Below are 122,648 nucleotides of genomic sequence, written 5' to 3'. Positions count from 1 at the left end.
GCGGGGGGGGGGGGGCAGCGAGATGGAGAGCCCGTGCAAATGGTATCTTGGAGCTCCCATCACAAGTCGCCTCTTGCGGCAAATCAGATGGTTGTGCTTTGCTTTTGGAGATACTGGGGGAATGAGCATCTCTGGGGTAGACTGTGGGAACTTGCTCATCCCTCACTTTTGGTCACACTTTCATTGATAATGTAATTTTGGTGGTGAGCAGCAAGGTGCTTGGACGGCTCCTGCACCATGCGGTTCCAGCACCCATTGCAGGGAAATGTGTGTCCTCCCTGCCATGTCCCTCAATCTGAGTCAGGGAAGACCTTGGAGTACAACTGCAGAGGAAGATGTGCTGCGACCAGTCAGCAGCTACACGGTGACTTTGCAAAGGCTGCCCAGCTTCCAGGAAAGGCTGCCCAAGACTCATTGTGTGAAAGACATGCCAAGGGATGTTCACCAACACTAATGCTTTGTTGGGCTAGGTGTACCTCAGAACACTTCTATGTGTAGAGAGACATTTCATTCAAGGACAGAGAGAAGAGAAGAGAAGAGAAGAGAAGAGAAGAGAAGAGAAGAGAAGAGAAGAGAAGAGAAGAGAAGAGAAGAGAAGAGAAGAGAAGAGAAGAGAAGAGAAGAGAAGAGAAGAGAAGAGAAGAGAAGAGAAGAGAAGAGAAGAGAAGAGAAGAGAAGAGAAGAGAAGAGAAGAGAAGAAGAGAAGGTGCAGAGGGCAATGGGACCATTTTCAAATGCTTCTAACTCTGCTCTGGGTGAAAATCTTTATTGATGGTCTCACATCCAGCAGGTCACTGTCCTGCAGAGCTCTTGGAGCACAGAGAAAATATGTGGTGGTGGGTCTAGATTATGAAGAGTCTAGCAGTCATCTCCAGAGCTAACTGAACTCCTGCCAGACTTTGCTGGTTCTCTCATGTCCAGCTAACACTGGCTGGCTTCTCTCTGGGTCTCTTCTCTGCTAAACTCTCCAGTCTTATATCTTGGAAAGGACAAACATCCCCCTTATTTTCCTCTTGACTTGCCCACTAGCTCTGCTTTGCCTCCTCCATTGCCCCCGTGCAGACCCAGGAGCACTGCATGGACATCATGCAGACTTGGGACCTGCTATGCCAGTCCTGCAACACACCCTAGGGCAAAGGAAATCTTCTGCTCCAACTCCTCTAAAAGTCAACATGTCCATAAATAATCCAGGGAAAAACATGGACTTGGTGACTTGAAGCATGGAGATCAGTCTGGTGAATGGCAGAGGATACCAGGACAGACAGAAGAGGAACTGCTGACCCAGCTCTGGGAGCTGCATGGGCATCGTGGCAGGGCACGTTCCTCCACTGAGGATCAGGTATGGGAGATGGAAGAGGATTGGTCTGGCTTTTCTGTACAGCTTCCAGGCTCCCATCCAGCTCTAGAGCCTGGGAGAGCCCTGCACTGAGTGGAATTTCAGGTCCTAATCCCCCTTTCCCCACACACCCAACTGCTCTCCTGCCTGCTTGGCATATACTCAGAGCTAGGAGAGGTCTCATTACCCCAGAGATGGCCATGTGCTGGTCCTCTGCCAGTAATACTTGGAACAAACAAATACCACGTCTTTACAAATGCCCCATCTTCCGGACGGAGAGAACTGAGTACAAGGGCGCTCTTTCCTCCTGTTTCCTAAGTCCAGCTGCATCATATTGATTGAAGTCATGACCTTCCCGCCCCAAGCACCACTTATAATAAATGCACAAGTGCTTCAAGTGTAAACGTATTCCCTCAAAGACCAAAGCTCTCCATTTGCTCAAGTGATCCCCAAATAAGAAGCAGAGCAATAATGGGATGGATGAGTTTGCATCAGGCACAGCCAGCTTCGTAACGAACACCTTGGGAAGCCTGAGCATGTTAAACAGGGCTCGCTTATGCTATACGGGGGTCACTATTACATGCCCTTCATTATCAGAAACTTGTAACAGGCAGATGCCTCTGCCTAGTGTGAATTAAGAAAAAAAAAGACATGACATTTATGCTTCTCACGGCACTATCATTTGCTACCTAAAGAAGCATTCGTTCAGCAAGAACTTATGAAAATAATGAGCAGGTGACTCTCCTTGCAATTTCTTGACATTTATTCTGAATGTCCTTAACTGCCTCATTTCCCAGAGCACTGACAGTAGCGTTCACCTGCTCCAGGCGGGTGTATTTCTGAAGCTTTTTGTCCCTGGATCCCCATCCCATGGAAACCCTCCAAGAATTAATCTGAATGGGTCAAAGATTTCAGTTTTGTGTGCAAACCACTGGGAACCTGCAGTGGCTCTGAGCCACTCTGCAGCCACTGGTATATAATGTGTGTAGCCAAGCCAGAGCTCGGCTAAGAAAAGATCAGCCCCAAACTCTGGGAGGTGTCTGGATTTCCTCAAACTCAGCATTACAACATGTCTGTAAGCACCCAACTCACTGGGTGCCAGGAGGGAAAGGCTAATGCCAGAGACATCTGAGGGACTTGTGAAAAATTACTTGGCTTTAAAGCCTGGATCTTCAGCAACATCTAGGTGTGGTTTTGCAGAACATCGTATTGTAGATGGCCAAACCAGAGAACCTCCAGCTCCATCATTCTCTTCTACACCCACTATCAACACTCAACACAGCCTGGCAACTGCCTCCAGACCCTGTCTTTGCTCTTGTATTGTGGCAGTCATTGACTTAACCGCTGACAATGTGCTATTGTTATTCCCACAGTGTCCACGGGGCCACCTTCTTGTCTTTAAGTGGAGGCAGATGTCATGCAGCTTTTTCAACCGACCATAAAGGGAGCTCTCAGCTGAGACTGTCTTCTTCAGCCACCCCACTGCCCTGCTCAGTGGGGCTTCGTTCAATCTCCCTCCCCACAAACACTTGCCTGGACTACTTTCTTGTTGGATTATACATCAGGTGGTGTCTCCAAAGTCGCTGAAACTTGCCCTCTAGGCAGTGACAGTGAATGGTTTGGGTCCTTGGTGCCCTATTTATTGTAAGACTCTTCCTGGTGGTGGAATGAACTCAGGTCCCCATTGAGGTCAATGAACCTCTACTGCTGTTATGCACAAAGGAGCCGCCTTAAAATATACCCATGTGGTAGCCACCCAAGCCCCAAAAAATGCAAACTCTGAAGTGCTTTCCAGCCTGCAGGACTGCACAGGGTGATTGCCAGGGGGGTGCATTAAAACTTCCAACCCAAAAACTCACCCCGAGACACTGGGCTGACTCGCCATCATCTACTCCTAAGAAAGCCTGGGCCGCTCATCCCTGCTTCAAGCTCATTACAACCCACTCCACCAGGACGGCTCAGCCTAAACCTTTTTGCTCCCAAACCCAGCCCCAAAGCTTTCCTGTCCTGCTCCCCCAGGAGAGCTCAGATCCAAACCCTCTGCCATCAGTCTGCTTCTGACCACCCTCTGCTGACTTCAGACTCTTGTCCTCTACTGCTGTCTCAAGTGCTTGTGCTCAACTACACCCCAAAACACAGCTGCCTGATAATGCTAATCTATTCTTTGTTTAATTCTGTCCTTAAACTGCAGCACGGTGAACTGCCCTGGAATGCTCATGCCAGTTCCCCACAGACTGCTTTTTTATTTATTTTATTTTTAAAAAGCCCTCCCCACCCCATCAAGTTTATTTTGCTGAGAAGAGGCACAGCAGCCTTAGCCCCTGGCCTAAGGGGAGAGAAAGCTGGGAGAAAGAAATTAAATGTGTTAAGGAACAGAAAGAAAAGCAGGAAAATGGGGGATAGACTTGTCAAGCTGAAAGCTGAATCAATGACATCACAGCAAAGGAACTGGAAATAAGAAAATATGTATTAAAAGAAGGGAAACCAAGAAGAAAGGGAAAAAGGAGAATTCACAAATTCATCTGTGATGTTTCTAAAAAGGATCAATTGATGACAATGGAAATTTAAAAAATTAATCCAAGAGAATAAGAAATATAAATAATGAAACACACAGCAGTTCTTTGCCATTGATAGTTACGAGATATCCTGACTTTTTCTTCTCTCAAACTTGTTTTCTGGAGGCCAGAGTTCATCTTTTCAAGCACACTTGTTCCTGCTTCTTTTGAGCAGCTGGCTTCAGTGCTCAAAACTTTTCATTTCCACAGCAAACACTGACAGCATCACAGAGAAGGGATCCCCATCTTCCTCCTGCCCTTCCTACGCCGCGTGGGGATACAAGGAAAAAGCAGTGCAGCTCTAGGTGGTTTTTGCTGTAATGTATTAGATGGTGAGGAACAACAGCAACGAAAAGGCTCTGTGCTGATTCTCTCTTGGGACTCCACAGATGCAGCAGCTGTTTGGTTTTAGCAGCGCTGGATTTCCCTTTCTCCTGGAGAAATAGTCCGGGCTGGGTGGTGTACTCTGGAGGTGGGTGTGCACCCCCGAGGTGAGGCAGATGTGCAGGTCCTTCCAAGCTCTGGCAGGGTGCTGGTCACTGCTCTCTAGCGACAAGGATTCCCATATTGACCCAATTCCTGTGCCCTGTTGACGCACTATACGCTTGTAAAAATTAAACAGTCCTCTAGTACTTTCAGAACTGCCAAGTTTAACATTGTCCTGAATATTTCATCAGTATTTAGGGTAGTAGGATTAGTAGGATCGCTTTGTTGTGGAATCTACTTACAGGTGCTTGCACAGAGATGGAAGATGCATAGATTTTGATGGGTAAATCCCATTTTTCTTTGCTACTTACCCAGAATACCAAAGGTTTTTCTGCTTCCCCTGTGAATGCCTGGGCAACCTGACAGTTCAAAAGTTATTTAAAAAAATTCTCAAAAATGAGGATACTGACATAAAAATCATTACATTTTTTTCAGAGAGTATTCCAAATATCCTTGAGGTTTTTTTCCTTCTGTCCTCTTTTCCCCCTTCCTTTCTGGCAACTGAGCCCTGCTGCCTTGATAAAAGATAACGCAACTCCCCAGTAGCCACAAACATTTGTCAACTTAACTCCAAGCTGTTTGGACTATTTGTAGGACTTGAGCTGACCCTCCTGATGGCAGCAGCCAGGGTCCCTGCAGCAGAAAAAGAGCAGCGTGTCTGCACCACGCACCAGCTGGGGACTGGCTTCTGCGTAAGCCTGTGGAAGTCCTGAGCCCATCTGGGATGATGAGGCCAGAATGTAAAAGCTTCCTATTTGGAGACCATCCTGGGTGCTGCTCAACTCTTCTCTTGCCAGACCACTGTTTGCTGATTCTTACATCTAAGTTGTCCCACAAGTGCAGGAGCCGGGGCCTGGGGGTGTATTTGAAAATTTGTTTCAATAAATATTGGTTCAATTAGCTTCAAACCAAGGGTTTGGGTTTGGTTTTTTTTTTTCTGTCATTATATGAATTTTCAATGACGTTTCCAGTGGCACAGTTTGCTCACAACTCTGTTAACTACTGGAAGGCAAGTTAACTACTGGAAGGAAGTTATTCAGTGCTCCTTTCTCCCCAGTCACACAGCAAACAGCCCGTCACCATTCACACCCGTGCAAGGGAAAATCCTCCCCGTGCTGGCTGTGCCAGGCTTGGGCAGTTTGTCCGGGGGCAGCTGGAAGAAGATGCCTCCTGGCAGTGAGGGTCCTCCTGTCTGAGGAGCCCGAGGGTCACCCAGGAGAGAAGGACACCCAGCAGAGATGTGTCCCCACAGCTCCCAGTGCTGTCCCCTGCCCTGCTCTCAGCCCAGTCCGGTGCTCCCCTCCCTCGGCCGCCGGCTCTTCTGGGCCGGACGGGCACGTGCTGCCGGTGTCTGACAAACAACGGGGGCAGCAGCGCCAGCTTTTCTTGGCTTTGGCTCTTCCTGCTGCTCTCTGCTCCCAGCACCAGGCTGTCAGATGCCAGCTGTCCAAAGGGCCTCAGTCAAAATCATGGGCTCAGGTGGAGGCAATGCTTGCTCTCACTCATCTGGGGCTCTGCCTTTGCCTCCTGCCATTAGGTCATTTGATGATTGGGTCTTCAGGGTTTTAATTCTTGCTTTGCAGACCAAATCCCCAGAAGTTTTAGAAGAGGGGTGGGATGCAGATGGCGTCCCTTGACTTCAGTCTCTGGAGCTGCCTCAATCCCCCTGCTGTTTCTGCTGCGTGCTCCGGATGCTGCTGGAGGCTCCAGGTGACCTCCCCTGGTTTGGCTGGGTTGTTTATTCTCAGAGCCAGCCTGGTCCCTCCTGTCCCCTTCTCAGGAGGTTGCAGCTTGTCAGACTTGTGGTGCAGAATTGATTGCCAGTGAAGGGCTGGTGCCTCGCGAAGGGAAGAGGAGGGTGCTTTCCCAGCTGGGAATCCAGTCTCACAAGACAACCCTGAGATGCAGAAAAGAAAATGCAGATATCTGATCCACCTCTGGTGGAAATGATACCACGGGAGAGGCCGTTATACAGTGGGCTGTGCAGAGACACTCTCCTGCTGGGCACCACAGGGGCAGACAAGCCTGTGGTGGGAGAAAGTTCAAAAACACATACCTGGAGAACCCAGAGCAGTTTCTCACCTCTTTTCACTTCTCTGGAGTGACAACACTGCCCTGGGAGTTGTTTTTGCGTGGAAAGGTGATCAGCGGCAGTAGATAAATTAACTCTGTTATTCTCTTAAATGTCTCCAGCCTTTATCTTTTGTTATAAACGTGTACAATTTGGATCCTCACTGAGTTTCTCTTTGTTAGTGCTGGGGTGATACTGCAGGTGAGAGGCAGGTGCCCAGTGTGAAATCTGTGACCCAGCGAGGACATGTCATGTGGTGCTGTAAAACCATGTGCGTGGCACAGGGCACTGTGACACACTTTGCGTCCCTGCGTGTGATGTGTGATTGTGGTTAAATCTAGAGAGTTTGTAGCTACAGATTAGATTAAGATTATTTGTAAAGACTTTTTTTTTTTTTTTTTTTACATATGTTTTTCCTCGTGCTGGACAGCTGTGGGCAAAAGCCTTGCTAAGTCTGCTTATCCTCTGCATGGCTGTTTGTGCTGCTTCTGCCACCCGGTGTGTCCATGGCAGCTCGTTCTCTCTGCTCAAGCTTTTGTGCTCTGGCCACGGCTGCTCAGAGCATCCTCCTCCCCACATTTCAGCTCCAACTGAAGTGAGCAGAGCCTCCTGCTGAGCCTTGACTCCTTTCATGCCCTTACTACGCTCCCATGGGCTTGAACTCCAGGTGTGCTCTGGGTGCCTTGGGTCCCAGGTACATTCTGCAATGTGACTCCGAAGGGAACTGATAGGAGATACCCTGTACTGGGTTGCAGATGCTCATGGTGAGATGGATAACCTCTTGCCTTGGTGAATAGCAAATTAAGTTTGCCATGATTTCTTAGTGATGTTTTATTAGTTCATAAATGGCTGCTTCAAATAACAGTATTGCTGAATGCTTGGGACTAAACCAGCCAGCTTCTGGGTGTTAGTGGTGAGTTGTTATGTTCTGATTTAAAAATAAGGTGGAAGAACAGTAACTATGACATACAAAAGGTAAGTAAGACTGCTTTCCCTAGCCAAATTTCTGTACTCATTTCTCTTTCCCGAAGCAGCTGAGAACACCCCAAAGGAATCACCAGCTCTTGTTAAAACAAGCAAGTGACTTTGGCTATTCCTTGCCCAGTCATAGGGATTGTCCCAAGCCTGGAGTCCCCCTCAGGCAGCAGGGCCTTGCAGGAAAGGTGTTTTCTGCCCCAAGGATTCTCAGCACGGGCTGCCTATGGGGATCAGCAGAGCAGCAGAAACAGGGGTGACAGTGCCATTCTGGGAGTGAGATGCCACCGGGAGCCTGGGGGTGCCACCAGCTCCAGTGCCCTGCCCACAGACAGTTCTCCGCGAGGGCTTTGGGCAGGCCAGCAGCAATACAACCTCCTTGGCCCCTCTCTCTCTCCCAACCTGCTTGCTTTTTGGACTGCTGCATGTGAAATGTACTTTTGAATAGCTAAGAAGCTCTGTTGACTCTCTGCCCAAAACTTCAATGAAAGAGGCTCCATCTTTCCACTGTACTGTCTTTGATAAATCAATACTGTCTGGGCATTGGAGATCCTGGGTAAATGAAGCACTAATTATTAATTTAATAGTCAGAATAAAAATCTCTCAGACCATAAGGAGAAAGGCCACTCCCCCTCAAAGGTGAATACATCAGTAAGCAGGAAGATGGATGGATAGATAGAGCTAAGATATCATCAGAGCTGTATCATATTAACAGAGTTTTCTTAAAAATAGGCTGTAGGAGCCTCTCAGCCCTTTCTGTGCTTTGGGTACTGTCTGCATTTCATTTCTTAGATCCAGCAGCTTTGTTCTGAAGTAAAAATTATTATTGTGAGGGAGAATGTTAATAGCAGAAGTTCAAACGCTATAGTAAAAATCTATTTCCCCTCTTCTTGGAAAGCCCATGTAAAAAAAAACCCAAAACATACACATGTAGAAATAAAGCTAAGAAATACATCACCTGAAGCCAGAAAATTAAAGCTAAAAAGCTGTGGTTGCTCTGCGTCTTTATCCAGATGCCCTGGCTAAGGTTTCCTTTTCCATTAGTGCATTATTTAGCAGCTAAAACCTAACAGAGGATGCAATGCCTGCGACAGCCTGGGAGAGGCCGGTTCTGGTAGCAGTTACAGTGCTGTGCAGGTCTGCACCCGGAGAGCTGACCCCAGATTTAGTGAATCACCAAGAACTGAGGGCGTGCCTGAGCATGTGTTTAGAGATTTTGAACATGTGAATGGAATGAGAAGGGAGAGATGAGACCTACAGGGCTATTTTGATTGTGTAAGGTCTTAGCTATGGATGGCATGAAACCCCCTCTGGAATCCCAATGCTATTGTCTGTCTGTCCTTCCTGTGTCTGAAAGTCCCCCTGGAGAAGCAGCTCCTCCTGCTGACACCTGAGGTTCTTCTCTCCATGCTGCACTCCTGTCAGGAGATAAGGTCTTCTGGAAAGTGATCCCAGAGCAAAGTACCACCTGCCGAACAGGAGAACAAATAACAGTGTTCCAACACATCCTATCCATGCTCATGTGGAGGCACCACAAACAGCCTCCATCCCCACACGCTCTGGCTAGCACCCTAACCATGGCAGTGTAGCCATGGCTGTAGAGGAAGAATGGAGCCCCTGAACTTGGTTTTGGTGCCTGACAGCTTCTCCACCAGCCCATGAGCACCAGTGTTACCGCAATGTCCAGGTGGGCTGGTAAACTGGGCCACCAGTGCCAAAGCCAGGCTGTCTGCACACTCAGGCTCTTCAGAGAGGAGGCACTACTGAGCTCTATGCCCAGGCAGGGGAAAGGCACCGACGGCTCTGCCTGTGCAGATTTATCCTCTGAAACCTCTCCCCCCTGTCCTCTGGGCCTCAGGACTGCCTGGGCTCCCCCAGCGCTGTCAGGCAAACCAAACAGCAGTGGCTGCAATTGTGGATATTGATGTGTGCCTATATTCATAGCTCCATAAAGCTATTTTATGGTGATATAATAACCCTAAATATGGGACGTATTGGCAACAGAGAGTTAGCAATTCTAAGTGGTTTATCCATAGTGAAATAAATGCCTCCCAGTTATCAATAGAGGAGCTTGATGGAGTCAAGTAAACAGCCACTTTTCAATATTTCTCCCTGCTGCAGATTCACAAGGTATCAATATATCTATTGGAGTCCTTTGTGACTGAGACATAAATCTGGGCGTTTGTTTCCTGGGAACAAATGCTTTATTATTAGCAAATTGTAAAGCAGGGTCTAGGCACTTTGCTAACAAGTGCACGATCTGCAATTCTAATGGCAGTTCATCTCCCATCTCACATACACACGCGCACACATACGCCCCTCCAGTAAACACCTCCGTGGGAGTGATTAGTATCTCCTGATGACTGATAGCCAAGCTTTCTCTTCTCGCTTACACTGCCAGATCAGCCACTGAAAATAAGATCTGCAATTGCTCCAGGCCTGGCAAAGGAGCACATGAAAGAGCTGGGCAACACTCTCCATGCACAGATTTTGACATCTTTCCAGGTTTCCTGAAAAAGGAAGGGGGTGAAAAAAATCTATTTTCATCAATCCTTTTCTGCTTGTTGTTATTAAAAGTGAATGGAGAGCTCTGTTTGTCAGGAGACATGAGCCAAACAGGCTGCTTGTCACCTGTATGGATGCAGGGAACAGAAAAAGCCTGGCTGGGAGATGGCTGTGGAGGTTCCTCAGGGCTCCCCATATTCTCAGGTTATCAGAGCCCCCCCTGCATTACCTGCCTGCAGTCTGGACACCCAAAATGGGAAGCCCCACTGGGTGATACTTCACATCTGGGTGGCAGCCACCATAAGCTGCCGACAGTTTTGAGAACTTTCCTCAGCCCAGCTCCACTGTCACACGTGCTCTCAGCTCTGCCTCAGCCCTGTTTCAAGTGGGACTAAGCAGAGGCAGTGAGGAAACCCACCCGATCTCCTTACCTCCCTGTAAAGTGGGAATAGCCCTGGAGGATGACACAAGATCCTGACAGTGGATGCTGAAGGAGGTGCCCTCTCCTGGTTTTCTATTTTCCCAAGGCATCACCATCCCTGGTCTGGAGGACAATCCAGCCTTGAGCTCTGCAGCAGCTCAGGAGATGCTCTATGCAATTTAAAGGGGGAAAAATGTGACGATGAGTTGAAGGGCTGGTGGGATGATATTAAATCTGACTTAAAAAGACTTTCCTGTCCTCCTGGAGCTCGTCTCCCCTCTCCAGGAACATGCAGGCAGGCTGCAGGGCTGTCATTTCAGCGACACTTCAGAAGTGTGGTTTGCAAAGCTCTGCTATTCCCAGCAGATCCTTGGGAGCACTGCAGAAAGGCACCTACCACCCACTCCTCTCAGAGAACAGCAAACACGTCCAGATATTTGCAAGCTACATTTGTAATGCTTTGAAACAGTTTTCAAGTAAATTTTGGTAAACCTATCAGTGATCTTCCTCGCTCGGAAATTACTTCATATATTTCAGAGCACATTATCACACATACACAGGAAGGTGTCCTTCAGAAATGGCCCCTCTGATCCTTTAGCATGACATCAATCTGTCTGGTCTGATCCACAGACCCTCTGGAGCTCAAGGAAGAGATCAGCCCAAAGGTCTGTCCAGACATGGAAGGTCCTTCCACACCCAAGCAGTGGTGCAAGAACTTCCCAGCCTGCGGTTTTCCAGTGCACGTGACTGGCAGCCCTTCTCCACGTAGCATTTGTTAGAACAGATCAGAAACATTTGCCATGAAAATGGCTGTGGAAGATAGAGGAGTTTTTACATGAGGGTTAGTGTGGGCAAGACAACCAACAAGACACACAGACCAAGTGCTGGGGGACCTGCTTAGTCCTCTTCCAGTTTCAGTGTGATTAATTGCACAAGAGGAGCTAAAGCTGGATGGGATGCCTCCTCATGGGGGCTCCCTCATGGATGCCATTGCTGTCCTTGGCTGCTTACAGCTATGGGGCTGCAGCAGAGGTGAAAATGGAACCGAGTGCCACAAAAGGAAGAGGGGAAGACTGCGAAGTGTGGGCAAGGCCTTAAGGTGGGTGCATTAGCCAAAGGGGCCAGATGGGCTCAGGGCTTTGGAAAAACCTGAGGAGGAGGAATGAGGAGTCAGCACCGAGCCCTTCCCTGCTCCCAGACCAGTGGCCAGTATCAGGGGCAGAACTTCACCACCATGGTCCCCCGTGCATCCAGTATGAGGGCTTGTGTTCCCAGGGCAACTCCTCTCACCAGATGTGATATGTGGGAGGTAGGTTCTCTCCCCACCACTCAGGGAAGGGGCTTCCTTCTGTGCTGAAAATTTGAGACTGTTCTGAGAGCCCTCCCTTCCCACACTGCTCTCCTTTGCACACCAGCACCTGCAGGGGTGGCCAGGGGCTGGTCTCCTCCATACCTATCCTGTTCCTGCACTGCTCTCCTGCTTGCTTTCAGAGCTCTCTGGCCACGGACAGTCTCAGCACCACGGTTCCCCCGCTCCACACCAATTCACATGGAAGGCCCCTCCAGCTGTGCCCGTCACCCCTGAGATCCCAGGAGAGCAGCACATTTTGGACACTGCCTTCTGCCTCCAGCCTGCCTGCTGCCGCCTCAGTGTGGGCCCAAGCCAAAGCTGCAGAGCTGAGCAGATAGAGCAAAAGTGCTTATGGCCAGCAGCCTGTCGGCAAAGCCCCCTGGCCTGCCGGTACTACTCAAGGAGAAAAGAAGTCAAAGCCGCATCTCCTGCAGCATGGAAATGCTCAGGGCTGTCTTACCTGGCACTTAGAGCTGCCTCTCAGCCCTACGGCTGCTTGCTGTACCCCACGTCCCCACCACTGCATGGGTCACCACACACACACATGGTCCATGCCAGGCCCCCGGCAGCACCGGGCCAAGCTACTGAAAACGCTGCCCTTTGTGGGACGGGAGGCAAAGAGGGGAGCAGGAATCAGAGGGGAGCAGGAATCCACGTCTCCCCACGGCGAGGCAAGGCCCGATGCAATTCCCGCTCTCACCGCGTAGATGGCGTTGGGCCGGGCTCTGCAGCTCGCCGTGCGACAGCCTGCCAGACACACACACACACACATATATATATTTGAAAATGTTATGTTTTGATAGTCATCAGCTCTCAGGGACTTGACTGATTTCTCCCTGTTTCATGCTTAGCTCCATTGTGCTTAAGATTCACTTGACCGCTGTCACCCAGGATCATCTTCTCCTGCTTCACGTCCCTCCTTTACAGTCCCCAAGAAGGGGGCTCTCCCCTGCACCTCTGTACCCTGCCTGAGACAAGCGCAGTGATGTGTCTCTCCTTTTTGCTGCTCAAACAATGTGCCCGCATTGATGCTCTCTTGCTTCCTCTGGGGCTGCGCGGCCGGATCACCAACACCCTGCCAGGCTCCATTCTCTCTGCCAGCTCCCCCCAGGCCTGGCCCACTGTTTCCTTGAAACTTGTCCTGTACTTTACTTTGAATGCAGCAGGGAGTCAGAATTACGCCCACTGTTCCCTTCTATTCTTGGCCCTCCGCTTCCCTCACCTCCCAACCAAAATCTGTTCGCCTTCTGAAAATGGCTTGTATTTTCTCACTGCGAGAAAGCATCTCTCCCACGGGGGTTGCGGTGCCGGTGGCTGTCACACCTCAGACCCCCGCAGCCCAGGGCAGGGCTCAGCCCCTTCCCCTCCCTGACCCCTCTCCAGCCACGCTCAAGCAGGAAGATGCTGAGCTGCCTCGTGGCAGCAGGTTTTGTGGTTCCTCCAACAGTGTTACGTTTATTGCTTGCTTTACACCAGCATTGCTAAATTTGCTGGAGCTGTCGCTGGGAATCATTGGTGTGTCCGTATTTCTCTCCTTTAATGCCTGTGATTGCTGGGTGAGGCGGAACATGCTATTTGTCCCCTTTCCAAACAACGTCTCTGTCGAATCAACAAGAACAGATTATTCATCTGCTGCAGGAGGCTAATTGCAAACAATCATAAAACAAAATATTATTTCATTGCAAAGTAATGGACAGCACTGTCTCTGCACCATATGGCACCCCAGTTCAAACATGGCCTGGTCTGGCCACCTGAACACAGCCCTCATGCAAGCCCTCTTCCACTTGCCACATCTAATGGGACATTTTCCTCATCAAGGCAGCAGCAGAGTGCCATTATTCACAGTCCACGGAGAGAACCTGTGATGCTAGAGCAGGGTAACTTGCGTCTGAGGAAAAGCGAGGAGACTCAAGCTCACAGCTGCAATGCCTGCAGCAGCTCCCCAAAACTTCTGAACCTCTGCCTGCAGTGTGGGAAATGGCGAGGTGTTCTCTAGTGCTTTGAGATCTCCAGAACAAAAAAAAAGCCGTAAGAGCACCCTTGAGTTGCCCATTGTATGATCCTCAGCCAAGAGGTGGCACAAACATCAGCACCCAGGAGTCAGGGCAAGGAAGAATGTCATGAAGGCAACTGTGGAGACCCTTCAATTCAGAAATGCTGTGGCAGGGTTTTGCTGGAGATGAGGTCTGCATCTCTTATTCTCACAGCATCCTCCAGCAGTCCTCTCTTATGATGCAGTGTGGCATTTACCCTTGATGAGCAGCTAGCATGGCATGGGTGTCCCTGCAAGTCCTCACCTGGTCGAGAGCTGGTCAGCATGGCCTTGAAGAGTCCTGGTTTTATAGGAGATAGGAACATTGGGCTCATAATTCCTACTGCCACTGCTAGGTCTCTAAATCGAGCAGCTGGTTTTCAGATAGTCAAATTTTCAATGAAAAGAACTGATTTCCATGGGATGCTGAGTCTTCCCACAGAGAAGCATTATGTTTACCTCCAGCCTTCTGTCTTTTCCTGAAAACCACTTTCTTTAGGAAACTACGTGGGCACTTCATTTTTCCTGGGGACACACTACGCAAGAACAGGCTTTTAGTCATCTCTTCAGCCTCTTAACTGAAATATGAAAGGATGGATGACCGAGTGGCCACCAGCTCAGTGGGGTTTATAAGGTGGCCTGACCACAGGAGATCTTCTAGACTCAGGCCACTGTCAAGAACACCACCTCCCTCCCACTGCACATGGCAGTATTTTTACCAAAATGCTCAGGTCTGTGCATTCCTCTTGCCACTTCCCAGGTAATCCCTGTGAATCAGGTGCCCAGATGTTCACCTGAATTTTGTGAACAGAACAAAGCCATTGCCTTGACAGCGCTATTTGTAAAGCCTTCATGAAGAGCTGGCTGAATGACATTGCCAGCATTTCCTTTGGGTTATTTCTTAAAGCTGAAATGGTCTTTTTGAAGCCTCAATAGTTTCAGCACACGTCTTCCTGAAAAATCATTGGGGTCCAGAGCGCAACAGTAATCCTGTGGCTGGGTGATTAGTGTTAGCTAGGCTGTAAGACAGACAGCTCCAAAAGGCCACACTGGCATTTGGTGGAGATCGCAGTAGTTTGGGACAGTAATTGTCAAAATGGATCGTGGACAAATGCACCAGATTTGTGCTCACTGTTCAAGTATTACTGTACTCTCTTGAATATAGAGCAAGTTTTAGGACAGAAGATGAGGTTTCCAACTTGCCACAGATTCTCTCCAGGTGATGTCTGAGGTCACGTTTAATCTAAGATCTTATAGTGTAATACATTGTTCCTCAAGTCTTCTGCCCAGTTTGGAATGATCAAGGATGGAAAATTCTGCTCTGAACCTTGCACTTCCACGTGTCAGCTCAACGTGCTCCACACTATGCTTTCAGGAAAACAAGCACAAGAATTTTTTTTAATCATTTAAACTAATAAAATAAGACAATAGTGCCTCACACCTTTCTGTGAAATACCTTAAAGCACTCCACTCCTGTCTGCTGATTTACGTGTTGAATTTTGAAGACTTGTGGCTCCACTCGAGTTTTTAGAAGATGAAAGAGTCAAACTGTTGCATCTGGAGATCCACAGGGCACCAACAGTCAAATGACAAAGCTACTTAAACCTGATCTGTCCAAGCTGAAGGCCCTGCACAGGAGGACCCAGAAACAGCTCAAGCACATTCAGAGGGAGCAATCTTTGGAGATGACTAAACAAATAATCACTGCCATATCCTAGCTTCCTATCTTGCACCTTCCTCCAGCTCCATATGTTTCTCTTTACCATGCAGTTTTTCTGCTCTTTAGCCAGTTTCTCATGCACCAAGCCATGCCAAGTCCTAAACTCATGAGAAGAGTGCTTGGGCATGGGACACCGAATCCCTCACATCATTCAGACACAGACTGTTTGTAGTTCCCATCACCTGGGCAGTCTGCCTGAGGTCAGTGGTGTTTGTCCAGTCATATGGGCCCTCAGGAAACCTCAAGCTATTCTTAGGGAACTCATTCTTCTTAAGAGCGAATTTCTTCTCCTAAGGCTGTTTGGAAGATTTCCAGAGGAAGGCTGGGTGCCATTCGTGGTTCATCACACAGGTGGGCTCCAGCATCCAGCACATGTGCCCTTATTCAGGAATGTCATGCCATGCCATGATGGGGCATATCTGTATGTCCCTCGTGATTTGGTCCAGCTTGCGGTTAAAATTTGCCTCCAGCCTGCTCTGCTTCTCTAACCCTTAGCTGTGTGCCCTCCTTTCTCCCCTCTTCTCCATCCCACCTCTGTTTCGGTTCCTGTTCCAGGGTGGTTCCCTTTCCCCCATCTCTTTCTGATGATGGCAGGAGATGGTGGGAGAGTTCAATTTTTGGCCTGGAATAGCCAAAAATTCCAGGCCAAAAAAATTCCAGCTCCCTTACAGCCCATGGAGCTGGTTCATGTTTGGTAGCAAATCCACATCAGTTGGGACAGACTGGCCAAGTGGTGACAGGACACCCTTATCTGCCTCACTGTCATTGTGCCTGCCCCCAGCACAGCACTGCTTAAGGTACAGGAGCATCCCTGGAAACGTCGTCAGGCCCTGGAGGGTTTCAAGTTAAGACATGAGCTAGGAGAGTAATCTGAAATGAATAATTTATTTTGGTGAATTTTCCTTCCCTCTGTTTACAGATTGTCTAAGAGCAGATTGCAGCTTTCGCACCTCAATTCATTATTGGAAACTATTTGCAGATAGTTCCCAGTCTGCAACTCATTTGCTAACTCTGTTGGGAGTACTGCAGATCTGAAATCAGAGCTGTTTTGATTGGTCATGTGGTACTGCCATGCTCTCATTCCTCCATTAAATATATGTGACGTTTAGAATCAGGCTGTAAGGGCAGACGCTCCTAGTCACAAATTAGATGTTCATTTTCTGCCAGTGCTCTCCGGTAGCCCTTCTGCATGTCACTACAACTGCCCCTTCCAGGACATCCATCAACATCAAGAGACTAGGAGTCAGTCTTAAAAAATGAGTAACTTCCTCTCGTCTTAAACTGGAAAACAAACAAACAAACAAAACCAAAACCAAGTAGGAGAAACCATGTCTCAGCAACTCAAGGCAGAGAAACAACATGCAGCAACGTCCATCCTGGATTGGCACCATCACAGTGGGGACACTGTAGGCTTGGAGGAAAACAAAAAGCTGACCCCTTTAAAGAATATATGAGCTGGAGCCCACACCATCAGTATGCTCTACCTGGGAACAGCAGAGCTCCTGAGCTGCAGAAATGTGAGCAGTCACAGGACCAGGAAGGTGACCCCACTTGAGTCATACTAGTGTGGCTGTGATGGAATGGCCATTCTTCAACAGCTGCTGCTCTTCCCACTACTTGGGACTGTGTCCAACACACATCCTGGTGATCCAAGGATAGCCACAGGGTTCGTGCAGGATCTGGTGACCAGGTCTTACTGAAGGGGCACTGGGAGGGCTTTCCACCCCAAATACCTGCTTATTCTGGATCCTTTGCCCTTCTGGAGGTTTGGCTTTCAGGCTACTGTGGATGAGAGCTGCCAGAGAGCAGCAGTGCTGAAATGGAGAGGCCATGACTCTGTTGGGGTCCTCTGGACCAGGTTACTTAGTGGGCCTGTGAAATGTACAGCCATGCTGGTTCAACCCAGCCCTCCTTCGCTCTGCGGTCAAGGCCCCTACGGAGTGCACAGGGGTCCCCTGGAAAAGCACATTTTGCCCTTGGTCCATGTTTGGACCTCTGTCGCCCTTCTCCCTGCACATGCTGATGAGAATCTCCTACCTTCATATGGTCCATGAAGTCATGAATCCTACCCAGTCCACCATCCCCTGGAAAAGCACATTTTGCCCTTGGTCCATGTTTGGACCTCTGTCGCCCTTCTCCCCACTCCCTTCAGCTCCCCCTGCACATGCTGATGAGAATCTCCTACCTTCATATGGTCCATGAAGTCATGAATCCTACCCAGTCCACCATTTGGAAAGAAAAAAAAAAAAAGCCATCCTGCCCAGAAATCCAGGGTACTAATCATATTGGTTTGATACCCTTGAGCCACTAGCAAGGCCAGACACTTGGGACACTTGGGAAAGGCGTAGCCTTTCTGAGCAGAGCCTACAGATCTACCATGGGGGACCCTCCTTTGAATCAAGAATCTGACCAGGAAGTCACTGAAGAAATCTCTTTGGCCTTTGTTTTTCCCCTTTTCAAAGTCCATTTATCATCTTTACCTGTTCCCAGTTGCTTCACAGTCAGTGCAGAGCGAGCTCAGGGCAGTTCCAAGCCATGTGCAAGCTCTCATCCAGCTACATCCCCCTAAGGCTTGAAACTGAGCCCCTTCTGCAAGAGATGCCTGAATAAATCTGTGGCCCTTGCTGCATGGCCCAATGATGCTCTGAAGGATCCTTGGCGCATCCCAATCTCAGCAGCGCCGCCAGGACCAGGTGGAAACCTTTTACTGCTTGATGAGAGGGGATTGATGTGTCAGGCTGAAGCGAGTGCTGAGATGATTTACAGGAACAGCTCGTCCAAGCCGACCCTATTGCTCAGGCAGAAGAGGCCTGAAATCTGAGAGAAATCACGAAGCAGAAGCTATGAGGCTCATAATTCACCTTCCTGGGAGAGGCAGCATCCGTGGGGAATCGCTGGCTGTCCAGGGGGTGGACGACTGACAGAGGGGAAGCTTTTCTCACTCTGCCTGGCCCATCAGGCTCTGCAAGGCTCTGGTGCAGCTTTTCATGGCAATAGGAGCGAAATAGCACCAAAGAACAACACAGATGTTCAGTGCCTTTGCCTGGACTGACGTGATAGGGTAATGAGCTGAGACAGCTGACAGAGACGGAGCGTCCTGCCCGCCACAGCAGGGGCGGATGGGTCCAACCAGGCAAAGCTCACACCAGGGCCCCAGACTCAATCAGCCTGTCTCTGGCACACCTCTCACTGCAAAGGAGTCCAGGGTAGGGCAGCCATGCTTCAGTCTTCTGATTACTGAGGTCTCCCTGCAGGATGCTCCTTGTTCACATGGCCATCTGAGGCACTCCGGTACCCAGGACACATTGCCCAGCGGGGAATCCTCTTGCAGGAAAAAAATCAGGCCTGACATGTAACATGGGACTGTTTATCTCCACCTTTATCTCTATTTTGTGTGCAGGTAGGATGATCCAATACTGTGTTCACGGTAGCCTGGTCTGCTGGAACAATCACTCTGTCAGCACACAACTTACCTGACCACCGGTGTGCATCAGTTCAAGCCTCAAAAACGGAGCAGTAGCTACGCTGGGTGTCTGGATAAATCACGTTGACACAGTTCATCCTCATATGTGCAAATGTGGCCAAGAGGCCTTGCTGATGGAAACCCTCCCTGTGCCTCCATGTTTGGCCAATCTGCAAGGCTTTTTCTTCAGCTGCTGAAAATATCCAGGAGAGAGCCATGATCTACGTGCCCTTCATATAAGACAATGGGTAGGTAGTATAATGCATAAACTGTGCCAGGTGTTGGTGGGCCTATGCCTGTCCTCAGAGCAGGTGAAAACTACTTCAAGACAAGATCTTCTTGGATGTCCAGGAAGATGACTTGTCCAGGGGTCCAGAGGGGTGAGGAAGGTAATATTCCCTGACCCAGTGATTGTCCCTTATGCACCATATGCTCATGTCTGCTCCTGTCTGCTCCTGTCTCCTGCAAGCGCAGGCAGTCCCAGAGCTTGCCCTAGGCACAACAGCAAACAAACTGGTCTTTCAGTTGTTCTGTTGTTCTGCCTCCTTGTTCCTCCAAGAAATGTTTTCAGATGCTGATGTCCACATCAGACACAGGACAAGGCAATGGGGAAGAAAGGTAGAAAGCCTTTAGTGCATCAGCACAAGGACAAAAGCTACACTTCATTTAATATTCAGATTCAGGAATTGACTCCATTAGGTCCTATTCCAAAGGAGAGGTGGGTGTGAGCATGGCAAAGGGCAATGGCTTCCCATTTTATGTGCAGTCTCCGTCTCGCTCCGTCCACTTCTCTCTTCCACTTTCTCCTCAGCACCCTTAGACTCAGGGATGTGCCCCCAACATGTCAGAGCCACTCTGCTCACAAACAAAGGTTAAAGAGCAAGTGAACAGTTGGCACTTTGCAAACAAGACTCACAATCCAAAGCAAGAGAATTGATCTAAGTGTGATTAAGCATTAGGTAAAGACGAACATGTAATTATCCAGTCAAAGCAAGGTGTCTCTTGATCTCGGTGAATGCTGGCTCCTTTCCAAGCTGCAAATGAGCTGCACAGAATTACTCACACTGTAACTGCAAGCCACCTTGGTGTCCCCAGGAGATGTCCTACTTGGGAGAACTTGGGAGACTCCTTCTTTGCCCAGTCCCTGCTTGACAATGCTCAGACGTGTTGGGAAATGGAGGACGCAAATGTCCAACACGCAGGCATGTTGGAGGAGACCCAGTCTCCTGTACCTTGTAACATGGGCTTGGAAACCAAGCTGGCACTGGACACCCATCATACTGTGAAGCGCCACTTCGCACACCAAGGTCACAGCCACCGTGTTATATCATGGTGACCCATGTGCGACACTGTTGGGTCTCAAACCAGCCCAAAGCTGGCACTGGACACCCATCATACTGTGAAGCGCCACTTCGCACACCAAGGTCACAGCCACCGTGTTATATCATGGTGACCCATGTGCGACACTGTTGGGTCTCAAACCAGTGGTGCAGGAATCTGCAAGAAAAGTCAGTCGCAGCCCTCTACAGATGTGCTCTCTCCATTTCAAGATTAACCTTTCAGAAATGTCAGCCAAACAGCCGCATGCAGCCAGCTGCCATCCTGGTAAAACATGTAATTTTCGGCCTTGTTACTATAGCTTCAGTTAACTCCTTCATTGCTCGTGTTCACCTTCCAGCCCTCTCCCAGACACTTCCAGCTCCATGGTCCTTTTATGTGCAGTGCTTTTGATGCTCTGCATGTAGGTGACCTCTCTCTCCTTATGCACCACTTGGGATGGCAAAGTCAGAGGGCACTATTGAAACACGAGTGCTTGAAGGTGTGTTTAAAAGTGAGGAGCAGCATATTCCTAACCTGTGGTTCCTGGACTGTCACTGCAGAGAGAGCAGGGCATGATAGGATCATCCTCCCTCCCCAGAAGATGTCCACAAATCAACAACAAGGCGTGTTGCCAGCAGATTGTATGGGAGTGCTCCTTGTCTTGTCCCAAACCTCACCTTTCCTTTACCCCAGACACCTCCACAGAGTCATAGAATGGTCTGGGTTGGAAGGGACCTTAAAGATCATTGAGTTCCAATCCTTCCACTCCGTCAGAGCAGCCCTGCCACAGACTGGTCCAGGCACCCACAGGAGACAGTTGTGTTGAAAGCCACTGTCCCATCTCAGGGTCCCAGTCTTTGACTTTGCGGGCATGGTGGTCCCTCAGCAGCACGTTCATGAAGTGCTGCCTTGGGCTGTGTGTACAGACTCACAGAGAAGAGAGGGGCTGCATGGGCTCTCAGATGTGCAGGGTAAGGCACACACTGGTTGGGGTGCAGACACAGACACAGGATGGGCAGAGATAGAGCTGGAGATGGCCCTTACACAGGGCAAGTAGAGGAAACAAGGCGAAGAAGGCAAAAGGAGTACAGAAGGCAAGTGTGTGCATAAGCTGGGATGCAATCAGGATCATGCCAGCTGGAGATGTGGGAAGGAAAAATGCTAGGGAATCATCCCTACACCCTTGCACTCTGGAGGGGGAGAGAGTGCTCAGAGGGCCAGGTATCGTTCCATGTCCAGAGAATGGAGGAGAGGGGCTCAAGGCATTAGATGTTACATCTGGACCATGACAGAGAATGTCTGGGTGGCTAAAGTTCTGCTGGATTATTTTCAGGTGAGATTTCAAAGGCTGACAACTGCAAGTGGAAACTCCAGTAGGAGAAGGAGAAACCAGAACGGTTGGTGGCTGAGGAGTCTGATGCAGGGGAAGGCACACCATCTGACCAAGGTGAAAAGGTTTCCAACGTAACTAGGTGATGCATTGGACAGGTTTACTTGCACCCCTCTGTGATCTGAACTCGGAGAGCTTAGCCGAGTAGAAGACAGTATCTCACAGCCCTCATAACTCCTCTTTTATGCTTCTTCCCCAGGCTGGCTCCTGGTGACACACCACAGTTGTGTCCAGACTCCCCGCATGCCCAGTCCTGGCACTGGCACTCAAAGCACATCCTGCTTCCAGCTGTTTCCCAGTAAATCCCCAAAATACAGGCCTTGAAAGATAAGTGTTATTGCATGAGAACATGGCTGTATTTACAATTGGAAGGTTCTTCCCCGTAGTGAGAAAAACTGGATTATCCTCTCTTCTGATGGTGGCACTCAAGGTCCTGAAAGATTGGCAGATGAGGTAGGTCCTGCTCTGACCTCCTGATCCCAACTTGGAGCCCATTCCAGAGCTCTGCCAGCTGCATCCCTCCTGCAGCTCCAAGTCCTGGAAGCTGTGTGTCTCAGCCCTGTTCCAGCACGCTGCTTCCATCGATCCGCCTGTGTATCCTAACGGCAGCCCTTCCCCTGCTCTGCTCTTACACTTTGGTTGCAGATGACCAATAAAATGTCAGCAAAGGCTATCTAGAAGACATCTGGAAGCCATACCTCCCTGGTACCTTTGGACAGCTATGGCTATTTGCATAATTAAAGCCCACACTTGGTAAACTACTTCCATCTGGCTCAAATGTCCAGCTAGTCCTTTTTTCGGTTGTGTTTCTTTTTTCCATAGATGACTGTGGTGTCAGCATGAAGTTGCCCACAGATCCTCGGGTGAGGTGAGATGGGTTATTGTACACAGGAGAAACGGTTTCCTGGCTCATCTTGGAATGACACCTACACAGAAAGATGCAAATGGGGTCGGCCTTCAAGAGATGTGGTTGTGACACAGGCCTCGAGTGCAAGCTGCTCTGGAGATGGTCAGCATTAGGGTGATGAGCTGTGAGACAGGAATGAATATTCGCCCTCATACATACACCCATGTGTACACAGATGTAGATCCATACACATCTATGGCAGCAGTTTGAAACCTCTCCCTAGCAGGGACAGAGCCACCATGCCTTCATGTTCAAGATGTTCGGTTTTCTTTGCACCATCCTTCCCTCCTCCTTTCCCCGCCACATAAATGAGTTCACTTAATAAAAATCCATCTTTCTGCTTCCCAGGACAACTGCAGATGGGAGCAGCCTATGCAGTAAGGACTTGTCCACTCCAGGACAGGGAAGGAGGAAAGACCGCGGGAGGAGGACAGGAAAGCCAGCTTCCTCCTTCCTCACCTGCCACCAGTGCAAACCTCATGCTTTTTGGGTAAACTGAGGTAAGCTGTTGTCCTTCCTGTGGACAGGAGAGTGATCCCAAAAGAGGAGGGGTGGGATGTGGTGAGAGGGCTCAGACACACAAGAGGACCCTACCCAAGGGCCTGTCTTGACGCCGGAGAACGCAGCGGCTCCACGCCAGCAGAACAAAACCCTGCGCCGGGGCCTCGCCAGCCCAGCGGGAAGAGGCTGTGCCGCTCCAGGCATCCCTCACCGCCTCCCCAGGGAGCATCCCGGCTCCGGGGGACCACAGGAGGGGAAAAACCGCCCAGCCGGGGGGGAAGCCCGCACCCGGGGCCAGCCGGCGCGATGTCCCTCTCCGCGGCTTCCTTTAGGTGGCACCTCTCCTCCAGGAATGAGCCGCCCGGAGCCGCCCGGCCCCTGGCAGCCCTGCCCGGGCTCCGCGGGGGCTCCGCCGCCGAACCGCCGCCGTCGGAGCGGCCCCTGCGCGCTCCGTCTGCCCCCGGAGCGGCCCCTCCCTCCATCCCTCCATCCCTCATCCCTCCATCCATCCATCCCTCCATCCATCCATCCATCCCGTGCCCGTCTCCCCCGTCCTCCCCTCCCCGCCGCCGCCGCCGGCTCTGCCGCCGCCGGATCCGCCGCAGCCCCGGCCCCGTGCGGGCGGCGGGCGGGAGGGAGGGAGGAAGGAAGGGAGGAAGGACGGAGGGAGGAGGCAGGCGGGCAGGCAGGCAGGCAGGGAGGGGGAGCCTCGCCTGGATGCTGACTCCAGCTCGGGGGCTGCTCATTCCCCCGATGAGCGAGGGCGCCGGCAGCGGGAGAGCCCCCTCCCCGTGCGCCGCCGCTCCGCGCTCGGGCTGAAGTTTTCGCAGGAGGATCTGCCCCGCTTTCGCAAGGATTTGTACCGCTGCCGCTCGACTTTGCGCCTCCAGACGTGCCTTCCCCGACCCCTAAGATGAAGAGGGCGATCGCTGAAGGTAGGTGCGTCCCCGTGTCCCCGTCCCCCCCCCCCGCCAGGGGATCCCACGGCGAGGGGCGGCCGCGTCCCCAACTTCGCACCGCACCGGGAACTTCCCTCGCTGCAACTTTTTTTTTTTTTTTTGTGGAGTCGCGGCCAGGTTCCCGCCGCGGGGGAGAGGGACCGGAGCCCGGGGGCCGGGGGGAGCGGGAGCTCCGCGTCTACGGGAGCGGCGGAGAGGCGAGGGGAGGCCGGCGGGGGAGCGAGCACCGGCTTTGGCAGCGGCTGGAAGGAGAGCAACGGCCTGAGCCCCCTCCAGCCCCAGACCCACGGGGGGAGGTGGCGGATGGGGGGGTGGAGGGGGCATCTCAGCCGCCCCCTGCCTCGGTTCGGCCTCGGGGTGCCCGGGCTCCCCTCGAAGTTGGAGCAGGCAACGTGCCGGCAAGGGGAGCGGCATCCCGCGCCCCTAAACCCGCATCCCGCGCCCTTAAAACCGCATCCCGCGGGGGGGCGGCGGAGCTGCTGCCCCGGCAGAGGGGACCGGGAACGGCAGCGCCCGCGGGGAGCCAGCGGGGATGGGGACAGCCCGGCTTTTTCCGGCGGGGCAGCACCGGCTCCGCTCCCGGCGCCCGGCCGCCCGCAGGCACCTCCCTCCGGGGAAGTTTGGGGAGGCTGCAGGAGCCCCGCAGGGATGGCTGTTGGCGGGGACCCCGCAGCACCCCGTCCTCGGGGTCTCCCCTGCCTCAGCTCGGCTCGGCTGTCCTTTAACCGGGGGCTGGGAAGAGCTGGGCGTGCTGGGGGGGATCCCCACCTGGGGTCACCCCGCGGGGAGAAGGGCACACAGCATGGAGCCGGCACGACGGGATCCTCTGGCTGAAAATAGCCCATTTTCATCTGCTTTGGCAGCCCTGGCGATAGTTTTTGCTTCCCGGCCCCCGGTGTGGAGGGCTGGGGCTGGGGCTGCCCCGCGGTGCCTTCACGGCTTGGCCGTTTGCAGTCGCTCCGGGTGAAACCCCAAATAAAGACCTACATCTGGAGGAACACATGCTCTCACGCTGCAGGTCCAGACCACTTGGAGAAGCATGTGCCACCCAGGTGTGTTTGCTGGAAACCCAGCCCGTGGGGTGCAATTTTTAACTGGAGTGATCAACCCATGGCAGGAGCTCCACTGAGGTCCAGGCTGCTGGTCAGGGGAGGCTCTTGCTGCACGGAGTATCTTCCCGTGCGTTCGTCTCCAGCTTGCTTCCTGTTCCCATCAGTGACACAAATACAATCTTTTTTTTTTTTTTTTTTTTTCTATTTTGGAAGGCACTCTGGCTGATTTATTTGAGATGATCAAAGGATATATCCAAGCTCAGATGCAAATGGCACACTGCCTCCTTTAGAGAGTTTGTATTGGTTTTAATTCTGAAACGGTCAATTTATTCCTGTTTGGGGATCACCTTGGGAGCAGGTTACAGTGGCAGTTTTTCCTGCAGGCCCTTAGGGAATACTGGCATTTTAGCATCCATTTGTGTGCCTGGTGCATGGGTTCCCCATTGATCTGAACCCCGTGGCTGTGTGCTGGGGCACTGACTCCCGTGCCAAGCATGGTGGTGTGGGCTGTTTGTGGCCTGTGATGCCGTGGGAGGGCTGTGGGCCGTGCGGAGCGGTGTCGGGGCGATGGGTGTGGTACGGGCACGGGCACCAGCATCGCCTCCCCCTTCGCCATCCCGCTGCAGCGCGGCACTTTCCCTACATCCCTGTGACATCCCCAGCTGCTACCGGCATCGTCTGAAACAACACAGAAGATAATGAAACACAAAAACTGTGTTACAACAGATTTATTTATAGAACAAGGCTTTGAGGGGTTGGAATTAACGTGGGTTTTTTTCCTGCAGTTTATGAATTGCTCCTGTGAGAGGCTGGGCAGGCTGGATTGCTGGTTGGTGTGACTGTAAAGTCCTCATGAACCTTGGGAGATTATGTTTAGATGAGTGACCAGCCTACTGTATCTGGACTACATTTCCCACCGTGGGCTGCCAGGATACTTCAAGTGCCTTGTAAGCCAGAAATAGCCACCAGGGGCAGTTCAACCCGCAGAGCTGGTGTTCTCAGCACTTACTGCCTTATTAACACCATTTATTTATATTGAAAGAGGTCTTTCTGTGTTTATTCTTTCACAAAATTTATTTTTTAAAAAAGCCAAATACAAACCCCTGTATTATGAGAGCCTGCATCAGCCTTAGAGACTACTTATTCACTGTTGTGAGAGCAGCTCTTTCTGGAGAGAAAACACAGTTTATCCGTGTATTATTCTATATATCCTTTCTGTATAATGTTCATTTTGTATCAAGGGGCCACAGCATTTCCTAGGCTTGGTCCCCTCTTCCTCACCAGGCAGCACGTACCTCAGACCTCTATTCTGTGGGACCATCAAAGGGTGTGTTTGGAGAGGTTTGTAAAGAGGAATATCAGGGCAAAAAAGTGGAGGTGCCGCTGCACTGCTGCCCGCCTGGGCGTTGTATCGGTGCGGATGTCACCGTGTCCCTGCTGGTTCTGTGATGTTTTCCCCACTATGAGCGCTAGAGAAAGCTGGTCCAGAAATTAAGTTAATTAGAAGCAGTGAGAAAGCTGCCACTGCTCTCTCCACTGCTGGGGCTCGTGGGCAGCGTGTGCCTGCGCCACCAGCACGGGAGGCACGGCAGCCCTGTCTTAACAAGCCCCTTCCTTCATTAATTACCTCCGTCCCCTGTTCAGGTGCTCTGAACTTTGCTTGAGGAAAAACCTCCTGGGAGCCTGTACCATTCACGAGTGGGAAGGAGCTGGTGGTGGGAAGGAGCAAGGGGAGGGGAGGGACAGTTTGCAATGCCTCCCTCTGCTTTTGTCTGCTCCCTGCCCTGCCTTGGGGGCTTGGAAGTAGAGGGCAGGGGGCTGGTTGTCTGTCCTGGTGGCTCCTGGAGTTGGAAGCTGGAGGGGGATGTGGGGGTCAACCACTCACACCCCCACAGATAACTCTCTGACAATCAGGGTGCTAGTAATGAAGGCCTCGTGCCTGTGTAATCTCCTACTGACACCAGCGATGACTTTGGCCATTAAGCCTTCTGAAGGAATAAGCAAAATCTGCAAAATCCAGCACCACCTATGTGAATTTTCTCCCTTCTTTGGCTCGGAAGCCACGAGTGAGACTGTGGGACGGGGGCAGGGAAGGGGAAGGGTTCTCCGGAGGCCAGCTCTCAGGTGCACAGCGGTGGGGGCCGCGGGGACCCCTGGAAGGTGCAGCACCTCCCTTTCCTCCCCATCCTCCCGAGCCTGGAGGGAGAGGAGGAGAGGAGGGAGAGGGAAAATCAGCTGAGCCGGAGCCTCATCACAAAGCAGGACAAGGAAGATTGTAAAGAGCTGAGCTCTAATCTCTGCTCTGAGCCTGCACGGGGCTGCCAGGGGTGCTGCGGGGTCCATCCCGGCAGAGAGGCTGGAGCTGCAGCCCCAAGGCTGGGGCTGTGCATCCTGCCGGAGGCGGAACCGAAGGGAGAAGAAAGGAGTCGGTTTAATTAGGTGTGCATTCTCTTCCCCTTGGATTTGCAATGCTTTCTGCTGCTGTCACCTTCATTAAGATATATCTCTGAGTGCCAAGCTCCTCTTTTGATGTTCCTAAAGAGGTGTTTTTTTTATGCAGGAGGCACACACACAGTGGAATAGGAGTATCCTGTACCACTGCAAAGAAGTGTCATAAGAGGCAGCATCACAGCATGGTGCCTGCAAGGGCTGGGAGTTGCACTGGGACTTCTCCCTCCTGTCCTGCAGAAAGCTTTGTGCTGTGTCCCAGAGCCAGATGGATCTGTCTGGGATTTGTGAGTAACAGGCTTTTGGGGCTTCTCCATCACAGACACACACAGAGGTGTGGGAGGGAGGAGGAAGTCTTGTGATCTATGTAGCCCAGCCTCTCCTCCCCTTTCATGCTTGTGGTTGCAACTCCTGGAGGTTTCCAGGGGCTGAGGGAAAAGGAGACAAATGTACTGAAAAGCCATAATTAGCTAAAAGAAGCCAAGGATGGAAGTTCCCATATTTGCACAGAGATGCCAAAGCAATTCATACAGACTTGGCTAAAATGTGCAAACTCATCTCAGCCTGCGCTGGTGTCTCATCGTGGCTGTCAGGACATCGAGCAGTGTGAGTTTTGGGTGGATGATTGTCCGTTATGGTGGTGTTCAGTGATGATACCCAGACTCAGAGCAGAGTGGCGTCAAAATGACACAGATATTGCCTGTGTCACATGTGTGCAGCATGTATGGAAAGGCCCTGCCTGCATGTAGGGCAAAACGCATCTGCATGGGGTGTTGCACAGACTCTGTCCATATTTACTTTGCTTTTAGAGAGCTCCTGGAAGTCAGGGCTTCTGAAGTCTGGTCTTAAACCTTCTGACTTCTTTGTATCCTCGACCAGGTCAATGAGCCTTTCTGTGATGTAGTTTCAGCTTTTCCAGCTCTAACGCTGGGACAGTGATGCTGAGCTATCTCCCAAGGGACCCAGAATATGCTTAAAGGTCAGTCCAGAGCTGAAACGTGGAGGTCTGTGCAATCGCCAATCACTTCTTTAGCAGTGACACAGTGTCAGGCGACAAGACAGATGATACTCTCCTTAGGAGTGTTGCTGCATCAACAGCAGGTTTGTCTCTCAGGTTTTCCCTGTCTTCCTCACAGCCTTTGCATTGGGGCTTGGAGCTGATCAATAGGACCAGCAGATTTCACAGTATTTATTGTCCCTCTCAAGTCTCTACTTCTCAGGGGATTAGAGAAGTACTTGAGCTTCATTTCATAGCCTTCCTGGTTTTCAAGAAAAGCAGAAGTATTTCACAAGCATCTGTAAAACACTGAGGAAGTTGGAAGCGAGAAAGTACTCCAGTGTTACAGAATATTTGCTTTCATAAAATCATAGAATAGTTTGGAAGAGACATCTGGAGGTATCTAATCAACCTCTTGTTCAAAGTACAGCTAGTTTCAAAGCTAGATCATGTTTCTCAGGAGCTTGTCCTGTCAAGGATGGATGTCATCTCCAAGGACTTAGATATCTTCTCCTTCTCCATAGCTCGGACTTCTTGGCCTGTCTGGCCAGGGCTGCTCAAGCCCTTTGTCACCTGGCCTGGGTCAGGATCGTGGCATGGTCAGGGTACCTCTTGTCTGTCACTAGGCATGGCGGTGGTGGGGTAGGAGTGATGGTGCACACAGTGCACCTGACGGAAGCAAGTGGCTGTCCCTGTGAGTTCAGGAGCAGGCATTGAGGGAGATACCAAGGGGGACCCAAGAGTCACAGTCAGGGTCCCTGGCCCAGGAAGGCAGCAGACAGGCATTTAAAAGCTTCTCCTAATGACTGAACCAAACCTCCCAAACTGCAGTTTTTGGCCATGGCTCCTTGCTGTTTCATCTGGCCTCAGAGAGGTGTGTTTGGCTCCATCATCTTTCTAACAGCCTTTGAGTAGCTGTTGGCTGCAATTAGATTGCCCCTTCACCTCCTCTTTGCCACACCCCATCATCCTAACTCCCTTTACTCGACCTTGTAGGAGACGATGCTGTAGGCTTCTAACCATCTAGCTCACTCTCCACCTTTCTGGTTTCCCTATATTGATTTTGGAAGCGGGGGCCCGCAGCTGCACGGTGTTCGAGGTGCAGTCTCCCCAGTCCTGACCAGAGAGAGGCAGTGACTTCCACGCTCCTCTTAGCACAGCCCAGGGTGGAGCTACTCATAGTAAGAATAACCATGGGCTCGTATCCACCTTCGTGTCCACCGTAGCTCCCTGGCCAGCAGCAGAACTTCATATGCCTCTTGTGCCCCGTGAGTACTTCTTAATACTGTTCCTCTTTAATTCATTCAAAAAGCTCAGACATTTAGGCAAACAGATGGCTACCTACAAAGGAATGTGGTTTTTTACTGTACAGAAGTGCTAGTTAGCAGTGGTTCAAAAACCTTTGAAGATGTCCAGGGTTCCCATCCTTCACTTGGCTTCTCCACGTCACTCTGCTGAATGGTGGTGATACTTGGTTTTGCTATTTGCTTCCTGGAGATTCAGAAAAACTTTCTCGTCCCACATTTCTGTACTTTATCCAAGGAGGTTTCCATGAAGGTCTGAAGAGTCTTTATTGTCAGGTGTGCTTTGAAACCCATCCACAGCTGCAATTCCACATGGGGATAAAAGAAAGGCCCAGAGAAAGCAAATGCAAATTCACCAGCAGAGTGAGGTTCACTGCCTGGATGGGAGTTTCCAGCCCGTCACAGCTTTGCTCCATCTCGTGGGAGTTTGGCACATTCCCTCAGATGGCTCTTTGAATCTTGTTGCCTTTTTAACAGTTGTGCTTTCTTTTATCTCTCTGTGTTGCACCTTCCGTTGGAAACAAAGGAATGTTTGCATTCAGATTTTATGCTTTCTTTTCTTCCCTGAGTGCATGGAATAATTATAGTGCCTTGCATGGACTTGTACTAATTGATCAGTTATTAGTGATAATTATAATTTACATGATGGTTTAGGAAGAAGGGGCACTTCTACAGTAGAAGGGATGCTCTAAGATAACAGCTCAGAATTGCTTTCTGATATGTTAGATCATCTCCTGTGTTCTACTCTTTGGGGAAACGGGTTAACTTTTTTTTTTTTGTTAAGAACAAATCTTTTGCAAGAACCATCTGGCTGCTAAATTCTTCTCCTGAAGCTGTGCAGTTTGCTGGGAGTTCATTTGCGTCTTTAGCTACTAAAGAGAAAGTAAAAGTGACTGATTAGTCTAAGACTGGGACCATTCACATCAAAGTGACAGATTTTGTGAGCTGGTTTTGGGAAAGTGTTTAAAACTGGTGTGTTTTCATTAAATTTTGAAGACTGTGGGCAGAACTATGCTCTTGGCACTCCAGCACAGCTCTTGATTCTGCACCCTGCGTTGATATGTCAGAGTGAATTGTGTGGCTGTTAAAATTTGTGTGTGCTTGTTTGATGACTTTAAATATTGATTTTAATTGTGCGTCTTTCTTAGGGCTGTGAGTGATGATCAGAGCCACGTACAATACCCCATGTGCATAACACAGCAACGTGCGCGGGGAAGAGATGCGAACTCTGTCTGACTCTATAAGCAGAATGGACGAGGGAGGGGAAAGGAAGAAATCTTTGGAGGCCCCAAATTCAGCTTTCCCTGCTTCCAGGACCACAGGGGGCTTTGTCAGAGACGTGGCATCAGCTGCCAGCCAAGTCAGGATTTCAGAAGCCTTTTTTGAGAGCTGGTGTCAGGCTGTGAAGGCTACATACAAGGCTACTCTGACAAAAGGCATCTTTTGAAATCCTAAGAGCAAATACTGAGTTTGTTAACATTGCATTTGCCTCTGCAGAGAAAAACGGTCACCTGAAAGCCACCGGCACCTTTAGGACTTGCACATCTCCACGGCCCCAGCGTGTTTTGAGGGGCGGTGGGAGGCTGCACCCGGGGAGCATCCCCCTCTCCCTGGGCACAGGTCCCTTCCCAAGTGGCGGCTCCAGCGCAGATCTGTCTGTGATTGATGCTCTCCCTGCCCGTGCAGACACGGTGAGCGTTGGCTTTACACTAGAGGGCTGTCTGTCCCTTTCCCTTCAGAGGAAAGGCAGGAGTCTCTGTGTCGTGAACGCTCTTCTCCTTTACAGCATCCGCACAATTTGGCAGGGGCTGGTTTTGTCAGATGGGTAAGGCGACGTGGGCTCGTTCCTACTGCTCACCGCCTCTGCCTGCTGCACAGCATCCCTGTCCTGGGCCGGAGGGCACTTTGGAGCTGTTTGTCTCCGTGACGTGAAGTGTCTCTGGTTTTCTCACCAGGGTCTCTGTCCTCCTGCGCAGGTCAGCAGGCTTTCTGCAAGAACCAGCAGGCTTCAAGCTGCTGTCTTCCCCTCCTCTTCCACTTTTGCTGCCAGGAGTAATAGCTCCAAGTGTGTGCACAGGGGCTCGCTCCAGGAGTGTGGCATCTCCTGATGCTGCCGTGGGCTTGCGAGGAGCTGCACGGCTGGACAAGGCACATCCACTTCTGTGCCCAGGCGGGAGGTGCTTTGGAAATGGCAGGAGGAAGGTCGTCAGTGTCCTAGGGCTGAAAGAGGTTTGGCAGCTTTCATTCCATAAGCTCAGGTGGGATGGCTTCCTTTGTTAACAGCAGGGCTGGGACCTCTGTGGGGCCCCTGGCCACCATCAAGGCCAATTAATTGCTTCAGGTCCACACAGGCACTCATGTCACAGGTGCGTTCAGTTCTGTCCCCACTCACCTTCGTCTAGGCTGGCTTTAACTTGGGTGAAGATGAAACTAGCTGAGGCTTTGCCCATCTTAACAAACTCTGTTTGAATTCAGACCTTTCCCCAAAGCGGTGTGGCTGCCTGGAGAGATGCAACCACAAACACAAGCCCCTCCATGACTCCCAAGTACCTTGTGCTAGCTGCGTTTGGGGCATTTTTTCCCCTTCCTGGATGCCTGTGCCGTCAACATTTGGCTTGGTTTGGGCAGAAGTGGCGTTAATTGAGAGCAGCAACGTCCCTCGACCTTTGCTAACAAGGGCCTGCTTCAGAGAGGAGGGAGGGAGGTGGAGGACGTGGGGAGGGGTCCAGGGGCCAGTGGAGGGGCGAGGGAGGGAGATGCTCTGGGGCTGTGTCCTGCACACACTAAAGTGCAGGCATCGGTTCGCTGTCAGCAGCTGATTTATCAAGTCCAGGGACTTCTCTCCCTCCCTCTTTTCTCAATTTGCAGCTAATACATCCTGAAGGGAGGGGGGAATTAATAATGGTAATTACAGCAGCTCACAATCCTGAGCAGTAGCATTAACCACATGCATAGTGATGGATGGTGGGAAACTGCTCTGCTGGGAGATGGCCTGGTGGACCTGTTCTGCATCCACCACCACCCACCATGGGCTGGGACAGCAGCTCCTGCCAGATGTGAGGCAGAAGGGGGACCAGCAGCGGGAGCAGGCTGAGATCTGCTGTCACCTGAACTTGGGGCAGGGATGTCCCTGGGCTGAGCATCAGGGATGAGCCCGTTTTCTGCTGAGGTGTCACCTGCTGCGGGCAGGCATTGCCTTGCAGGAGGGCATTGCCTGATGTCACCCCTCTGCCTTGCCTTTTTGTGCTGGTCTAATTTGGCTCCTCTGTCTAACTCTGTCTCTGGGGTGTCTGTGGAGAATATAAAGTCTGTAGAGCAGCCCAGCTCCTTTCAGAAACTGTGGGATTGATGGACTGATGGTTGTACCAGTGATGGTTGGACTTGATGATCTGAAAGGTCCCTTCCAACCCAGACAAATCTATGATTTTGGTGTGAGAAGGCAGTATGCTGGTGCTGCTGTCTGTGCCCGTGGTGTGGGACATCCCCACGAGGCAGTTTGGGAGGTCCCCGGGGAGCTGCCCAGGCTGGTCTTGGTGGGCTGCATCACTCCAGCCCAGCCCCTGCCCCTCCACATTTGCACTCCCCATCGGAGACCAGCAGCTGCTGAATCCCTCGCTTGAATGGTTCAATTTCAATCCACAAAATGAATTTTGGGCCCTCTGGGTGAGAAAGCGTTAGCAGAGAGCAAAGGGATTCTGCCAGCCAAGCCTGTCAGGGCATTATGGGGGTGTCAGCTCTTGCAGGCTTTGGCGTGTCATCTTTAACCCTCTGTATCTGACATTGTGCAGTGAAGTGAGACTTCAGCTGGGGCTCAGAGGCGGACTCTGGCTGATGCCCTGTGCCTTGCTCCCAAGACTGGAAGAGGGAATATCTTTGGGTTTGATATGTCACCCACAAGAGAGACAAGCCCTCTCCCTCCATCTGTTTAGGAAGAGCCATTTCTAATAGGACATGCTGTTTGCTGCTGGGGCATCAGCTCTGCTCCGAGGGAAGCACTGGGTCTGGAAATCAGGCAGTAGTCTAAACGGTGTCCCCAGGTCAGTGAGCACTATTCTGGCTTTCCCAAGGCTCCATCCTCCTCTCTGTGCAGTGGAAGGTGGTCCCCGGGCCCTGGGAAGGGGCTCTGTGTGGGGCTGGGGATGCTGGGGGAGCAACGTGCCTTCCCGGGCGCCCCATTCCTGCCCGAAGAATGGCGTTGTGTCTGAATAATGGGCCCTTTTTCTCCCAGGTTGGGAGGGAGCACGAGGGGAGCAGCACAGCCAAAGAGAGACATTCATATGAGTGGCACAATGAATGAATCTGAGCTGCCTCCTGGGAACCAGCCCAGAAGAGACTGACTTCCCGTGGCCATGGCTTTCTAGTGGGAAATGCTCTTCTTTCGCTGTATTTATTTTTGGCTTTCCTAGTGTTTTGCTAGGTTTACAATTAATCCTAAGCTTCTGGGTGGCCAGCTGGGCTGTGGGGACAAAGTCTTCTTCAAAGCAGTTTGCTTGGTCATTTCCTGAGGACCTTGGACTTACTAGGAGCTTGGGAGAGCTTGACCTGAGTCCCCTGGGCCGTGCACATGCATCACTTTGGGTGGAGAAGATGTATTTGTGAGCGCAGCCCGCACGGGTTGGCGGGTGGAGAAGCCCCTTGGCACGTTCTCATCAGATGGACGGGGAATTGGCTCTCCCTTGGGAGAGGTGGCAGCGGGTAAGTTGCTGCTGGGAGCTGGCATGTGGGGAAGGGACCGACGGCATGTCGCTGCGTGCGTGAGTTGGTGGCAAGTTGACACGGGGCACGTGTTGCATGTGTGTTAGAGCTGGGCTTGCCGCTCACCCGGGTGCGCCAGGCATGTTTTTACTGTCATGAAGATCCCTCAGAACAGACTTTGCCTGCTCCAGCCTTGCCACCTGCGCATTATGTGAAACGTCTTGGGATTGCGCCGTGATGGATGGGCTGCAGGACTGGCAGGCGCTGAGCTCCCTGGGACTCCCTGCATTGCACGGTCTCTGCCTTCCATGCTGGAGGGGGATCCCAAACCTCTGACGTACTCAGTGCCTTCCCTTTGAGCTTGTTTGATTGGCAAACACCCAGTGGGTGCCAGCCAAGGCAGATCTCTGTCTGCTGTGGGCTCGTTTTCCTGTCTGCACCCTCTTTCCTCCTCCAGCTGCAACTGAGGTGGACCCTCTGGAAGTGTTTGAGCTGTGTCAGTTCTGGCTGGGTTTCTGAGCCATTCTAGCTTTCTCCTCTCTTCCTAAAATGAAGGCTTCACTGCTGCTCGTCTGAGCGTGACTCCCTTGCCGTGGACATAAATGCCCTCTTTCCTGCTCATGAAGCCACCTGGCAAGGCATGGGCTCAGAGGGGGGAAACTGCTGATGCCGCTGCTCCTAAAAAGCCTGGTGATGAGTGTGGGGTTTGCTCAGCTCCCTGTGTGCCCGTGGGAGACGGGCGTAGCTGAGCTGAGGCATCTGTTGCCGTCTGCTGCAATGCAGACAGCGTTCGGGCCAGTAAGCAGAGCACGGGGCCACCTGGCCGGGGCACCAGGTCCAGCTCTGCCGGTGGCCTGCTGTCAGCCACATGATTTAGTGGGTGACAAATAGAGGCCAAGGGCCAGCAGCTCCCACCACCCCTGTGTGTGACTGAGGCAACCCCTCCTGATAAATCCTTGTCAGCATATTGTTGTCCTTCTGTCTGGAGAGAAGGGTGACAGTTGTCATGTCTGAGTGCAGACCGAGCATCACAGGGGAGGAGATGGGGAAACTGGTGGCTGGCAGTGTTGCAGGGACCGGGTCCTGTGCTCTGAGCCTGGGGATGGCAGCGCTGGACTCCTAAAAAAGGGATGTGAGCTCTCCCCGTGTGCAGGGCTGGAGCAGAGCAGGCGTTTTCTGCTCTTAGAGGGCGAGATCCTGTGAATTAAAGGAATGAGCCAGACACCTGGCACCAGGAGACGTGGGAAGTGATAATGGGAGATAGGGCTATAATGGCACAGGAATCTCTCGGTATGATGGGAGCTAAATGACATGGTAAGGAAAATTGCACCTCGTTGTGAGTGTCAAAATCGACAGAGAGGAAAAGGAGATGAACAGTGTTTGCAAGTGTACCCCAACAGCTCCTGTGAAAGAGCCTTGATCCACCTTTGGCTCAGGCTGGAGCTCGCATCATCCCCAGCTCCCCCTCCTGCTTCCCCCAAACCTCTCCTGCTTGGGAAGGACAAGATGATGGGCATCATCATTCCGGACAAGTGCACACTCGTGCAGTCTTGCAGCAGCCCCCCAGGCATTTCTGGACGGTGAGGCTGTGTGCTTTGTTGTAAGAGCAAAGTGCCTGTCATGGAGCGTGGACATGCCTGGATGCATGATGCTGTGCACACACGTGGGGCTACATGAGCAGAGGCCACACGTGTGTTTGGTCATGCAAGCAGGGCATGGTGACTGCTGCAGGAGGGGCTGCTTGTGTTTCTTCTGTGGGACAAGGATGAAAATGATCAGGGGATGAGCACACAGCTTGTGAAGGGAAAGGGGCTGCAGCTTGCTTGTCACCCAAAAGAGACATGAAAATGAGAAACACGGAACAAAAATAATCAGGCAAATGTCTATACTGAATACAGGCTAATGACCGCCAAGCCTCTTGTCAGCGGTTGGCATTGCTGTGTGTTCCAGGGGCTGAGGCCTGTGTGATCTCATGGTTTTGGAGCTGATGAGGCACAGACTCTGTGCTGAGAAAGGCATCAAAGCACAGCAGTGGTCCCTGTAGTCACCTGCGTGCTGGCTCCAGGGAGCCAGGACCCCGGTGCACGTCTTGGTGTGGGGCTCTGGCATCCAGAATGGGAGCATGTGGGAAGTGGGATAAAAACTGGGTGAGGAGAAAATGGAAGGTCTTTAAGTAAATCAGTGGTGCCTCCTCCCTTGGAGAATCATGGTTCCTTCCACCCCCTTGTCTCCAGAAAGACCTAATTTACTGAGGACACAAAAAGAGTTTGACATGAAGAGAGCTCAAAGGGGCTGGAGCTACTTGATGTCAAAGGCAGATGGACAAGATGGGCCAGTATAGAGGAGAAAACACGGTAACAAATGGCACAGGATAGCTTGGCTGTTGCTTCTGATACAACAGCCAGATGGCAACATGCTGAAAAGCGTAGGAGGAGAGTGTTTCGCTAGCGGGAGAGTCCTCCGGAGCTGCCTCCCACAAGGTCCTGCTGAAAGTCCACGGAAGGTGCAGCAAGGGCCACGTATTTATATTTCCAGGAAAACATCCAGCAATGCCAGCCTGCAGGCTCTCCTCCTTCTGGCAGGGACAGAGGAGGGCTGGGTCTGAGACAGCCCTGCTGCCTGCAGGAACGCAAAGGGTGCTCGTCACCAGAGTAGCTTCTTCTGGAAAACCAGTAGCTGATGCCACCAGCGACAGCACTGCCCCTCTCTGGACCGTTTTCTCCTCACCCAACAGCTGTGGGTGCTGGCACATCCTCGTGACCCACTCCCTCCCAAGCAGTGCCACCTTGTTTTTTTCTTGCTTCAGAGGAGCTTGCTAAGGAGGTGAGTGAGTGGGGTTTTCTTTAAAGCTTAACACAAACATCTGGAGGACCAGAAACAAGGCTTGGGAGGCCGAAGGTGGTAGGTAAAGGTGAATGCTAAAGCCACACTTAGCAAAGGCGGCCGTGCCTTGCCCAGTGTTGCCAAAGGACTGAGGCTGAGCTCCGCGGCGTGCCGAGCTGGGGGACGGGTGCTGCAGGGTGGTCCTGCACCCCTGCTGCAGGGCAGCCCCTCTGTTTCTGCCACCACGTCTGCTGCCAAGAGCTTCTCCCTGTGTTTTAGTCGCTTGTGTCTGAGCCTGAGCCCTCTCCCTCGGAGAGCCCTCCCTGGTGGCTGCTTTGCTTCTGCTCCCCGTCCCCGTCCAGTGATTCACTTGCCGCTTGTTCATTTGAATTTGTGACAGTCCTTCTGCACACCCGGTAAAGAGTGCTTAATGTGCAGCATTTCGCTGAGTCTGTAGCCTTTGGAGCTTTTTGTGGATGCTCTTTGTGGCCTCCCTGGGCACATTATTGGAGCAACACAGTCCCAGGCACACTGTTGAAAGCAGATGTCATGCTAGTTAATACAGAAGTGCCTCCATTGCTTCTTCCCGGGATGCATCCAGCCCTGGCTGTTTGTCAGATGGGGTAATGGAAGTAACGCTGGCTTCCTCCTCGCTGCCCTCGGCTGCTCCACAGATGCACAACCAAAGCTTCATCCACCGCGTCTGGTCCTTTGGTTTGCTCCCTCTCAGATCGAGAGGCCACTGTGGAGAAGTTTCATGGTGCCACCTGAGAGGGTCCCTCAGCCCTGGTGGGCAGCGCGTGTTTGTGCTCCCTGTGTAGCAGGTTGGCAGCAGTTCATCCTGAGCAACTGTCTAGCCACTTCTTCAGAACAGCACCGGGGAATATGCAAATTTAACCTTTGAATTTACTGTGCTGTTCTTTTCCTGGGAAATGTCACTCGGGGCATCAAGCTGGGATTGCCTGGTCTCAGGAGGGGACTGGGCATTGGTGGCATACGTGCTGTCCCTGGGGATGCATCCGGCTTACCCCCAGCATTGGGAGCAGGGTCCTTTGGGTGCTCCCATGCTCTGAGAGCACTGGGAGCTCCTGTGCTCCGCCTTGCTGTCAGCAGAAGCCACCCTGAGCCAATGTGATCTGATGGGTAGAACATGCTCTGGTGACTTGAGCTGGCTGCTGAGTGACATTGGGAGGATTATGTCGCAGTGGCCGGGTGTTGGGTGGGGGAGCTGTCGTCAGTGACACCTCTCACAGCAGTGAGAGCGGCTCCTGGGAGCAGGGGAGGATCCCTCTGCCTCTGGGGAGGGCAGCACCTGCAGGGTCGGATCCAGATGATGCTGTTGCGACAGGAGGGAGGTCCCCATTAGGTTGAAGAGCTGAAGGAAAACCCAGCTTCCAAAGCTAGCAAGAGACTGATAGGACCATCCTAGCTCAGGACAGAAACTAAGATGAAGGGCTGAGTTTACAGGCTGCCCCTAAGTAGGTATTGATGGAGCAACAGAGAGTTGTGAATACAATGTGGGCAGGAGGGATGCTGCAGGTGGATTTCAGCACAGGTGAACAACCAAAGACTGATAGACATCCCTAGAGGGCTTTGCTCTGGTTGCTGGACCATCCATGTCGAAGCCTTTCTTGTCACATCATCTCCATTGCCTTTATGAGCTCCTGCCAGCAGGGATAGGCTGGTCTCTGCAGCTTTTCCACCATACCTATGTGGGCTGTGCCAGCTTCAAGTGTGGCTCAGGGGAGGCAGAAGACACCTGAAGAGCGCTGTGAATGGCTCTGGTTGTGTGGCCCTGGTGCAGAATGTTCCCTGCAGCTTTTTGCAGAGTTATTACAGTTGCCAGTACAGATCTGTCTGTGTTTAGGACAAATGCTTCAGGGTCAGCAGAGCAGGAGCTCTCAAAGAACAAGCCAAGGTGTGCAGCTGGGCTCTCCTCCAGGACCCTCCAGTAACAGCCAGCGTGGGCAGCTCCAGGCAAGCAAGACCCTGGAATAACAGAGCAGAGCGCAGCCTGCCTTGACAGGCAGCCCTAAAAATAGCAAAGCAGGATGTCCATGTGATGGGCTTCAATAGGAAAATAGATTCATTTCCCAGCTCCCAGAGGGGTTTTTGGAAACAGCAGAGAGTAAATAAGGGTTTTGAAAGTGATGACAAATATCTTGGAGGTGCCCTTCCAAGCAGCCTTAACTGTTAAAATTGCACTCACATCTCCAGTGGCTCTGAGAAGGGGAGTGTGAGGCCCTAAAGATCTCCAGATCTAACGTGCTCTTATTTGCTTGGGTGCTAATTAAGAGAATGTGGAATGTCTGCTATGTATTCTGCAACTCTCTGTAAATTCAGATAAGAGCCATTACAAATCCATCACAAGGTGTATTAAAATCTCCTTAATTAATAAACAATAAACACAGCAGTCTGCAGGAGAAGGGCTGTGAGCACTGGAGGGAAACGTAGGACAGGGAGGAGGTGGGGAGGATGCTGCCCACCTGGTCCTCATCCCCCAGGAGCCCTGCAGCACAGCATGGAGAGGCTTTGCACAGGAACGATGCTGATCCCACAGCTGAGAGCTGAGGGCTCAAGCTCCTGCCAGAGTCCTCAGTATTGCTACATTTCCTGGAGGCCACCTGGAGACCGAAAAAGCATCAGTCTTGGTCTTGGCAATGTGGAAGGAAAGATGAGAGCGGTGCGGGGATGAGTTTTCCTGTCCTGTGCCACCCGAGGGGGTATGGCCAATGGTGAGTGTCACCCAAGGGACACTGGCTCAAGCCCCTGTGGCAAGAAGAGGGCCCTGTACCAGAGGTGGCCAGAAGCAACAGCCCACCCCAAGGCCACGCAGGCATTCTGGACTGGAAAGTGATGGATTATTTACACAGAGAAGAATAGCTCAAAGTGGCGATGGGGGTTAGTGTGTTATCACCTCACAGCAATGGCTTGTGAGGACCATACTTCTGAGCTCACTTACAAACTGGGCTCTGAACTGGCCTTTGGGCCTGCGCGAGTGCCTTAGCCATTAGGGCAACTTTGGACTTTGCATGCTCCTTGGCCAGAAGTGCCTTCCTGGTCTGGATACAGCCCTTCCTGATCAAGTTTTCTTGAAACTAGCACTAACATGTAGAGCTTACACCATATTCACGTTTTCTGATGAAGAATCACCTCTCAGAATGGGAGTCCTCACTTGCCTAAAAAGAAAGGACACTGGGGTTTGAGCTGCAGGTGTGATTAATACATGGATGCAAGAAGGAGGTGGGTTCCTCAATGGGAAACTCAAGTTCCCAGTTGTGGTGGAAAGCTACGGAGGGCATTGACCTACTTGCAGATGGAAGATATTGAGGAAATCCCATAGTATGTCCTTTCAAGGAACTTAGGTCCTGAGAACAGGAGCTTTATTGTGCTCTGGGAGCTGGCAAGGGAGGTCCACAGGTGACATGGAAGTTTCTTTTGTAATAGCTCACTGAGTAGTATTTCCATTTCAGGAAGCATTTCCTCTGTCAGACATCGATGCTGTGCTGGTGTCACCCACTTCTGTGATATGCTGCCTCTGGGGATGTGGCATTTCAATTCACATTACTGTGCCAGTACCTTGGGGAGAAGCGCCAGACCAAGACAGACCTGCTCTTCTGTCCGTCTTCTCCAAGTTGCTCTTCTACCAGATGGTCTGGGCCTTCCTGGTCTCCACTCTCTTTAGGACACCAAGGGCAATAGCTAAGAGGGACACAGCATTACTACTGGGTGGGAGTGAAGCAACCAAAAGGATGCAGCCTGCTTTTAGTAAAGCTGTTGCAATCCATGTGTTGGCAATGATAGTGCAGCTTCTTCAGGAGCAAGAAAGCAGTTGTGTCCCTTGCTTGGTGGGTTCAGAAGACTGAATGTCCCTGGCAAGGTTTATTACTCGGCTGATCCTGATGAGGTGATGTTTGAGCCCATCGTGAAGCGTTACGTTGTCCAAACTGCCTTTCACTCCCCGTGGTTCTCCCAATTTGTGTCAGCTGAGGGTTGATGAGGCAATGTGTGTGACAAGCGTCTGGGTTCTGCGCTCACAAATCAGCAGGGCTAAAGGAGAACTCGCCAGGCGAGGATGCAAAGTCTAAATAATCTTCAGATAGCATCTTAAAGCCCTGACAGGCTTCAGACAGGTGGTTTCTATAACAGACTCTATTTTCCACCTGCCCTGGGGCAAAAATACTGATCTAGTACAACTACCTGAAAGGAGGTTGTAGAGAGGTGGATGTTGGTCTCCTTCTCCGAAGGAACAGGCGATGGGACAAGAGGAAATGGCCTCAATTTGTGCCAGGGGAGGTTCAGATTGGATATTAGGAAAAATTTTTACACTGAAAGGGTTATTAAGCCTTGGAATGGGGTGTTCAGGGAAGGCGTTGATGCACCATCCCTGGAGGGATTAAAAAGATGGGTTGATGTGGTGCTTAGAGACATGATTTAGTGATGTGGGGTTTTTTTTGTTTTTGTCAGAGTTAGATTGATGGTTGGACTAGATGATCTTAAAGGTCCCTTCCAACCTAGACAATTCTGTGATTCTATGATCTGTCTTCTGTGGGCTGTGCCAGCAGATGTTTCAGCCCCTCATAAGCCCATCACGTCCTTCTATGTCTGTTCCTGGCACCTGCACCCTCTCCTGACCATTCCCTGTCCTGGGTGAGCACGTCTCATGCTCCCAGCTCTCTTGGCCCCAGGGCACCTTGCTGGGCAGCTCTGATGGCCATGAGTTTGTCCCTTTGGGACGGAGGTTGGGACCTTGGAGTCTGGCCTGAAAATAGCAAAATACGTACAATTGTTGTATCTCTGTTAAAAAAAGTCTGTCTGGTTTCAGGTTGCACTGTCTAGACAGGGAGCAGGCAGGCTGGCAAGGAGCAGTGGGTGGTGGCACTCACATGTACCTCTCCAGCTGTGTCCAGCTGTTCCCGAGGCAACTGTCTAAGATGTTGAATGGCTGTGTCCCCTGTCCTCAGCAAGGAGACCCTTCCTTGGTGCCTACACTAAAGGGTTTCCAGCCACCACTATCTCTTGTGGCTCCCTGTCCAGGGAGGGTGACAGGTCCAGTTTCAGTGGTCACTGCTTGGAAGCTGTGCTGTGGCCTCGGTGCACCCGCCAGAGCATGGCAGGGCTGGAAGGGCAGTGACAGAGGGCTTTTCATGGGGGGTTGCACGTACCAATGGGTCCGTTGGAGATTCCTGACATGTTACCGCTCTCCAGCCTGTGGGCCCCAGAGCTGTGTGATGCTCTCACCCTGTTTGCCCTGCCAAGGAATCCCTTGGGTAGGCTACAGCCACCCAGGCAGATTGGAGCAGCTCTTGCTCCAGCTGCAACCCTGGGGCTGTTTGAGGAGAGCTGGGGCAGCAGAGCTGTGCCATCAAACCTGGGACAGAGGAGGATGGACAGGGGCTGGAGAGCTTTGCCTCCTGGATGTACCTCAGGCTGGAAGGAGGGGCCAAGTGTCCTCCACAGCAAGGTGAGGAGAGCCAGACCCTGTGCAGGGCCAGAAGCTCTCCATCCCATGTGCTTTGCTCCCCGGGATGCCTAAACAATCTGTGTAGAAGGTGGGTGCACACTTGGAGGTTGGCCATGCCACCAGGGAAGCCTGTACAAGCCACGATGGTTTCTTGGACATGCATCCAGCATCAGATGGTGGGCTGCTTAGGGATAAAGGGGTGTCTGTCCCCATTCCCGTCTTCCTCATGCTGCTTTGCTTGGGTCCAGAGATAGTCTGCTTCTCCACGTCTGCTATGTGAGATCTAATCTGTCTGTAACATCTACAGGTCCCCTGTTGTCTGAGGAGAGATGGGGCTGCTTAGTTAAAACCACAAACGCTAATTGCTTATCCTTATGGCACTGCTAAGATCACGTTCTTTTGAATTGCCACAGACCTCCCTCACATCTCCAGAGAGAAGGGACCTCAGTGGTGGCTAAGCTATGTGTGAGACAGCCCAGCCCTGGGTGGAGCGGGGTAACTCAAGTGCAGTTGAGGAGATGGTGTCTGGAGCTGGGTCTGGACCATGATTCCGGGGCATCCTTGCAAGCACCCCGCCCTGGGGAGGAAAGTGGTGTTGGTGTAACGTGTCTGCTGTTGTTCCTGTGAGCTGGCGGTGTTTGGCCAGCAGTGAGGGCATCATGGATGGACTCATTCTGCTGGAATTCACCTGAGGAAGAAGATGTGATGGGGGAGGCAACTCCTGGCTCATCCGTGCAGAAACACCTTTGCAGGGACCTCAGCTGGAAGTTCTTGTGTCCTGTGGTGGGGGGTATGGGCATGTTTGTCACTTCCCTGCCACCGCCTGTGTGTGCACAGTGGGACTCCCATCTTTGACAATGTATGGCAATTGCGTCCATCCTGAGCTGGAAGGAATTTTGGGTGAGAGCTGCAGCTACAGCAGAGGCTGCCTCACCTCTGGGATATCGGAGTTTCTTCCCAAATTCACTCAGGAGCGAACATGTGAGCTGCTTGGGCACATGTCTAACTGCAGCTAGAGAGGAAACCAACAGAGATTTCAAATGGCACTGCCTGTTTTACCATTTTAGGAAGAAGTGTGTCTTATTATAATTGCCTTGCTTATTTGGAAGAAAAAAAAAACCACTGTAGTTACTAGAAATTCAATATAGAAATTACCAGTTACTACCCTCTGTAGACTAATTTTGAGGGTAGAAGAAGAATGAGGAATTTAATGCACACTATAATGAATGTCAATCTTCTCTCTTAATGAATAGGAATCACAGTTTGCTGCACATTGTAGGGAAATGAAAAGCATCCAAAGTTCAATTCACTTTTTTTTCCTTCCTTTCTTTCTTTCTTTTTCTTTTTTTTTTCCTTTTTGAGAGAGATAATACCATGGAGAGAAGATGGGCACATTCATTTGTGAACGTTAAGGATTTTTATCTCTCACTGTACAAGTCAAGGTCTTCCTTCTACTGAGCTTTGTAAAATTTCCTATACAAGCTGAGGCATAATGCCGTTTACAGAGCTGGATCCTTGAGAGCGAAGTGGGTCTGGGCTTTTTTTTCCACTCTCCTGTAGCAAACCATCTAGACAATTAAAAGCAGAGATGACCCAGCTTGTGCTTGATACATGCCTGCTATTCTCAGCCATGGCTTTGCTTGCTGGATGTGTGTGTGTGTGTGTGTGTGCGCGCACATGCGTGTGCAATTAAGTTCCTCAGAGGGGACAAAAACTCCCCCATCCTATTGCTGCGCATGAAAGCGGTTCCTCTGCCTGTTTCCTCAGCTGCTTCCCTTGCCAGCTGGGATCCCCCGCTGGGAGCCAGAGGATGAGTTTGCATCAAGAGCTTTATATTTGAAAAGGCCAACGTGGTTAGCATGGGACGGGCTTATTCCTGGCTGAGGAGGCTGCGCAGGAATTTGTCTTTAATAGCAGGGTGAGGGTGGACTCCTCAACAGGGCCCAGCTCTGTGGCCCACAGGACCTCGATCTGTGAGAGCTTGCTTTGCCTGTGTGATGTGCAGTCTCTGGAGGAGCAGAGCATCCCGAACTGATGAGGGGGAGGATGTCTGTGGAGTATCAGAGCCTGTATCGTGCATGAGGAGCCCTTCTGAGTCCCCATGTGGTGCTGTTCCTTGGCAGCTTTGTCACTGTGGGAGAATCACTCTCCAGTGTGGTTCATGGGACCTACTGGAAGTGCCTGAGCTCCCGATTGTGGTCTCAGCTAAGCTGGGCTGGACATTGTGCCTTTCTCTATGACTCCATTAGTATCTTGGCTAGCTTGGAGGCAGTTTTAGGACACCTTGCTGCAGGTAGCCCATGGCTAGAGGCCAGCAGCATTGCAGCTGGCAGCAGAAGGTTTGATGGACATCTCTGGTGATGGGGCCAAGGCCCTCAAGTCCTCTGGCTGAAGCAGCTGGGATGGCTGAGCAGGTCCTGCTTGTCAGTCTTTCTAAACAGTGGTGGCTCATTGCTAATAGTCCCCTGGCTTGTTAGAAGTTATTCCCTTAATAACCTGGAAGTCCTTTAGACTATGACTGGCTTTGCAGATTTCTCCTTGCATCTCTCAAGGTTTTGAAGTCACAGCACTTGTCTGCATGGGAGAACCACGCTCACCTGAGCACCAAGCCAAGCCCTAGCCTGGCCTGGAGGGACACGGATGGAGTGTGCCCTGTGGCCACAGACCCATATTACAGTGTCATGGTTTGGGCCAGACATACAACTAAGGTGATCCATGGAGTAAGAGCTGTAGGAAGGACCGCACCTGCCCTGAGCAGGTCCGTCTTGCTGCACTCTGTGTTTTCTTCTAGTTCCCTGAGCGAAACTGCTCTAGTACTCTCAGGAAGGAGTTTTATGAGGAACAGCACCCTCAGGTGACTCATCTGTCAGCCGTGCAGGTGGGGCAGTGCATGCTGAGCCTCTCTGAGGGCTGTGGTTTAGCAGGTGGCACCATGTTGCTGCCCATTCCCCTGTCCCAAGCCTTGCAGCACAGGCCATAGTGGGCTAGAGTGGGCCAATGCTGCCAGTGCAGCATTGCTAACTCTGCATTCTGAGACCTTTCTGTGGGAATATCCAGACCTTGTGGAGCAGTGTCTATGGGGACAGATCATCGTGAGAAGGGCACTCTGACGACTATGGTTCAGGTCCTCTTCTCAACCTGGTCTCTGATGGACTATGTGCAGATCTTCCTAAGACCTGCTCATCTGATTTTTTTCTCCCTCTCCTCTGCATGGACAGTAGTTCATGTGGGTATGGCTCTCTGTGATGTGGATTGTTTCTTGCACGTGGCGAATTCATGCTGATGAAGGCATGCACTATGCCTTCATCATGGTCAGAAGCTGGAAGGTCTGAGGTGGTCCATAACTCCATGAAGGTCCATTCCACAAAATCCCATGGGGTCCCTGTCTCCTGCTCATTTTGTGACCTCCCTCAGGCTTAAGCAAAGACAGAGCTAAATCTCTTTTCTGGAGCTAATTTGGCCCGTCAGCTGCTAAAACATGTGATTTCTTTGCTGTGCCCCTACGGCTTACTCTGTGGTCAGAATCTGTTGGACTCAGCAGTAAGGGGAAAGAGGATTTGGGATGTATGGGAGAGTTGGGGGTACTACACAGCTGGGCCTATCCCTGCAGGCACTAGCACCCAGGGCTCAGGCACAAAGGTTGCCAAGGGCTTGGGATGTGTGGGTGCAATGAGGGGAAGGGGACTTCTGAGGGGCATATGAGGGACAGAGCTGAGGGCTTGGCCCCATCAGCCCAGGGGTGAGAAAACCACACAATGGTTTGGGTTGGAAGGGACCTTAAAGCCCACCCAGTGCCACCCCCTGCCCTGGGCAGGGACACCTCCCACCACACCAGGTTTCTCCAAGCCCCCTCCAACCTGCCCTTGAACCCCTCCAGGGATGGGGCAGCCACAGCTTCTCGTGGCAACCTGGGCCAGGCTCTCACCACCCTCACACCAAAGAAGTTCTTTCCCACATCTCACATAAATCTCCCCCTTGTCAAACCCTTCCCCCTTGTCCTTTGGCTCCCCTCCCTCATCCAGAGTCCCTCCCCAGCTTTCTTGGAGCCCCTTTAGGGACTAGAAGGGGCTCTAAGGTATCCTTGGAGCCTTCTCTTCTCCAAGCTGAACCCCTTCAACTCTTTCAGCCTGTCCTCACCAGAAAGGATGTGCCTGCAGAGCAGGCCCTGGCTTGCCCTCTCTGTCAGCCTGGTGTCCATACCAATCCCTCAGAGGAGGAGGTGGCTTGCAGGGGCCATGGGAGCCCCATGGCCAGTGCCTTGGGGGGGGGAGGAGAGGGGAGGCAGCTCTCAGGTGGTGCCAGGGGTGCCATGGCATAGGGCTGGAGAGGATGATGTGGTCCTGGGGATCCGGAAGGTATTTTTCCGTCTATTTTCTCTCATGTGCAAATGCAAACTCCAGCTGAGCAGATGCCGGCTCTGTGCCAGAGGAGTTTAGAGTTCCACTGTTTTAAAATATTTATTAATGTGAAGATGTAGTTAGCACTTAAGCTGAGGCAATACAGTAGAAGTCTTTTTGTTGGAATGGAAGTTAGTGATGCTGAAAAGCCATTAAGCTGTGAATATAAACTATATTAAGTGCTCAGTAGCAACCTTAAATATCCCTTTGTTGGCTGCTCTGCTTCTGCAAGGCTGAGTGTCTGTTGAGGGGATTACTCACTGCTATCGCTCCGCGGCGTGCCCAGCTCTGCCCGATAGCTTCCAGAGGGGCCTGAATGGCTTTGCCAGCAAGATTTCCCGAGCAGCACAGCTCAGTGCTCGCCTTTTGGCCCATGGTTATTCCACAGCCAGGGCTGTGAATGGGACAAGGTGACAGAGCAGCTCTGCTCCACCTGGAGAGATCCCCGCAAGGGATTTCTCCCTTCTTGGCCCCTGGTATGTTCCAGAAGCTGCTCACTTGCCCTTAGGTCTGGCAGATCCCAGGCTGAATTCCCACCTTGCCCTGGAGGCACCAGCACCAGGGTCCAAGGCAGGAGGGAGGCTCTGGGCAAGATGCGACTCTGCCTGGATGAGTGCTGCTGGTGGACATGACTCACCGCCATCTGCAACCAGCCCCTGCTGAGGAGCTTCTCCCCATCCAAATGGGCTCTTTGCCCAGTATGGGATCAGCCCTGATCCCCTCATCCTTGCAGATCAGTCAGAAGAGACAGGCTTTTCCCAGAAAAGTCCTCTCTCCAATCCTCCATGCAGGCAGCTCATCGGGGGAGCCAGAAGCGAGGAACCGGGTGGTGCTGGCCATTTGCAGTGGTCAGTGGGTGGGTGACTGTGTTCCCCAAGTGCCTGCTCAGCCCAGGGCAAAGCAGAAGAGCAGCAGAAGACATTGAGGGCTGCATTATGAACCCTCCTGCTTGCCCGGTGCCCTGCTGTAGTGCCAGCCCAGCTCTGCTGCCCGGGGTTTAACAAACCTTGTCATTTCTGTGTCTTGACATAGAATCACAGAATCATATGCTGAATCCCAGTAGCTGGTTCTGGGTGTATTATCACAATGAAAAGGGCTGTTTGGGCAGCCTGCTTCTCACCCTTTACAGCCCTCCCACAGCCTGTGTGGACCCTCTCTGCATCCCCTGTTTGGCCGAGTCCGTTTGTGCTGCCAGCCCAACAGTGGCGCTTGATTTAGTAAACTCCCTTTACCCAGGAGAGCTCATATTGAAATCTTTAAAACCAACCTGAATAAAGATTGAAAGAAAAAAAAAAAAAAAAAGAAACACTCGCTCTGGCTGCTGAAAGCATGAGGCTGTATGGATTTCTTAGGCAATTAAATTTTACATAATAGAGTAACTAGACTGTACAAATTTAAAGAGCACCTGGAATATGCAGGCATATTCTGAAATTTCTAATCTCATATTTCAGCTCTAGACCATTAATCTGTCACATTTCTTGCCTCTTTTTCTTTTCTATCCACAATGCTTCAGAGTCGGGATAGTGCTGGTAAATGCAGCTCTTCCACGTTCACCTCTAGTCCCTGTTTTGTTGGCTGCTCATCTCCTGTGCCATGGGCATGAGCACCTTCTCTTCTTCAGATCCTGGGCTCAGTATCATGTTTTTTTGGAGGAGAATGGAGCACAGCTTCTCAGCATCGCTCATCACTTTGCCTCTGCCTTGTCAGGAAGCAGTTCTGCAGCTGAGCCAGGGCAGATGTTTGGGGATGGGAGCACCATCCGCAGAGACAGCATGGACCTTCCTGGGGAGAGGGGGTGCAGCCTCATGACACTGTCATGACACCATCACGCACAGAGCTGGTGTGCTGCTGGGGGGGCACGGGCTGGGTGGGCAATAGGAGGGATGCAGAGGTGAGGGGGGGGTAGGTCACCTCTGGCAAAACCTGTTCACTCCCATCCTGTCATCTGCTCCCCTGCTGTTTGGTGGCTGAATGTCATAGAATCACAGAATCATCTGGGTTGGAAAGGACCTTTCAGATCATCGCGTCCAACCGTCAACCCAACACTGACAAAAACCACCATGAAACCCTATCTCTAAGCAGTATGTCTACCTGTCTTTTAAATACCACCAGGGATGACAATTGCACCACTTCCCTGGGCAGCCTGTTCCAATGCTTGACAACCCCTTCATGGTAAAATTTTTTCCTAATATCTAATCTAAACCTCCCCCTGCACAACTTGAGGTCATGTCCTCCTGTCATGGCTGTGCGTGTAACCATGTCTCCAGGTCGCACGCCTCCCCATCACCTTCTTAGCTCCCTGAGCACCCTGCTGACCTCCAGGTACTGCAAGCGATGGTGGTGGCTTCCCCTGGCCACGGCAAATCACAGAATCACAGAATCACAGAATCTTAGTGGTTGGAAGGGACCTCTGAGATCATCGAGTCCAACCACAAAAAAAAAAAAACCAAAAAACAAACAAACAAAAAAACCCAACAACCAAACAAATACAAAACACACCACACCAAACGCCCACCAAAAACACCGCACCCACCAACTAAACCCCACACTCAACACCTCACCATAAACCAATAACCTTGGGCACTAGAGCATGCCCTGAAGAGCCATGTCTATATGTTTCTTAAATACCTCCAGGGATGGTGACTCCTCCCCTTCGCACTCATCCCTGTGCAGCAGCTGCCACCTGCCAGCAGCTTCTGAGCTGGGATGATGCTGCAGAGCCCCGTCACTGTCACTGCCAGCCCAGCCCTCGCTTCTTTATTCTTCCCTGGCTGCTGGCTTGCCCCCAGGACACGCCGGAGCATGTAATCCCCTTTCCGTTGGGCAGCTAATTCTGGTGTGCTGGTCCCTGCCCTGCTACTTCTCATCTCTGTGTTTACCCCCTAAGCTGCTTTCCCAGGTCAGGTGGACAGCAGTGGTATTTCTGCTCGCTCTCCCCAGGCGGGAGGATGCTCCACGACTGTGCACAGGTCTGTGAGAGGGAGCTCACCCCAGGAACCAGAACTGTTGGTTAATCTTATTTAAAGCCTGAGGTGCATCTGGCCCCCTAAGCCTGGGGAGAATCGGGGGGAACATCTGGATGTTTTCTGCTTTCCCTAGTGCAGCGGTAGTGGCTGTGCCTGTCTCACCTCTTGGGGCCCTTTCCTGCCCTGGGTTACAAACTCCTTGTTGGCAAGGAGTTGTAAACAGCCCAGCTGTATTAATCCTGCTGCTCTGAGGGCTCAACAGGCTGCATGTCTAGTGAGGAGACTGCTTTGGCAGGCTGATACCCTTCTGACAGCTTGTGTTTGTTTGTGCTGTTGCAGGTTTTCTCCACGCAACTTCCCTGCTGGGGTGTTAAAGGGAAGATTTTTTTCCCTTTACCCATCACAAGAGCATCCCCCAGCTCTCCAAACGGAGACCCTTGTGGTCCCACTTGGTGGTACAGATGCCCAGATCTGTTGGAAAGAGTGGCTGGTGTAGTTTTGTGTATTGCTTGGAGGAAATCAATGGGCTCTCTGTTCAGCAGTAGTCTTTATTCCAGCAAAAGAAAAGGCTGAAGTCATGGTTATAACATTGGAGACTGTTTTGCCAGAAGATGGTAAAACAAACATGAATTGCAGGTATATATTTCTTGCTAAACCTCATCCCTTGTTTCTCTGGTGCCTTTGATAGCTGGACAAGTTGGTGGTCTCACCCCTTTGCCCTGGGAGGTCTGGCCATCATAGCAGGGCAGCACAGCTCCAGCCAGCCATAGGGGATGCCTCCAGAGGCCTTTCCCTGGATTAATCCAGCTCTTTTTGGTAGGAATTGTTCTGTAGAAAGCACTGGATGTGATGGGGGCCTGACTTCTATCTGGAACTCTGGCTGCTTGTGAAATGCTGATGGTCATTCAAGAAGGAGCCCCAGTAAATGACTAAGGGAGTTGAGACCCTGCTCAGCTTCATCTAGAATAGGTCATGGGTTGTAATGATCACGCAAGGTCCCAGCCAGGGGTTGCTGGGGTAGGTGTGAAATAAGACATCTTCAAAATGTTTTGTCTCTTTTTTGCTTCTCTGCTGGGGAAGGAGAAATGTTTGAAAATCCTGGAGGTTTGGCTGCAGCTCTGTCACCCCAGGGCGCTTTAGGGGGCTCTGGGGAAGCGGGGACGTGTGGGCACAGCAGGTCGGGGCCATGCCGTGGATCCCACCCTCCACAGGGCATCCAGAGACCCCTGCGGCCTCAGGGCCTTTCCTGCCATCTGTGATGCAGCTTCATTCAGCTTCAGCTGAAACTGCATCCACCTCTGGGAGCTCATTTGAAATCCAAATAGAGGGAAAAGGGGGAAAAACTACAACTGACCTGTTTTTATTTGCCTGCGCCCACAATCCATGCTGTTTTAAGCTCCTGGCCTCGATTAGTAAAAGATAATTTTCACATGGAATTGTTTGGGGATAAAGGCAAGTCTGGGATGTTAATTTGCTCTTTGTTGTCCCCAAAAAAAACAAGGAGTTGTGGAGTCTGTTTGAAAGCAAGGCAGGGAGGTTTGTGTTGTTTTGTTTTTAGAACAAAGATGGAAGGATCTCCTTTTCAGAGCAAAATGAGCAAAAATAGAAGAAAAGGTGTGAATGCTATCTCTGGAGAGCTTTAAAAGTCTGAGCACCTCTGAGATGCTTTAGAAATTCGGAGTTGACCCTGCTCACTTTGTTTAGAAAAATAAAAAATAAATAAAATACCCCTTCCCCCACACACCATCATCCGTGGCATTCTTTGTGAGGACTTCTGAAAGACTCTGAAATGCACTGGCTGCTGAATAAATTATAAACACACTTCCTCTGGTAAAGTGCTTGTTTCAGGCTGCACATCCAAAAGCAAATTAAATACTCTTCGGTGTAATTTCAAATGGAGCCGTTTGCTGCATTTTGAAGATTGTGTATTCAAATTATTTATCTTTTTCTCAGACTACTCAGGAGGGGGCTACCCCTGGCTGAGAGCCTGGATTCAGAGCAGGCTGGAGGGAGGTGCAGGTGTGAGACAGTGTGTGATGCTCGGGCTCTGTGCTGCCTGCATCCCTGAGTGCCCAGCTCCCGGTGTTTGGAGAGGGCTCGGGAGGGGAACGTTTAAATCACGCTGCTTTTTAAAGCAAGGAGAGCCCAGATCCCCTGCTCAGGATGCAGGAGGGCTCCCCTGTGCTTCCCTCGCAAGGCAGGGATGGGGCACAGGGGTGTTGCTGGGTCTCCCCAGAGCAGGGGATTTGCTGTAGGGAGCCAGACCTGTTAAACAAGCTCTTCTTGGCTGGGGTGCTTTGACAGCAGCCTGGAAATGGCTGGGCAAAGAACGGGGCAGGTCTTGCCAGAGCGGTCCATAAGGAACCTCACTGGAAGGATGTGCGTTTCAGTGACAAAAAGTCCCTGGGTTGGGACATTCAACAGGGGTGACACTGTCTCTGTGCCTGCTCAGGGTCCCAGGGCCCCCAAAGCCGTACGGGGAGATGATGCTCCAGCTCTGTGAGTTGGCTGAGCCCGGAGCTGCAGTGCCATGCACCAGCAGAGCTGCAGCACCCACACCTCTGTGGAGGCAGCTGCAGCACTCCACGCCAGCGTGGACGCCTTCTGGGAGCCCAGGAGTATGAAATGCATGGAGAAAAGTGGGTCCAGGGATGCTCTAACAGCTCTAATTCTCCACAGGTGACAGAAGAGGCAATAGCTGAACATTTATACGTTAAGGTATGTAAGGATATAATAGCACTTTATGTTGTTGAGCAATCCCAACTGCATTTCATCACCCCTTCTGCTGGCTTCCTGCCTGCAAGCTGGACACATGATGTGTCAGTTCCAGCCTGTGTCTGTCCCCAGCGTGAGTTATCAGCTCGATTTCAGAAAAGGTTTTAAGTATATTTGAAACATAAAGGGGAACAGGATCCTCCTGTATCTTCTCCATGAGCAGAGTCCAGTCAGAAATATTACAGATTGATCAGTATTTTATCTGGGAAGGAGGATGGCTCCTTAACATCATTAAGTGGTGACCTTTAAAACTCATATTCTCCTGCCAGCCAGATCGGGCAATGGATGGAGCAGAGACGGATGGCGGCGGTGGGGAATAAAATCAATTGTTTGCTGAGATCAGTGCGTGTGTGTTTTCAGTGGCATGGAGGTCCCTGGGCCACTGTTCACCGTCTCTTTCTGCACATTTCTTTTTTACAGCAGAATAAATTCTGTTTGGTGCCCAAGATGAATTTTCAGAGTCATATGTCATGTTTTACAAGGGGCTGACAGCACAAATTGGGGGAGAATAATGGTGTCCAGCCCTAACTCACCTCAATGACTTTATTAGATTTCTCATCCAGAGGCAGATGAGCAGGCTGGGTTCTTGGGGGTGTTTTCTGTTGTGAAGCTGATCTGCTTAGTTTCAGCTTTAAATTTGGGTGTGTGTTGACGCTCTGCCCGGCTTAGGCTGAGAGACACGCTGGGTGGCAGCACCAGAGCCGGGGTGAGACTGCTGGTTGGAGACCACTGATTGGGGACCATGAAGTGACTTTACACCAGGCTGTTCCAGTTCCAGGTCTGGGTCCCCTGGTGCCACCCGCCTGTGGCTTGGGAACGGGAAGGTGTCATTCCCACGTGGATCTGGGCAGGCTTGCCTTGAACCCTCTGAGTTTATGGCAGCGTGGTGATGGGAACGTGCTCATCCATGCCCTGCATGCAATCTTGCGTGTTTTAAGGTCATGCAGGTACATTGCTGGTGCTGTGAAAACAAGACCTTCTCGAGGCAGAAAGCTGGATCCTGGTTGGCAAGTGTTGTCCCATGGCAATGTCTTCATGCTCTTGGCCATCATCTTCTGAGTCCTGCCTCCTCCATGGCTCCAAGGTGAAGGCAGGTCCAGCTGCTGTGCATGGCAGTGCAGTCCTGCCACACACAGGACATTTGTCACTTGAGCACTTGCAAATGTTCTGGGATTCGAACTGCCTGCAGATGTGTGCTTTGTCATTTGTGCCCAAGTTGGCTTTGCTGCAGCCTAGGAGCCCTCACATGGCCAAGATCTGCATCCCTGGTGGGGTGGCAACTTCAGACCCACTGCAGCACAGCCCCCCCGGGGGGTCTGCACCCCTCTGCTCCCCCCAGCCTCCTGGGGAGGGCAAATCAGCCATACATGCCATGTGCCTGGAGGGCCAGTTTGCTGTGTTCCCTTGGGCTCACATAGGCTGTGGTGGGCTCTCTAAAGTGGGTCCAGCTCTTGCAGTGCTGCCCACAGCTTCACTCCATGCCTGGCAGGCAGGAGAGATGCCTTGGGGGAAGAAAAGTGCAAATGAAGCAGGTGTATGCCTGGTGTGGAATAGGTGTAGCTGAGGGATTTCTGCTGCCCCGGGGCAGTGGGTGACCAGTGGATGCTGTTCCCATGGGGCTGGTGTTGCTCCTGCCTGCAGCCCGGAGCTGGATCCAGTGAGCTGAATCCCAGTGTGGTCTCTCAGTTTCCATTTCTGTTGCCTGCAACCCTGGGGCTCCCAGCACAGACTGGAGCATCCCTGTGGGCAGCAGGGATACCATTTGGGATGTGGGGGTGGCAGGGTGGGCTCAAGCAGTCTTGGTGGAGTAGGGGTCAGCTCCAAGGCTGGATCCCGAGCACGGACACATGGCAGAAGGCCACAGTGACCCACGTCAGTCTGGTGGAGGAGGGGAGGAAGAGGCTCTGTGCTAGCTCAGAGCTGTCTCCGTTCCTGCCAAGACAGAGTGCAGAGTCATTACAGGGTAAGGTGCTCTCAAAGATGAGCAAGGAAGTGCTGCATCTTCTTTACGGCCCTCTGCTTTGACCTCTGAGCGGCGGTGCTGAGGACTGGGCACTCGTTCCCCTGTGTTCAGCACAGGCAGCTTGTTGTTCAACAGCGAGACAGTCGCTCCTCCAAACCAGATGGGGACAGTGGCAAAGAGCAGCCGCATTGCAAGGAGGGGTGACACATCCTGGGGACAGCAGGAGCAGCATAGAGACCAGCTTCAGTCTCCCCTCCCTTCTGAGGACAGAAATCGGGGTTTTTTTTTTCCCAAGCCCTGAGCAAATACAGCCATTGGCACAGCTACTCCATGCCCCAGAGGTGCATTTGCTCCTTATCCCCCAGGGGAGTGAGGACAGAGTACCTGTGTCTTTAGTGAGGATCTGCCTGACTTTGGGATGCCTTTGCAGAGCTCAGACAGCCCTTAAAGCAGAAAGTTACCCTGATTTATAGTCCCTGGATTTATGGAAGGTATATATCAAGGGAGAGTGTAATAGCTTTCCTGTGGCCCATCAGCACAGGGGGGACTGTCCTGGAGTCCCTGGGAGCAGGGACAGCTGAGGATCATTCACCAATGTTGCTGCTTTAACTGTTTATCTCCAGGAGCAGGGAAGAGGTGCTCCTGGTACTGCCTCACAGTGCTGTTGCAGCTTTCTCCATGCACTGCTGGCAAGCAGACATCGAGTCTGTGCTGGGAGGAAGCTGCAGGTGGTACCTAAAGCCCCCTGGCTTCTGGCAGTGGATGGTGAACTAAAGAAGTGGAGGTTTCCCAAAGCTCATTCAACCCAGCATATGGGGCCAGAGATCTTGCTGATTCCCACCAGACTCCCTACCCTGCCAGGGAAGTCCTTCCTGCAGACACCCTGTCCCACACACACATTTTGTCCATGCTCATTCCCCCCACCATTGGCATGTTGACCTTCCTGATCCTCCCTGCATCCACAACAGAGCTGGGGCTGCTGTTGCTGGGCTCTCTGCCCCTTGGCCCAGCACTCAGGACCTATCTCCTCAGCCAGCATCATTTCTTGGTGCTCCTACCTGTGAAAAAGGCGTCGGTGCTCCTCAGTTTGTCTGACTTCAGCAGAAATCTGAAAGGGAAGTTTAGCTCCTGTTTTGCTCCTCAGAGCTCTTCTGAGCATCCAGCAAGCCCTTAGGATGTCAGGATAGGGCTGAGGGGTCTGATATCAGCTGCATAAGCCCTTTTCTCCTCTCTGTTCCTTGGTGCAGTGCCCCATTGCCCCTACCCAGAGCTTCCCCAGGTGATGCCCTGGCCATGGAGGTGCCCAAGGCAGGAGAGAGCAGAGCTGGTGGTGGGTAGAATTTCTCCAGCTCTGTTCACTTTACATAGTGGGAAGGCAGGGTCCTGGGTGGCAGCCCCATCTAGCAGGCACCAGGTATTCGTAGCGGGAAGTTTGGGAGCTGGGGATCACAGCAGGCATCCCAACAGGAGCTGCTGAGCAGCACAAGAGTGAGAAAGGCTCCTCTGGGTCCAGTTCCTGGCGGTGCTGGGGCCAGGAGGGCTGCATGGGCTGAGCTGGGCTGGAGCAGGCTGTATTCCCTGTAGAGGGACTGGCAGAATAATTCCCTTTCTGACTCATTCCTGAGGCTGCAGGCAGGGCCCAAAGCAGCTGATGGGTGCTGAGGCACTGGGAGGAGTGGGGAAAGGGCAGAGTGAGAGTGAGGGTGGGTGTTTGCAGGGCCCTGGGCACCAGGTCCTGCATCTATCCGCATCTCCAGCCCCACGCAGGATAGAGAGCATCACACATTCCAAAAAGCATAAATGGTTGCAGCAGCTCAGCTCCCTGAGCCTTTGCTCTTGCTGTGTAACCTCCTGAAATCAGGAGGAATCACCTGGGTTTTCATCATTTACACAGCAGGGCAGGCCGAGCCCTTTGGGATCCAGCTGGGCCCCACCGACCGGAGCTGCTCCTCCAGAGCTGCTTTGCAGTGGGCGTAGGAGGGTGGTGGGTGCAAAGCTGCTATTCCTGGGGCCGAGGCTCTCATGTCCTTCCTCCTCCTCCTCCTCTGCAGCCCCAGTCTGGAAATGGCTGGTGCCCACTCTAGAAGCCGGCATTGCTGCCAGAAGATGGTCTGCTTCTATAGCAGTTCAGGAGCTGCAGCAGTTACAAAAACTCATCTTTAAAAATTCATGCTGTTCTGTATCATGTTAAATATTTATTCTTAAGGAACAATGCGTTCTCCCCTTCCCCATCCTGCTATGATACCTATTTTGCATATGAGCTGATTAATAATTAAGCATCTACATTTTATTTTGACTAACAGAAGATGTGCTCCAGCCAATTGCATGCCTCTTGCGTTCTGCTGAGCTGTGAATTCTCCTTCCCTCTCCAGACCGAGGGATCTTCTCTGTCCATGTCTTGCAGCACTCCTGCACTGGGAACCCATGGTACCCATGGCTACTCCTGGAGCACCCTCCTGCCTGCAATGCTGCAGGGCCCAGGCTCACCTGCTATGGAGAAGGCTGTTGGATTCCCCTTCCCTTTATGCCCAGCAGGATACCAGGGTGGTTTCTTCAGCTCTTTTCTCCCTGTCTTATAACTTTGCTGTCTTCAGGTGAAGACGATGCATTGTTTGTGATGGAGAGGTTTCCCTTAGGCTGGGCCAGGAAGAGACTGGTGCTCACCTGGCCAGGCTCACGGCAGCGGCATGTGCCTGCGTGCCAACTTTGCCCTCTGCTGAAGCAGGAAATGGGGGAGGATATTGGGTGCCCTGGTCTAAAGCCAACCAAGTCCCAGCTGGCTGCGAGCACAGAGCTGCTGCGGAGCCACTGAATGGCTCCATGACAAACATCGGGTGGTGGCACGAGGTTTGCAGAGGACAGCTTTTTGTGATGCAGCTTTGAGCTCCGATGGCTCCCTCTGGGGAAGCCCCTGCTGAAGTTGAGACCCAGACTCCCTAAATGATCCTCCAGTGTGGAAGGGGAGACCTTGAAACAGGGACCTGGCCTTGTGACTCAAACAGGGATGTTTAGTTCCTTACCCCACTGGATGCACACTCCTTTGGAAGCAGTTGGCAGGTCTAGCTCTGTAACTGGACCCTCCCTACACAGGAGCTTTGTCCAAGAGAGAAGCTTGGTGGGACCAGACACATGGCAACTGGACCTCAGCAAAGGTGTGCAGGTGCTGAGTATGCTCCTCCTGGCAGGTATGGGGCCCTTCCCTGGTAAAACCAGCTCCCGTAGACAAGGGTAATCGGAGAAAAAGACCTCTCAGAAACGTGGGACCCAGTCCTGCTGCAGGGGCAGCTCATGGCAGAGCTACTCTGACACCGCCAAGCTCAAGAAAAAGGGCTGAGGAAAGGGCTGATACAAGGGCAAACAGTACCCTAGGATTATAAGGAATTAATCCTGCTAAGAAAACTGAAATACTGTTCGGGAGAGATGCTTAAAAAACAGCATTAGTATTCTGTGGGAGATTTCAATGTTATCCCCCTCCTCTGCCTGCCCCAGATTTCCCAAGAAAGAACAAAAATGACCCTTACATTTTCCCACGGATGGGAAATACAGTCCCAGCTGCTTTGAAAACATGGGAGCATCTTGTTTTCTGTAATTCCCAAGCAGGGTATACATTCTTTTCACCAATAAAAATGAAATTATAATGAGGGATCCATTTTGGAATACATGTTTGAGTGTTCAAGAAACAAGGAAATTAAAGCAAATAGTGTTGAGGTGTTTTTTTGGGGAGTTCTGTCAAAATAGATGCAATTCCTCATTGTGGTCCCTTTCAGGAATGCTGCATTCCCTAAATGCTCTGTCAAAAGCATCTCAGCTTGCTTTACCCTTTAGTCTGGAATTACAAAATGAAGAGACTGTGCAAGACCGAGATTTACTAAAGCATTTGGTGCAGATTCACATGAAATCTTTGTCGCAGCCTGAGTTTTAAGTGCCTGCTGTAAAGGGCACAGATTGCCTGAGGGGCTGCAAGCAGAGGGGAGGACGGGTAATGGCAGGGCGGGTAATGGTGGGGTGCTGAGGCTGTGTGTAGGGTGCAGGGGGGACACTTGGTGTTTCTTATTTAACAGCTTCATTAGTGAGCTGGAGGCAGGCGCAGGCAGAGTGGCAATGAACGGCGCAGGTGGTGCTAAACTGGGAGGTGCTGGAAACAACAGCTTGGGGTGTGATGCTGGGAAACGGGGCACGATGGGGTGACGCTCAGCTTGCAAGCAAATGGCCCGGGACAAAGATGGCCAAGGGCAAAGCTGGCAACGAAACGACAATGAAGACCAAAGGAAGAGTGTGCTCGGGAGGTTAGGAGGCAGCTTCGTTTGCCACATGGTGCATGTGCCAACCAAACCTCCCTCCCTCCTTGAGCAGGGGGAGGCTGTCTGCATCCATGCCCCTCTCTCGCTGCCTGCAGAGAGTTTTGGAACTTCAGCAAATTCCTGAAAAGCTGGGAGCAGAGAGGGCAGCAAGAGGGAGCAGGACGTGGGAAGAAGTGGCTGTGTGCTGTTTGCCTTGCTGGGGCTTGCCATGTGCCCCTGGGTGAGCCTCCGTGTTAGAATCTGCTTTTAGGATGGGAGGGACCGTGAACATAGAAGTCCCATCTTGAAAGGGCTGATTTTGTTTGTGTTGGGCACTGGCTGTAGGACATAGAGGGCTGGTACAGCTCTTGGGCCCCACTACCCCTGCGAAACTGGGTGTGGGAATGCAGCTTGTTTGGACAGTCTGGCTTTGAGGACACGGTAGATGGATAGGTTGCTCTTTCCCTCCACCGTTTGTGATTGTGGTTAATCACTGTGACTCATCTAATTTCTGATTTGTATTCTCTGGCTGTAACCTTAAGCCACTGGATCTTGCTTTGCCATCCTCTGCTATATTAAAGAGCCTTTGAGTACCCTGTACTTTTCTTCCTTGAGAGTACTTAGGTGCTGTTACCAGGTCACCTCTTTTAGCTTCTGCTTAGAGGAGAGGTAGATCATGTGTCTTCGTCCTCACACCATTTTTCCTGGCCGTTGGTATCATTTTAGGCTTTTCTTTACAACTGTTTCCCTCTAGAGCCTTTCTCTAAACTCACTTCGGATGTTTTCACAACGGAGTGATGCTGTAATCCTGCCTTCCTTCTGCATGGGCCAGTTCCCTCTGGACGTGCAGATCACGTTTATTGCTGGCGTTACGTCCCAGGACTGTGTCTTGTGCTATGACACTGGCTGGATGGTGCATTTTTGATGAGCAGTTAGTGTTTTTGGACATGCCCTGGCAGATTCACGGGCCTGTGGAGCAGGAAGAGTTGAGTCTGATGTGGGCAATGAGTCAAAGGGTTGGACACGGGCAATGAAGTTTTGTTTTACTTTATGTGTGAAGCTGGCTGGACGTGTGCTAGCAGCACTCCCGTCCTCTCCTGTCCTCTCCTCTGCTTGGAGAGCAGCAGCCTCTCTCTCTCCTTCCTTTGCATTTATCTGTGATTCAATGCTGGTACTTGGTGCGGGGGATGCAAGGGGCTTTTGGCTTTGTTTTCTCCCAGCCTGGGAGGAGGTAATGCCTGCACACTCTCACTGGAGACTTCAAGCTGTAGCTAATGCTTGGGCCCAGGTGTGAAATGAAGGTGGTTAAAATGGTCAAATTAGAGGTGAACTGGCTTTACACCTACCAGTCCTTCCCCTTACAGTGCAGTTGCACAACTGCCCAAGGCTGCAGGAGTACGCAGTCTTGGCTCAAGGTTCATTCGAGGAGACACAGTGCAGGGTGGCAGAGGCAGGGCTCAAGTTCATCCTAGTTCCCTCCACCAAGGACTGATTCCCAACCCCTCTGAGATGCAAAGGCCATAAACCTGCTATGTCTCCCAAAGACAAGCTGGTACCCACAATGTTGATGAGGACTGGAGGGAGCTGCCTCTGGATCCATCCTGGGTGAAGGGAGGGAAATATAATTCTCCTGCCAGAGTCAAAAAACCAGGCTCAGCTGGAGAAGACATGCCAGGGCTCTAGACCACCCGAGAGACCATGGCCAAACAAGGGAACTACTTGCATACTGGCACTGCATTCCTGATAGTCCTGCTGGGCTGCATCTGCTCTCACTGGCCCAGAATCCCAGCTCATTTCTTCTGCTGGCAGAGCAAAGGCAGCTGAGGCTAGGATAATGAGAGTAATGTGCCAAGGGAGAGTGGCACCAAGACTTTGACCAGAATTGACCTGGGACCTGTCTCCAGCTTTCATGGACCCAGGATTGCCCTGGTGGGCACTCAGCCACCTGCTGCTCCCCCCCAAGCCAGGCATCACTCAGTTTTACTCTCAGAGCTGGCTGCCCTTTCCTCTGCTGTGTGGATTGCAGCCGGGATCAGATTGATGGGTTGGCAGGTCCTCCTATTTTGTTCTGTCACTGGGAGTTGTGGTTGGACCGGAAGAAATTCCCAGGAGCCTACTGGACATGGTTATCCTGGGATGCTGAGCTAGAATGACTGGAGTCCTTCAGTGGGCCTGCCTTCAGGGCAGCAGCAGTTTTAATTGCTGGTTTTAAGTTTGAGGGAAAAATAGTGCCCCAATTGCAGGGTGCCTAAATTGCAAGGACATAGTGGGAACTGCGGGTGTGTGTGCACAACAGGCACACATGGCCTGTAGCAAAAGGAGGTGTCCATGTGCACAGAAGTTTCCCCCCTTTCTTTCATTGCCCTTCAAACCTGTCTACTGGAAACCCCTCCAGTTCTGTTGATGACTCCTCCTTTGTTCATACCAAGCTCTGTGAGTTTTGCAGAAATACTCCCTTTCACTGAGAAAACACAGGAAAAAAAAAGTAAAAAATCGGCCTTTTCATGGCACTCAAGGCAGGGAGGGAACACATGAGCAGGACTCGGGGTGAGCCAGGAGCCTTGCTAATAGAGGTCAGCACCACTTCTTTGGCTCAGGACCCTTTTCTGAGATTGCAGACACTGCCTGTGGCAGATTTGGGTGGGTGGGCGTCTTTCCCTTGGTCTCTCAGGACAGCAAAGAACCCCACCTGTGACCTGGCCCAGGGCCCTGCCTGACCCTTCTTCTGCTGCCATGGTCCTCACTGGCCATCAGCAGAAAGGCTGCACGAAGGTGCAGAGATGATGGCTTTATAGGTGTCTAAAAACTTGGGCAGTAGTGTTTGATTTTAGACAGAATGGGCTCAGATCCTCCAAAACCCCACTACTGGGAGAGGCATCACCCATTCACCCATGCTTAATCTACAGGAGTCTGGTTCTGCTGTCCTCCTATGCTGAGCTTCTTGGTGTCTGTCTCCGTCCTAAGGTATATGTTGACACTCAGCTTCACTTGCCCTGTTGTCCATGTCCCCACATGGATGGTCTCACGCTGAGCTCTCTCCATTGTCCCTATCAGCAAGGAGAGCAGCGATGGATAGAGGCACCAACAATGTCATGACTGATACAGAAAGCAGGTATGAGTCCATGAGCTCAGGTCCATATCTCCCTCAGCGAGGAGCTTGTTCGTACTCCAGCTGACATGTAGGGACTTACCAAGGACTGCATAATACCTCCAAGCAGGCCCATGCTTATTCTCCACCTTTTCCATGCTTGGCCGTGCTTTCTGCAGGAACTATCCCTTCTACATTGGGGTTCTGCAATGCCCATTTCAGGTTTTTCCATGGGTTTCAGGCAAAGCCAGGCCAGAGCTATGCCAGCAGCAAAACTCTCCTAGACGTTGTACAGGAAAAGCTAATAACTCCTTCCTCTCCTATACTCTGTGCCAGGCTTGTCTCCTGGGAAAGTCCCCTCTTTAAATAGCAGGCTGAGTGTTTTTAGGTTGCAGAGTGGTTTTGCAAAGACTCGCATCAAGGACTCTTAGTGCTTGACCTTTCCCATCTTGCTGCAATTTCTGAGTGTGAGGCTCAGGCTGTGAAGTGGCTGGAAACGCCGCCAACCCCACGCAGCCTGTTGTCCTTGGCAGAGACCAGCGCTGTGGCTCTGGCATCCACCACTGGTGCTTGGACCATGGAGACCTGGAGCACCCTTTGCACAGATGGTGTTGGTGAAAAGTGGCTCCTGAGAGAGGCACGTGTCAGACTCAACATGTGGCACCCGCTGTGTGTGTGGAGCTTGCACTGCTCCTGCTCTAGGAGAACACAGCGGGATGGTGCTGGCTGGGGCTTGCTGATGGTTTAGGTACTGGGTCTCTAATTTCCTGTGGCTGAAGCCAGCTGAGCCAAGTGACACCTTTTAGGACAAGAGAAAATGGCCTCAAGTTGTGCCAGGGGAGGTTCAGATTGGATATTAGGAAAAATTTTTACACTGAAAGGGTTATTAAGCCTTGGATGGGCTGCCCAGGGAAGTGGTTGAGGCACCATCCCTGGAAGGAGTAAAAAGATGGGTTGATGTAGTGCTTAATGACATAGTTTAGTGATGGTTTTTGTCAGAGTTAGGTTGACAGTTGGACTCGATGATCTGAAAGGTCCCTTCCAACCAAGAGGATTCTATGGTTGGTTGAGAAATGCAGGCAGTATGACTACGGGGAGGCAAAAGGCAGCTCAGGTCTGTGCAAGAGCAGACCTGAGAGCCTCCAGACTGGTGGAGAAGGTCACACTAGCACCATGCAGGAGATTGGCTGAGAGAATTAGAGGGGTTCAGCCTGGAGAAGAGAAGGCTCCAGGGATACCTTAGAGCCCCTTCCAGTCCCTCAAGGGGCTCCAGGAAAGCTGGGGAGGGGATCCCTCTTGATCAGGGAGGGGAGCCATGGGATGAGGGTGAAGGGTTTGACACTGAAAGAGGGGAGATGGAGATGAGATGTGGGGAAGAACTTCTTTGGTGTGAGGGTGGTGAGAGCCTGGCCCAGGTTGCCCAGAGAAGCTGTGGCTGCCCCATCCCTGGAGGGGTTCAAGGACAGTCTGGATGGGGCTTGGAGCGACCTGGTGTGGTGGGAGGTGTCCCTGCCCAGGGCAGGGGGTGGCACTGGGTGGGCTTTAAGGTGCCTTCCAATCCAAACCATTCTAAGATTCTATGAAGGTACATGCATCATCCTGGACACTGTTCCTGACCATGCTGGGGGATCTGGTGGTCTGAAAGAGCACAGATCTTCTTCAAACCCAGCTTTGCAGGGTTTGCAAAATGAACTGCAACCCAGGAACTGCCAATGTGTGTGGGAAATGGCGATGGCTGAGCTGTGGCCAGGGGCTGTTATGTGCAGAGAAATCAGGGTAAGCACAAAGCAATTGGGGGAATAAAAAATGTTTTTAAATTTTAAATTAGTTTTATTTCTTTTCATGTTGCGGGTCTGCATTTTCTTTTCGTCTTACAGGCTTATGCTGCTAAAATGGTTGTTTTGTGCTTGTTTCTTTAATTAGTTTCTGAGCACTTTCCCAGCTTGTCCATAGAGACTTTTGCTTCTGAAGAAGTTTATTTCTTAAGGTTAGTCCTTAAAATGCTCATCCATACTGAAAAGCAGTGCTAAAGCCCAAGGAAAAACTTTCCTTATAGGAGTAATACAGACACATTTGTTGAGCAACAAACTCCACTTTCTAATGTGCTGAGGAGTCTCCCAGAGAGAGAGCCAAGGGGCTCTGATTTGAACATATACCATCACCAGAGGTTGTGGGTTAAATTTATTGGGACTTTGGCTTCTCAAGAAGTTAAATGCTTCAGATAAGCCTTCCCAATTCCCTGCAGCTGGAAGTACAAGGCTAATTTCATACTGCTTCGTTTGGAAATGTCAACTTGTGTGTACAAGAATTATACAGCAACTTTGTTCATGCATTGAAAACTGAGATCACCTTTTAATCTTAACAAGGAATCAATTTGTTTTGAATGTGCAATGATTTTATGCCACTAAGAGAGAAGATTTTTTAATATATATATAATGAGCCCATGGTATTGTCAATGTTTTGAATAATCTGTATCTTTCTTGTTGCCCTGCCTCAGAAAAGATTCTGCAGTAAAGGAAAAGCCTGTGAGAAGGGCAGCCAGGATGATCAGAGGTACAAAATAGGTCTCAGATGGGGAAAGACCCAGGTAGAGGTTTTTACACTTTTGGAGACCTTTTACACAAAGGTCTCCTCAGCAATGAGTGGGGCAGGGCAGATGAGCAGAGAGTAATTAGCGGCTATTTTTAACGGCGGTAGCACTCAGTAAAATGTGAGTTTAAAGAGAGGAAAGGCAAACTGACTTTCCAGGATCCACTGGTGGCCATAAAGCAGATGGTTCGTGTGCAATCCCAATTTTGGAAGTCTCCAAGCCACTGACTCTTACCTCTGACAGTGTGTCAGGGGAAGGCTATCATATTCCTGCCCTTCTTCTCCTACTCTTACCTCAGTGGAGGCTGCTGGCTGTGTCAGAGACAGGATGAAAGCTCTGACAATCTTTGTTCGGGTTCAATATGCCAGTTCTTGTGTAAAAAAAAAGAATTAAAAAAAAAAAAAGTTCACAGGAGCAGCTAAGACCCAGATTCAGAGCTGCTTCAGTGTTGCAGAAACAAGGATTTAACTTTTAGAAGCTTGAGATTACTTTCCATCTCTTATCCATCTTTCTTTTTAACAGATTTCTAAAATTACAATAAAGCATCCCACAGATATTTTTTTTTTTCTGGTTCGTTTATTCTGTGTGTGTGTGTATGTGAAAAGCCACAGTACATGGGTGCTAACTGCTTGGTTTCCAAAGACAGACAGGCCATGCAGCTGCTTGGTAAAACATATATAAATCACAGAGCAAACATAAGTAGCGTAAAACATTGCAGGTGTTCCAAAACAGTATGAATTATTTTTAAACAAATGCTCCCAAATAATATTCGCATTGGCTTTCCTAGTTTATTGTGCTCTGGTCTATGAGGTGGAAGCTTTGCTGTGATTGTGGTGGGAAAAGAAGCCTGCCTTCCTTCCCCAAGCTTGCTCTGAGCTGGAGGGGCCTGGCTGTCTCCTCCCAAGGACCTTTCTCGGTAGTCAGGACATCTGATGTTACCAGACTCCAAATGCAGGATGGTGGCAAGTGTCTGCCCCAGCTTTCCAGACTCACACTGTATGCTGGGGCAGGAGTGTCTCTGGCTGGACAACCAGGTGCCCATAGCAAAATGCTGTTACCATGGGACCCCACTGTCCTGCATCCGACAGCATGGCCTGGAGATCATGCCTGCCTCTTGTTGGGGTTAAAAGAATAAAAGTTGGGCTGATTTGACCAAAGTCAAAGGGTTCCTCCAGGATCCTCCTAATGACAGCCTTTATAAACCCATTAGAAAAAATTCACAGAACGTAGCACGTAGTTAAAGCCAACCAGCAAACCCAGCCCTCAATCCAGGTGTCTCCCTCTGGCCTCTGCTCCACCACAGGCCCCTCCTGGACAAAATGGGGGGGGTGACACTGGGTGCCTGACGGGGCTGGCACGTGTCCTTGGCAGGGGGGATCATGGAGCTCCGATGCAGGATCCAAAGATGTCCTGGGGACTCTGGAGTCGTTTCCATCCACAGCACAGGCATCATGTCAATGATCTTTTTATTCTATTACCGTTGGAGCTTCCTGATATTGGGGTCTTACCACTAGCCTTTCAGCATCTGCAGGCCTGCTAACAAAATGTTCTTAAGGTGATTTGAGAAGAAATCTCTTTGATGAACAAAAAGGGACCCTCAAGAGCTGATTTTCTACCCGTTTACTTCTTGCAAGAGGTAATTGAACTGCAGTTGTAAGAACATATTGTAACAGTTAGCAAATTGCACACTATAGGAGGTCCTTGGTGTCGTCTCGCAGGTTGAGCTCAGAGTTCCCTCTCCTTATCTGAGCACCTTCCAACGGGAACATTTTTGCTGCTTTACAAAGAACTTGCAATAAGAGTATTTCAGAAATCATTGTTTATTCAATATTTGTGACAACCCTGGAATTCAAATTAAGTTGCAACAAACTAGCACAGGGGTGACTATGTGTTATTACACAATTTCTAAATTATGTTCCTGGAGCCCTTATTTTTCATGGTTTCATAGTTATTCCCCTTTTTGTCAAGCTCTGATGTTGCCTTACAGCTCTGTATTTCAGCTGTGTATTTCAGCCTTACAGCTGTATTTCAGCCTTACAGCAGTGTATTTCACTCCCCTGAATTTGCTTCCACCCATTTCCTTAGTCCCTCCAGCAGGAATGTGTTGTCCCCCTGTTTGAGCAGGAAGGTGGCATGCGGATCTCTCCCAGGTTTCTGACCCAGGTCAGCAAATAGCTTGACACCTCCAACATCTTGGAGTGCCCCAGGATTAAGTGGTGTACAACAGCCAGTGAAATCTGTTATTGGGATCCAAAGTGTAATGGGCTTTAGGATATGTGTACAGATATCTGTATAAGTAATCTCAGTGAGTTCTTGGTCTAGACATCACCTTCTCAACCCTCAGGCCCAGCAAACCCCGTATAGATGTTGTGCCTTCCTCTCACCTCTCTGATCTCTTGTTAGCAGCTGCCACCAGGCTACGAGACCCACAGGGTTCTCTTTCTGTTCTCCTTCTTGTCTGCAAACACACCAGGTTGGGCATGAGCACTTCCTTCAGGGCTTTCTGAGGCATCACCAGTGGAGATGGCATCCTCCGATGCCAATGTTTGTGCTCCCCAAACCAGCTCTCGCATCATGGTGCTCATGACTCATATGGGATTGAGAAGAGTGTGGAAATATGCTCACCTGCTCCATCCCTGCAGTGACCTACGTGTGCCAGTCCCCTGCAGAGGTCCAGCTGACCATTTTCCAAAGCAAAGGGTAAAGGAGCAGCTGTTAGGTTTAGCACAATAGTGAAGGAAGTAAAAGCTGTGTTTGTAGCACCAAAATTTTTGCTGCCGCCTTCTGGGTTTCTCTTCTCTGGTAGCTGGAATGGGACACAAATCTGGCCAAGATTTAATCAAGCCTGGGGCTTGGGAGTGATCTCTGTAGCTTGTCCTGCATCCCTTCCCTGGGAGGCAGTGGCACGTTCACCACGGGCTGTCGGCCACCCCTGGGTGCATCTCAGCACAGGCCAAATTCCAGCTGGCTGGCTGTGGTGGAGGCGCTGTCTAGACAGGAGCCATGTCTCGGTTATTTTTTATTGCTTGGACAAGAGTTTGCTGTATCAGGTGGTGTGGAGAAGGAGCGGCTGTCGTGTTGCCCTCTCCCCAGTCCCACTGTGGACCCTGGGAGAGAGCCAGCTCTTCCCCGTGCTGCTGTGGATGACGGTGCAGGGTTTCTCCTGGGTTTGCAGCATGAGAGCGGTGGTGTCCTGAATCAGGGCTCTGAACACCTCCCTCTGCCCTTCCTCAAGCTGGGATAATATTTTTGCACTCCCCCATGCTTGCGCTGAGATCATTTACAGGAGATTAGCGACATGTTTGTATGTGCCATGTCACTTCCCAAACACCGCTTGCTTTCTGCAGAGCGTTCCAAAGTACACGTGTCACCATGTGGGCTGGGGCTGCCACCCTGGGCTGCTTCCGGGCACTCTGTGGTGTCATGGGTTCATATTCCTTCCCCTTGCCCTGGAGAAAAACCCTCTTGGGATGCCTGAAGGCTCATCTGCCCGGCATCTTCACATCCCACCTCCCTCGCAGCGTTAGCACCAGGGATGCAGGGATGTGGACCCCGGGGATGGTGAGGCAGCCCCTGGCAGCAGGAGAGGGAGCTCCCTGGAAGGCAGCAGAAGCCAAGGGGATGCGTTCCCCTCTCTGCTGGTGTGGAGGAGGCACTCTGCCCACCCTCCTGCTGCAGAAGCCACCCCCCTGGCACCGGACCTTGTCCTTGGATGTGAATGGCTCAGCATGATGCGCAGCACCCGGCTGGCAGTGTTGACACAGGCTCCTGGGAGAACAGCATCAATACCAGGTGAATATTAATATGAACAGGAGGAGGCAGAACCATTGTTTACCCTGCTTTTGTTAATCAGTTTGTTTCCATTCGTGATCCCAAAATAAAATTAAAAGGCTCTGTTTACATTGCTGAATTATCATCTGCTCCAGCAGGTAAAGCACTTTGGCAGAGAATTAATGGAGCCGCAGACAGATTTGTGTCAAAAATATGTGCATATTTTCCCACCGAAGAATTTGTTTGAAATGAGCTGGAATCTCATGCCTTTGTATTTAAATAAAACATCATCCACCAACCACCCACACATGCTGCTGGGATGTTGTGGCCCTGAAACAAGTTCACCTTTAAAACAGCTGAGTTGAAGGCTTTTCCCGTGCTAGATTCAAAGGTGATTTTCCAAGACCAAAGATGGCCTTGGAGGGTAGCTTAAGGATTCAGAATATGCTTGAAGGAAAAATCCAGTCCTGATGCCAGAGAAAGACGGGAGAGTGTGCACAGGGCTCCGGTTTGTCCTTAAGAGCTTGTGCTAAATTGTGCTGGGGGGGAGGGCAGGTATTTCTGTCTCGACAGCAAGAGCCAAATTATCTTCCCCGGTGCCGCAGTGCAACCCAGCACAGAATGGGGCCCTTGCACCTGCCTCAGAAGGCTGAAAAATCCAATTCTGATCATTTTTGCTCCAGCAGCACTAAATTTATAACCCAGCACAAGGAAGACAAGATCTAAAAACCAATTTAGCAAAAAATAGCCTTTGCAACTAAAAATTAATGCTTCGAACAGCCTAAATGAAGCTTGAAAATAGCTTTTTTTCCTGCTCCGACCGGTGATTCACGTGCCTATTTGCAAACAATTCAAATGCAGTAAATTGAGAGGAAATATAAATCAGGTTCCTAAGTGAAGCTGCATAAATCCAATAAATGATTGATGAGAGAATCCTGTTTGAAGACGCTGCTGTCTGTCTCCAGTGCTGAGGCAGAAAATAATGGGGCCTTCGCCTCTTTGGGCTGCGCCGAAGGAAGCAGGTTTGCACCGACCTCTGATCCCCACTCAGGGTCAGATGCAGCTTTCTCTCTCCACCCGGCCAAGCTGCCCAAAAAGAGAACTACAAAAAAAGGCTGTTCTCACGCAAGGATCTGGCAGAGACCGTGCTGGTCTCTCCCCCAGGGAGGAGGAGGGGAACGGACCCACTGTATGTGCTGCAGAAGAGTCAGAGCTTGCAGTGCACCCCTGCAAAAGGTCCAGTGGTCCCAAAGAAAGGTGGCAACTGGCATGGACCCACTCCTGCAATGCACCAAAAGCATGGCTCAGGCCAGCCAGGAGGAAAGTAGCTGGCGTGTCTGAGAAATGCTGCCTCTGCAGCAGGACTGTGCTCCTCTTAGGGCAGGTCTGGGGCTGGCTGTGTCCCCGTGAGAAGCTTTTGGCCCCTTTGTGCGCTCTGCCCCTCTCTGCACGTGGGGATGCGTGTCCTGCGGGCACAGAGGAGGTCTCAGCTCTGGTCTTGGAGCACAACTGCAACGGCAAGGGCAGCTAGGGTGGGTGGGGTTGATGTGCTCCCAGAGCTGATGACTACGACAGATGAAAGGGAGTGCAGAGACATGAAGACACACCCAAAAGTCTACCCAAGAATTACCCAAATCCAGCCAAGACTCCTGCATGCCTTGAGCTATCCTGGGTCTGCTGGCACAGTGTGGTGTCCAAGCCTTTGCTTGGAGGTCCAGGGGACAACCCACTGTGTATGGGAGCTGTGGCAGGGATTGTGGTCAGGACACATGTCTCATTTGTAGTTCTTGGTCTTCGTTCCTTGTTCTCCATGTGAGCAGCAGCTCCAGTGACTGTGCCTGGGGTGGTTGGAGGTGTGTGCTCTCGGCCGGCTCTGGCTCCGTTCCTGGCATGGAGCCACCTGAGCAATGTGCAGGACAGACAGACAGCAGACCCCATGCCCCCAGGACACCAGCTTCTGACCTGGTGACTGCTGTGAACACCGAGTCCTTAGCTCACTTAGCAAACCCCTGAGGGAGACTCTCTGAGGAACAGAGGGGATCTGGGTGCCCCATCCAGCTGCCAGCAGCCTGCCTCCAGCACAGGACTGGTGCCAGAATATCCCCTGACAGGCCAGTCGCTGGTCCTGTGTGGACTGAACAGATCATTTGCAAACTGAGATGTGTCACATGCTGCTGATGCCGAGGGCTGGCAGCCACGAGCAGCTTTTTCCATCCACAGGGCAATGCGTGCGTTGGGAAAGGGACAAACCTCATACGAGTTGCTCTGCAGCCCTAGAGGGGAGTACGATACTTCTGGGTTGCCACCTTTCCCATCTCTTCTAGGGGTGGAGAACCTGAGAAACAGCAGGCTCCTGGGGACCATGTGGCACTGGGTATGCCCCACTATTCCTGTCTTTAGCTGTCTCAGCTTGGCCACCCCTGAGTACACCATGCATTTCACCTTGGCCATTGCCCTCATTTCATCCTGCCCCGCCATCACGTTGCCAAAAATGTGAGGAGAGAGGATGGTTTGCTCAGGGAGGATGCAAGGCAGCCAGCAACGTGTCAAGGTGCTGGGAATAACCTGAGCAAAAACCAGAGCCTCATTTTTCCCTGTTTTGCGTTGGGATTGGGAGGTTCAACCACTTTTTTCTGCACCTGGCAGGTCAAGACAGCTGCCAGCAGCTCCAGCTTCCAGGCAGCCTGGCATAAATCAGCATCAGTGGAACGAGGTGTCTTGTCTCCGCTCCAGGTTGTCCCTGTTTGGATTTGGCTCTGACACAGTTTTCATGAAAAATTTATTTTGTGAGAAAATGGATTTTCAATCAAACCAGGCATTTCTGCATAAAATATTGTTTGCGTTGAAATTTTCCCATTTTTTTTCTCGATGATACAGTTCCCTCCTTTCTTCTCCCACCATCTTCCAAAGAGACAAGCACAAAAATAATTCAGAAGCAGTGTTAATTTTTCAGTGAAAGTGTCTGGGTTTGGGTAACAGAAGACTGCATATTTTTAGAGGAAATCAAGTATTTTTCATCAAAACAGAAGAGAAGTCGGTTTTCAGAAGTGAAACCAACAACTGCTAATGTAGTGGGGAAATTATAACTATCTGGCGAATAGTTTGCAGAGAGAAACTGGTGTCTGTGGCTGTCCAGGCTGCAGCACAGGAGGAGGATGCTGTGTCCCACCCAGCCCCTCAGCTCTGCAGCCCTGTCCATGCAGAGACATGGGGGGTGGGGACAACAGCAGCGGTGGCCTGGGGTCCCTCCTCTTCCTCTTGGCCAAAGCCCAAGGTGCCCAAGGATTTACTGTGACCATCATCCTGCTCTCGGCAGGCTGTGCCCACTCCTTCTTTCCATCCTAATGAGCCTGGATCAGGCACCAAATTAATCTACTCCGGTGACAAACTGCATGTTGGGCACAGGAAGGAGGAGGCAGTGTCTGGGGTCCCGGGGGACGCCTGCTCTGTAATGGAGCTGATTTCCAGGCACCCCACGTGGGCTAGCAGCTGCTGGGGAGATTGCCAGCCCCCAGTGCCCTAGATTCAGCTTCCTTCTGCCCTATTTCTGCCCGGCCTGCTGACAGGCAGAGGAAGGCTTGGCTTCCCAAAAGCTCCCTGTGACAAAAGTCTCTTACAAAGGCAAAGGCTTTGCTTCATCAGCCCATGATGGATGGCCCCTGTATCTGCCCGGGCACACGTGAGCATCCCTCAGCAGGTGACTGCGGGTCCTCCATCCTCTGGGTGTTTGGCTCCGCTGGGCCAGGGCTTGGGGCCAGCACCAGAGACCCCAGCACCAGGGCTAGAGCCACCAGGCAGACACACAGGACCAGGTATCAGCTTCTGAGATGTGCGGAAGAAAATGTCCCACATTCCCACCCATGTGTTTTGGAGTGTAGAGGCTGCATCTCTCCACACAACCCTTTGCATTTATTACAGCTGAGATAATCGTAGAATGGTTTGGGTTAGAAGGGACCTTAAAGTCCCACCCCTTCCCTGGGCAGGGACACCTCCCACCAGACCAGGTTGCTCCAAGGCCCCTCCAACCTGGTCTCCAGGGATGGGGCAACCACAGCTTCTCTGGGCAACCTGGGCCAGGGTCTCAACTCCCCCAGAGCATAGAATTCCTTCCTATTATCTGTGGGAAAGGTCTTTGGAGGATCCCCAGCTATCCTTGCTGAATTTATCTGATGTTAAGTTATAATCTGTGATCCCACAACAGGCCTGAGCTGGCTTTTCATTCCCGCTCCCTGAGGTGGCTCATCCTGGGAGCAAAGGCTGCTGGTGGGGCTGAGGCCATGGCTACGTAGAGCAGTCAAGGCACTGTACTCCATCTACTGCTTGGGGGATCCTGCTGTCTCCCCTGTCAAGGAGCAGAGAGAGCTCCAGAGAGGCCGCGGTGAGATTCCCCCTGCCAGCTGTGGCTGGCAGCTGGCTAGGCACGCGGCCTTGGGAAATTCTTGCCATTTTCCGGCTCTTGCTCTTTTGCAGGACTAGCAGAATTTCTCAGTGTAGAGACATTTGTCAATTTGCATAATTAAAGCACTGCAAACTCATCCAGATTCACAGATCCCTGCGCTGGCTCCCCTGAGACTCACCACTTCTCTCCCATGAATTATTTATCGGCAGTGCTGCTTCAAATGGGCCCCCTTTGTCTGATGCGTTTGCTCCAGATTTCATCTCTCCAAGGTGGAGCGGATGCTGTGGTCCTCTGAGGCAGCATGTGAGGAAAGGAACGACTCCATTTGCCACAGCCCTTCCTTTCACTCTGCCCATCAGGTGAGAACAAGGGATCTCCCTTGGAACTGCCAGGCTACCTCTGGAGATGGCTGGTGGAAAAGCCTGTGGTGGCAGCAGAGGTTCCCCTGGCACTGCCTGAGGCAGAGCTGGTGCAGCCTGCAGTGGGGCTGGGGTCTCCTCTCAGCAGGGTCTCTCGGGGTCCCTGGCACTGCTGCCCCCACACTCTTGCCCACCTACCATCATCGAATCATAGAATTGTCCAGGTTGGAAGAGACCTCTCAGATCATCAAGTCCAACCATCAACCTAACACTGACAAACCCACCACTAACCCAAGTCCCTCAGCACCATGTCTGCCTGGCTTTTAAATACCCCAGGGATGGTGACTCCACCACTGCCCTGGGCAGCTGCTTCCAAGGCTTGACAACCCTGTCCAGGAATGAATTTTTCCTAATCTCCAGTCTGAACCTCTGCTGGTGCAACTTGAGGCTGTTTCCTCTTGTCCCATCGCCTGTTCCTTGGGAGCAGAGATCGACCCCCCCTGGCTACACCCTCCTTTCAGGGAGTTGGAGAGAGCGAGAAGGTCTCCCCTCAGCCTCCTCTTCTCCAGGCTGAACACCCCCAGCTCCCTCAGCCTCTCCTCACAAGACTTGTGCTCCAGACCCCTCACCAGCTTCGTTGCCCTTTTCTGGACACTCTCGATCATCCCAGTGTCCTTTTTGTCGTGAGAGGCCCAAAACTGCACAGGAGTGGAGGTCCGTGGGACGTTTGGGTTCCACATGGTCCAGGCTGGAATGTGGGGAAGTGTAGGGGCAGCCTGTGAGCAGCCGGGCACCCCAGCCTCTCCCGTGTGTTCTCTCCCCTGCTCCTGCACTCTTTGCCTCTAGTGAGAGCATCCATTAACTGGCTTGTTTCCCAGGAACCGCTTTTTCAGGCACACAAAAAATAACAGATAACACAAGAGAGAAAGCCAGAGAGACAGAGGAAGGCAGGAGCAAGTGGTAAGTACATAGAGAGCTCGCTCGTGTTTGCGGGCTCTCCCTACCGGCGCCGAGTGTGTGCTTGTAAATCCCACATCAGAGGAGTACAAATATTTGTGCTGTGGAAACACTTCTGATGAAGTCCTGGACCTCCCCTTCTCCGTTTGTTTTAGCCTTTTGGAGGCTTGTGGGTGCTTCTTGGTGGGTGGGAACCCTGTAGACAGCGTGGATCCGGCAGTGATGGGTCCCTGCTGGCAGCATCCACAGCACACAGCAGAGATGGGCAAAGACTCAGCTGCTTTCCCACCATTTCCCAGCAGCATCTGCAACAGCAGAGTGGGAACAAAGCAAGAGAGAAATAAAAACAGTGGTGCCAGTGCGGAGTAAATTGGCGTAAGTCCAGGTGCTGGCTGCTGTGTACAGCTTTGCTAAGCAGTGGTGCATAGAATCTAGAGTCATGGAATCATAACATGGTTTGGGTTGGAAGGGACCTTAAAGACCACCCAGTCACACCCCCTGCCCTGGTCAAGGACACTTCCCACCAGACCTGGTTGCCCAAAGCCCCCTCCAACCTGGCCTTGAACCCCTCCAGGGATGGGGCAGCCACAGCTTCTGTGGGCAACTTGGGCCAGGCTCTCACCACCCTCACAGCAAAGAATTTCTTCCTAATCTCTTATCTAAATCTCCCCTCTGCTGGAGTGCTGCTGGAGCAAAATGATCTAAAGATGGAGCAGGTGAGCATGGGACGATGCTGGGGCAAGGAGCGGTCCATCCAGCAAGACCAGAGCTGCCTGTTCCAGTCTGAAGTGTCAGACTGACGTTTCACCCAGGACTGGACCTGCTGAGGGACTTTGCAGTTGCAAATTCAACCTTAAAAAGTTGCAATCTGCCAAAATTATAGATGCCTGTGCAGTGCTCGTCCTCTCCCCACCCATGAATATGTATGTGTAGCGACGTGGCTTTTAATAACCTAAGCACTTGCTCTTCGATCTCCTGGAGCTGTTCCAGCCCCGAGGCTGCCACGAGGGGGGAGAGGCGGCAGTGGGGGCTCAACCAGGAGCATCGGGGTTGGTGCTGGGCAGGTGGGTCACGGTGCTTTGCCATCATGGTCCCTTCAGCTGCCAGCCGAGCGGGGCCAGGAGGTCTCCTGGTGATGCTTGGTGGTGGGCTTCACTGGATGTACAGCTGAAGGCTCCGTACTGGGAGGCTGGAGCGTTTATTCTGGAGAGCCCCAGCTCTCGCTGTGCTCATCAAAAGGTGTGATCACGCCTGCAGCAGCAAGGCCCGCCTGTGTAATTTTCAGCTCCTATCCCCTTCGTTAAATCAGACGAGGCGAGAAATGGTACAATGCAGTTGGGGGCTATTGTGAAAAACCTCTGCAAAGGATTTTCACAGTGTGATGGAAGCTAGAATATTCATCTGGGCTTATTTCTTTATTTTTTTTTTTATTTTTTTTTTTCCTGGAGACTGCTGTTGCTGATGTATTATTTATACAGCAGGAAATTAGACTCTGAGGACTCAAGTATTCTTCAAATAAGCTTCCTAATTCTGTCAATTAAGAATGCACAGGCTGATGGTTCTCTGGTTTGGGAAGAGCCATGGAGGAGTGAAAGCTGCCCCTGGTCATCGCTCTGATGTGCTGCATCGATGACACACTGCAGACATCTCAGCTGGAGGAAAAAGATCTTGGTCCCAAAATCAAACGCGTGAGATGTTGGGGGCATTACGTGCAGCAGCCTTTGCTGATTTCAATGGGACAAATAACTTCCTCGTGCTCTGGTGGGGGAATGCTGAATCCCTGAACCTGTGGTCTTTTGTCCTTGTGTTCTGGAATGAAATCTGATGCTTTTCATTGCTATTAACAAATGGCTGCCAAACCTATGAGACCACTGTTGAGAGTTAGGGGTCATTTACTCTCTCATTAATGCAGCAGTTCTTCATGTGCTCCTGGTGTAGTTCTAGAGCATATGAGTTGACATGTAATTAATAAATAAAAGAGAATCTTCCCACCTTTCCTTAACCACTAGGCATTTGTGAATGGATTTGGAAGTCTGTTCCTGCACTAGGGCATGGGAATCTTCCCAGCCACGAGAGGAGGGCTGGACACAGGGCTGCAGGACAGGCTGTTCTCATCTCCCACAGGAAAGGGAATGTCAAGGGGCAGAGGGAAGGAGGAAGCAGACTGTCCCCGAAATGCAGCTGGGCATCAGGCTGCACCACGAGCTGCCGGCACCCAGCTGGGAAACAGAGTGTTCCCTTCTACGGGCAAAATGCTCAGCCCGGACCTGTGACTGAAGATGTTCATTTCGTAGCCAGGAAAAAGCAATGGGGGGTTTAGGCGACGCTTGCCAGCTCATTTACAAATGCCTTGGTGCATTTTCTGCACAAGGATGTCAGGCACAGGAAGAGCTAAATGCTTGTCCTCCCCTTAGTGTTGCTACGAGAAAGGTGAGACCTCTCAGAGGACAACACCTTTGTTCCCTCCTGTCTTCTCCTATGGGCTGGACAATGTCCATTTACAGCCCCACAAGCACTCTGTGTTCTCTGGCTGAGGGAAGGAGGTTTATGGCTGCAGCATGGTTTTTCTTTTTTTTTCCTTGCTACGAATTTAATGTCCACTGCAAATGCAGATCTCTCCATCTGGAGGAGGAATAAACACTGCACTGTCTGCTCTGCATAGACGTGATAACTCATTCTGGAGGACAGGGACGCATCACGGTGCAGCGCTTGCACCATCCCTGCTGAAAGGCTCTGGGGACAGGACAACCACTACAGCCCAGCACCCTCCCTGCTCTGGGTCAGGGCTGGGTGGGTGATCCCTCTTCTCATGGGATGCTCTTCAGCACGGTCTGCCAAGGACCAGGCCAGGAAAGGATTGATTCTTCCTCCCTGGGAACACAGTGCCCCTGGGAGCCCTGGTGTAGACAAAATGCCCCCACCACCCTCCAGCTCTTCCCAGTCCCCAAAGCCTTGCAGATGACACCACAGCCTGTGTGAAGTGAGCTGTGGATCCCTAGTTACAGGGGAGACAGAAATAATTTCCCGTTCTTTCTGTAACCCTTTATGGCCTCGGCAATGTATCTCTCTCTCCTTTGTGGGCTAAACAAGTTTTCCCTCCCAGACTTTCATAACACCATCTCTTTGTTGAAAACACTAGCTTCTGGGAGCAGGGGTTTAATTTTTAAAGTGGTTTATAATCATGATGGCTGTGGAAAAAGATGAAATAACTCACATTGGCATTCACACAGCAGAACCACAAGCCAATGGATCCACAAAGCTGATTAACTGGAAGAAATGCTGTATGCTGTTTCAGTGTTTGTGTATCGCATGGACTTGTGCATGGGGGGCTGGGTATGGAAGCTGGTTTCCATGTAGCTGTGCAGCCAGAGCCCAAAAGAGGGGCACATCCCTGTGTGAGCAGATTCATGAGAAGCAGAGATGCCGGAAGGTGAGTGTGGTCCCCGGGCTACTTTCATGGTTGCCACAGGATGGCCAAGCATTGACGGTCCAGTCTCAGCTTCCCTGGGAGCACGGGGCACGACCACCATCAGGCAGGGCGGTGCAGAGCAGAGCTGAGAATAACTCTGATGACGAAGGTTCCCCACCCTTCTTAATCCATGTGCTGTAATAGTTTTTTGACCTTGGCAATGACCAGCCCCTCCGCAGGTACTTTTCAGAATCTGGCTCTTATTCCCATGTGTCCCTGGCCCTTGCTTTCTCTTTTCTTGCCTACCATTGGATGCAACACTCTTGGTCATCTCCGTTCATGTCCACTCACTGGCCCTCTCTCTCGTCCTCCCGTGCCTGTTGTTGAGGTTATGTTGCCTTCAGTTCAGTTTTGCCCTCGTGCTGGTTTCCTTCTTAATCCATGTGCTGTAATAGTTTTTTGACCTTGGCAATGACCAGCCCCTCCGCAGGTACTTTTCAGAATCTGGCTCTTATTCCCATGTGTCCCTGGCCCTTGCTTTCTCTTTTCTTGCCTACCATTGGATGCAACACTCTTGGTCATCTCCATTCATGTCCACTCACTGGCCCTCTCTCTCATCCTCCCGTGCCTGTTGTTGAGGTTATGTTGCCTTCAGTTCAGTTTTGCCCTCGTGCTGGTTTCTAGCTCTGCTCCTTGGCAATGCACGTGGGCCCAAAGCAGCATGTTCTCCCTCTGCGCACAGCGTGTCCCACCACTGACCCTCGGATGCTGCATGAAGACAACAAACCGATAAATAGGGAGCAAGACTCAGCTCTGAATCGCGAAGGCTTCAACTCATCTATTGAGAAAAGCTGCCAGCAGGCACTCACTAGCAGGCTATTTCTGCTTTGAAGAAGCTCATGAAATATAAACCGCATGTGGCATTAGACTTCTCCCTGTCCTTCACGCTTACGGGGGAATAAATGCTTTTCTTTTCAGCTCTAGTGAATGCAGGGCTGAGCCTCTCCATCTGAAAACACTGGGTTTGCTATGGAAACCAGTCTCTGTTACGACACCTCTCCAGTCCTCATCCAGGGAGGAATTGGAGACAAGGCTCATGGGTTGGAAGCAGTGAAGACAAGAGAAGCACCGACCCTCTTCTGCACCTTGCTGGGGCAAGCATGCTCCCCCCTTGGCTGGCCTTGCTCTCAGTTTGGAGTAATGGAGAGGGGACTCGGCGCAGGGAGGGAAGCACAGCAGAAAGCTCCCCATTCTGCTTTCTTCTAAACTGCTCCTTTTCTTCCTTGCAGTTTCTGTCCTGTATTATTCTTCTTTTTCAGTCCTTCCGGACAGGAATGTATAGAAATATAAGCCACAGTGTTTTAAAGAGGCAACACACTTACAAAACAAGGATATACGTGGTTAAAAGTTTGCACTATTTTTGGATTTGTCCTGCTTTTCTACTTACCAGGAGACAGTTTTGCCAGCCGACTCCTGGGGATGACTCTGCTCTGCAGCGGGCTGTGGGTGAGAATGAAGAGCAGGACAGTCCTGGAGGGCACTTGCCTCTCATTCTCAGACATCTCTGTCACGGGCATGATGCTCAGCAGAGATGCCGTGGAATGATCAGGAACGGAGAAAGCCATCAGGGATTTGCCTACATACGTTACTGAGCCCCTGCCTCTGCTTCCAAGGCTCTCCATAGCCGAGCAGCCACCTGCAGAGTCAGGAGACATCAGCAAGCAAGGCATCTAGTGGGACAAAAGCTACTACGCTCAGGGTCCACACAAGTTCTCACTGCAGGAGTTGTCACTTCAAAAAAAAGACAGATCAAACCAATATAGATATGAACATCTGATCTGGATGTCCAGTGACATTTATTTGACCAAACTTAAATGTCTACTTTTAAGCAAGTCATCTTTGCACTCTTTACAGTCAATGGACTCCAGTGCATGATAGTTCTCTTTCCAAACACCTGTACTTGCTCAGCTGAATTGTGTTCCAGAGGCTGTAGCCCAGACTGATCGGATCCTCTTCCTGAAATAAGAACAGTGAAATGCAACTGCAAGCATCATCTAATCTTTGGGATCTGTGGTACACACCAAAGCCATGCTTGGATCAGAGCTGGCCCTTAAAGAGTGGAGGAAAACAGGATCTTGTAAGATTTATGGCTGCCATGGATCATCTCCAGGACCTTTGGAGGGGTCTCTGGCCCTCACATTCTCCACAGTAACCCTCCAGCCAGTGCCCAGCATCGCTGCTGTGGGCAGGAAAGCCTCTGCTGCTTCTGCAGCTGACACCAGGTCCATAAATCACAGCAGCCCCTCCTGCCTGCCTGGCCTCCCCAGGAGTACTTAAATCAACTCTAAATGAGCTCTTTTAAGGAAATGTAGGCAATCAGTGGTGAATTATTGCAAGGCACAAGGGCTTTCTTAAAAGCGACGAGCACTTATTGGTCATCTGGACTCCAGAAGGCACAGCCCTTTAAATCAAAACCTGCAGGTCGGACTGAGCATCGCCTCTGCCGCACTTCCTCCAGCAGAGCCTGTGCCAGCGGGCTGTCAGCATCTTCCTCCCTCCCCACTCTCCTTCCAAACCATCCGCTTCAGTGCCATCCCTGTGTGTTCTGCTCCCTCTTTTCAAATTCACTTTTGCTAACTTGTTTTTCAGTCCAAGGAGATGTGCAGTCAGGCTTTGGCTGATTTAGAGACCTTCTTGAGCTCTTTCTGCACTGCTCTGCTTGGAACCTCAGGGACGCCAGGAAAATCAGAAAATCCTGGAAAATGATACCCTGTTGCTCAGCGAAAGGGTGTCACTTTCTTCAGGGGGGGTGCTGTGATTTGTGAGTCCGTCATTGAGCCTTTCCTGATCTACTGTGTTTGCAAACAGCTGCTACAAACCTCAGCTTGGAATACAGAAAGAAATCTTCAGAAAACACACAGTTTGAGATGTTTCGTTCACCTCATTTCTGAGGTTTGGGGAGATAGATGAGTTAGCATTCTCATCTTCTTTGCCAGAAAAAAAAAAAAATAAAGAAAGAAAATTAGCATTAGAAAGAAAGCTGTGATGGACTTCTGAGTCCAGAAGCTGGGACATCAAAAATTTTTGCTAAATATCTTAAGATCAATGATAAAATCCTGCAAGTTAGCAAGGCCTGCAGCACACAAGTTCCCACAGGTTTCTGTGTCTCCCTGCTGCTGACGGCCGGGCTGAGTCTGAGGAGGGACCCTGGCCCCTTCCCCCCCGCCCCTTGCCTTTACCCAGCCATAGAAGCGAGGGGGGCAATGAGATCAGAGCAGCCTATGTCTGGCGTGAAGATGGGACATTCATCATCAGCCTGATCTGCTAATTTCCCTGTTGCATGGTGGCAATGAGTGATAGCTCTATAATCTCATGCAGAGAAGTCACCACATGGGTCGTATCCTGTCTAGGAAACCACAGGAAATGTTTTTCGACTTCCTTCTTTGAATTTCCCTAGTTCAAAAGCATTTCAAGAGTCCCCTCTTGTTTTTTGTCTGTAATGTTAGTGTCAAGGGAGTCACAAAAAAAGGTCATCTCTCCCCAAAAATATTTTTCCTGTGAGTGAGAGCTGGTTACTTTCTGAGCGAGGCTGGTTTTGGGTGCAGTTTCTGGTTTTGGGTGCAGAAAGAGGGGTGAGGGCTGGAGCCCAGCGTGGGGCAGTGGCTGCAGGAGCAGTCCTAGTGCAGGGTGGGACTGTTTGGAAAATGATGTCTTAGTAGAAAAGGATGACAAGCCCTCGATGACCCCCCCCTCTCTGGGGCCTGACATCTTTTTAATCAAGCATTTATTAATTATTTCTCAAGACAACGCCTGCCACAATTGGTGGCTAACTTTGAAGACACTTCTCTGGCACTGGTCACTGTATCACCACCAGCTCTGTCGCCTGCAGGGTGCTGAGCCATGCAACCCCACTGTATAACAGGGCAGAGCACTTAGCCCCACTGTTTCGGGGATGTGGCATCCATGTGCTGCAACCTTACAGCTTCTTAGGTACTCAGTGGGCATGAGAATTCCTGAAGTTAGTGAATCTCATAACTTTCCTCAATCTTGGGTGAAGGACAGTGTGTTCCCATGGCACAGTGATGTGCAGGGAGGCAGTGCCCAGGCTGCCATTGGGTATTCAAGGGGTTCTTGGGCAGGATACTCCTCTCCCCGGCAGCTCTGGCTGCAAGCACGGACATTAACAAGCTTCATTGCCTCTGCCACTGGCACCCACCTGCAGTTGTGGGGTCGGGATACCTCTAAAAGTCAGGCCAGTGAAGAATGAACTCCAAAAAATCCATGGTGGCTTGAAGATGAAGCCTGCCTATGCTTCTGCCATCAGGGATGAAAGAGAGATTTAGGAGCCAAGACTGAGTCAGGAAGCCCCTTGGTCCAGACACCTGGCTTCTTGGCTTTCAGTGGCCACCCCAAGTGATCGTCTGTTATTGGGTGTGGGGGTGTGTCCTCTGCAGTTTCTGCTTCTGAGCCCAGATGCAGCAGCAGTGACCCTGAGGGAGCAGAGCACATGAGCTTATTGCCTGAGCACACAGCATGAGAGGGAGCCTGGTTTCCTCATCCCTCCTTGGTGAAGCATTTCTGGTTTTTAATTCCCAGATGTGTCATGTCAAATACAAAAGCAGTCCTCTGAGCAGGGCCTGAAATAGACCTCTCTTCTGCTCTCTGTCCTCATCTCAGGTTCATCTCCTGCCTCGTTCTGTGCGAGCTTTTGTTGTATTTGTCATGGCAGACCGGTGGTACTCAGCGCATTTTTCAGTCCTTCCTGCTAAGGTTTCTGATCCAGCCCTTCAGCGTGCTTATTGGTTCCTCTTGAATCTACTTGGATGGGGTATGATCTTGAGAGTTCTGAGGCCTGAAGTTGCCCCCCTTTCTCTGCAGTCTCCCACCAACCCTTGGGATGCAGCTTAGTGATACACACATTCAGCTTTAAGCTTGTGAATTTGGCACTGAGGTGCAAGTAGACATGTTCAAGTTACAGGAGAGCACCATGTCTATGGCGGAGCCTCTTCTTGTGCTCTGATGATCCTACATCATCATCATTATTATGAATTGATACCATTGGTGTCTTTTGCTAGAAACTGATGATTTTTAACCTGCATATGGGATCTGACAGCTCTGCTCCTGGGATAGATGTGCCTGGCACAAGCCCTGAGTGGTTGCTGAGGAATGTCTCCTCTCTAGGCAGATGAGTGGGACCACTCACCACTTTTCAGGCTATGGCCTGTCTAGACAGTCTGTGTAAAAAGCATCATCTTGTGACATTGTAATGAGAGCTTCAGCTGATTGTCTTAAGATGGATGTTCCAGATTGTTAAAAGAGCACAATTTATACGCAGGGACTTCGCTTTTGACCCTTTAAAATAGTCTTTCAGTTTGCAGTCCATCAACATCCTCTTTCGCTTGGGAAGTGGTGTGTTTGGCCACTCTCTCTAACTCAGCTCCTCAGAGTCCTGTCTGGCATACCAGTGCTGTGAATGTGACTGGGGTGGCACTGGACTTGGTTGTTTCAAATCAGCCTGGGTTTCTGGAGCTGATGTAAACTCCTCTTGTAGTCTGAAGTTGTTTCCTCTTTCTAATGTCAGAGTCACTGCAGAGGCCATGCTCTGAAATGTCAGACTATTTGTACTTTCTTTTGGGGATAACGGGTCAGTGACTTCATCAGAAATGCAGCTCAGACCATTTCTCTTAAAGGTTGGTCCTTCTCGATGTCACGTCGGTGCCTTCATTAGTTCAAATTTCATGCAAATATGATTTGAAATATTCTTAATGATCTTAGACAAAGCTATGACACCTTTCCTTAACTTTGCATGTTATTTCAGATATTTCGAGATTAATGGAAAATTTACATTGGGGTCCAAACTGACCCACTGCAGGAAGGGTGGGTGAAGCAGATGCAGAAGAGCCAGAGTGATGATGTGCCTGTTTAGAGGATGTGTCACTGGTGTGGAAGGCCTGGTGGGATCTTCTTCTCTGCCAAAGCCAATTCAGCATGTCCTTTAAGTGCCACACATGCTCAGTATTCTCCATATCCACCAACACAGAGCTAAATTGAAGCCTTTTGGTCCATCCATATTATCCTGAGGGTTTCCTCTTTCAGATTAGATAGTTTATAACTAGCTCGTAAGTTAAAAATGCAGATTTCATGCCTCTTGTATTTCATTTGTCTTCTCTGCTGAATTGCTTGTGTCTGGATGTGATCTGATCAGTGGTTACACAGTCTGTATTCAAATGAGCGGTCTGTGGTTGACAACCACTTATTTATGTGTATGTTTATTTTTTTAAATCAGTACCCTGCACCAGCCCTGTGTTAATTTCTGCAAGGCCATGCGAGTTCTCAGATGCACCAAAGCTTACAAGCATCTGAGCAGAAACCTTATGTGTCACTTGCTTCAAGGGCTTTTCAATTCTCTCTTTCTCATTTAGATTTTCCTCTCAGTCTCTCGTAAATGTCTTTCAGCCACAGGCTTCCCTCGTATTGTTGTGATTATCAGGAATGGCTGAACTCCCCTCCAGGCGTGAGGGCTCCTGTGGCTCTGGCAGCTGTGGGTCTGCTCCTCCCCACACGCAAAAAATTGTTTTGCTAGCATTAGAGAAATCACCTCGGTTTTGTGCATTAATGCTACTATCAAGTCTTAACATATTTTTTTCAGAGATTGCCATGTTGCTTTGTCTTCATTCTTCAGTAGCTGGTTTAAGTAGTCAGACTTCCACATTTGCCTTGAATATCTTCTCATTCTTTTTTGAAGTTACTCCCTTCAGAAATGGTTTTAAATACACCTAGTCTACCTCTTCCTCAAAGAGTTTTCTCTCACATTTGCTTCCTCTCTGAAGAGAAATTTCTCGTGTGTCACAGGACCTGGCTTTCATTGCTGTTATTTCACAGACCACTCCAACTGCAGCTGGTTTAAGGGGGCAGATTTTGGTGAAGTTCTGAGTCGTGTGGAGCAGAGCTGGGGGAGGGGAACGACATACTTTTATTACCATCTGTGATGTCCTGGAAGTATTTATACCTTGAAAAGCTGATATTTTGATGTCCCTTTTTCTCCAAACATTTTCTCTTGAAAAATATTGTGGAGCACCAAATGTCCTTCCCTTCACTTGCATAAAGATTACAAAAAAGAAGGCCAAATAATATTGACCTGTGTTGCTGTGCTGGTCTGAGCAATGATTTCACATCCAGATGCTCTGTTCCAATCTAATGCAGAAATTGAGCTGAGACTATTTTGTCCAAAACTTTCTGTTTTGTTTTGTGTTGGTTTTTTCCCGGCTCTTTGCAAACAACCTGCTTAGAGTTGACCTGGTGTGTGTTTGGTTGACTGGCTCTCTGTGTCTCTGTCTTCATGTGGGTACAAACCTGATTACCTGGGGTAGCCTGCCACTGCACAGCTCATTTCTGAGGTTCAAATTTAAATAGAGAGGGTGGACAACGTGTTTTACCCTGCAGACTTTCCATATCTCCTTGTTGATGAGCCTTGCTATAGTGCCTAGTAGAGCAGTTGCTCGTCGTTCAGCTCAGTTAATTTACTGTGCTACACTGCTTCCTCCTGTGTTTTTCCAGAATTCTGCAGCCCTTAGGGCACAAAATTTCAGCCCGTGCACAGACCTGGTCCTCCAAGTTCACTTGTGGGTAATGCTCTTTCTCTCTCCACTTCCATAAGTTTCTTGGTGTTTTGGTTAAGCAAACACATCAGAACCTAAGAGCTGTTGTAACGGCGATCAATAATAACAATTGTGTTCTTTTTGATAGTCTCCAGGAGCCCCAGGCAAGAACTAACATTTGGCAATGCAAGCACAGAGCAAAAATTCACTCCCAAGCAAACCACCTTCTCTTCACTCATTATCAGCCATCATCTTGCAGCTCTCTGGCAGCTCCTCAGATATGGCTCTTTTATCTATAGCCTTTCCCCTTCACACTGATTAGTTGGAAGGCTGATCATTTTCCCCAGAAGTAGCTGCATTTTTCTAGCCTATATCAATCTGCCATTTTTTTTCCACAACCCTCCCTGTCATTTATCTATCCCAACTAATGCTGAAGGCTTCTCCAGCTCAGTAGGGGCAAATTTAATTAACCTGCTATTTTCTCCTATTTTCATCTAGATCATTAATGAGAGTGCCTAACGAGTCTGGGTCTAATAGTGGTCCCAATGGCCTATCACAGCACGTGTCCTCCTCTTGATATATCAACCAGTTAACAGTTAACAGCTTAAGCTTCAGTTGGGATCTTTCAGCCAATAGTAGTCATTCCTCCAATCCAGTATGAGTAGCTGTTTCATGTAACATGCCCGGAGTGAGTTGGACTTGATTCTATAGTGTGTATCATCCATCTGCCTGCGTTGCCCAACCAACTGGGCATGAAGGTGCAGGTCTCTGCCTCAAAGCAGTACTGGGGAGATACAACAACCCAGTCTGTCACCACATTGGGCTTATGGGTGAAATGATTCTACACCAATGGGCACCCCTGCAAGCCTCTCCGTACTCTGTTGGCCAAGAAAACCCTTGCATGCTGAGGTCCATCAACACCTGGGGATGGAAGCAGCCTCATGCTGGTAGGTGGCAAGAAAATTTATGTGCCATCATCTTCGCAGGCAGCTGACATGAGTTTGAAAATTGCTGTGGCAAGTGCGTTTTAGGTGCTGAGAACTCCTGGGTGGGGTTGCCACTGCAAGTGCCACCCTTGTCCCATCAACTGGCCACCATTGCTGTTTCACTCACCTTGCTGCTCTCCAGCCAGCTAGATGCTGCACTGTGGGAACTGGCCAGAGTCCCAGGGAAGATGAACAGGAGGACATTGAACTTGTTTGATTTCAATTCAGGCAGTAGTTTTGAACAAACCCAGCCATCAGACACTCCCACCCCCTACTCCGTCACGGGAAATCCCAGAAGGACTTTCCGAATCTAGGATTAGCCAGTTCCCTGTTAATAGCCTCTGGGCACCAGCAACTAACATGAGGGCTAAGAGGCATGCGTCACCTTCAGCAGGATTTAAACACGTAAGAGGAGAGGAGAAAGAAATAGCTGCTGGATTTTAACATTAGCAAATGTCAAACCATACATTTGGGAATGGAAAAAATGTAAGGTGACCTCTAGACTGCTGGGGAAAGAGCTGGAATATTTTGATAATAAAGAGGATTTAGGGATTCAGAAAACATTGTCTTAAGGATGAAGGACACATCGTGTCTTCAGCCAAGGACACTATTGCCTGGGAAGAATAAAGATCCAGAATATATCAATGCAAGACCTACATGAAGCCACCAGCTGAACCTAGCAGTGAACATGTCTGGAGACACAGAGGAGCATGGACCCAGAGCTCTGGGGCAGGACACAGACCTCCCCAGCAGCCAGACCCTGCAGAAGTATGAAATGGTGAGCAAAGGGAAGCTCAGGCCTTTTCTCAGGTCAGAGGAGGACTTCAGGTGGTGGCAGTGTGAAGAAGAAAGGCTGCTCTGTGGTTATGACTAGGAGAGGGTTGCAAACAGGAGACACTGTGTAAACACATCAGCAGAGACAAGAAGAGATTGCCCTCCTTTGGAGACAGCACAGGCTCAGTCCTTGAAGCACTGGGAAGACACCCTTCCTTGTGGTGATGTTTTACCAAACGGTGCAGAATTTATCCACCATTTCCTCTGTAGTCAACCTGATTTTTTCTGTGTGGTTTCCCTGGTTGCTTGGAGTGTCGGGTTGTTGCTGTTTTTTAACATGACACTATTGCAATGTTTGATCAAGGTGTCCAACAAGGGAAGCTGTTTTAGACTGTTTTCTCAGCCAAAGGTGGTGTGAAGGGGGATGTCTCCCCACGTAGCACCTTAGAAGGAAAATAGCAAGGTAGAGGCCAAGGGTGGTGAAGTAGAAATGGCAGCATCTAATCCCTGGGTGAAAGTAGGTTTCCATGAGGATGTAAGAAAAGGACAATCTGAAATTCCTAGTTTTGCTCTGAAGTACTCATGGTCCCTGGCCTGATTCCTCACACAGGGCTGGAGGGAGTTTGCTGGGCAGTTTTTGTGGAGTTTTGTTTTTGGGGGTAAGAGTCCTGGAGAGGTTTGTATGCCAAGACTGACACAAAATGCACTTTTTGAAACATGTTGTCTGGATGGTGCCCACTGGAACCGGCGAGGTTTGCTTTTCTTGTCCTTCCTCCTGTCAGAAGTTGCACAAGTGATTTCCCTAGAGAAAGGAGAGTTTTCTTCCATATTGGCAGGCAAAACAGAGCAGGGGAAAATGAGGAGTTACGTTTTTTTGCCTTTAAATCCACAAGACTTCTCTTCTCTTTCCTTGGCGTGCATGGAGTATGAGAAATCCTGAAGAAAGTAACTGAATATGCTGGGATAAGCTTTTTCCAGGCTAAAAGAGATGGGATATTCTGCTTGTAAATATATATATTACGTATCAAGTGACTTTTTGGTGTGTGATGTTATTGCTTTTAACCTCAGGAGTATCCTGCATGATTGAGCTTCCCAGGTGTATTTCTGTGATTCTGATGTAATTTCTATTCATAATACAGCCAATTTCTTCCTTTTTTCCCTTCAGTTAATTCCTTTGATGACATGATTCCTATTTCCCCCAAATCAGCAGTTGGTCCTCGGTCTCCCTCTCAATTCTGAAGGAGGTGAATTAAACAAATAAAGATGGCAAATGAAATGGCAAAAAAGTTCACTTAGTATCATGAAATATTAATAGCCACTTAGTATTAGGGGAAATTAGTCCTTCTGCACTAAAACCGCTCGGCATGGAGTGACTGAACTGCAGGGTGTGAAGTCTGTGTCCCCATGGAGATTTGCAGTCCTGGCTATAGGATGGAGATTGCCTTCAATAAGCTTCGTGGTTTGGTTCTTTTAATTAAGTAATATGCTTCAGGGGCTGAAGCAAAATGTGTTGCTACCACATCCCTTCCTCAGACAAGGCTGACAGTGGGATGGCAGTGCCTGCCTTTCCCACTGTGGGAGAGAAAGGAAAGGGTATTGGTTTGACAGAGTGGTGGCAGAGGGACGTGAATACCTGGTCCTGGAGAAAAACAAGTCTGACGGAGTCAGCGCTAAGGAAATCTTCTATTTTCTCTGAAATGATCCTAATTGCTTAAGGAACTTGCCCTTAGAGAGACTGTGAAGTAGCACCTCCAGAGGGGGATGCCCAGCGGAGATGAGACACCATCCATCAGGAGTGGTTTATGGAGAGTGACAATAATCCAGCCCTGGATGGATGTGCAAGCCTCTTCCTAAGGGGAGAGCATGGCAGAGTTGTCAAAATTAGCTGACAAGGTCCCAGTTCTTATTCCTTATAAATATCAGAAAAGCAGGGGAGCTCCAGAGGCAGGGAAGGGCAGTGCCCACCTCTGGCTTAGAGCAGCAAGTGGGAAAGCCCAGGAGGTACGGAGAGGCTGGTCAGTTTGATCTCCGTGCTGCCGGAGAAAGAGGAAAAGTTAACAGAACTGACGATCAAAGGCATAGAAATACCATTAATTTCAACTGGTAAATTTCCCAGAAAGTGTTCTTAAACCCAGACGAGTTCTCAGTTTTGTCTGATACTGTTTTTAAAGGTATTGCTGTCACCATTATTTATTAATCATATTGCCGTGATGCCAACAAGCCCCAGGCATGGACTAAGGTCCTGGTGTATTTGATGTGGACAAAAAAAAAACCCCAGTCTCTGCTCATGTATCTGGATTTTCATAATATATTTAGACTTATGTCAGGCACTTGATTTACTTGGTGGAAAATATACTCTCTATTGAATCAATGGACAGTTATTAAATGGATTAAGAAACAGGCAGCTAAAAGCTCTCAAAATGCGATTGCTGTTGGAGGATCATTGCCGAACAAGCTGCTTGCACGGTAGCTTTGCAGGATTCAGCTTTCACCCCGGTGTATGTCACAATTTTCATGAATGATCCGGAAAATATATATAAATTAGTTGCCCGTAAAGTTTGCAGCTGACTCAAATTTTGCCATGATAAATAATGATGAAGGCAAGCCTCTAATTCAGAGCAATCACAATTGCCTGGTAGACTGGCAACAGTGAAACAACATGAATTTTAATACAGCTAAATGCTCGGTCATCCATCTCCGAGCGCGGAATGTAGGGCACTCCGTCAGGCTGGGAGACTGCCTGCTCGAGGGCAGCAACTCTGAAATTGATTTAAGGGCCATATTGGTTAACAGGTGATTATGAACATTTAATGCCCTGTAGTGGTGAAATGGATGAACATCATCTCTGGATAAAAAGGGGAAGACGAAGTCTGAATAAGGAGTTTTTACCCGCCTTGATTAAAAAGCAGGAAGGTGCTGTAATCGGCTGTAGCTGATGAGACCCAAAGGCTGGAAGTTGAGCCAAGGGCTTCCAGCATGGAAACCTGGTGCAGATTCCTGGTGGTGTACAGTGGGGTCTCTGATCCAGGGTGGAGATTTGTTGTAAGAGGTGTGGGTAGCTGTCCCTTAACCCATATGTGTTGTGAGAGATGTGGGTAGCTGTCCCTTAACCCATATCATAGAATCATAGAATCATAGAATGGTCTAGGTTGGAAGAGACCCTTGGGATCATCGAGTCCAACCATCTCCCCTACTCTACAAAGTCCTCCCCTACACCATGTCCCTCAGCACTGCATCTAAACGGCCCTTAAACACAGCCAGGGATGGGGACTCCCCCCCCTCCCTGGGCAGCCTGTTCCAATGCCCGACCACTCTTTCGGTGAAAAATTCTTTCCTAATGTTCAGTCTAACCCTCCCCTGTTGGAGCTTGAAGCCATTCCCTCTCGTTCTGTCACTAATTACCTGTGAGAAGAGACCAGCACCAACCTCTCTACAGTGTCCTTTCACGTAGTTGTAGAGAGTGATGAGGTCTCCCCTCAGCCTCCTCTTCCTCACACTAAACAGCCCCAACTCCCTCAGCCACTCCTCATATGATTTGTTTTCCAGCCCCCTCACCAGCTTCGTTGCCCTAAATGTGTGTTGTGAGAGATGTGGGTAGCTGTCTCTGAACCCATATCTGTTGTCAGAGATGTGGGTAGCTGTCTCTGAACCCATATCTGTTGTCAGAGATGTGGGTAGCTGTCTCTGAACCCATATCTATTGTGAGAGATGTGGGTAGCTGTCTCTGAACCCATATCTGTTGTCAGAGATGTGGGTAGCTGAGGCTGGCGCCAGTGGCTGCTGCCTTCGGTGAGGCTCGAGGTGCCTCTCAAGGCTGGGATCCTCTCCCCATCGCTCGCTTCCTCATTCCCACGCAAACGGGAAGGTGTATCATTAGCGTCCCATTGTATTCTTGTTTAGCTTGGCTTCACAGACTCTGCACTTCTCAGAGAAATATGTGTGCAGAGTTGTGGGTGTCTTGTCTCTTATCTGGCACGAGTGAATGAGTGAGCTGCAGAAGGGCAGGCAGGCGTGTCTAATGCTGAAGCTGCAAAGGAGACAAAGCCCACATCTGATAAAGATAGTGGCAGTTGAATTTGCACACTTATTAAAAATCAGTCCCAGCTTTTATCTGGGAATGAAAGAATGAGCCATGTGAAGGTAGCGGGGATGTGTGCCAGGATGCTGGGAAGGATGCCTAAAGAGACAGTGATAGGAGGCGGGGGGGGAGAGTGGTGGGACTGGGCTTTCGTCCCACCACCCGGATGGAGAGGCCAGGAGTCCAGGAAAGCGCTGAGAAATGCCCTGAGTCCACACCACAGAGTTTGGTTTAAGGCAGCTTCGCAGCAGAGACCTTGCATTTCATCACGTCTCTGCTGCTCCACTCTTCAAGGTGGCAGCTCACGGGGTGGGGTGGAGAGCTGTGGTCATCCCGGCTCAGAAAGGAGAGCATCACAGTGTGAACAGGGCAGAGTCACCTGTGCCTATTCTCACATTTTCACTTCTAGCACTTCTTTGAAGACGTGGTTGAGTTTAAAGTTGAGATTAAAACACTCTCCCTCTCCCCGCCCTCCCTCCATCACCTGGAGCATTCATTCCCAGCTGGTTTTCTGCATCCAGACAGGCCACCAGGCTGAGGCCAGGGGAAAATTTTGGAGCAACTTTTCCTTCCAGGCTCTTCCCTGGACTTTGTTCCTCCACTCTACATTATCTGCAGATGCCAGTTCTGTAAGCAAGAGCTGAGATAAGTGTGATTTTAGAGGAAAACCGAGAAAAAATGCTGCCTGGTGCAGTGGGGCACTTCCAGTGCTGAAGATGTGGGGGTGGGATTTGCAGCTGCAGGGAGGGGGGCTGCAGTCCCAGATGGCTGGGGGAGAGCAGGTGTAAATGCCATCTGGAGCTTTACCTCGCTTTCCGTGAGTCACTCACACACGGTGCTTTCACAAGTGCCAGGTTTGGACACGCAGGAAACTCTGCCTCTTACTAATAATGCTTTGAAGCATTCTTGAGATACTTCGGGCTGCACAGGAGTTCTAAGTCATCTCAGGACTCAGAGTTTACTTCCTTTGGACACCTGTTTGTCCCTGATTTTTCACAAATGTGGCACAGATAATACTAACTTCTGTAGGAGCTAGTTGTGATTCACAATGCATATTTTTTCACTTCATTCTTCACAGCATGAGGATTGAGTGGTGGCAATATCATAGATGATCCTGTTCATGCAACGTGCTGGATACATCCCATCTGGATAAGATGGAAACGAGGATTGTGACAACTGATGATGGCTTCACCCACTATGCTGGGGACCGGTCACAGCTTCTTTCTGTCCACTTTCTTAGGCAACCTGGGATCTGCTGGGATTTACTGGGCTGGGTATGGATTTTAGTCATATGCCATTTTGCCAAAGGCAGTGTGGCAGAGGTAGCTGTGATAATACCATGGCCGTTGGTGGCTGTGACTTGGAAAAAATGCAGATGTGACATTTCTTCCAGGCTGTGAGGAAGGAGCCCACTTCCCAACGCTGACCAGGCTCAGGGCTGCAGTGAGCGCCCCGCGGCAGCTCTGTGTGGTGGGCTGGGGTCACAGCAGTTATTCAGAGCGGTCGTCCAAGGTGAATTCATGACGGGTGGATTTGGAGAACTCAGCCTGCAGGCTTTCATGGATGTCCCTCTGCCCTTGCCCTGTTGGCTCTCCTGTAGCAACCCTACAGCCTCCCCCTTTTCCCTCCCTCTTGCTCGTTTTTCCCAGTGGTGCCACTGGTTCTCCAAATGCTTATTCCAGGCCATGTGCTTTCCGCTTCTCTTTGGGCACTGAGCATTTTCTGCCCAGACCTCTTGCCTCTCATCTGACTTCCACATCAGCTATTTGCCTTGGATTTCTGCCTTTGTCACAGACTGTCCCCTGCACTGGACATCTGCATCTGCATGATATTTTTGTCTCTCCTCCAGCTGTTGCTGTTGTATTTGGTAACTGGCACGGTATCGTGTCAAACTCACCTGCTCAGAGCCAGATCCCTACAAATCCCATGCGTTCTGCTGGGGACAGAGGCTGGTGCTGAGGATGGCCTGGGGGGAAGCTGTGGTGCAGGAACCTTTGTGGTATCAAAGAGATAGATACACACTAGAGAGAGCCAGAAACAAGGCAACACCAAGACTTCATATCTTTAGATGAGCTGAACATGGCCAGTGTTAAGCAACCAGACATCATCACCTCCTGAAAGGGGATGCGCTTCTGTATACGGTGTGGAGATGAGCTCACTTCTGGGGAAGAAAAAGGGAATACTGGGACAGCTTGAATGGGCCAGCAGCATCTGGGACCTACATACTTAGATCCCAGACACTGGAATAGGCTGCCCAGGAAGGTGATTGAGTCACCATCCCTGAATGTGTTTAAGAGTCCATCATTTAGATGTGGTGTTGGGCAATATGCTGTAGGAGAAAACTTTGTGGAGTAGGGGTGATGGTTGGACTCAATGATCCCAAGGGTCTTTTCCAACCTGAATGATTCTATGATTCTACATGGAAAGAAACAGGGTTGAATGGTATCAGGCCTGGGACTAAATGGTATAAACCCACGTAAGAGGCCTTTTCTGCAGGAATTCTCCATGGTTTTACTTTAAGGTCATAGTCTTTTCCCTTTAAAAGGTCATAAGCTTTTCCCTTCCAGATATGCAATAGATAACTGGAAACAGAACAGAGGAACAGGCAGATTTATTACATCTTATGCAAGAACAGCTAAAAACTCTACCACTGCTGATACAATTGGCAGAGACTTCATCCCACCAGTTGAGGTGGCAGAGCACAGAGCTGGCAAGAGCACTCATTGAAGCAGGGCTGAGGATATCCGTAGGATTTTCCTATGCCCATCCATAGGAAACAGTGATAACTAGGTCCGCTTTTTAATGCCTAGAGTATAACCTCATATAAAAGATGCGAGCAAAGTTCATTCCTCTTTCCATGTAAGCCATTTTTAGGACCATCTTTAACCTGTGTCGATAGGCAGGTTTACCTATCGACACAGGGACTACCAAGTCCTTATTTCTGTGAACTAGTGCTGCAGCTTGGCTGCTGGACCAGGAGGATGTCACTGCTTACAACCAGCTTACATTTTAAGGTTTGGGCACAACTGTGAACTACGATAATATTTCTGCTTGAAGGAAAGTGGATATTTGGGCACATGATTTGTTGCTGCAAGGGGTTTCACGGTAAAATTCATAACCACAGACTAGATGGCAGATGCAATTCAGCATTTATAAATACAAAGTAATGTACACTGGCAAACAGCCCAGACCCTTACCTAAACAAACAGAATGATGGGCTCTAAATGAGCTATTGCCACTCAGCAAAGTGATCTTGGGGACTTTGCGGACAGCTCTCTGAATAGCTCAGCTTGATGCTGAACCACAGCAGGCAGTGCAGGAGCTGCCAGGGACAGAGCAGGACATTTAAACTTCTGCATAAGTCCGTGCTGCAGCTGCATCCCAAGCACCATCCTCCCACCCCTAGAGAGAAGAGGACCTGGAAAAGCTGTAGAGAAGTACAGCAAAAATGTCTGGAGCAGCATTCATACAATCACCTAGGACTTGAAGAAAATCTGAGAGAGTGGAAAGAAGGATTCATAGTCTGTAAGGAGACTGGGAAATTCTGCCTCAGGCAGGCCCTGGTCCACTGTTTGCCTTGGGCTTGTAGAAGATGTCAGAGCAAGTATTGTCTTTCAATCCGCATCTGCTCCAGACCAGTGTGTCAGACCAGCCCAAGCACATCCTTGTCTGACTCTGTGCAGCTCTTCTCAGGTTCTTGTATTATGTTCTCTTATTTCCTGGCCTCACAGGGCATTACTAGGCTATAGTATAGTAATTGATATTAGTGTTATTGTTATACAGGGACCTAATGACTCCTGTATTTAAATCCCTTGATATTTTCCCTGTAAAGGTTTCTCCTGACCTTTTCTTTGAGACTCTTTCACACCTCCATGGCTTGCAGCAACCATTTGAAATTCAGCAGGAGGAAAACCCTCTGGCTAGAAAAAAAGCTTTTTTTTTTTTTTTTTTTCCTTTCCTTTTTTTCCTCCTCATCAAATTTGTATTCAAATTGGCTGAAATATAAACTGTTAACTATCACCTTTTCCCTTCCCTCCCTGATGTTGCTGAGGGAAATGCTGGCAAACCACCAAAAGTATAACCCTGCCCAAATGTTGTTAGGCAAAACTGAACCTGCTGCCAAAATGCTGGGAGCACTGGAGAGCCCCTGGCAGGGATGGGGAGCTGCTTTGGCACAGTCCCGTGAATGGCTGGAGCTGCCCTGGCTCAGGTCTGTGCTGCGCTCCACTCACGTAACCAGTCGTGTAGTTCAGCCCTAAGCGATGCTGAAGAATCGGCATTCAAACCCCTCTGGAGATTTGTGAGGATAGATTCTAAGAATTGCACATGATATAACTCGCTTTTACCTTCTTCCCTTAAAAATATCCCTGCAATATTAAGTCCAAAAATCACATTAAGGGAGCATGATTTAGGTGGAAAAGATGAACACCTAGAAGTTAGGAAATGGCACATCTATTGCCTCCATCCCCTGCCTGGATGCATTACGGAAATGACCTTTCATTTCGAACCGCATATGATATTTTTTCTGCTGAAATTCTGTCTCGTTCAGGGTAGAGGCTGGTTATACTAAAGAGCAGGACTGAGGCTGTACTGCCAAAGGGAATGAAGGGCACCAGAGTCCCAAATTTTAATGGATCTGGATGGAGTCCCAGAGCACATGGGCTCAGAGACTCTCCCTGTAGAAGTTAGGGGTGGGCTTTGGGTGCTTAAACGTCTCTGCCATTTACGCCACACCACGCTCCAGCTGCTGGAAGAGCACAGGTCTCCTAGAGGAGATGTGTCAAATCTGCCAAGACTCACGTTGGCATCTCGGACCCTAAGGGTGTCTCAAAGAGAATTAGCCACCTATTTTTAGGCAGCTGGGATTCGGCACTGGAGCAAGGCATAGGTGTTTCGGTGTGAGCTGAGACTCTGAGGGATGAACTCAGATGGATGTACTCTGGGCACAGAGCTGGGACAGTCAGCCAAGCCTGGAGAGCCGTTCAGGGCAGTGCCCCACTGACTGTGCACCTCGAGAGGTGTCCTTGACACCCCAACATCCCCACAGAGCTGCAGATATGCCACAGGACCCGCAGCAGCTCCAAAATGTCCTGCTGCAGTGAGGATGTTTGCACAGCGCTGGGCACCTGCCTGTTGAGACCTGCTCTGGATCCTCCTTTCCCCAGAGCTGTGACACTGGTTGCTCCTCCCAGGGGCTTGTGTGGTGGTAGAGCATCGTTCCTCTCCTTCTCACCCTACAGCCACTTCAGCTGCACCACCATGAACCAGCCTTCTTCTCCGCAGCAGAGGGAGGAGGCAGCAGAAGGTGGGGAAGCTCCAGCCTGGGATGAGACTAGTCCAAACCAATTCTCCTTCCTCATTCACCTCTCAATTCGCCTTCGACATGAAATGCATAAAAGTGCTGCCCTCTTCCTTTTGGCGCGCACGCAGTCACACACACAGACCCACCGTTGGCCACAGGACAAAGCAGGAGACACTGAAGCTGCTTCGCAGAGTATCTTTCAAAGCCATGTGCTGAATTTCAAACAATAATCCGTTCAGAACAGGGAATTAAGCAGCTGTATTGTCTCCATACTATAAACAAAGGCAAAATGCTATGTGCATCAGCAAAAGGCTTTGTATTGTAAAGTACTCCCTTTATGTCCAACCAGGAGAGAATTCAAATGATTATTGACCCTCCACTGTAGGAAAGCTGCATTATAATATCTCCAAATCAATAGAGACAAGTGCAGAGCGGCAGAGAAAGGCCACGGCTCTGCAAACTGCAGAAAATTGCATTTTGCTTTGGCCTCTTAAAAAGTTTGCAAAGCATCTATTAGAGGCCCCCAGAGCCTTTTCTTTCTAATTGCCATGTTTGACAATGCGATCGCACAGGGGACTAGCGGAAAGACAGATAATGGACCCTCTTTAATTGCTTCCCAGTTTCATGAGTCATAACACTTCTGAGATGGCAAAGGGGAAGTGCCGCAGTTTGACTGAAGGAGGTTTCTGGCTTTTAAGAAAGCTCTGGAGGAACAAATGCTAAACTCAAAGCCAAAGTCTTGGAGGGACTGAAGGTTCCAGGTACTGGATTTTCTTTCATCTTTTGCTTTTGACCAGAACTATCCAGTTCAGTTTTAATCATATTCTGGAAGGGGTAGGAATGGCTGCTCATCTAAGAGATTCATGGATGAGGGAATGGATGTCGCACCAAGAGCCTTTTTCTCAGGGATGGGCACTAAGGCTGAGTCCTGCAAGGAGGAAGAGTCCAGCAGGTGGTGGGGGATCAGGCAGTTGGCAGCGGTGGTGGGAGCACACTGCGTACTATGGATTTCTCTATCAGCTTGAGGGAAGGACACTGTAGTTTCCCACTGGGAGCTGGGCTTGGAACTTATTTCTGGGGATGGGCACATAATGGCCCTTCTGACCTCCCTCCTCCCTGTGACACCAGTGAATATCTCCTGTATTTCTGGCCTAAGGGCAGGTTATGTTTTTCCTAGAAAAGGAAGGAGCCCACAGCCAGAGCTGAACCCAGCACTGCAGGAAAACAAACAATGGCATTTACCTGTGCCAACCAGGCTGTGGAGTAGCTGGGATTTTTCTGCCCAGGTCCTCGGGATTCTTGCCATCTACCCTCCCTTTCTGCTCAGGGCAGCACCCACCAGGACCCTTCAGCATCACAGAGACTTGGTGCCTCCCAAGAGGAGCAGAAGCCCATGACTTTCACACATTTCCTGGCAAGATCTAGGCTGTGTCTTTGTGATCTTTGCCTGGACATCCTCTGAAGGTCTTCATCCTTCACCTCTGCTTAGTGCCAAGGGAAACAGTCCTCAGTGTGGTGTACAGGACAGTGAGGACAATCTGCAGGACAGTGGTGTACAGCCTGTAGGCGCCAGGCATTGCCAGGTTGTGTCCCAGCCTCTCTGGCGATGGACTGGTTTGCCTGGGTGCTGCCTTCACCTCACCTAGACAAGTCCTGGGCCATGGTGGTTGTAGAGGAGGGGAGAAGGATGTAAAGGTCATCAAAAAGCGATTCGAACAGGGGGAGATGGAGAGGAAAACAGAAGTGCCTGGTTTTGTGCCAGGGTGCCCAGCTGATGGGTGTTGGGGTGCCTGGGTCCTGCACCTCTGCAGTCCCTGCATCAGTGCTCCAGCTCCTTCCTCTGTGTTATAGCCCCAGCTCTGTGTAAGAGCATGAGTGAGGTGATGCTCCACACCATGCTGTGGTGCTCAGCTCAGCATAAAGGGACTTGGGTCCATGCTTTGTGTTATGGCACTGGGCCCCAGCACAGGTGCCTGTGTCCAACTGATGATCTCCATCCCCAGGGGCACAGGGCAGTGGCACCACTGGCCTGTGTCCATCTTGCAGGGCTTGGTCTAGAGTAAGGGATTACCCGATAATATGGGGGTATAGCCCAGACAGACAGGAACAAGCTTCGCTGTGCTTCAAACCGTCCTAAAACTGTGCAGCTGTGTTAACGTGGCTTGATTCCAGGTCTTAGCAACCTTCCTGTCCCAGGACCCTGCCTTGTGCTCATCCCTGTCCTGAAGTGGTCACTTGGCACCTGGGCAGGGAAAGCAAGGTAATATTTTCCTGGAACTGGATGGATGAAACTGTCCTGGTGCGAGATCTGGATGGCTCGTGGCACTCGGTGGCCAGTGTGGTCTGTGTCACGCTGAGCACGAGGCACAGTTACTGAATGAACAGCAGTGATGAAGAGGCTTGTTGGAGGAGCAGGGAAAGGGCAAGGCATGGTCTGTGTGGTCTTGGAACCAGGTCACCTTGACTTCCCAAGGACATCTGTGGACTGCAGCCACTCCTGCACTAGCTTCAGGCCCTGTGCTGGCTGGGGACCTTCTGACGGCTGCTGGGTGCTCAGCTTTGTTATGGATCAGTCGGGACATGGTTGAACTGTGCTGCAGGAAAGTAACTGGAAAAAAGCTTTGGGGGATGATTGACAGTAGCTGTCTCCGGTGGAAGGAGCTAATCCGAGCGGCTCATGAACACCAGGTCCCTAATTAAAGCACACAGGCTAGCCCTGCCTGTAATTAATTTCCCTATGCTGCTCTGCTGGCAGCCAGCTATCAGTGCCACTGACTCACAGCTCCCAGCAGCCTCAGGGGCATAGGCAGCTGGAGAAGAAAAGTGGTGGCTCAGAGTGGAGCAGGATTTGCCCCTTTCCTTCTGCTCCTCTGTCCTGGGGAGAAGCTCGGTGTGTCTCCAGCCCAGCACACACCCAGGAGCTGGGACAGGACCTTGCTGCCTGGTCTCAGCAGCTCTGCCCATGGGAGCGGGCACTGATGCACACTCAGGGCACAAGTGATGGAGTGATGTGGAGGGTGCAGGAGCGTGGCTGTTGGGACGGGGTGGCACAGGGCAGGGTGCTATTCATATAGCATGGCTTGCTCTCTGCCAGCTGCTTCATGTTCTCTCTTTCTCTCCCCATGTATACATGTATTTATTATGCACTTGCCTCCCCTGGCTGGAGCTGGAACAGGAGCGTTGTCATTGTGATTCCTCTCCCATAGGGATGGTTCTTTGTATTCACTCCGCTGTGAGCTTGTCATATATTTATAAGGCGTGTGGGATGCATCTGGGCTGTGGTTGGATTTTCCCCGAGCAGGCTGCAGCCCCTGTGGTATTGCCAAGGCAGGGAGGAGCCTGCAGCCCTGTCTGCCGTCCCAGCACTCTGTAGCTGGAGTGGGTGGTGGTGTGAATCTTACTGCTCCAGAGCTACCCCGGACCCCATCATCTGAATCATGAAACTGAAGAAAGAGGCTCCAGAAAGTCCTATTTCTTTGGCTAGAGGTTTTCATTATCAGCTGGATAGAAATCGTGCTGGTCAGAGAGTTGCCAGCATTGTTTTAATTTCCCAGGAGGCTCCTCTTGGTGTGACATGTCTCCAGCAGGGGATTTCGGTTGTCTCATGTTACTTTGCTCCATACAATGGGACGTGATATGTCAAAACATGACAAGCCAGCCAGAATGTGTCATAATACTGCACTCAACACACTGCCTTCCAGGGATGCTCAGCGGCTAATAATATCAGGCTCAAATTATCTCTGCATGCTGAGCTGGTATTTTTTCTCCCATGTGAACTATGATATATAGGAGTCCCCTGCCTATATTGGACTGCTGGATCACCACAGTTTTATTAGCTGCACACGGTGAATTATTTTGACTCAGGACTGGGATCCCAGCCTGTTATTGCAGAAAAGCGACTTTCCTGCCTCCGATCCCTTTGTTATTGCTTCAGTAAACAGTTCGGTGTGATTTCCATATGATTTAATCCTTTATTGTCGGGGTTTGAAGTTAGCAGCTTCGATGCAGAGATAATGTGATTTTACTAGCGACGCGATCCCTTTTCAGGCTTTTCTGTGAGATGCAGTCCCTTTGTCCCCAGGATGTGGCCCCGCAGGAGCCGCCGTCCTGTGCCGTACACGCCTGGCTGGATGCAACCGGCCTCTCCCCAGTCTCCCCAGCTTATCACATTCTGCATCATTATCCTTTTCTGCCTGACTTTTTGAACTCTGCTATCTTACCTTAAGGTGTAATGAGGCATCAACATGCCTGAACAAAATTTTCAGTCTCTCAAGGAAGAAAAAGCCTCCCACGACAGCCAGGAGGGAAAGCTGCTGTTTGTCCCTGGGCTGGAGATCCCCAGTGACGGGGGGAAACGTGTCTCTTTTCCAGAGGTGCTGTGACGAGCTGGGAAGGAGACACACGTGTCCCCGCTCGCACGTGGTGTTTCACAAACGGAGCCTCCTGCTGCTACAGTTGCTGCCCATTCATTTAGCTCCCGCATGCAGTTTAGAGGAAGCAATTTAATTACTTGCTGCTAATTGCTGGTAAAGCACCGCTGCAACTGCCTCTCTTCCCCTCCTTCCCCACCGTGGGTAGAAAACAGCAGGTCTTTCAGCCGGGGGTTCAGGCTGACCCTCCCTCCCAGCTCCCCTTTCAGAAGATGAAGCTGGCCACGGAGATCTGCCCATCTCTGCCCACCTCCAGGCCCTTTCCCAGCTTCCAGCAGGGACTGGTAAATTTGGTGAATCAAAATGCTTCCTTGTGATTATTCCTGTGCAGCACAGCTCCTGGGGAAGCAGATGGTCATCGCCATGAAAAAATGTTCCTTTCAGGGTCTCTTCAACCCCAGTGTGCTGCCTGCATGCTTGGACACATGAAATCTCCTTCTGCCTTGCAAACTTTGAGGAATCCCTGGATCAAGCATTGCACATTATTTCCTCCAACAGCACTGTGTGGAAAAATATGCTGTTTTATCCTCTTCCTTGGTGGCTGCACAGGTTCAAAGGAAAAAAGGGGGAGAGAGAAAGGGAAGTAAGAATATGTGGCATAGAGGTTTGATCAAGAGAAGGAAAAGGATGCTCTTGGTCCCGAGACCTCTACAGGCAGGTCTGACCTATAAGTTATTCTGGGAATCTGTTCACAGTTACAGGAAGAGCAGATCAGTGCAAAATTGTTCACGGAAAGTCACAAAAGCCATATTTCCATCTTACATTTTTGAGTGCATTCTGGGGACACCTGCTTGTTTTGGAGAATTGTTTGGGTCCTGAAAAGCGAGGAGCTGGTGGCTCTGCTGGAACGGGACGCAGAGTTGCCTGTTGTGGGAGACAGCCACAGAGGGGGAGACGCTTTCCCATAGGTTGAACTGTGCTAAATGTTCCCCTGGCAGAGACAAACGGCCCCCCAGAAGACAAATGCCCCCCCCTGCTCAGAGGCAAGCTCTTTGGAACAGGGCTTATGTCAGATGTGCATCCAGCACCCACAGTGCAAATTCATATTGATGATCACTCTCTTTTGCCACCAAAGCCAGAGACCTCCCAAGTGTGAAAGACTGAGGAGGTGCTACAAGTGTATATTGATTTTAGCCATTGTGTTCAGTGGTACAGCATTTTTAATTCTGCATTTTAATCATTTGGCTCCCGTGGCATATGTTGTTTGTGGTTAGTGGCAGCGCACTTAAAAGGGTGATTTTCAGGCTCGTCTATTAGTTGCCAAAAAAAAGCACTCTCCCATGACCCTGGTTAATTTGCATACTATTTTTGTTATCCTTTAGGAAGCAAACTGCTGATTTTGGTGCTTTGCTTGAACATCCAGTCAGAAGTGGAGTCTTGCCCCGGGGCGTGTGTATGCTACAGTGAACCGAAGATTACAATAAGTTGTCAGCAGCAAGGACTGACAGCAATCCCCACTGAGATTCCCATCCAGAGCCAGCGCATCTTCTTGCACAACAACAAGATAACCCTTGTGAGGTCCACCAGCTTCACCTCCTGCCGCAACATGACGATTCTTTGGATCCACTCCAACAACATCAGCCTCATTGAGCCTGGAGCCTTCTATGGCCTCAACAAACTGGAGGAGTTGGATCTCAGTGACAACACGAACCTGAAATCTATCAACCCTGTCACTTTCCGGGGTCTTGTTCACCTCCACACCTTACACCTGGATCGCTGTGGGCTCCTGGAGCTCTCTACAGGGCTTTTTCGAGGGTTGTTCTCCTTGCAATATCTCTACCTTCAGGATAATAATCTTCAGGTCCTGCTGGATGATACCTTCATAGATCTCGCAAACCTCACCTACCTGTTTTTGCATGGTAACAAAATCAAGATCTTGTCAGAGAACGTCTTTCGCGGGCTGATCAACCTCGACCGGCTGCTTCTGCACCAGAACAGGGTCAGCCTGGTTCACCGCCGGGCTTTTCATGACCTTGGGAAAGTGATGACCTTGTATCTGTTTAACAACAACCTGACGGTGCTCACGGGGGAAACCATGGCTCCCCTGGTGTCCCTCCAGTACCTGCGCTTGAACGGCAACCAGTGGATCTGTGACTGCCAGGCTCGCTCTCTCTGGAATTGGTTTAAGCAGTTTAAAGGATCGTCTTCGGAGCTAGAGTGCCATCTTCCCCCCCGCTTGGCAGGGAGAGACCTCAAAAGGCTGCAGAGTGCCGACTTGGAAGGGTGTGTTGACTCCCTCAACCAGATAAGAACAAGCGTTTTTAGCACTAAGACCAGATCTGGCAAGCTGCCAACCGGGATCCCCCCTCTTGGTTCCCATGACGGCTCCCCAAAGTGCTGCCAGCCAGAAACAGATAAGTCCTTTATTTATGAAGCTAAAGGCAAGGCAGGTCCTTCCTCCCACAGCAGCCGGCCATCCTCCAACAACCCTCTCAAGGATAAGGAGAACATGTCCAAAACCAAGTACGTTGAGACGGACCCTTCCAAAAATGGCAGCAACAAGCAGATAAACGATTCCCCCTTTGGGACCTTCCCCAGCATTGTAGACCCTCCATTGACCAAGTTGAAACCAGAATTTCTAGAGCCTATTGAACCTTCCACAGTCCCAACCAAAAAGAGGCAGGGCTGCTCTAAAAAGAACAAATCAAAGGCCCAGTGCCGCCTCACCCAGCAAGGAAACAGCTCCACGTTACAGCTCAGCCTAAGCCTTTTGATCCCCCCCTTGGTGTGGAGCTTACTGTTATTCTGCTAAAATTAACTCTTTTCCTGGGTTGATGACACTTTAATACTAGACTTTTGCTGACCTCCATAAATGTTGCAAACAAAAGCAAAACTACCATCCACCCTGAGAAAGCTTTGTTACACAAAAGTTAACTGGATGCCTTTATAAAAAAAACAAAAAAGACAAACACCAAGATGTACATAATTTATTTGTCCTGAAACCTGTGAATTATACCTTTGGTCTTCGGAACTGCACTTGCCCACAAAGCAGCTTTTGCTACAGCAGATGATAAAGAAATATGGTTTATTTACAGGAAAAAAAAAAAAAGGGTAAGAAATGCTCTGAAAAGAATGTCTAAAATCTGTTTGTAACTTAACATCACACTGAACAATATTGCAGGTTCCCATTTGCAGAGGTAATGAATTTGATGCTGTTTTAATCCTATGTTTATGAATATTGCAGTTTTTCTGTATTCATTCCATCACACCATGTTTACGGGCAGCATTTGTTAAAGAATGCTACCTTTTCCTTCACAAGATTGCAGTATATATAGATATGCATTTTATTTTACTTGTGTACAAGTATACAAAAAAAATATAAAATAAAGATTTCTTTTTCCTAAATGGTTGTCCTCTGCAAGGGGTGACGTACACTAACCAGCTAAAAAAGCTGGAAAATTAAAAGGATGTTGAGTAACCCAAGATCTGAAGGTAGGTTGAGCATTTAACATGACAGTAATAAATAAGACATACTCGGTGTGGTTATGCAATCTTTAACTGGTAACAACAAAGGGTTTCCTTGCATGAAACATGCTCTGCTAATGCTCCTGTTTCCCTTCAAACTGTCCCATGCGCTCACCCGACATCATTCATATTTCAGGATGCTCAGAGAAGCAGGAAATATTAGCCCAGGAGCTGAGGACTCCAGGTTGCAGGTAAAGGAACGCCAGTAAGCAATCCCAAAGAGTCAGGCAGGGCCATTTTTCTTCTCATATGCGTAGATAACTAGACTCAGCTCTGTGGTTAATGAACCAGAAGGTAGTTCCAGAGTGGAGCAGCACTCAGGCTTGGATTTATGAAATAAGGTGTGTCATCTCCCCAGACACACACCTCCTGGCCTTGCAGCTCAGGCTGGCTGTGCTGGAGAGCTGGTGTCCATTCCTGGCTGTGCCACCAGGGAGTTGCTTCATAGAGTTGCTGTGCAAGTGACTTCATCTTCTGTATGATCCCCATCTTTGACCTCGGGATGCTATGAAACTAAACCCATGGATGTCTGGGTGCTCCCACACTGCACAGTGGGCTGTAAAGCACCTGCCCAGATCTAGCTGTCCTGCAGACAGCCCCCCATCCACTCTGCAGGTAGCCCAGGTTGTGGCAGGATTGGGCAAAGAGTTTGCCAGGAGGGTGTTTTTCTTATCAAACGGTAGATTTTCTTTTGTGCTCCTCTCTTCAGGAAGACTGTTGAGATATTGAGGTCTATGCACGCAAGACCAGCCTGTCACATGCAGGTGGCATGTAGCGTGGGCCAGAGAAGAGCAAGAGCAGCATCACAGATGTACCAAGGTTGTGGGAATGTGCACTAGAGGACTATGTGTGCAAGGCAGGCTGAAGGTCTCCAGGCTGCATCAGCCACTGTTGGGGATCATAGCACTGGGACTCGTGCCCAGCTTCACAGAACAACCAGACGTGGCAGAGGGAGGGACCATTGCAAGCCAGGAGTAAAGGACATCATCAGGGCCATGACTTGGTGCCAGCCTTGCTCCAGGCTTGATGGTTCATGAGGAGGAAAGAGCGACTGTGGGAAGAAGCAGGGGAAGATGCTTGGATGGCTCATGTCCCAGAGAGACTGTGATGCTGCAGGTTGGGCAGCCAGTGTGGCAGAATCTGAGGCCCACCTGCAGCAACATCATGGGGTGTTGCTGGGTGCATTCCACCTCTGCCACAGCCAGTTCCCACCTGTGTGAATAACAGCGAGGGCAATGCCCAAACTGTTGCATTTGTGATCTGTTCTTCCAAATCCATCACTGGGGATGCCAAAAAAATGTGGCATAGCCCCACAGCTCACTCCTGGCACTGAGCTAGGCACTGGTCTGTCAGTACCTGTGGTATGGCTGGGCAGGAGATGCTGTGCAGCACAGCCCTGGGATCCCAGCAGATCTGACTGCTGCCGTTCCAGCTCCATGACCAGCATCAGCCTCTGCAGAAGAGCCAGGCATGTTTTGGTGCAAATGTGTTGTCCTGCCCAAAGGATGAAGCAAAAAATGAGGCTGGGATTCCTAAGTGCTTGTAAGCTGGACAGCCTTGACAATCCCAGTGCCTGCATGTGTATCCAGTTTGTGTGCATACTTATCCATACACACAGCAAGTATGGCCTGCTTTCTGCCATACTTGCCAGGATTTGTCCCCTTTGTGCCTGTGCTGAAGGATTTTCTGAGGTCCTGCATGCCCAAAGCAGGCCCTGTCCTCTCATACTCATCCAAACTCTTGAGGGATTCTAACCTACACCTGAAGCTGAAGCACAGTAGCAGAGAGCGGCTCAGCCTGGCTTGGCCACAGGGTCAGCACCACGCCAAAGCTCAGAAAAAAGCCAGCAGGAGAATTGCCAGATGCTGTGATGGGCTGCTGTGGAAACTCCCACTTTGGTCATAGTCTCAGGGCACACCGTATGTCTCCCTTGTACAGGAGTTAGTGAGTGGTGTGGTCAGAATGCTTGGAGTGGTGCCCACAGCTCTATGGGCCTGAGGAAACTGGAAGAGGTGGCAAAAAGCAGGAGGAACCTGGGAAAAAAAAAAAAAAAAAAAACTTTGCCTCTGTGAATCTTCCGAGCTGTCCAGGAAGGACAAACGATAGCCCTGGAACTCACGGTAACGCCACCATCCCAGCCCCTCTAACACAGCTCTGAAACCCTCCTGCTGTCTGACACCACAGCCAGGTAACTCCAGCAAGACCAGCTCCAGAGACGTCTGGATCAACACTCAAGCAGACAGACTGCTGATGGATGATGATGCTGCAGATCTATAGCTGCTTTCCCAAGTTTTATTATGATTGGCAGTCAGTAGTGTGGGTGTTAACCAGCGATCAACCAAATTGTGTTGTACCTGCACATTTAAAGGAACCTCACATAAAACCACATCCGAGGTGCCTCAGGTTTTCTGTGAAACTGGAAAAAAAAAAAAAAAAAAAAGGAAGAAGAGAAGAGCTGTGTGCTGTGGCATTTCCCCACAGCAACTAAATGGGCCCCAAACAGAGCCAATATCTGGGCTTGTCTGTGTCCAAATCAGTTTCAGAGGGAGTCTGGCTTTGGTGTTCCCTGTGGTTAACACAAAGCAGACTAGCAAATTACTGTCACTTACCCTCAATGGACTAGGAGTCACTTTATGCCAACTCAGTGACACTCTTCCTGCTTTCTAGAGCTTGACTCTGCTGTGCTTTCAGTGGCTTCTAGGACTGTATATTGGCCACAAGCCCAGAAGAGTCCCTTGTGCTAATTTCCTAGATTTCCTGCTGTCCAGATGCCAATTTCTGTGTTTGCAGGCATTAGAAGGCCATTTGAATGACAGATTATTGAAGAAGGGGATGCAGTGGGCAGCAGGAACACCTGTAGGAGTTTGGAAGAGGCAAAGGGTGAGCTCTGATGTTGATGAGGGAAGGGAGGATGCAAGGACTTCAAAGGAAGGAAGTTTTGCTTCTGCTTTTTGCTTTGCTGGAGTTGGCACAAGTCTTACAGATATTCCTAGACCTATTTTACACTCAGATGTCACTGAATTAAGTGAGATTTACCTAGAAGGGCTTGTTGACTGTTCCCTATCTCATGATACTTTCTTCCTTTCTCACTGTGCAAGTCACAGTCAATTTTCTGCTCACATCCTTGATGCCAGGAGTGAAATCAAATAAACAAAATGAACAGTGAGGATCTAGAGTGGCTCTGGATAGATGAGGGATGCAGTCCTGACTTTGCTGCGAAGAATGGAGTCCCCATCACAGAGCGCAGAGCTGCACAACTCAGCACGTAGTGTCCCCACTGTCACCATGCAGACCCATGATAATGCAGTGCCCACTGTTGAAGGTGAAGTCAAAACACAGGCTCTCAAGTGGTGGTGGAAAGACACTGCGTTCATTGCTTGCTTCTCTGACAGCATTTGCCTCTGCAGATCCACACTTCTCCTTTGCTGCCAGCTCCTCACTTGTCCTTGCAACAAGCAGGAACAGTACCAGAAGGGAAACACTTTTTCCAGCTTTTCAGGTCCACCTGTAAGCACCACCAGGGCCCAAGCTAGCCAAGGAGACAATTATACCCCTCCTTGCCGTGGTAATGTGTGAAGTGTATTTATCCTCTGCCCCCTCTCTCCATCTTCCTGTCCTCCTGCAGAGGGCAGGGAGATGGGCCTGCGCCTCTGGCTGTGGATGGGGAAGTGGAGTCCAAAGGCTTGTGTCCCTGGGTGGTGATTTTTCCCACCCATGTGGGATGCCTGACACAGGTATGGTGAGCCTCACTCCAGAGGTCCCCATCCCTGTCTACCACATTGCCAATTTGCAACATCTGACACAGACACATTTTATGTAAAAGCAATTTAATCAAACTGGTTTTGAAAGCTTTCTTTTTCTTCTTTAGTGGACAACTGTGATTCTCTGAGATCAAAACTTTGCACAGCAATGCTATGGCTTTGATGCCATTTCCATCAGCAAGACCTTTTTGATCAAAGCTATGGAGGAAGAGAGGGGCAATGCAGAGTGAAAGAAACCCTACTAATGGCCTGGTTTGTAAGAAATCCTAGGTGTTGACAGGAAAGGACTTAGATGCACTGACACATGTAGCTCAAGCAGTTTTAGTGTAAGCTGTGGTGTCCTGAGGATTCTTCCCTTTCCCTGTCCAGAGCCCCTGCAAGCCTTCAAAAAATGAAGTCTGGGTCTGTGCATTGAAATTCCCTCACAGGTCTGGGTCTAAACCTTGTTGCTATAGCTGCTGAGTCAACTTTAATGACACATATCATCAGATGGCCAGGAGAGGCTGGGAGCAGGACATGACCATGGTGAGACACTGGAAGTTGGTGGCTTCATTCTCTGCCCACTACCCACAGAATATTGCATTCCAGCAGAGTTTCAGAACATCCAGGGGATGTTGATTTGTCACATCCAGGGCATCTGGGCGAATTGCAATGGCCTGGGGGAGACAAGCTTAAGCAGAGCTAGTGGTCTCTCTTGGCTTCAGGCTTTAGGAGTCTACAGTTGCCTGAAATGTGTTTGTGACAGCGGCTTTCCTCCCCTCCCACCCCTCTTTCACTGGATGTGAGAGGACATGCAGGTTGCCTTTGTCTCACCTGCCTTTCCTCTAAGACAGAGGACTCCTGTTTCCAAGCTGATCACAGCATCACTGTGACTCTCCACTGCTAAAAATCATTACTCAGGTCCCCAAACCGAAATCAGCTTAAATATATGGGGCTTCTTAGTGAAGCTCATCTGTGTTCTGCTAAGCTGCATACTGGCTTTGGAGACCATGTTTCCAAGCTTTTCTCATCTTTAGTTTTGAGAAGAAGAGGTTGAGGCGAGACCTCATTGCCCTCTACAACTCCCTGAAAGGAGGTTGTAGAGAGGTGGGGGTTGGCCAAGGGAATAATGCCAGGAGCAGAGGAAATGGTCTGAAGTTGGGGCAGGGGAGGTTTAGATTACATATTAGGAAGAATGACTTTACTGAGAGGGTGGTCAGGCACTGGAACAGCCTGCCCAGGGAGGTGGTGGAGTCACCATCCCTGGAGGTATCTAAGAAATGTGTAGATGTGCATTTCAGGGCAAGCCCTAATGGCTGAGATTGTAGGGGGGTTTGTTTGTGTATGGTTGGACTCAGTGATCTCAGAGGTCCTTTCCAACCATAACGATTCTGTGGTTCTGTGATCTGGGGCTGCGGCGTCCCTACTCCTCTGAGCTGGGGACCAATCAGAGAAACACCACATCTCACAAGACACAGGACAGTGCTTGGAGCTGGCAATGCTGTGTTGGGAATGGAGGCTGCTTCTGGCAGTAGGTGAGGACAAGCACCTGCTCATAACCCTGGCCCCAGGTTGCAGGCAGATGGCATCTCTGCCCCATCCTGCCCCAACAGCTCACAGAAGATCATGGCCAAATGGAGAGCCATTTGGCCGTGGACAAATGGCCAGCTCCTGTGGCTTCACAGGGCTGACATCTCTTCTCCTGAACAGGATCTCCCAAGCCCTGTGAGTATGTGGTGTTTCTGTCTCTGCTCTGACACAGAGAAGATTAGCTGAGTTGCTGAGTTCTGCTACAAACAAACATGATACATAGAAATAATAAATGCTGGAAGGTTTTCTAATTTGAAGTTGTGTTTCTGGATTAGTTTCCTATCATTAGACAGTGAGAGAGAGAAGCTATAGCCATTCTGCCACCTTCTCAAAATCAGAAAAGAATAAAAAACCCCAGAGTCATTGAGAGATGGGGGTGGGCAGGAGATCAGGCAAGATCAGGCAAGAGAGGCAAAGGTGATGATATTGGACCACGGTGTCACAATTGCTGATGGGAAGCTCCAGAGATAGCATGAACTCTGGGTACTGCCATGGTGAGGGCAAAGAATCTGCAATTATGCAGAGACCTTTCTTATAAAGCCAAGCCCAAACATTTGAATCTGGCAAGGGACAGAAATGCTAATTAGAGACCCCTTGATTTGTGCCATAACTAGGACACCGTATAGGGAAATGCTGAGGCAGGTGAGACTTAATGGAATTGCTTCCCAGGGCATCTATAAATAGGGATAATGGAAACTTGGCAAAGAAGCATGATGAAAATAAAGGTATACACCACCCACTCACTAAATGATGAGGCACTTCAAATCTTGAAATGACCCACCTTCAGTACAGTTTGAGAGACTTGTTCTAGGTCAGCAGGTACCAAAAAGGCCCAGCTGTCATCAAGAATAAAAACAGTAACGTCTTTTGGGATGAAATCATAGCTTCTGATAGGCTGCCGCCCTCCATGTGGCACCGACGCGGGCGGGCGAGCTGGGATGAGTCACGGGCTGGGCGTCTTCGCAGCGTTTCGGCTGTGGGTGGCTCCATCTGCAGGGGTTTACTTGTGTCAGGGTCCATCTGCAGTGGTTTCTCTGTGGGTCGGGGTCCATCTGCAGTGGTTTCTCTGTGGGTTGGGTCTGTTGGCAGTGGTTGGCTCATGGCTCAGCTCCTTTGTGGTGGTGTGGTTGTGATGGGCTCCTACTTGTGTTGCGCTTATTGTTATCGCTTGGATTTAAAGCAGAAAGATAGCGACTGTAAAATCTGGTAGGAGGAGGGGGTGCTGGACTTTTGGGGTGGTTGTGGTCAGTGGGGTGTAAACCAGCACTCCAGGAGCTCACTGCACGTGTGTCTGCTGCTGTAAGAGCCTGCTCCACTTTCTGCACAACTCTCTCCAGGGGAGTTTGATCCAGCCCCCCTCGAAAAGGAGCTTCATGGCATGGATAGCTGATGTGTCCCTGGAGCACAGCAGCATCTCTCACCAGATCTGCTGCCTGATCCCCCCCATCAGCCCAAAGGGCTAGGAATGGTCCCCACTGCCTCTGAGCAGAAGGGCACGTTATGCACGGCTGTGTCCATGTTGGCATCTTTCTTGTACAGTCCCCACCATAGACAGCCCCCATATACACATGGAGCCGTCCCCCCAGTCCCATCAGCCTCCCCATCACTGCCTTGCCCTGCTTGAGGAACCCTGCCTTTGGCCCCTGAGCCTTGGGGTACAGCAGCAGAGACAGCTGTGTAGGACACCTTTTCTCTCTTTCCCTGCTCCCATCCAGCTGCCAAGGGGCTGGTGGTCAGAGACTTCACACACATCCAAGCTTTTCCTTCAGCAGGAAAAGGGCAGGATGCTTGGCTGCTTTTTGTTTTCAGTGGAGCAAAGCCCTGGAGTGGGCTGGCTGAGGACTCTTGTTTAGCTGCACGCTTGCTAAATAAGGGCAGAGCTGCTCTTTTCTCCCCTGGTATTTCCATTCAAACCTCAACAACAGCAGCAGCAGGAGCTGCCGCTCCCATGGAATATTTATAAGCTGTTTGCAGAAATGTCAAGAAGAGCCAGTGGTTGCATTAACACACTCTCAGAGCAGCAGTCTCAGAAAGTTATCTTATGCGATTCTTAGTCAAAGTGCTTTATGTAATGGTTACAAGCGCTTACAAATCCCAGTGACATTTTCTTGTTTTTTGACAAACAGCCCTTCAGTGTCCTGACACTGAGACAGGAGTCAATCACTGTTGCTTGTTCGTTAGCCTTCTCCATCCTCCCATCCAGCCCATGGTGAAATTAACACCAGGTTACCTGGGAGGCTCAGCCCCTTTCTGCACGACAATCAGAGACTGAGCTCAAAGGAGCTCAAAGGGCTGTACCCAGCCCGGCTGGGTACAGACATGCTCCTCACCCACCGATGCCAGACATTCACGCGAATTTAAAGTTGACTTCAAGACAGTCAGACTAAATGTTCCCATTTGCTTTGGGCAGTAAAAGTTGAAATTTTAACAAGGTTTTCAAGTAAAACTGTTAAATTCTGTGTTTTGCTAAATGATTTTTTTTCCCCCTTCCTCAGTGTCTCTCCCGAGCTACCAGACTGACCTTGCTGGGACTGCAAGGATGAGGCTGGTGAGGACGAAGGGTGTTGAAGGGAAAGCAGCTTGAAGTCTCCCAGACAAGGAGGTCTAGGAATGCATTCATATTTCTAGAAGTTAGGGATGGGGGTGGAAAGTACACTGGGACGTTTAACTTTACTATGTATGTTTTGAGGTTGTGTGTCACTTTTAGGAGTGTCTCCAGCAACAGCAGCTCAGCAGAGGGGTTCAGTACCAAGGTCCTCTGGACTCCACATGGGTAAGTTCTTGGGGTGTTGTTGGTTTGGTTGGACCTGAGAGATGCTTTGGTCTTTAACCAGATTGTTCTTGGCCAGGTTTTGTAACCTAGAGAGGTCAGGAATACGAATTTAAAGTTGACTTCAAGACAGTCAGACTAAATGTTCCCATTTGCTTTGGGCAGTAAAAGTTGAAATTTTAACAAGGTTTTCAAGTAAAACTGTTAAATTCTGTGTTTTGCTAAATGATTTTTTTTCCCCCTTCCTCAGTGTCTCTCCCGAGCTACCAGACTGACCTTGCTGGGACTGCAAGGATGAGGCTGGTGAGGACGAAGGGTGTTGAAGGGAAAGCAGCTTGAAGTCTCCCAAACAAGGAGGTCTAGGAATGCATTCATATTTCTAGAAGTTAGGGATGGGGGTGGAAAGTACACTGGGACGTTTAACTTTACTATGTATGTTTTGAGGTTGTGTGTCACTTTTAGGAGTGTCTCCAGCAACAGCAGCTCAGCAGAGGGGTTCAGTACCAAGGTCCTCTGGACTCCACTTGGGTAAGTTCTTGGGGTGTTGTTGGTTTGGTTGGACCTGAGAGATGCTTTGGTCTTTAACCAGATTGTTCTTGGCCAGGTTTTGTAACCTAGAGAGATCAGGAATATTTAGGTGAAGTCAGAGGAGCATTTGGCTTCTGATTTGTTTCCACCATTGGAATATAATACTTATTTCCACCAGAGTTGTGATCTTTAAACAACCCAAGAGATTATTTCCAACCACTGGGTGAAACAGGGACCATTCCAGAAAGAATAAGTGCTTGTGGGGAAAAAAAAATCTGTTTTCTCCTACCAGAGTGGCCTGATAGTTCTGGGAAGGAGAAAACTTTGACACACTGACATTGTGTGTTTCTCTATCACTGGTGTTCCTCATATATCTTGCCAGGGCCCTGAGTTAATTAATGGGTCCTAATGGTCCTGACCAGCTTTTGACTCCACCCAAACTGTGAGTCCAGGAGATCTATTTATGTTCAGCCTGGAGCTTTAAGTCCCTGCCAGGGCCATGCAGAAACCCCAGTCTACAGCTCGGCTATGGTCATGTCCCTGCCTGGCTATGGAGCTCTGCTGCTCTGAACTCCAGCTGTGAGCTGATTTTGTGGCTTGACCTTGGACCTGTCATTTCACAATGGACCTGCTTGGTGATGACTCCACCTGACCTAGGGATTGACTTCCTGGCTTCATCTTAGACCTGCTTCATTGCTGTGATACTGCCTTATGATATGCCTTATCACTCTTGGCCACCGTCTATTGGTCTTGTTTCCTCACTCAGGTACTGGGTGACAGGCTGTGGCTGGTGGGGCCCCTTCCAGCTGTGGGATCCTGCTCAGCTCCTGGCTTGCCTTCCCTGAGGGAGCAGCCCTGCTCTTGCTGCTCCCTGGCACATCTAATGAAATCATAAACCTTACAGACACCAGGTATATGATGAGGAGGGGCCAGCAGAACAAAGGCAACTCAGGTGGTATGACGTTAGTCTAAGGTATGACCCCAGCCTTCTCCAGAGCCACGAAATTTTGCTGCTTGCAAAACCTTTTGTGAGGCTGGAACAATGGATATATATATAAGGGATGTCTAGTCAAGCTTTATACTGCCCAGGGTCTTTCTGGTTTGCTTGAAAAAAAATGAGGAGGAGGGTGGGCTCCAAACCATGTACCAAAGACTGGAAAGGAAGCCTCTAGTGTGCCCAGGGGTTGTCATGGTGAAGATGAGTGACACATAATAATGATGAATTCAGAAACTTTCACCTTGATTTCCCTGCCTATTTGAGCTTTGAAGTGAGCCTCTAATATTATGTTAGCAGTTTATTGTGTGTGCTTCATTAAAAATACATCACAGACTTTTTTGAGCTAGAAGGGACACAAATTAGGTCATCTCGTCCAGCCTCCCGCTGTTCCGCCAGGACTCTGATCTCGCTAATGACTCCAGCCCAGCCCTGACAGGTGCTCGTCCGGCTGCCGATTGAAGCTCTCGGCTGACAGGGGGGAACCAGGCTCCATCCGAGATGATTTAACTTTTTAAAAACTTTTCAGGCTTCTTGTTTAATAGGGTTTTATTTCATGTTCCAGTACACCCGCTTGGCCAGTGCTCGAGCTGCATGGAGAGCAGCTTTGTCTCCTCTGATGTTTTGCAGCTCCCCTCTGTGCTTTGAGCCATGAGGATTCAGCCGCTGTTGCCGCCATGGAGCAATGCAGGCATAGGCAGGTGTGGCACAAGAGTTGCTCACCAGTGGGAGGTCTTCTCAAATGCATCTCCACAGCTGAAATCACTTTGGCAGAACAGTGGCTCCAGGCTTGGTCTTTCCTCATGGTTTGTCCCCAGCCCTTTCCCAGCTTTGCTTTCCCCCATGCTTGTCCCCTGCAGTTCCCTTGGCCGCTCCTTTGGGATAGTGGTGCAGGCAAAGGCCTAAGCCTCAGCACTACTGAGAGAAGAAGAACACCTTCTGCAATGTTAGAAATGTAGAGTTTGCCTCAAACTCTTTGTGAGTCTGAGCTGGAGGGCACAAGGGTCTGAGAAACTCTGGAGCAGACATAATGAACATACCTGCATCTTATTTTCCTTTTGAGCTGAGTCTTTCTATGGACTGGTTTGGTGGGACCTCAACATCACACTTGCTTCTAGGTTGTACTGCTGGTTGCTGTGATTGAGCCCCATGCAGCCTTGTGTCTCCCTGCCAAGGGAAGGTTCTTCAAAGCTAAAATGCTCACCAATACCGGTTGGTGTGCACAACCAAGGCAGCTGTGCCCCATGTGAACTCAATAACTAGCTTACATAATGCATGGAAGAGCAATGAGATCCATCAACTCTATGAACTCTCCTGTGGGCAGCCCACAAGCTCCATGCATCAGCTGCTGCACAACTGAGACAGACCGGAGCTTCCAGGCCCTCCATGGTGTGGGTCTGTGCTGGTTGTCAACAATTTGGGAGGTGCATCCTAGATGTTCCTAATGAGGAAGAGTCTGACCCAACACTTGCTGCTTCTGGAACAAGTGGTTTGGCCAAAGTCGACATGGTGCTGGCAGACCTGAGGGAGAAACAGCAAGAAAAATGCAGGGAAGAAACCAACTGGTGCCACAGTGTTGTTGTGCTCTGAATTGAGATCTACAAGCAGAGTTTCATCTTGTGGTGGCATCTGAGTACATGCGTCCCCTGGGAGCATGGGGACCCCTAACTCACTGCCAGTATAGCCAGACCTGGAAAGTCCAAGCAGCCTGAGCTGGACTTCCCTGGACTTTGAGGCAGAAGAGACTGATTCCAGTGTGAAGATGCTCCTGGGATTTTCTCAGGCTCCGTGCCTCCTCCAGGGGAAGGAAAGCAGAGACCTTCATTAGCTGTAATGACTGTCTGTCTTGGGCTGGGGCCACGGGCCCTGGGCTATGCTGTGCTTGGCAGAGTGCTGTGCTGAGCAGTCTGGCATGACCTAGAAAAACCTCTTAATGTGTTGTTCATTTTGAAAGGGGCAACGGTCTTATCTAATCACAAACCACATCCTTCAGAACCAGAGCCACTGCAGCCAAGTTAACTCAATTAGTAAATCACCACGCCGAGCTATTTAGAGACAGTTTTTAATGGCTCTAGCAACAGGAGGATAATAATATAGAAACAAAGTGCACTAATATGCTGTGATGGGATAACTGGCGTCCCTCTCCACCCCTGAAGGGCCTCTGCAAAATGGGGCTGTTATATGGGGCTTTCTCATTTCCATGGAGGCACCCTCCCTAGACCCGTTCCCTGGAGCTCCTTCTTTGTCAACTCTGCAGCCTCAGAGAAAATCACACATTTTCAAAGCATGCGAGTTTGAGAGGGTGTGTGGTGGGATTTTTTTTCTTTTTTTGCTTTTCCCAACAATGTTATTTTAAGTCTGTCCTCCCCCTCTTCCCTCCTCCAGGTCTGTCTTGCCTTGTGTTAGCCCACTTGAGATCTGGGCACCTGCACTCAGAGGTCCTGTCTCCTGTTTTGAGGGGGGCTGCTGGCTACCTGGGGGAACAAAGTCCAGGTGCTGCGTTGGCCATAGGGGGTTCACTGGGGAAAGGGGATCAGTCCCAGGAAGGGTGTTTGTACCCTGAGACCCAAGACCATGCTGCTGGGCTGGCAGGCTGTTATGTGAGGACTCCTGGGACTTTTCCATCCTTTGTCACAACATGCTACAGCAAAACCCAGCCAAAGCAGAGAGGTTAACAGAGCCATTAGCCCCCTGTGTCATCAGAGGTCTGGAGAGAGGCAGAGCTCCTGTGCAGCACTTCTCTTCCAGACCTCAGTCTCTCTAGGAATGGCTCATCCCTATCTTGTCATTTCTCACAGGAGAAACTGAGGGTCCAAGTGGGTAAAATACCCCAGGTGGCCTTAAAGGATGATAGCAGAAGTGGGATTTGGACACAAACTGCTGCATTTTTCATCCAGGGCCCATCAATTAATATGCAGAGAATTTAAATCCTTAACTGAGCAATAATCAGCACCTTTCTCGAATAAGGCCGAAAACTGATGTTTACTTATATATGTTTCTTTCTTTGCATTTAGTCTCACGTTTCACTAACAGTGGAATTTAGCAGGTCTGAGTCAATTTTGGAGATGCTCATTCCCCCCGCACAAGATGGACAGCTGTATCTGGAAAGCCTGACATGAAGAGCGGCCTCGTGGTAGGGTGGTGCTCAATCAAGTGCTACAGAGGCAGGAAGACCAGGGCTGCCTCCTCATGAGGTCTCGCTGCAGGCTCTTCGCAAGCACGCCTTGGGATGATCATAATTTTCCCACGTGGCCTCACCTCACTCAACCTGGGGAGCACTCAGGGTGGAATGACTGCTCTGCTCTTCTTTCCACAGGCACCGCTTAATGTGTGGCCTGGTTCACCCAGCCCTGCTCCAAATATAGCGCTATAAATGGCCTGGTGCTTATTGCTATGGTATCTGAGTGCCTCCCAGGCGGTGCTGCCTTTTCAACACCACTGTAAAACAGGGAGGTTATTTTAACACCACTGTAGGCAGCGCTTTCCAGGTGCCTGGGGAGCAGAGCATTTGGGGAGCAGGACATTTGGGGAGCAGGGCATTTGGGGAGCAGGGCATTTGAACAGCAGAATTTGGTGCTGCTGCCCTCGAATCTGCTCAAAACACATACGGGATTTGGCTTGTCAGAGCAGCGAACTGCCAGAAAATCACTCCCAACCTTCTCCCTTTTAGCGAAAAAAAATTTCTATGGTTCGACTGCCTTGAGGATGTCACACAGCTTAAAAAAAAAACCCACAAAAACAAAAACCCGAGAAAACAAAAAAAACCTGCACAAAACTGTGATATTTCTAGTCTTTTCCTTCCCAGCCATTTAACTAACAGACAACATTTCCAAGACATCTCTAATGGGATTGGTATATATAAATGATACCAACATGCAAATAATCTTTAAAGTGTTAAGTGGCCAAAAGAATTTGGACTTAAAGGAAATGTCAGTGTTTTTCCACTTTTTTTTTTTCCCTTCAAGAGGGCTAAAAAGAGGAAAACTGTTCAACAAAAAACCCAAATCTGTCGAACTGCTTCTATTTCAGGTTTCTCCAGTGGAAGCAAAACCTTGGAAATAACAGCCTGCACTTAGGCAATGGTCCCTGAGAGAGTCAGGCAGAAGCCATCTCCTCACCCCCAGCCCAGCTCTGCAGAGGGTGAGGAACACAGGTCTGGTTCCTCCTCCACTTCTGTCCCTCAGGAGGGCAATCCCACCAGAGGCCAGCCAGGAGACAGGGGTGCTGAAGGTGAAGAAAGGTCCAGGACTTTCTGGCCCTGCTCCTTCTCACGCTGCATGTTGGACTTGTTGTGATATCCCTCTGAGATGGGGGTCATTGTCCCTAGGCTATGGCATCATGCAAGGATTTTCCCATACGGAAAATACTGCAGAGGGTGATCTCTGTGAATCGTGACTAAACAAGCCCACCTGTACTTGGGGAGTGCTGAAGCACCTTCTCCTGACCTTGCTTTTCTACAGAACCCAGTGGCTGGGGCTTTCCCATGAGGCGCAAACATGTGTCTCGTGCCCGTATCCCTGTGATGCCACATCCCAAACTTGACTCCCTGGTTCTGGGGTGCCAGTTCCTTCCCCTGCCCTTGGATGCCATGCCTCTGCCTTCAGCATTTCCATGGCCATGGCTCATGGTGCACATCAGTGCCTTGAAGCCTTGCAAGCATTTTTGTGCCCAGTGTCACTCCCCAAGACACGTTGGAAGGCTCAGTGCTCCTACTTCAATCCCAGGGGACTGAGGCACAGTCTCTAAAACATCTCAATTACTTTTATGAACTTCTTTTTTTCAGCTTCAGGGAATGTTTTTCAAGGCTGGAGGTGTATGTTGAAAACAGCCTGGGCGCTTCACGCTTTAAGTCAATGGACTTTTGATCAAGACAGAGCCAAGTGAAGTAGTCACCCACTCCCCAAAAAATGGGCTTTTGCCCAAAATGTCTGCATACATCTGTATCTGCGCAGATATCAGTTTGGTTTCTTTCTCCTCAAGTTTTCATTGGAAACAGTGAAACAGGAACATGTTCCACAGCACTTTAGCTTTCAAAGAAAAAAAACCCAACAGTTTTTGAAAACTGAAATTTTTAGTGGAAAACTGAAATTCCTGGGCGGTTTCCTTTTCCAGTGCTAAAGGGAAATTTTGCAAAAAGTCAATCTTTCCTACAAAGAAGTGTGAGCTGTGCTGTTTTTCAAGCAGCTGTAGTATGATCTCATATAGGCAAAAAAGAAATGTAGCCTGTGCACTGGGGGCGAGAGGCGTCTGGTGAACAAGAGCAGATTGTTACACCAGTGAAAGGCATTAAGATTCAACAAGTGAAAACTGACAATCTTGAGAAAGGAGCATGGAGGGAGAGGATCAGGTTAATTAGCCTCCCAGAAGAATCGGAGGCCACAAGCTCAGCAGAACTTTGTGGAGGAATTAATTAAATGTTTGTTTGTAGCTGAGCTTGATGATAAAAAAAAAAATAATATATATATATATATATAAATCCCTACTGCAAGTGCCTATTGCATCCTGACATGTTGAGCTCCTCCTGGACTGCTGCCAGGCGCTCATACAGCCCGGTGTTTGCACCTTTAAAGAGCCAGTGGACAGGAGGGAGAATTAATTGTAAGGAGCCCAGATGAGGCTGCCAGAGGGAGACCACCCAAGCTGCCTTCATCCCTCCGCCTGGGTTGGTGGGCAGGACGGTGAGCGCAGGGGGGAGGGCCAGGGCACTGCAGGGCTGGAGGGATGCAGGGATGCGTTAGGCACCTCTTGATCTGCAGCAGCATCAGGGTTAGAGCCGGGCTGGCTCCAGGGAGCAGGGCAGCAGCTGACCTGCTGAGCATAGCCCCTGCAGAGCTCCTTTCCCCTCTTCCCGTGGGTCACCTCTTCAAGGGACTAATGGCTTCATAGGGGCGTGCTGAAAGAAGAAGGTCAAAATCTTGCAGAAAGATTGTGCTACTGCTGGAGTACCACAAGAGTTTCTTCAGGAGCAGTAACTGGGAATACAGAAGCTCTGCTTCAGCAGGGCCATTCCTCAGGGCAGGGCGAATTCCTGTTTGGACCAAGGACCTTGAAGTCTGAATTTTGCTTCTGTGCTGTTTGGTCTTGAGGTTCAAGGACCATTGTGTATGGTGTGAATAAAGCAGGACACACTGAGAAAATAGCTGGGCTTCATGGCACTGAAGTCTGCCTCAGCATGAAGCTGACAGATATAACCCATAAAAAGGCTTTTGTGAGGGATCTGACATCATATTCTGTTTTTAATCACTAGTATTGGGCATTACCTAACCCATGTTAAATGGGTTGGGAAGTGACAACAGACTAAAAAACACTAGTAATCAACACAAAACTGTCACTGAATGGGGACATTTCTGTCGGGATCTCAAGGAAACAGCAAAGCCTTTGTACTTTTCAACATTTCTATCAATTATCTAAAAATAAATCTAAAATTTGCAGATAACATCAAGACTGGCAGAATGGCATATACACATAAAAGCAAGCAGCTTTAGAGACTTAGCTAAATTCCTGGGTGAGCGGGGCTGCTCAATTAAAATGTGTTTTCGCACAGGCAGATGAGTGTTAGCTCTTTTGGTGCAGGGCAGATGTGAGCTGTGGAAGGCACCAGCTCCGGCAGGGATCTGCAGAAGGTGAGCATGCTGGCCATCATTCCCAGACCAGCAAATTGGGGCAGGATTTAAGAGGATCAAGGACAGGATAGAGAAGGTAATTTTAGCTTTTATATAAGACATTGATTGGACTGGTAGAAAGATGTTCTTCCTTTGATACTTTCTGCTTAGTGAGTCCCAAGAAATATTGATGCTGTGGGATTGATGCCATCTCCCTGAGCATCATAACTGGTGTTACTGGTGGGCAGGCCATGGCTGTGTGCTGTGAGCACAGAGACCTGAACACTGGCTGTGCTGGAGCATTGCTGCCTCACTGCCTCCCCTCTGCCTTGGACAACACCGTGTTCCCCTGACTGTTTGGGTTATGCAGCCCTCCTCAGGCAGCATCACAGGGTGACTTCAGTCCCCAAATTCTCGCCCAATGCTGTGGAGGGGGCGTTTTGTGATGGGGTATATGACAGTGCATGCTCTGGGAAAAGGCAGAGGGCTGTACCAGGGTACCCCACACAGACATGCTTTGCATGGGACCACTGGGGAGAGCTTGTTGGATGCACCAGGACAGGCTCTTCCAGACACCACACTCAACCTCAGGCTGCCATGGGCACTGGTCCTGGCTCTGGGTTTGACAGACAGTCCCCACTGTAGGACCCAGATCTGGTGTGCCAGGACCTCGTGGGGCAACGAGATAGAAGTCAAATATACACAGGGTTCTCAGCTGCATTTGAGTTTTCTTCCCAAGGGAATGTGTTATCAGGGTAGGACCCCATCAGTATGGGGTCAATGAGGGCAAGCAGGAGTTGGGAATATTCCAGCATGGTGGTGGAGATGCAAATGACTCTAGAAACACCCCTCAGTGTACCATGAAGCTTCACGGTGAATTGAAATGTCAGTTCCTGCCCCTGAGGTGCTCTCCCACCTCACCTGCCTAACACTGTTAAGTATGTTGAGTGAACATAAAAATGAGGCCATGTAGTGTGGTCTTAAAGGCACATAAGGAAACAGCTCTGTCATGGGTAGCTTCTCTGAGACAATGAAGGTATGGCTTTGTATGCAAACTCCTAAGACAACCTTTTATTTTTTCTGGGGCAGGGAATGATGAGACACTGACCCAGCCCCAAGGGATCAGGTCAGCAGCCAACACAACCCAGCTCTCGGTTGCATGGCTTTGTATGCAAACTCCTAAGACAACCTTTTATTTTTTCTGGGGCAGGGAATGATGAGACACTGACCCAGCCCCAAGGGATAAGGTCAGCAGCCAACACAACCCAGCTCTTGGTTGCTTCATTTGCAGAGGTCAAGGAATCACAAAACCCCCTGGAATCAGAGCTTTGGTCTCAGGTTGGCTGCACCCATCATGGCAGTTAGAGAAGTAGTGTTGAGAGAAGTAGCAGCTGCACCCATCATGGCAGTTAGAGAAGTAGCGTTGAGAGAAGTAGCGCTGGAGGCTTTTGGACAGTCTGTTTCATTTCAGTTCTTTTGCATTTAGATCATTTCAATTTTACAGCTAAGCAAGAACATCCCTGGCTGAAGTTGTGTACTGGGGCACCAGGGTCCCCTGCAATTGGGCAGGCGTATTTTAAACCTGCTTCTGCTCCAGGGGAGGTCATAAATGTCCTCTGAGGGAGTTTATGTGCCCCCAGGCACAATTTGCTTAGCTTTGAGGTTAGAGCTGGATCACCACTCTGCCTCATCAGCACAGGAATGGAAAGAAACTGCCATTTACTGTCAGGTCTTAAGCACAGGCAGGTGCCAGGTGGGTGCCTGGAAAGGAAACAGTGCAAGTGCCTATGAATCACAGAATCCCAAACTGGCATGGGTTGGAAGAGACCTCTGGAGATCGTCTTGTCCAACCCCCCTACAGAACAGGGTCACCCAGAACAGTTGGACAGGAACACATCCAGAGAAGGGGACTCCACACTCTCTCTGGGTACTTTGTTCCAGGGCTCTGCCACCCTTAAAAGAAGATTTTCGTCACGTTGAGATGGAATTTCCTGTGTTCCAGTTTGTGCCCGTTGCCACTTGCTCAGTGGGCACCACTGAGAAGAGTCTGGACCCATCCTCT

The 122,648-nt window shown here is 50.2% G+C and overlaps 1 protein-coding gene across 1 annotated transcript; it reads left to right on the top strand.

Moving 5' to 3' along the window:
- The first annotated feature begins 23,697 nt into the window (after nt 1–23,697).
- On the top strand, nt 23,698–104,242 carry RTN4R (reticulon 4 receptor). The gene is made up of 2 exons (XM_014937145.1): nt 23,698–23,968; nt 102,220–104,242. Exons 1-2 carry the CDS (start codon nt 23,947–23,949, stop codon nt 103,647–103,649), a joined length of 1,452 nt encoding a protein of 483 aa, XP_014792631.1. The 5' UTR covers nt 23,698–23,946; the 3' UTR covers nt 103,650–104,242.
- The last annotated feature ends 18,406 nt before the right edge of the window (nt 104,243–122,648 follow it).

Source organism: Calidris pugnax, unplaced genomic scaffold (assembly GCF_001431845.1).
Source record: "Calidris pugnax isolate Ruff unplaced genomic scaffold, ASM143184v1 scaffold7, whole genome shotgun sequence".
Lineage (NCBI taxonomy): Eukaryota > Metazoa > Chordata > Aves > Charadriiformes > Scolopacidae > Calidris > Calidris pugnax.
This window is presented reverse-complemented; position numbering and strand designations above follow the sequence as displayed.

Coding starts and splice junctions, on each gene's coding strand:
- RTN4R (XM_014937145.1), top strand. CDS start 23,947: ATGAAGAGGGCGATCGCTGAAG. Junction 23,969..102,219: donor GAAGAGGGCGATCGCTGAAG/GTAGGTGCGTCC, acceptor GTTATCCTTTAG/GAAGCAAACTGCTGATTTTG.